Here is a 115,176-nt window from a genome sequence, read left to right on the forward strand (position 1 = left end):
CACTAAATTAAGTCTGCTTGTGCTCGTTATGAAATATTTTTTTTTTTAATATCGTTTGGAAAAATAAAATAATTCAGCCTTGATTGATGCATAAATTGATTCAAAATACCTTTTATTACTGAATAAAAAAACAAATCTGCTGTTATTGTTTATTATTACTCATTGTGTTTCTTTTTTTTTTTCATTTTTGAACAGTGAACCCCTTCCTTTATTAGTTAAGCAGAAACCCGTTTAAGACGGGCTGATTATCGAAAGAGGGAGAAAAGAGATTAAGAACATGAGTATCGATTGAGATTTGGGTCGAAGAGGCCCAAAACCACGCTGTCCTTGCCATGGCAAGCTTTTACTGGAACCGAGGTAATGGAAAACAACCATGATACCGATTGCTCTATAATTGAGTTATTTTTCTTTGCAAATCTCTCTCTCTCTCTCTCTCTCTCTCTCTCTCTCGATCGAGAGAGTTGACATACAGACCTCAAAGCGGAAAAAATGGTGATGTGGGTATTTGGATACGAGTCTCTAACATGGAAAGCATGATCCATGTTTCAGGTTCTTAGAACGATAAAAACATTAAGATACAATGATCTTATCTCCTTTTTTTTTCTTGTCAAAGCTTGAGTTTATTTATTTTAATTATTTAATTATCACAAGTTCGAGTTTTCATAATCACTATAACTTATATAATTATTAATTTAAGACTTATAAAATTAATCGAGATACACGTAATTTAATCTGAATATTTACATGAATTAAAAAAAATCAAAAAATGCTGCTCCATTGAAGGTTGAGACCTCAAATATTTGTCCCTTCCGTATATTTTCTTATTCGGTTCCCAATTCAGATCATTCTGACATCAATATTTGTCGCTCTAGCTTTGAGGGAACAACTGAAGAGATCAAGACAAAAGAGCTTGCACTTATTCATGTATGGTTTCATGATATTAGAAGTTGAATTTCCTTGCAACAAGCCAGCGTGCAGGTGCACCACTTAGCCACCATGGATTAGTTAATTGATAAAAAAAAATTTTGTTTTGGAATGGAGAATTGGTGCAGAGCTTTACTGTTTTTACTTAAATGTCTATTTAGAAGTGTAGTTGCGGTTGTTTTTAAAAGTATTTTTCATGCCGAAATGCATCAAAATAATATTTTTTTTATTTTTTAAAAATTATTTTTGAAATTAGCGCATCAAAACAATTCAAAACATACAAAAAAATTTAATTTTTAGTAAAAAATTAAATTAAATTTTTGTGGAACGCAGTTTGCACCGCATTCCCAAACAGTACCTATAGTTTTTGTAGCATTAAACATACTCACCTCTTTGTTAGAAATTTATTTTAAAATATCATGACTAATAAGTATATTTGAAGCTAAATTAAAAATAAAGTCCTAAGATGTTTAAAAAACTCGATTTATCTGTAATATTTGTATTATTCGAGTATAAAAAAATTATTTTCAAATAATTGAAAGACTTAGTATACCTCTAGATTTGATTTACTCAGATGATTTAAAATTTATACAAACTAAATATGAAAAAAGATATAACATTTCTTTTATAAATGATTGCACAATATATTATTATACATATTTATTTAGAAGAAAAGATGAGGCTCTTGAAATGTTTAAATATCACAAGAATAAAGTTGAAAATCAACATGATAGAAATATCAATGTGAAAAGAAGTGGCAGAGGTGAGGCGAAAGAAGCATGTAATGAATTTTGTTTTTAAAATAGTATTATTCACCAAACTACAACTCCTTATTCTTCTATATAAAATGACATTGTTGAGCAGAAGTACCAAACACTGAAAGAAATAATAAATGTTATATTAACATTGTAAAAATAATTTTAAAAAATAAAAAATATATTATTTTGATATATTTTCAAGTGAAAAACATTTTAAAAAACAATCGCTACTACACTTTCAAACACCCCTTTATAATATCTCTCAAGATAATGTTTAAAAGTCACTTGCGAGGATCCAAATTGGTCTTATCTCAACTATCAAGTGAATGAAGAGCGATGTCACTTGTTAGTGGACAATTTCTAGTTATGAGAAAATTAACGTTAGTGGATAATTTCTAGTTATGAGAAAATTAACCCACTACCAACTAAATGGCCGGCCCATCACGTGCAAATTAAATCAGTAATTAAAAAAAAAAAAAAAGGGTAGATGGAAACATGAATGCATGAAGATCAAAGCATTAATGCTTGAGATTAACACATGTAAGGCTAATTAGTGTGTGGATGGGAACTGTTTCATTGATCATAGAGATGAACACATGAGATTTACAGGCATGAACATGGAGGAAAAGGTCAAAAACACAAGCTCCATGACGGCCCTACCTCCCATGTGAAGTAAATGAGGAATACGGCCTTTGTGCTCTTTCTTTTTGTCAAAGAATGGCGTCTTGTGATCATAGAATTCCGGTCATTTTATCATCAACTACCGGACAGTGAAAGGAAATTGAATGGCTCAGATCAGCTTGGAAATTTCATCCACTTTTATTTTATTTTATTTTTATAAAATTCTATTTAAGTTGTAATTTAAAAGTGGAGGATAATATTTGCTTGCCATGGTGCTACAAGACGACTGCAAACACATGAACTGCCATGTGTCCTATTTAATTTAAAAATAGGAATGAAAAGACATGTCGTATATTTTATGTAATGATATTACGGCAATATTTGCTTTTTACTCAATTATATAAAAAAACTATTTGGTTATTGAAATATCTTTTGTTTTTTACATTAGACCCTGTCCATAAATTCTTTTTAAATTTAAATTTTATAAAAACTCAAATAACCTATTTTTCATTTATAAAAACATGTTTTTTTATTTATTTTTCATACAAAAATCTATCTTATAACAGTTTTAACCGAACACATATTTTTTTAATTTTACTTTTCTAAAATCACAGCTGAAAATGTTTTCTTAGATTTTTTTAATTACCACAATATCAAACACATTTAGTATAATATTATTGGATTTTGATATTGTGGCCGAGAAGATCATTCTCTTATAGCATGTTTGAGAGTACGATAGAGATTGTTTTTCGAAGTGTTTTTTGTTTGAAAATGTATTAAAATAATATTTTTTTCAAATTTTTTTTATATTCTTAACATCAGCACACTCAAAACAATAAAAAAATATTAAAAATATTAATTTAAAGTTTTTCTCTTAAAAAAAATTTAAAATCATGAACCATAACACCAAACAACTCCTTAACATTAGCTGAGAGTTTCTAATACAAATCAAAATTTAAAATTGAACTTCAAAACCCAGCAAGAACATCCTCTCCCTTGAAAACGTCTTTATACATATAAGACAAAAAAAGAAAAGGGAAACAATAACACGGTAGAAAAATAATTCACATCCTTACCAAACGAACTTCTCTCTATATCCAACGAGTATTATTGGTACGACAGACACTCAATTTTATAATCGTGCTGACCGAAATGGGCATACGATAAGGTCACTTTAATAAGTGGAGTAGAAGGCATGACAATATTTGGTGGGCTTTTGGAGGAGGGTAATTCTGGTAATATCATAGTAAAATATTCGACAATTTATTTATTTATTTGTTTATTTTTGGAAAACTAGAAACACCGAAAAGGCTTAAAACTTGAAAAGCACGACATGCCCATCTTTCCCTTTCAAACTTTATTTTTTTAAAGAGCCGTTAAGTTTTAGAATCTCTCTTAACGGAGGAATTTAGACGGTTGACCTTGCCCTGATTGTGCATTGAGAGTTACCAAAATGACCCCAATCCACACCGCGGTCCAGTTCCATCAGGATACAGTACCTTATGGTCATGGACAACTATACCCTTATTTCATCAAGACAAGAATGGAAGCTGATGAACCAAAATTGAAGGGAGAAGAAACACAGGAAAGGGGAAGCATGGTTTTAAAGAGGTGTTTGATAATGACATAAAAATTATATTTTAAAATATTTTTTATTTGAAAATATATTAAAATTATAATTTTTAAAAAATAATTATTTTTAATATCAGCACATCAAAATGATCTAAAAATATATAAAAAATAATCTAAAGCAAAAACAAAATCATAATTTTTAAAAACTCTAGTTGAAATGCTCTCAAACACTTCTTAAATAACGGTTTTAGTCGTACATATGGTTGCAGGCTTAGTGAAAATTATTAATCATAATTTTAGTTATTCTTTGGGAAATTATATTTAATATCCTATAGTTTGGTGTGAAATATATTTTACTTTCATAATATTACACTTTGTAACACTTTACATCATCTTAAAATAAAATCAACAAAGGTTATTTAAATATTTACAAGATTACCACTGTAGTTTAAATCATCTTCTCTGAGATTGTTAGAACACCAAAACACTTAGAACCATTTTATTCTCTCTTCAACAACAACACTTCCAACAATGTCTCATTCTAGAGCATGCAAGAGAAATTTACGTTGTGATTACTCTTCTTGTTTTTGTGTATAGTTTGTTGATATTCGTTGAAAAGTTAACTGAATGGATGATTTGAATGAATTATTATCTCTCTGTGTATACTCTTCTTGCTTACGTTCTATGTTACAAGACAAACAACACCTCCCACCCAGTCCTTAGCACCCCCTAATTGTACCCATAGACGGTTGAAACAAAGCCAGAGAGGAGAGCCTGTGCATGTTAGCATGCATATTGACACTATTACCTTGCTTATCAAAATATAAAACAAGGGGGATTTTATGGATTTTTCAAAACAAAATTGATTTATAATATAAGGAGTAACACAAATATATAGCAAAGAATCAACGATAGTTGGTTTAAGTGGTTTGACACTTGTTTACCTTAAACAAGATCTTGAATTTGAGACTTGTAAATAGAGTACACCATCACTAGAAGAGTTTTACTTATTAGTGGGTCAACCCAAGTTGACAAGATTAATCAGAGTCTAGTGGGTTTTCAGATACCGAAATTTATATATATATAGCAAAGAAGTTGTTGTTAAATCCATCTTACTATTTTAGAATGCTCTATCTTGTAAAGTAAAGATATTTGCAAATCTATATTAAGATTAACTATTTCACACCAATCACTTCCATTTCCAAGCAAAGGGTATCACTTACCGCTTACTAATTTTATAATCAACTCACAATAAAACACTAACCCTACACCAAAAAATAATAAAAAAGTAAAATAAAACATAAATTTATATTGTTTTTAAGGTGTTTTTATCTTGAAATGTATTAAATAATATATATATTTATTTTTTAAAATTAATTTTTAACAGCAGTATATTAAAAAATTCAAAAACATAAAAAAAAATAATTTAAAAAGAAAAAAAGTTTAAGAATTCACCCAAGTGCGGTTAAACGCAATGCTATACAAGACATAAGGAAAAGAAGAACAGTTTGCCGGGCAGTACAGTAATTGAACTTCCACTACCCTCAAGTCCATTTTGGTAAATTCAAAATACTAACTCGTCTTTCAAAACTTTTTGTAGTTAATTTTTTTTCAAATTACAAACAAAAAGTTAATGTCTGAGAACATAACAAAAGACACGCACTCATAGACTAGTACTAGTTTTCTCCCTCTCCCTTCCTGTACTCCAGACCAGACTACAGAGAGAGAGAGAGAGAGAGATAAAGCAAGCAAAGCCAAAAGAAAAAGAAAAGAAAAGATTGGCATTTGAGAAATGAGTAAAGCAAAAACCATCTTGTCATTGTTAGGGTTTTCTTAGAACTGCAAAAGAAAATAAAAAATTATAAAATAAAGAAACCCAGAAAAGCTAATCTCTTTAAAGAAAAAAATTCAAATATATATGAAAAAAAGAGTTGGTACCCAAATGCAGGCACCCAATTTGAAATATAGGATCCGATTCACCCATTTAAGATCTCACTGATTGGTCTTTCAGGTATGATTTAACCCACATTTCTCATCATCTTTTTTTTCTTCTTTTTTTCTGGGTTTAAAAAGTTGGATTCTTTACATGCAAAGTTAGTGCATTTTTGTGTTTGTATGAGTATTTGTCTGAATGGTTGTTTGGCTTTTGAATTTGGTTTCCTCTTGGGTCAGGCATTCGGGGTTGGATTTTGATGGAATCAGATCTGGGTTTTGTTTGATTATTCTATGTAAAGTAATAGTTTCTGTTTTTGAGTTATGGCTTCGCAATTAATAAATTTTAAGTCTTAACCATTGGATAGTAACTTTATGTTTTGTCCCATTTGGATTTGCAATGTGGGTACTAAATTATTGTTTTCCTCGTTTGATATGCATATGTGGAGTTTAAATCGGTTTTTAATCAGTTTAAACTGCAAAATTGGTAATCCATTTATTGGTTTTGTTTTTACTTTCAGAATTTGCATTGTGGGTTGGGTTCCTTTTGGACTGAAGATCTGCTTGTTTCTGAGACTTGATTAATCAAGGCTTGACTACATCCATTTATATGAGGAGGTTGGAGCATACAGAACTAGTTTAAATATACTGGTGAGAAAATGAAATCCAATACACTTCTCGACTATGCTGTGTTTGAACTGTTGCCAAACCTGACACGGTGAGTTTTTATTCATAAAGTTTTATGTGCTTGTTGTGTGTGTGTTTTGATACATTAACTCATCTTTCCCTTTTGGCAGATGTGACTTGTTTGTTTCAAGCAATGGAAACACAGAGAAGCTTGTGTCTGGACCAGTAAAGCCATTTATAACTCATTTGAAGGTTGCAGAAGAACAAGCTTCACAGGCAGTCCAGTCAATTAAACTAGAGGTTGACCGGCGTAGAAATGCTGAGACCTGGTTCACAAAAGGAACACTTGAGAGGTTTTATACAGTGCTATCTGAGACAATTTGTTTCTGTAGGAAGAAATGGTTCGTTCATCTTTTGACACGATTGCACTTCATGTTTTCAGGTTTGTGCGTTTTGTCAGTTCACCGGAGGTTTTAGAGATGGTCAATACATTTGATGCAGAGATGTCTCAGTTAGAAGCAGCCCGGAAAATATATTCTCAGGTAACGACTACCATTTTATCAAGTAGGGAATAATCATGATAATTATTGGAAAAGCAGTTCTCACTGAATTTGAGGTTCCTTTGATTCAGGGGTCTGGAGATCAACTTTCTGGTGCTTTAGGTGTGTATGTTTCTCTCATTTTTTTTCGGTTTCTTCTGAATACAGTAATGCTAAAAAGATAATATCTTCCATCTAAATACATACTAGATAACTGATTTTATTGCCATCAACTTGGGGAACTATATAACATACCCTAGAATCCTAGTTCTCACACATCCTCACTGACCTCTATAACAATTCATGAATTTTCAATTGCTTGGAAATTGTTTAATGAACTTACTGGTTTTCTTGGAAAGAAAATGCATTCTCATTAATGTTTTTTAAGATAAAATAAGAATTTTATTGTAAAGAAAATGACTTAGTAGATAAATCAGGAGACAGAGATATCATCTCATGAAAGAAGTACGAGTAGAACAAAATAAAAACAGTAAAGCGCTCCTATCCCCTGAATATCAGCTGGGGAACTACCTTGAAAAGCATCCAGCATTGCATCACAGGGTTGTTTGAAACACAATCCTGGTGAAAACAGTTTACTTGATGAGAAATGGTTTTCGAAAATTGTCACATGACTCTCCATCAAAATACACCAAATGCCCCTCTTTCAGAAATTTTGCACTTCTTCCTGCTTCCAAGACCATGAGGGAACCGGAAGCAAGTCTACCACCCTAATCAGAATCATGAAGGCTCAGCCCCAAAAGTGAATAAACACCAAGTATATAATGGCTCTGTCTCCCCTCTTTGGTGGCATACATAAATTTTAGATAAGAGTAGATATTGTCTCATGGAAATTACAGAATTATAGTATATGTCCAAATTTACTGGTCAGAGGTACCTGAAATCAGATTCTTTAATGAAGATTTCCTTATTAAATAGTAGGAAACTCATACTGGCTACAGAGTCAAAATAATTTAGTTTGATAATCTATATTGTTGCGTGCATCTTCCTTGGTCTCTTCCTCTAGTAACACTAGTTTCAGAATTAGCAGTGAATCTATATTACTTTGGGTCCTCTTGATATCCTAGTGTCCTGGCTCTAAAATATTTTTTTCTAATTTTCTTTCTTTCATGGTGTTTAGTGTAAATTACCTGCACGTGTTATCACATATATAGTGCGTTGATTTCTAAAGTCTTGGTAATTAGCAAATGTTTATACTGTGACAAACATGTGGATTTGAAGATTCAAGGAACTCTTTTCACATGCATTGGTGGATAAACACATATAAGCTGTCTTGAAATGATTTGTTTATTGGAATATATCACCTTGGATTAAATTATGCAGAAGTTGAAATAACTAGAAATGAAAACTTGCCCAACTGGAAGTTCAGAAATTTATTCATGACGTCTTGTCTTTTATATCTGGAATTCTTTAGCAAAGAGCTAGTATTTATTGTAGTAATTAAGGATATGACATAACATCTTATGCTTTCCAGTTTTAAAATTGAAATGTCACTTGCTACTACTTTTAATGGTTTTTTCATGGATAATGCCTTGAATTGAGACAAAGAATAAGGATGACATGTATTTCTGGTTTATAATGGAATTAGCCAATATTACTCTTTTACAATGTGAAATAGATATTGAGCAATGCTAGTTGTGTGCTTATTTCATTTGCAAAGCTGAACGAAGGCTTGATAGAGTTACATTACAATCAGTGACAAAGAATAGAACTTCTACTTGTTAATTGAACGTTTGGGTGTTGGTGGAGTAGCACAGTAGATAGCAAGTTGTCAGCTATAAGACGTTAAAGCTTCTGTAAAGTTTGACTTTGGTTAAGATAGTAAAAGTAGAAGCTGGTTTCTCAAGTGGGATGAAGTTTGCTTGCTGTTTCATCCCTATTGGGGTTGACACGTGACCCCTATTTCTTGGTGAGAGCATTGGACAATATTTTTAAGTGATTGCATGCTCAGTGAGTTCATGTGGTATGGGAGCATTTCTCATGATAAACCGGGGTTCAATCTTGCTTTCATTTAAATGAAAAGGTTGCAGTCAAGCAATAGATAGGCAACAGAGGGATGCCATGTGAAATATGAAGAGATGGAAAAATATGTTTCAATTGGAAGTGCGCAGATTCCTGGATCTGTTTCGTGGAGTGGTTCATGTGGTGCTGACAGTGCATGGAAGGTGTTGGTTGTAGGATAGGGATAGTTCGCCCTTTGAACATTCACTTAATTTAATACTGGTCTTAAGTGGGTTTGAGCATGGTCTAAGAACATTGTGGTTCTTGGCATATTTAGCCAGTGAATATAGAAATATGTATGCTGGTTACCTAAATCATGGATCTGCTGTGTCATCTTCTGCTTAGTCCTGAAGAAGTTTGGTCAACATTTAAAAGAAGCAAACTTTGCATGAGTATTTTTATGCCATATCCTGCATCGGTATAAAAGGTTGGAATTAATGAATATATTGATTGGCAAGTTCACAAGAAGCACACAATTGAATACTTTGCAGTTGGCCTTATTTCAAACACAATCAGTTTAGAAAATTATCATTTGGCTTGTTCTTTCTTCTCTTAATATGTTTAAGTTTCTTGAAGAGATCTAAAGTAGTAAAACTGTGAAAAGGTACATAAACATAGAAATGGGAAATGGTGTGTTGTAACACCAAGTTGTCAGGTGATAAATGAACAGATTTCTTGAAAACTGGCATTGCAAAAATGTTGCTTATGCTGTTTTTTTTATTACTACTGTGCTAACTGTATGACATTGCAGCTGTATTTGAAATGTAGTGAAGAAAATTCTGAAACCATCTGTTGGTCATCTCTGATTTATTTTGAATTCATTATCCTTTATTAATGAATATGTGAAATTTCATTCAATATCTAAACTAGATTATTCTTCCTAACCTAGATTTTTTGTAACATATTTATTGCTCATGTGCTGACTTATTGGGTGGGTGATTTTCTCCAGGCAGGGATGGAACAGGAACCACAGCAGGAGCTGATGCAACAAAGTAAGGACCTTTGGTTCCATTGTATTCTGGGTTTTGCTTGCTCGGGTGGGGGGGCAGCACTATTTAGTGCTTTTGATTATGTTTGGTCAATACTTGAGAGTTTTCTGAATTTGTTTGAGCTTGTTAACTTCATCTTGTCTTCAAAATTTTTGAATTTATTAGATGATTAAGATGTTATCATTTAATAAGGCATGAGCATAAGCCAGAGCATCTTCAGTTGCCTATTGAAGTAGTTGCAGTGCAATGTTAATCATGAAAGTTTTTTTTTTAAAAAATGGACATGCTTTTACTGCAAGATACGGTCTGATAGTGTGCTTGCATAGGTGCTTGCCATGCTTAAATCTCTATTAAAATTTCCTTTAATGCTGTTACTTAATCTATTATGCAGGAAGGAGCTTCTAAGGGCGATTGATGTGAGGCTTGCTGCAGTTAGGGAGGATTTAGCCACAGCCTATGCTAATGCATCTGCTACTGGATTCAACCTTGACACTGTTCCAGACCTCCAGCATTTTGCAGATCGCTTTGGTGCCCATCGCTTGAAGTAAGCTGTTTGGGAACTCCATGCATAGTTGCTCTCTCTCCCTCCTGTTACTTTTGTTTTTTTGTGTGTGTTTCATGTGCGTTCAACTTAATCCTGTGTGTTCTAATCACTTAGTGCTTAGTGATGCCTTTTGATGTGGTTTTAGGGGGGGGGGGGGGGTGTTGGGGAAATGGAATAAATGATTCTTCAGTTGGGTTGGGAGGCAAGCACATGTGGTATCAGGAATGAAGAGGAAGAGGGAAATTTGACCAAAATAGAGTGAAATTTCAATTTAGGCTTAGCTGCAAGTTTTTTATGTTGTATGATGGCTTGTCTATGGGACTAGTGTTAAGTGTGGAATTGGACAACCTCCAAGCCACTTCTCAGCACAGAGTAGAAGATGACATGGAAACATTGGTTCTAGCTTTCCTTCCTACCCAATCTTGAACACTTTTCACTATATAAATTGTTCTTTTCCTACCCAGTTCTACCTGGTGTGTGAATCCATCAAATGAACTGTTTATTGTGCTGTGACTCTAGAATTTTTAGAAAAATTCATTAACCTAAAAGGTGTGGCGAGGTTCACAACCCAGAGTTTAAATGCATGTCATATTCATCTTTCTGTTGTGTACTTGTGTTGACAGGCAATTCAAAATCAAAAAAATGACTTTTAGCCTTGGTCATTTTAGGACATTAGAAATGCCTATATTAATCTTCCTTAAAAAGTAAATAAATTCTGCAATTGCAAGGTGTTGATCTGAATTTTATTGATGTGGAACTTGAAATTGAAAGATGTCATTTCTAGGTGGTTCTTAGCTGCTCTTGTTGGGGCTCCTCTGCCTAAGAAACAAATTTGACTTGTCAAAGCTGTTTTAGCTGTAGCACTGCTGATATAGTGCAGCTAGTGTCCACTGTTGTGCCTAAAGTATCACAATATGGTGCATCATCGGACTGCTTAGCTATTTAGAAAATGAAGTATGACCATGGACTTTAAGAGTGTAAGTTTAATTTAAAATTTAGATGTATTGGCAAGTCAAAGACATGGCTTCTATTTATGACTTGGAAAATGGGGAAGTTTCAGGCAACTCCATGTGGTGTAAAGATGCTGTTGGCTAATGCTGCTCTGTAGTTTTTATTGATGCATAACAGTCATTGCATGCAAGTGATCATATAGTGCATGAAAAGGAACTACATGTTTTTGGATTGTTTGAAATGAAAGTGTTTCTTTTCCCTATCTTTTTCACCGATGTAACATTGCACATCATCGAGTTGATTGATGTATGGCCTGCATGATGTCTTATTTAGGTAGGTCTCCTGGTGATTTATTGAGATGATGAAGGTGTATAGTTGCTTGAGTTTCTCTCTTAAGCTCAAATTGTGAGTTTTACAAATATATTGAGCTCATACCAGAATTAGGGGAGTTATTTTTCTCTGTTGGCATTAGAATTCCTTGTGACTGACTTCTGATTTTTTTTTAATCTTAGTGCTTTGGGGGATTCCTTCAAGTGGACCACATAGGTTACTGGTTTAAAGTACCAAGGACACTTGAGTAATTAAATTATTCATGATTGTGTTGAGTGTTGTCCTTGTTGAACTCTGGGACCGGTCATTATGAAAACTTTTTATGGGGCACTGTTTAGAATGTTTCAACTTGAGATATTCACATATTTGGTTGTGGACCCTACATTGGCTTTTAATATGCCCTTCTGGTTCCACCATCTAGGACAAAGCAGGTGGTATTCTGGAGCAAAATTAGCAAGGAAAAGATCTTAAACTTCTCGGCATTTGGAATCTTATTATCAAAACAGAGAAAGTTGACATCCTATCTCAATTGATTTATTAAGTATTAAAAAAGGACAAACATTCCAATCTTCTTAATTTCACCTGTCACAATATGGCAGGTTTAGCTGTTACAGGGTTGTTTTCTGTTTTAAAAGTTCCAGCTTCCTTGTACTTCCCACCTTTTTTCTTAAGTCTTAATTACCTTTTCCCACAAACTCTAGTTAGCTAGATTTTTCTTCTTGTGACAATTTAATAAAGGTATTAAATATTTCGTGCAGTGAGGCTTGTACCAAATTTATGTTACTGTGCCAGAGAAGACCAGACCTGACCAATCCATGGAAGCCAATTGTGGGGGATCAAGTGGTCCGGTCCTCGTGGGGATCTGACATGTCAATTGATGACCCCACTGAAGATGAAAGTGGTTCCTACCTGACCAGGCCCCACCAAAACCCATTCCAAAATAAACACCAACAGCAGCAAGCTAGCCAAGAACTACAACAAATAGAAACGACACAAACCCAATTCCACCTTAACCAATCCAAGTCCTCCACTTATCAACAGCCCAATTCCTCTCTCGCTACGCAGCAACAGACTATTCAGAACGAGAACAAGGAAGAAGAAAAGAAGAAAGAGGAGGCTGTGACTAATTCATCAACAAGTCTACCAAGCCAATCTTCTAGGAGACTCAGTGTTCAGGACAGGATCAACCTATTTGAGAACAAGCAGAAGGAGAGCTCAGGTGGCAAACCTGGAGCTGTAGGTAAATCTGCAGAGCTGAGGAGACTATCATCTGATGTTTCACCTGCAACTGCAACTGCAACTGCAACTGAAAAGGCTGTGTTGAGGAGATGGAGTGGTGCAAGTGATATGAGCATTGACTTGGGCAATGACAAGAAGGATGATAACAATATAGACAGCCCCTTGTGTACACCCTCTTCATCCTCTGTTTCTGGAACCAAAAGTAATGTGTTTCCTGTCTCATCAGATGATGATAAGGACCAGAAAGGGTTGAATGATACAGAAAGTGCAGCAAATTTAGTTAAGTTGGAGACTAAGAGCCTTTCTGGGTTGAAAGATCAGGGTGACTTGCAAACTCATGGTGGTGGGCCTGCGAGGAAGGAGAAGGAGGTGAATTTGAAGGGGAAAGTGAATTTGAAAGATCAAGTAGGGTCTCTGGCCCAGTTGAGGTCATCTGCAGGTAGAGGGGAGGAGTCAGGGGTGGGTGATCAGGTGGTTTTGGAGAAGTTGAAGGGTACTTCAGGTGGGGAAGAGAGGACTGTTGGAGCTAAAGCTCAACTGAGTTTTCAGGAGAAGTCGAGAGGTTTTCCAGATAAGGTGGAGATTGTTGCAGTGAAAAACCAGGTTGATCTGCAGACCCAGATTGGAGGTTTTGTGGGCAGGGTTGGGAATGTGGCGTCTGGGAATAGAATTGACGACATTAAAATAAGGGATCAGTCCTCGAGTCAGTCAAGGTCTGGGGTTTCTCAGACTCATACTAGATCTTTTTCAGGACAGTTTGAAGGTGGTTTTGGAGTGAAGGATAAGGAATTGCCAACTAAAGTGACTGACTTGGATCTGTCAGCTTCTCAGACACAGCAGAAATTGTTTAAGGGTGAAGTTGATCAGGCAAGGAAGGAGGACACTGAACAGATAACAGAGGATGATCTTGAAGTTTCAAAAATGAAGGTCCAGAAACAACCTTTTTTGGGTCCAGAGCAATTTAGGAAGCTGCAGGGTAGGAGGGATGAGAGTGGATCTATTCATGGAAGCAACAAGCCTAGCTTTCCCAGTAAAAAGTATTCTGAGAGTCAAGAGAGCATTGGTTCTCAGCAAGTACCATCAGCAGATCAGTTTCAAAGGGTGAGGCAGTCTAAGGGGAATCAAGAATTAAATGATGAGCTGAAGATAAAGGCAAATGAGCTTGAAAAGCTTTTTGCTGAACACAAACTTCGCATTCCTGGTGATCAATCCAGTTCTGCTCGGAGAGGCAAGCCTAGTGAAGTGCAATCTGAACAGGCAGCAAGTTTACAGTACAGAAAACCAGTAGCTGTAGAGATATCTCCTGTTCAGTTTCAGGAAAAGACGGTGCTTGAACGAACTGGGAGTTCTAGTGATACTGGAAAGTTTAGCACTCCACCAAGGAAGATAGTAGATCATCAGGACTGTGGCAGTTCTCTGAGGCAGAGTTTCTCTGAGATTAGTTTTTCAGATGATTCTAGAGGGAAATTTTATGAGAGGTACATGCAGAAAAGAGATGCAAAACTGAGGGAGGAGTGGGGTACAAAAAGATTGGAGAAGGAAGCCAAGTTGAAGGCCATGCAGGAAAGTCTTGAGCGGAGTAGAGCTGAGATGAAGGCAAAATTTTCTTGCTCTGCAGACAGACAAAATTCCTTGTCTGATACTCACAGATGTGCAGAAAAGCTCAGATCATTCAATTTTAATTCAAGTACGAAGAGAGAACAGGTATTTCATCTTTCAGTTGTCTATGGAAAATAAGTGCTGAAGCTAATAAGTTTCAGCATTAATTTTGTTATATTTTTTTTTCTTGCCTTTTGTATTGGAATTTCAAAGCTCCCTTTGTAAGGCTTTCTTTTTCCCTCAGCCAGTAGATTCCATTCATAGTGAAGAGGATGAAGATCTTTCCGAATTTCCAGAACAGATTTATTATGGAGAGGACAGATCATTCAATGAGGTGTCTTTAGGGGGCATTGCTTCTAGAAGCTCTCAAAACAAGAAGCTCTTGCTGAACAGAAATTCATCTTCATCCACCCCTCGCACCACAGTTGTGCCAGTTCCACGGTCATCATCCAAAATTTCCAACCCAAGTTCCGGGAGGCGGAGAGTACAATCAGAAAATCCTCTCGCACAGTCTGTTCCAAACTTCTCCGATTTCAGAAAAGAGAACACAAAGCCCTTGTCTGGAGTTAGCAAAGCAGCAAATCGCTTGCAGGTGAGAACCTATGCTCGCAGCAAGAGTTCCAGTGAAGAGATACCTCTGGCCAAGGAAGAAAAGAACCAGCGGTCTCAATCCTTGCGCAAAAGCTCTGCCGGTCCTATTGAGTTCAAGGATTTGCCCCCATTAAACTCGGATGTTGTTTTGGCACCATTGAAATTTGATAAAGAGCAAACTGAGCAGATCCCATATGACAAATTCTCAAAGAATGTGGAGTCAAAGCCTTTCCTCAGGAAGGGCAATGGCATAGGTCCTGGTTCTGGAGCAACTGTTGCGAAACTGAAAGCTATGGTAGCATCTGAGACTTTAAAAAATGAAGAATTTGAAGAATCAGCCTTTGAGGCAGAAGATTCAGTTGATGAGTCAAAGGAAGAAGAAGACGAGGGACTTGAAACAACCGAGATTGAAGATTGTGCTAATATGGATAATGGCAAACCAAGACTAAGCCTGGATTCAGACAAGATGGGTACATCTGGATCCGAGAATGATGAATCTCTGAGATCTATTTCTCAAATTGATCCTTCTTCAGTTGCTGAATTGCCTGCGTCTGTGCCTTCAACATTCCATGCTGTAGGGTCTCTGCAGGACTCACCTGGGGAAAGCCCTGTGTCATGGAACTCACGCATGCAACATCCATTTTCCTACCCACATGAGACCTCAGATATTGATGCTTATGTGGACTCTCCAATTGGGAGTCCTGCATCATGGAATTCTCATTCTCTGACCCAAACAGAGGCTGATGTAGCTCGGATGAGGAAGAAGTGGGGAAGTGCGCAGAAACCTATTCTTGTTGCCAATTCATCCCATAATCAGTCTCGCAAGGATGTGACCAAAGGGTTCAAACGGTTGTTAAAGTTTGGAAGGAAAAGTCGTGGGGCAGAGGGTTTGGTTGATTGGATTTCTGCTACCACTTCTGAAGGAGATGATGATACAGAAGATGGGCGAGATCCTGCCAATCGGTCATCAGAAGATTTGAGGAAGTCAAGAATGGGATTCTCACAGGGTCACCCTTCAGATGATGGCTTTAATGAAAGTGAGTTGTTCAATGAGCAAGGTAAGCTATATTTGCTTTCCCTGATTGATTAACTATTATTCGTCTCCTTGATATCATGGCTCTATGGGTTGACAATGATTTCTTGCCCCCTTAACTGTTGGTTCATGAAGGGAATTTATAGACAGATCTGAATCTCGATTCTATTTGAATGTCAAGGAGTTATAAAGGCAAAATGCTGCATGTAGTTTAAAGTAACCTCCTTTTCTATTCATCCTGCACTAATTTTTCTGCTGTATTGTTTTTTTTTCAAGAGTTTCAATGACTCTTAAGACCTGTACCAGCGCTGGAGCTTCTGGCATAAAAAGCAGTGCCTGGTCTTTGATACATGGATCTCAATTTTTTTTCTGCTTACATGCTGATATTTAATTGGTAGTCAATGAGTTGACCTCCTTTGCTCATCCTATGTGAATAAAAATGATTTAGAAATCATATACCAGAAATTTTTAAAAGTGGCATGATTTGGACATAATTGTCAATGAAGCGAGCATGACCTCTGCTCTAGATCTTTACATCTGAAACTTGTGTATTATTGAATAAATTGCCCTTTATGTAATACCTTCAGGTGAACAGAGATTTGGCTGGCTCTTTTACAAATTGCACATATTATGCCACCAAATGGTGGAGCTTTTCCTAGGTTTTCTTAATCGGGTTATGAGTTTTGATTGCAATGCTGAATTGTTGCATAGATGACTTGACCCTTGTCATTTTTTTGCAGTTCAAGCATTACATAGCTCCATACCAGCACCTCCAGCAAACTTTAAATTGAGGGATGATCATTTGTCTGGAAGCTCTATTAAAGGTGAATGTTTTCTTCTTGTTAATATTCTAAATTACTCAATTCTTAAATTTCGTCACAATAAATTGCTTGGCATTTTAGGCTGTTGAATATTCTGTCAAGTCATGTTTAAAGGACTTCCCAGCTTTATCTGATGTGTTTCCAGAAAAGTTTTCATTGCACGTTGCACAGAGTAGCTTCAAATTAGGTGCCTCTCTAATTTCTCCAAATTTGAACCTGAATCTGTTAGGGTAAAGTAAGATGCTTTTTACTGAGATGAGCTGGTAAGCTGGCCCAAGTACCTTGGTGTTTTGTGCTGTAGCTTGACTTGATATGAAGACAAGCCTGAGAACATCAATGCTCTGTTCATTGACTTTATAGTGAGTTAATAGAGCTGAGCTTGTGGTCATCACTTAAACTATTTCAATTGCATGCTAGCATTAAAATGCTATTGATTGGTTGATATGTTTCCATGATTATGGGGCCAACCAAGGGACTAGCTGCATGATAGGGGAGGCATTCGCCCTGCATGTGTTTCTTACTGATGTAGGATTCAGGAACATGAAACTTCCACTCGAGGTAATGCTTTCTTCAAAATCTTCTTACAGAACTGAACACCCCTTCGCAAGTGTTTGAGAGGTAGGTTTTGTTCGTGAGCATGGTTGCTTGGTCTAATGCATATACTATCATGTTAAAGCTGGCATGTGATCCATGACATATGCTCTGCATAAAAATCAACAAACAAGTTCTAGCATGTGTAAGTCAGCATGTTTGTACTGTTGCACTTATAAAATAAGAATCATGTACTGTGTCTTAGTGCCTGTTTGGGAGTGGTAAGTGTTAGCGTTGTGTTTTTCGCTCAGAAATGCATCAAAATAATATATATATATTTTTTTTAAAATTCATTTTTGATATTAGCACATCAAAACAATTCAAAAACACAAACAAAAAATTAATTTTAAGCCAAAAAAAGTTCAAATTTTGGGCAAACAACATTTTGGCCGCAATGCCAAACACGCCCTACTTGTTTGCATGATTATTGTCATGCATGGCTAGTTTTCATGAAGTGTTTTTTAGCGTGTAAAATATAAAACCTTGGACCAATAGGGGGAGGTTTTACAATCTTGCACTTAACTGGACCTGTATGAATGTGCATGTTTTCAATGCATGCCATTATGATACAATGGAAGGCATTCTATGGATATTTGCCTTGCATGACTCTAATCATTTAATATCGCACATGTACATGATTCTTATTTGATCGGTGCAGCATTACAAAAACACATGAAAATCAGGAATTTGGGATTTGTTTATAGCCTTTGAGATTTGACTCCTTTAGCTTAACAGCTTAAGAAAGAGGCTTATGTTTGATCTATTGAGCTAAATTAATTATTGTCGAGTCTGACCATCCGAGTGGCATACAAGTGGTTCAAGTCCTTTGCAGACCCATTGTTAACAAGTTTTCAAGACATTTTATGTTCAATCTAGCTACCTAACAGAAAACAAGGAAAAAAAAAACTGTTGATTGTTTATGGAGTATTTAGTAAGAGTTTGAGTTCATTTACTTCATGTGATCAACAACGTTTTACATAAAGTTATCTGTTTTGGAGTTGGTTATTTATGATGATTTGCTTACACATTTAAGTTCAAATTTTACAGCACCACGGTCATTCTTCTCTCTGTCATCCTTCCGAAGCAAAGGTAGTGACTCAAAGCTTAGATAATCACTTAAGAGAAAAGCTTGGAGCTACTCCTGGAATCATCAATCAAGTGATAGTGTAAAGGGATTATATATAGGATACGAACGCATGTGCTCGAATATGTTGTATATTGTATTGAACAAAAATCGCCTACTGGCGTTCTTGGGATTTTGGTAGTCTAGGAGCATTCTTTTTTCTATTACTCAGTCTCCAGCCGTGTGTGATGTATATGAGAAATCGAACTCTTGCTAGAATTAGAGTTGTTGACAACTTAAGGAGAGTGATGTGATTATATGCGGAGCAATAGCTTGTATACAATGCTTGTTATTTTACCATTCTTCTCCACTACATTAATTTCATGTCATTGTTTCTTGTTAAGATTGCCAATACTTGTTAACGAAGTCAATGCTCTTGATGTCGATAGGCATCTTTTGCACACTGTAGTGTCATCAAGGAAAGCTGTGTTCCATTGATGTTGGCCCCTGGGCTCATAGGATTGTTGTGGATGGGGATGTTCTTCAAGTTCCGATTGCTGAAACCTACTCAGTTTTTATGTCGCGTGTCCCCGTGGGCTGATAGGCTGAAGGATTTACATCCCTCTCAATATTGTCACCTCAAAATAGATTGGTCGAAGCTATATCAAATTCGAATACAGAAATATAATATTATGTATTTATGTGATCGATAAAACAGCAGCTCGTTAAATTTTATGCTGACAAATGGAATAGAGTCGTGTGGTTGATGTCATGAACTTGTGATTGCATTACATATGGACATGTAATTACGTAAGGACAAGTTGTTCTGTATATTTTTTAATTTAGGTTTCTCGCTGGTCAAGAAAAGAATCATAGAGGAGAAACATGAAGACAAAATCTCGTTAGGATTAATGATTGAATCATCGTAAAAGTCGATATCCCTTCATATTACAACTCATCTCATTAGGTTTCCGTGCATAGACTCTATGGACATTCAAATGGCCGGCTTTGTTGGCGTAGCGTACTGTCCACTCGCCATCCCCTTTGGTGAGAGGCAAATCAAGCCAACCATTTGTTGCATTAGCCGCAATCTTTCTTATGTGCATATTCTGCTTTCACATTGTTTACATTTCATAAAAACCATCTTAATCTAATAATTTAAGCTGTTAGGTGAGTTCTCATAATATAATTTATATTATTCTCTAACACACTCCCTCAAATAAAAACTCTTTGGGCTTGAAACTTGTACATGTCTACATTACCCTGTGCTTAATTTTTATCAAATAAATAGGAATTGTGAGATTCGAACTCGTGACCGTTTGATTATCAAAGCTCTGATACTATGTCAAAGAACCATCTCAACCCAATAGCTTAAGCTGTTATATAATTTATATTATTTTCTAATAGCTATTACCGTCGGTTAGCAATAAAACTAGATCAAATTAAGCTTTAAAGTTCATCTCAGCCTAGTCAAAACTAGCCAAATTGTGTCAACCACAAGGTGGCGGAGAGAACTAGCTAGAAAACAACAAACTAAATGACAGCTTTGTTTCAGGCAATTTAGTGGCCAGAGAGGACTAGAAAACAACAAAACTGAGGTGAAGAATCCAGTTTTTATGACTTTGTTTCCAATAAAGTATCTTGATTTTAGTACAAAAAACAGGCGGCATGATCGAAACTCATTAAATCAACCAGCTCGATACTCACAACTAGCCTCTACTCACGAAATTTGTATAACCCTGTTGTTTTCTGCAATGGCATGTTTACTTCTCTTCTACAAATCCTAACCTTCTTTCTCTAACACTTTACTCGCATCTCACACGCCATTGCCTGTACTCGAATCAATGGCTGATTCCTCCTTTGAAATTGATTACCACTCCACCGGCCGCTCACGAAACTATCATCAGCGTAGGCAACTCAGGCACCCCAGCACTCCTGTTAACTCACAGTATGATTCACGTTCATTTACACAATTCAGCTTTACAAATACTCCAAATAGGCTTCGCCAAACTCCTTCCACGCCTTTCGCCACGGACAATGATACGTCATGGCAAGATGAGCTTTCATGGCAGTTTCAGCCCACAGGGTGGAATGATACCCGCAGCCTGGGAGCAGCTCTTAGCCCATGGGCAGCTAGCACACCATCAAACAGACATATTTTTCAAAGATCAGCAAATGACTACTATCTTTCACGTACACATGGTGGATTTAGAACCTTCACAAATCCATACTACGATCAATCTAGCTATGGTGCTGTACCTGCTGGGAGGCTTGAGCTACAAAGCTACGCTGCCAGAAATAATGAGAGGTCGGTAGTTCATGTTAGGGATTATAGCTCGGCTGCTTACAGTAAATCCCATCATGGGATTTCAAGACCAATATCTCAGGCTATTAAGGGAGGGGCTCGCAGAAATGCAAGTCCTTTGGTTGATCAAGATGAGCTTAGCATGATTGACTATGACAGCGAGGATGTTGAGAAACAGGGAGAGTTATTGCAGACTGACACTAATCTCCATGGTGATAAAGATTCTAGATGGATTTCAGTGTCTCATGCTTATATGGAAGATGATGGTGTTAGTCCATTGTACCACAGTACTCCACACGGTGGGCACGATCATCATGGTCATGAATTATCCCGTAGTAGACATGATGATTTACTCAGTGCTTATGAAGCTAATCGATCAACCAGTCGTGATTACGTTCCCGGTAAATATCCATATGATGACATTGATCAGGCTTCGGAGTATGAAGATGAAGATTATGATGAGGAGGATGATGACAACGAAGAAGCAGCACGAAGGGAAGTAGGGTTGTTTAGTCTGTTCAAATACTCGACGAAATGGGATATGGTTCTTGTGTTTTTGGGTTGTTTAGGAGCTCTCATAAATGGAGGATCTCTTCCATGGTATTCTTATTTTTTCGGAGATTTTGTGAACAGGATTGCGAAGCACTCTGATGATAATATGATGAAAGAAGTGGAGAGGGTAAGCGTTTTCATTTGTGTTTATACAATTTCCTCTCCTTCCACAACTTTGCAGGACGAATTTTTTGATGCCTTGAAAATATTGGTTTCAGATGCACATTAATTAACATTATTTTTTGTTTTGATTATTATTATTACTGTTTTAATTTGCAATGGCAGATATGTCTGCTTATGACTGGAGTAGCAGCATTAGTTGTGGTTGGAGCCTATTTAGGTAAGTGGGAGATTATTAAATGAACTCTGAATAACAACAGCATCAGCAATTTACTTTGTCGCTATCCATTTTATGGTTTTACAACAGTGTCTTTATCGTCAAGTAAGTTGACATAAATCACTTTGCCTCAACATAATTTCTCTCTTTCGGGTGAAACAGAAATCACTTGTTGGAGATTAGTTGGAGAACGATCAGCTCATCGAATAAGAAACTTGTATCTGAGCGCAGTTCTAAGGCAAGATATCACTTTCTATGATACAAAAGTCAGCACTAGTGATATTATGCATGGAATTTCAAGTGATGTTGCACAAATCCAAGAAGTGATGGGGGAGAAGGTCAATCCTACCTTTCCTTTCCTTTGTTATTTGTCTGGAATATGTGTAATACATATAATATGATTACTTTATCATTAAGTACTAATTTTATGCTCTTAACTTGCCCATAATTTAAGCCTGCAGCGTGTTTTTTTCAGTTAACAGGCCGGCTAAATTGTTTTTGACTAGATCATGGTAGACTATTAGTGCTGATATGCAGTGGATCTTTTTATCATATTTGCAGATGGCACATTTCATCCATCATATATTTACCTTCATTTGCGGTTATTGGGTCGGGTTCTTAAGGTCATGGAAGGTATCTCTGGTGGTTTTGTCAGTCACTCCATTAACGATGTTTTGTGGCATTGCTTATAAGGCCATTTATGTCGGTCTAGCTACAAAAGAAGAGGTATGACACTAAGTTCAAGGACTCAGATATGCCTTATTTCAATTACTTGGAAGAATATAGTGGACAATTGTTTTTGGCTTGTTATAATGGTAGGTTTCTTATCGGAAAGCTGGTGGCGTAGCTGAGCAGGCAATCAGTTCAATTAGGACTGTATTTTCTTTTGTTGCTGAGGATAAGTTGGCCAGGAAATATGCTGATTTATTGATGAAGTCGGTGCCTATCGGTGCAAAGATTGGGTTTGCTAAGGGTGCTGGAATGGGAGTTATTTACTTGGTTACCTACTCAACATGGGCACTGGCCTTTTGGTATGGATCTATCCTGGTTGCAAGGAAAGAGATAAGTGGAGGTGATGCCATAGCTTGCTTCTTTGGTGTCAATGTAGGGGGAAGGTAATCATGTCTTAAATTCTCGTCATCAAATGCTGTCTGTATGTTTGTTTGCTGATGAGATTTTAATCTTTTCAAGCCATAACTCTGAAAGCATGATTAAAGACAAGAATTATTGTCTGGATTTTTGTGACAGAGGATTGGCATTGTCTCTATCATATTTTGCTCAATTTGCGCAAGGCACAGTAGCAGCAACCAGAGTATATGAAATTATAGACAGAATTCCTGATATAGATCCTTACAGCCCCCATGGAAGGATACTGTCAACTGTTGGTGGAAGGATCGAGATCAAAGGCGTTACTTTTGCTTACCCATCGCGTCCTGAAACTGTAATTCTCCGCTCTCTTAATCTAGTTATTCCATCCGCAAAGACTCTTGCACTGGTTGGTGCTAGTGGTGGTGGCAAGTCCACCGTTTTTGCTCTCATAGAGAGGTTCTACGATCCCATCAATGGTAAGCTCCTCATCATCGTACTCCTATCATATTGGACTTGGCTCAGAAATGGAGGCTGTATCAGTGAGACAATATGAAGCATCTAATGGGGTTGAGTTCTTCATATTATTGCAGGAGTAGTAACTTTGGACGGTAATGACCTGAGGACACTGCAAGTCAAGTGGCTAAGAGGTCAAATAGGCATGGTTGGGCAGGAGCCAGTTCTGTTTGCCACCAGCATACTAGAAAATGTGATGATGGGAAAGGAGAATGCCACAAAGAAAGAAGCAATCAATGCTTGCATTGCTGCCAATGCTCACAGCTTTATCTCTGGCCTTCCCTTTGGCTATGACACTCAGGTACCTTAGCACTATCACAACCATATTATTGCATAATTTAAAATTTACAGTAAAATATCTGCACAAGCACATATGGTTTAATTCTTACCAGGAAAGCTACTTATGGACAGGTTGGAGATAGGGGAACCCAACTCTCAGGGGGGCAAAAACAGAGAATTGCACTAGCTAGAGCTATGATTAAGAATCCTAGAATCCTTCTTTTAGATGAGCCCACCAGTGCTCTGGACCAAGAGTCTGAATCTGTTGTTCAGCAAGCCATCGATAAGATATCCACGGGCAGAACAACCATTGTCATTGCTCATAGGCTAGCGACAGTAAGAAATGCCAACACCATTGCTGTTCTTGATCAAGGCTCTGTTGTTGAAATTGGTGACCATCGCCAGCTAATGGAAAATGCTGGTGCGTACTATGACCTTGTCAAACTTGCCACTGAAGCTGTTTCAAAATCTGCATTGAAACAGGAGGATGCTGCCAAGGATATGGAGTTCTCTATTTACGAGAAATCTGTTGATTTGAGATCTAAGAATGCATTTGAAACCTCAAAATCAAGGTACTTAAAATCAATGCAAGCAGAGAATCAACAAGAGGAGGAAATGCAGGAAAGTGCAAAGCCAAGAAAGTATCAACTCTCAGAAATTTGGGGTCTTCAGAGACCAGAGATTGTCAAGCTTCTTCTGGGCTTTCTTTTGGGTATGCATGCCGGTGCAATACTTTCAGTCTTTCCTTACCTTCTAGGCGAAGCCCTTACAATCTACTTTGAAGATAACAAATTCAAACTGAAGAGAGATGTTGGACGCCTCTGTTTAATACTTGTAGGTCTTGGATTTGGTTGCATTATTTCTATGACAGGCCAGCAAGGTTTATGCGGATGGGCAGGAACAAAACTTACCGTGAGAATACGGGACCTCTTATTTCGATCTATACTAAAGCAAGAACCTGGTTGGTTTGATTTCGAAGAAAATTCCGTAGGAGTACTTGTTTCAAAGCTCTCAATTGATTGTATCAGTTTCCGATCCGTTCTTGGTGATAGACTCTCAGTCTTGTTAATGGGTTTAAGTTCAGCTGCTGTTGGTCTTGGTCTGTCATTTTATCTGCAATGGCGATTGGCTCTTTTGGCTGCAGCACTAACTCCTTTCACTCTTGGTGCAAGCTACTTGAGTTTGATCATAAACGTTGGACCAAAACTAGATAATAGCTCTTATGCCAAAGCTAGCACAATTGCTGCTGGTGCTGTTTCAAGTATAAGAACAGTAGCAACCTTCTCTGCTCAAGACCAAATAGTGGAGTCCTTTGATAGAGCCTTGGCTGAGCCCAAGAAGAAATCAGTGAAAAGGTCACAAGTTCTAGGCCTAACACTTGGATTCTCTCAAGGGGCCATGTATGGTGCATATACCTTAACACTTTGGTTTGGAGCCTACCTCGTAAAACAAGGGGAAACAAACATTGGCGTGGTATACAAAATTTTCCTCATTCTTGTGCTGAGTTCATTTTCTGTTGGACAACTAGCGGGGCTAGCGCCGGATACTTCCATGGCTGCTCCTGCAATTGCTGCTATTTTTGATATCATTCATCGTAAGCCATTGATTCGTAGTGACCGGGATAGAGGTAAGAAAATTGATAGATCAAACCTATTGGATATCGAGCTCAAGATGGTAACTTTTGCATATCCCTCTAGGCCTGAGATTATTGTGTTGAGGGATTTTTGCTTAAAGGTCAAAGGTGGTAGCACGGTGGCCTTAGTTGGGGGTAGTGGGTCAGGAAAATCAACTGTTGTATGGTTGATACAAAGGTTTTATGATCCTAATCAAGGGAAGGTGACAATGGGAGGGGTGGATTTGAGGGATTTTAATGTCAAGTGGTTAAGGAGTCAAACAGCTTTGGTCGGTCAAGAGCCTGCATTGTTTTCTGGTAGTATAAGGGAAAATATTGCATTTGGAAATCCTAATGCTTCAAGGGCTGAGATTGAAGAGGCTGCAAGTGAAGCATACATTCACAAGTTCATCTGTAGCCTCCCTCAAGGCTATGAAACTCAGGTATGGCCTAAATTTTAAAGTCGCAAGGATCTCATATTTATTTCATACTGTCTACATTAGGTTTGCTGAATTGGCACGCTCTTGTGACCGATCTAAAAGTAATTGATTTCTTGCTATTTAATATTTGATATAGGTAGGAGAGAGTGGGGTTCAACTATCTGGTGGCCAAAAACAAAGAATAGCAATAGCAAGGGCAATTCTAAAGAGATCAAGGGTGCTACTGCTAGATGAAGCAAGTAGTGCACTGGACTTGGAATCAGAGAAGAATGTCCAAGAGGCACTAAGGAAGATCTCTAAGAGGGCAACGACTGTTATAGTGGCTCACAGGCTTTCTACCATTAGAGAAGCTGATATGATTGCTGTAGTGAAAGATGGTGCAGTGGTGGAGTATGGTAGTCATGATGCACTCTTGAATTCACATCGTAATGGTTTGTATGCTAGCATGGTTCGTGCAGAAACTGAAACTAATGCATTTGCTTGAGCCACTTGTTGACTCAAACCTTTAATTTGTCCCTTTGGCCATCCACCTTGAATTTTCATTTTCGATGTAAAGAAATAGTTACCATCTAACTTAAAGTCGGTTCTGTTTCTGGTCATCTGGCTGTGGCTGTATGATTGCGCCATCCACGAGATGCCCTTTCCCTCATCCAGCCCAGTGTACCTGATCAGACAGTTTTGGTCATTTCGGCCTTTCTCAAGTAAATCTAAAGAAGAATTCTTTCGTTGGAAATCATAAAATGATGTCCAATAATAATAGTAATCAGCACAGCTGACAGCACTCGTATGTTTATTCAAGTATATTAAAAAAAAAAAGGCACTAACTTCTCATTACTCATTAACATGTCTCTTGGCTTTCAAGCCAAGAGAGGTTGATAGTTGCTTGCCTGGCATGCAAAGCTATTGAGGTTTGCCAATGGTTTCTATTATCAAAACAAATTGGTTGTTTTGGATGGTGGCTGTTTTGTGATCATCTCTATGTGCAAATCACGTCCATTTATTTAAAGTAGAACCCCCTTCATCTCAGGTATGATCCTTTTGTTTCTGTCAATCTTGTGCGAACTGATATTTTGCCTATGGTATGGTTATACTTCAGACTGTTTTTTACCTTTCTTGTTTTCTTTTCCACAGAAACTTATGGTCTATGTCAAAGTTTCGTACAAGCGTAACAAGCCCTAGAATTAATGCATACATACTGCATCTGGATTCATTTTGCTATATCTTTAGAAATTTGAAGAAACTTCTGTAATTACTTCAGTAAATTCATTTCCTATGGAGTCCAAAAGGTTTAAGGATGTTCATGTAGATGTAGTATTGCTTAAAATATAATTGGTGAGAGATTAATAGCATTCTAAAATATTGCAAACAAAAAGGTTTGAGTTAACCCTACGGGTTTAGGCTTTGGGAAAGATTGCAGCCTGTGATGGACGCTGGAGGCGCATGTCACAGGTTCGGATTACGTGCTATGCAAAAAAACCTGAATTTACGTGGTGCGAGGGCATAAGGGCATTGGCTTATTCAAATATCCGTAGGTTACCTGCAAGGGCTACCTCATATAGACAGAAGGAAAAAAAAAGAGTACTGATTGATTCTTAAAACCATATCTGGTACCTAAAAATTATGTCGGCTATTATTCACTGTAAAATAGGGAGTGCTGTTGATCTGAACTAAAATTGGGTGCTTCATTCAGCTTTACTAATTCGGATGGAGAAAGGTAATTGGCAGAGATCATAGTTCGAAATAGAGAAGGAAAAGGTATGGCATCTCTTACACCGGGAGTACTGCTAAAGCTTCTCCAGAGTATAAATTCGAATGTAAATTCGTGGAGAATATCGGTCAGTTCTCCTGCAAGTTTTCAGCATTGTGCCAGCCCTGTCAGGCTCAGAAGTATGGCCTTATAAAGGGTTCTTTATAAAAGTATCTGATTCCTCACATTCAACCTATGTCTCATTATCGACGGAAGACAATGAGCTAATTTTGAATAACAAGTTAAAACTTGGGCAGTTTTTCTATGTTGATAGAGTGGAAGCTGGAACCCAGTTCCGATTTTAGTTGGTGTGAGACCTGTGTCAGGGAGGAATCCCTTCATTGGGAATCCAAAAGATTTGATGCAAATGTTGGTTCCATCTGAGGGTCCTGTGGCAGTCGATAATGAAGTTACTGGTTCGAAATTGAGGGAGTTGTCAGAAGTGAAAGGGGAGAATGCAAGACAGAAAATTATTATCAAAGAGGAAAACGCTGGTGTTGCATCAGGTATATGCAGGGTGTTTTGACAGGAACTATTAAAGTTGGTGGAGCGGATTCAAGTGGGAATTGAGAAGAGCAATGAGAGTGAGAACGGTGGACTATGTAAGAAGCGTGGATTGATGAATGGCAAGCAGCAAGAAAATAAAGATCAGGTACGATTCTCCCAAACACATGCATTTTGATGTTGCAGAGACACAGATAGCTTGTTTTGGTACTTGTTTTTCTTTAAATTCTGCCAATTTTTGTTTTTCTTAACTAGATCAAGTTGCAAGTAAATTACAGGTCGAAAGACTATGTAAGGTGGAAATTATCAAAATGCACCAGCAGCACATGATGTTCTTGAAATGAACCGTATGCAATAATTTTTTTTCTCCCGGCGTAAACAAATGGAAGTGCAATTACTTTATGAAGATTTCCAGGATATCCTGTGTCTGATTCTGATCGATACATACGAGAAAATAAGGTTTCCTTACAATAACGTGCTTCGTTTGTTGAATGCACAAGGCCTTGCTCTGCTGCATGAAGATGTAAAATGTCGATTAAGTGGCAGTTGTTGGTATTAGCATTGCAGGCACGCCCGGCCACGCCTTATCGAAATCGACCTGATGCACTTTCATCAAAGCCAGAGGTGGCCGTTTCCAAAAAGGCTGGTTGTTCTCAAAAAAACGCTTTCATTCTTGTGCACGATGCTAACCACATAGAAAATTGTCTTTCTTCTTGATGCAAAAAAAATGATCTGTTATGCAATGCCTTAAAAAATGAGTCACTAACCCACTAATCGAAGCAACAGATATTATAAGAAAACCATGCAAACTCTTTCATCAATCTCAGCATCACAATGCAGCTCTCTCTTTTCGCATTGTTTGCTATATTCCAAGGGAATGCTACGAAGGAGATATTTAGCTACCTTGGTTGCAGCTGAAGCTCAAAAGCAGGCATCTACTGCTGCAGCTCTTATCAAGTGCCTCAAGTAAGTATATATATAACAAGGCCAAAACATAATTTTAGCCAGCATAGTACTTACCATTGCTCTATATCCTTCTTACTTTCATCCCTTTTCTTTCAGTATGTTTGCTGAGCTCTGCGCCTCTGCCTCACCAGAGAACCCCCACCTCACTCTCACAAAATTCCTTACAATCCAACAACTCATCGACCAACCAAATGTAACAACCCCATTCGAGGATAAATCACTGCGGTTATTTACTGACTTTTCTGCCCCAGATACAGAAAAAACAAGTAAAAAGACAGGTCTAAGTTATGCCAAAGCTAAATTGAAGTCTCCAAAGCCTTCAATGGAGCTAAGTGCAAGTGAGAAGCAGGAGTGGGCTAAAGGAGAAGGTACAAAAGAGATCAAAGAAGTCCAACAGACTCTTTTGAATGAAACAAGGGCTTGGTTTTTGAGATTCTTAGAGGGTGCGTTGAATGCAGGATGGTGGGGACACCAGACCCACACCGCAAATTACACGAGTATATGGACGGAGACGACGTAGGATGACCCAGCCTGCCACGTTTTGGTTGGGAGACTAAGCCCATTTGGGCCTATCTCATTGTTATTTTATTTATTTAAAATTATTTATGTTAAACAGTTTGATTTGATGGGTTGAGCCCAATAGTGAGATGTTTTAGGGTTTTACTATTTATATGTTTCTCTATCATTTTGTGAGACGGTTTTGATTATTAATGAAAATATTGCAGACTTTGCATATCTTCAATCCTCTTTCTTCTCTTCTTTAGCTTTCTTCTGTCTCTAAAGCTTCTTTCTTTTCTTACTTTAATTCTTATTATTTATTGTCCCGCATCAAATTTGGTATCAGAGCTAGGGTTTTAATTGTTCTTACAATTAAACGGTCTACATGTTTATGTTTAACCCTAGATTTAGTTTGATCTAAAAAAATAAAATCCAATTGTTCTGGTTGAAAAAAAAGAGAGGGAAACACTGTTCATCTTCTCCACCAGTAAACCGCCGTTGCAAAGCACACCACCTTCGCCAGAGGGTAGATCGGGCCTCCCCAACAACCACCAAAACCCACGACAACTTTCTATAGCACCCACAACGAAAGATTTTCCTACAGCAGGCCACTTTCCACGCCACCTGTAGTCACGCCAAATCGTTTTCAGCGACGCCTTCACAACAGACCTTCGACTTCAGCAACCAAATCAGCAACACAGATCACCAGACGCAACCACCCACCCATCACAGCCAGCATCGACTGGTGACTCACCGCAGTAAAGGCAGCGCAACAGATCTTCATCTGCCACCGTCCACAGTGCCCTCCAGCAGCGACAACGGATCAACACATCAACAGGCCCCCGTCCAGCAGCGACACCATATATACCACAACCCCTTCCCTTGCACCGCCAGGCCCAAGCAGAATCACAAAGCCTCGTTTCTTGCGCTATCGCCGTTAGCAGCGACAACAGATCACAGGAGGTAGGGAAGCAAGGAAACAGAAGCTCTCAAGGTAAAATAATTAGACCTGCCACTTCATCTGCCATATAATCATTCGCTGCCACATCACTCGGTCATAAATTCTTTTACCCATTGAATATTATCATTCCTGGTATGCTTTTACACTTGTTAACCAAGATTTAACATTAATATTATTCTTTGTACTTGCCCATAAATAAATTACATAGTCTGCCTCGCAAATTGAATTACCTTAATTTTAGGCTTGTTTATTGGCATTGAGTATCTGATCCTCTTAATTAATTGTGGAGCTTGGTTAAATTCGTGGGAAAACTGAAACATGGTGTTTGGATTACTTGTGTGCATTTAGAGGACTTACGTTGCTTGCTTGCGAATTTTCCTGGTTTAATCTGTCATTACTTAGTCTCAAAGATTAAAAAAAATAAAAAAAATTAAAAAATAATTTATTTTTTTAAAATATTAGCTATAATTTTATTTTGCGTTTTTACTTGCAAGTGTTATTTGTGATCTCAATTTTAGAATTAGTTTTTGCATGCATTTATATAGTGGTTGTCTAGTACACAATTTAGAAGTCATAGCTACCAAGGACCCGAACTCTAGTAATGCTCTTAGAGATATTCAAGAGCAATTACCATGGACCCGAACAACATGTCCAATCAAATGAAAAACCTTTCTGGTAGGGTGGAGTCTATAGAAACTTTGCAAGTAAAATGGTCTAACGAGAGTGAACATTCTAGTGACAACCATAGGAATCCTCAAAGACAAGTTCCTCATAGGAACCACCAACGTAACCAACATCAGGGTCACAATGACTTTGATGACCCTAACGATAGTGAGCGTTCCAATGATTACCGTAAAAAACCAGTTCATCCTAGGAACCGTCAATACAACCACAATCAAGGTCATCACGACTACGATGACCCTGGCGAGCGAGTCATGAGGCATATCAAAGTAGAAGCCCCGACTTTTGAGGGTCAACTTGAGCCGTGGATCTTTGATAGATGGATCTGTGACATGGATCAATTCTTTGACTAGTATAATTTATCTGAGAATATGAGGGTAATATTTGCAAAGATGAAACTTAGTGGGACTGCTCAACTCTATTGGGAAAGTGTAGAAGAGTCTTTGGATAGGGGAGGTCAACCTCTTATTACTAATTGGGTTGAAATGAAGACTAAGTTAGAAGAAAAGTATTTGCCTCGTTCTTATAGAGGAAATCTTTTGGACCAGTGGAATAACTTAAGGCAAGGAGGCAAGTCTGCCAATGAATATGTGGTATAATTTGATGAGTATAGGATGAGGTGTGCAGTTAGGGAGGATGAAGTGATGACCCTAAGTAGATTTCAAAAAGGCTTAAATGATGACCTTAGAAGAGAGGTTGTGCTTAGAGGTGTGTCCACCCTTGATAATGCTTATACCCTGGTACAAAATTATGACTTGGTCACAAAAAGCCAGTGGATGAGACATCAGGACACTCGTAGTATCCCTTCTAGATCCCAACCTGGTAGTAATAACTTCATATTGGGTGCCCCACCTCGTAAACCCAATCCTTTGATTTTCCAGATACTTAGAGAAGACAAGGGTAGGGGTATTTTTCATGAAGCACCTAAGATAACTTTAAGAATTCAGTGTTTTAAGTGTCAAGGTTTTAGTCATATTTCCTCTAGTTGCCCTAATAAGACTTTGTTCATCAAGGTGTAAGAGGATATGGACGAAGAAGATAATTGCGATGATAAGGTATATGAACCCAATCCCGATGATTTTCAGGATCTAAATGATGAGGAGGATGAGTTCAACTTGCTAGGATGTGTTAGGTCTATATCCATTCAAATCAAGACAACCAGGTTAAGTGTAGTTAGATGCGCTTTAACACAACATAAAGGAACTGAGGATTGGAGAAGGACTGCTATTTTTTTCACTTACCATAAATGTGGAGATAAAGGGTATAAGATTATCATAGACAATGGTAGTTGTATCAATGCAGTTTCCTCGGGAAGTGTATCCCGTTTAGGCTTAAAGTATGTTCCACACCCTAAACCCTATAGTGTGTCCTGGGTTAATGATACATCTATAGCGGCCAAAGAGAGATATCTTTTTTCCCATAAAGATCTTAGACTATCATGATGAAATTTGGTGTGATGTCATTCCCATAGATGTAGGGCACGTCATTTTGGGTAGGCTTTAGTTATATGATTTGGACGTTACAATCTTTGGGCGATCAAATTCTTGCTCATTCACTTTTCAAGGTAAGAAAATCCAACTTATTGGATTACCTTCAATGTCTATTGATAATAGCCAAAAGAAGAATAAAGTGAAAGAAGGAGGACTTAATATAATAAGTCCTAGGGAGTTTGATAAGGAGATTTGTGAGGAGTCAATTGTGTTTGTTGTAGTGGCCAATAAGATGGTGAAAGACTTTTTAGAAGAGCCACCTGAAGAGGTAATGGAAGTGTTGAAAGAATTTCTAGTGTTTTCCTTTCTGAACTACCTAATGCTTTACCCCCTATGCGTGATGTTCAACACGCCATAGATTTTATCCCTAGTGCCACATTACCAAACTTGCCTCACTGTAGGATGAACCCGAGTGAACATGTTGAATTGCAAAGGCAAGTATGTGAGTTGTTATAAAAGGGATTTATACGAGAGAGTTTAAGCCTTTGTGCAGTACCTGCACCGTTAACACTTAAGAAAGATGGATCATAGAGAATGTGTGTAGATAGTCGAGCCATCAATAGGATTACAATCAAGTATCGTTTTCCAATTCCTCGATTGGATGACATGCTAGATATGATGGCAGGAGCCCAAATCTTCTCTAAGATTGACTTGAAGAGTGAGTATCATAAAATTAGGATCCATCCGGGAGATGAGTGGAAAACAACATTTAAGACTAATGATGGTTTATATGAATAGCTAGTCATGCCTTTTGGCCTTTCCAATGCACCAAGCACTTTTATGAGAGTAATGACACAAGTGCTTAGGCCATTTATGGGAAAGTTCTAGGTGGTGTACTTTGATGATAACAAAACCAAGAAAGAGCATTTTGATCACCTTATTCAAGTTTGTACCACCCTAAGAAAGGCAAGTTTGTTTGCAAATGTCAAAAAGTGCTTCTTTTTTATAGATCAAGTGGTCTTTTTAGGGTTTATAGTGTCATGGAAAGGAGTCTCTGCTGACCCCCAGAAAGTCCAAGCGATAGTAGATTGGCTTGAGCCTAAGAATATTCATGAGGTTCGTAGTTTTTATGGGCTTGCGACTTTTTATCGTCGTTTCATTAAGGGATTTAACACCATCATGTTGTCTATTACAGATTATTTGAAACAAGGTGAGTTTCAATGGAGTAAAGGAGCTAATAAGGCATTTGAAGAGGTTAAGAAAAAGATGACGGAGGCCCCAGTAATGCGGCTACCTGACTTTACTAAGGTGTTTGAAGTAGAATGTGATGCTTCGGGAGTCGGTATAGATGGAGTACTTAGTCAAGAACGTCACCCTGTAGCCTACTTTAGTGAGAAATTTAATGAGGCAAAACAAAAGTACTTAACTTATGATAAGGAGTTTTATGCGGTGGTTCAAGCCCTGCGTTATTGGCGCTATTACTTGTTACCACATGAGTTTGTTCTTTACTCCAACCATGAAGCCCTCCACTATCTTAACTCCCAAAAGAAGCTTAATCACAGGCATGGTCATTGGGTTGAATATTTGCAAGCATAATCTTTTGTTTTGAAATATAAATCTGGAATAGAGAATAAAGTTGTAGATGCCTTAAGTCGTCGGGTAACGCTGTTATCTGTAATGAGTGTTGAAGTCATAGGATTTGATAGACTCAAAGAGGAGTATGAATCTTGCTCAGAATTTGAAGAAATATACTTGACATTGAAAGATGAGAATCACCGCGTCATAAATGGTTATCACCTCTAAGATGGATATTTATTTCGGGATAATAAGCTTTGTATCCCGAAAACATCCATACATGAATTTTTTATATGGGAGATTCATGTTGGAGGTCTCTCAGGACATTTTGGAAGGAATAAAACCATCAAAGAGGTGGAACGTCAGTTTTTCTGGTCTAGTTTGAAAAGAGATGTCGCTAAATTGGTAAGTCAATGTCGAACTTGCCAACTAGCTAAGCATAGAAAACAAAATACTGATCTTTACACCCCGTTGCCCGTTCCCATTTGCCCTTGGCAAGATGTAAGCATGCATTTTGTGTTTGGGCTTCCACGTACTGCAAAGAAACATGATTCTATTTTTGTGGTTGTCGACCGCTTCTCTAAGATGACCCATTTTATTCCTTGTTCTAAGACCACAAATGCTTCTAGAGTTGCGAAACTCTATTTTGATGAGATTAAAGTTTTCTACTGCTTACCACCCCCAAACTGATGGTCAAACTGAGGTGGTTAACATGAGTTTAGGCAACCTTTTGAGGTGTCTAGAGAGTGATCATAATAGGAATTGAGATTTGATTCTTCCTACGGCCTAGTTTGCCTATAATAGCTCTATCAATAAGTCAATAAGCATGAGTCCTTTTGAAGTTGTACATGGTTACAAGCCTAGGAAACCTTTAGACCTTCTTTCCATGTCCATTCATGCTAGAGTGTCTGAGTCAGTCGAGTTTTTTGCATGTAGAATTCAGGATTTGCATATTGAGATCACTAAACATATTCAAGCAAGTAATGTGCAATATAAACTTCAAGCTGATTTACATAAATAACATAATAAGTTTAATGTGGGAGACTATGTTATGATACAGATTAGACCCGAGCGGTTTCCTTGGGGAATTAATCGAAAATTGCATGCATGTAGTGCCAAGCCTTTCAAGTGCTATAACGGGTTGGCCCAAATGCTTATGTTCTTGATTTACCACATGATTTTGGCATTAGCTATACATTTAACATTGAGGATCTAGTTGTATATCATAAGCTACTTCCTATTCCAAATGATCCATTTGAGATACCACTTAACTCCCCTCATGATGATCCTATTGAAACCTTTATCCCTTTCACCTTGACATCAGCACAAAAGGATAATATTGATGCTATTCTGGATGAACAAGTTGTTTTTAACAGGAATGGTGAGGTTCAACGGTTTCTAGTTCGTTGGGTGGGCCGACCTGATTTAGATTGCACTTGGATCACTAGAGATACTTTGCAGCAGATTGATCCAGATCTTTGGGAGTACTATCAAAGTCGGCTAGTGCTACACTCGACGGGGTCGAGTTTCTCCAACCTCGGGAGAGTTGGTGGGGACACCAGATCCATACCGCAAATCACACGAGTATATGGACAGAGACGATGTAGGATGACCCAGTCTGCCATGCTGTGGTTGGGAGACTGAGCCTATTTGGGTCTGTCTCATTGTTATTTTATTTATTTGAAATTATTTATGTTAAATAGTTTGATTGATGGGCTGAGCCCAATAGTGAGATGTTTTAGGGTTTTACTATTTATATGTTTCTCTGTCATTTTGTGAGACAGTTTTGATGATTAATGAAAATATTGCAGACTTTGCATATCTCCAATCCTCTTTCTTCTTTTTTAGCTTTTTTCTTTCTCTAAAGCTTCTTTCTTTTCTTGTTTTAATTCTTATTATTTATTATCCCGCATCATAGGATTTCATGTTTCTACCTAGGAGAAGAAAGGCAAGGACTTCGCCATACAACGAATGGAACTGGAGAACAACCATATTGCTGTCACATTATCACTGCTTAAGCATGTAAATGAGTGGTTAGATAAACTAAGAAGCAAATTGAGCTCTGAAGACAATAATGGATTAATGAAGACTGTTGATCGGTTGAAGCAAAATACCTATTCTTGTCTGTTTGCTCATGTGGATTCAGCGGCATCAGCACTAGAGAATCGATCTAATCGTGGTTGATTAAGAAAAGAAATGGGTGGATTTAGAATTTCATGTATCCTCGTTTGTTAATAAAATAATTTACCTAAAAGCGTAAGGTTTTGGGTGAGGTTTTAAAATATGATTTATATTATTTTTTAACACATTTTTTTAAGTGAAAGTTTTTTATGCTTGAAATTTATACAAGGCCACATTACCTCGTGCTTAATTTTTATTAAATAAATGAGGATAATGAGATTTAAACTCGTGACCACTTGGTGATCAAGATTCTGATATCAAGTCAAAGAACTAATTCAACCCAAAAACTTAAATATAATTTATATTATTTTTTAATAATATTAGTGAAAAAATCAAGATGTTTAGTTAGTGTTGTTGTTATAATATGTGTTTTATATAAAAGGGTTAATATTCAGTTCATATTCTAAGAATTAAAAAAGAGGGGGATATAAAATCTACCGAAAGGGTGAATTTGATTGCCATGTTTTTTATTTGTGTTTTTAGGTTTAGAACATGGATGTTAATGAAGATTGATATGTTCGTATTACTAGGGATCGAGGAGGACCTTCAATTTCAAAAGTGGAATAAGAGGAAGATTAATAACAGTTTTAAGTTGTCTTTTATTGATGATTACAAGGACGAAGGTGACAAAGAGTGCAACAACTAGTTTCTAGCATCGAGTTGACTCTATTTTTTTTTCTTTTCTCTTGGAGCAATTAAGTTGATAAGTTACAATTCTTCAAAGTCCACCACTTCATTATATAGACAACCAGCGCTTGGTTTCTAATAAGATTGCTTCATTGCATATAAAATGTTTGCATTTTATAAGTTATTTTTGAAAATTATTTTCAATGATTAAGAACATTAATTGAGCTCCTTCATTATTGTTGAGCTATTTTTTAAAAAGCTGTTGAGACAACATAGACGTGTTGTTTTTTTTTTTTTATCCTGCCTCTTTTAATTGCATTGATATGTTTAGGTGAATTTTTTTTTTTTACATTCTCTTTTACAAGATTTTTAATGTAGGCTTTCTCATCCCCTACATTGGAACATCACTTAACTTGATTGGTTTTCCTAGTTTTTTGTTTGATTTTACCTTTTTTAAGAACTCGTTATTAAAAAAAAAGTGATGGCGAGTTATTATCCGACCCCTCATTATTTAGAGAGATGATAAGGAGTTTGAATTATTTGATAATTACTCAACATGGTTGTTCTTTTGTTGTATAGTAGGTTATTCAGTTTATACAAACTCCTTGCCATTGTTACTTGGTTGTTGCATGACGTGTTCTTTGTTACCTTAAGAGTACTTTTGGTCGCAAGTTATTCTTTTCTAGTGGAACTTCTTTATAATTAATGAGTTTCAATTATGCGGATTAGGTTATTTGTCCTAATACGAGTCATTCAGTTGCTAGTTAATGTATGTTTTTTAATGATGCTCTTATTTTTTAAGAAAGTAAGAAGTAGGATATATAAAATCTCTAAATCATCAACTGAATCTAAATATTGTGCTTGTCATCCTCATGCTTTGTGATTGTTTGGCTTCGAGGGTTTGTTGGGTGAAGTTAGTATTCTTCATATTACTCCTACTCTGTTTTATGCTAATAACAACAATGCTCTTCAAATTGCTTCTAACATGATCTTACATAAATGCATGGAGCACATTAAAGTAAATTATTATTCTATTTATGAAACACTCAATTAATATATGATTACTCTTCCTTGTATATTCATTAAGTTTTAGAGGATTGATGTGTTTATTAAGGTTTTATCTCGTTACCGACATCAATTCACAGTTGATAAATCGATGCTTCATTATGTGTTAGTATCAATTTAAAAGGGATGTCGGCTATAGTATCTTAATGTAATGTTATTGTATAGATAATTACTTGATTTAGAGAGTATAATTAATAGAAAGTAGTTGTACATAGTTGCTTTATTTAGAGAGAATGTAATTATGGTATAAAGTGATTGTACGCTATAATTATAATTATAGTAATATTTTTCTATTTAACGAGAAGGGATCCTCCATGAAGACATTCATATTATTTTGATATGTACCCATCACCATCCTTACTAATATACCCATGATTGCATGAATCCAAAACAGGTAAACATATATTATTTGGTCCACCAAAAAAAAAAGAAAAAAAAAAGCATCCATTGCACTATGCCTGTAATTGCGTGAACCTGTGCCAACACCAATATATTTCTCTGATATATACAAACTGATCCGGCAGCATCTCATGGCAAGGATTAACCAAAAAAGTGGCGACCTTGCATGAATGCCATGTCATTGCCACCCAGATTCTGTGATCCTCTGTTGCTTGTACTTGTTCTATAATCATCAAATTGTGGCTTTCTGGTGTTGTCGTCGTCGTCGTCGAGGAAGTTGATGTTGGCCACTCCATGAAGTGAAGAAGTAGAAGGAGCATTATCAAGATCTGGCTGCCGTTGTTGAATCGATCTTGGTTCCATATTGAACGCAACATTTGAAGATGCATGATTTACATGGCTACCACCAGATTGCATGCCACTACCATGTGTCCTAAGATTCAAGATGAACATTGGGTTCGCCTTCATCAGTAGGTCAACTCTTTCTTCAACCTTAATCACCTGAAAAGATACGAATAAGACAACCATCTCGACAAAAATCAGAAAAATGTTACATGTATTGCATGCCTGTAGATATTAATTCTAGGATATTTGTCATATCTAGCTAGTTATTTAGAAATTCATAAATAGCAGTAGAAGTTGCTTACCCTCTCTGTTAATGCCCCGATTTCTTTCTTCAGTTTTTCATTCTCAACAATAGCATCAACATGCTTTTTTTTCACTTCAGCAAATTCTGATGCCATCGAAGCATGCTCGTCCATTAATGCATCAATATTCTAATGATGTCATAATGATAGATTAGATTTGAGTTCAAAATTAAATATTCCACTAAAATGATAAAAAAATAATAAATTTCATAAGAAAAGGGATGTTTGCTAATGCTATATATGAATAATTAAGAGCAAGTGAAGACAAAGGGAAGATTAATTAACCTCCGCCTGCAGTTCAGTTATTTGGCTCCGTCTCCTTCTGTGGCATCTAGCTGAATTTCTATTCACCACGAGCCTGAAACCCCATTAAGACTTGAAATCATCAATGAGATGCCAAACTCCACCCCCCCCCCCCCCCCCCCCCCCCCCCGCCCCTTGTTTTCTTGCATGTATAAGCCAGTCCATGAAGATATATGGAGTAGAAGAAAAATATCAGAGAAAGGTGATCAATTATGGTTACCTCCTCGCACGTTTTGCTTCTTCAGGATCTATTTGTTCAATGGTTTCTGAGTCTTCTTTTGATGATGCATCACTTATTGTTTGCCTTATTTCTACCTTTCGTTTTCTCTGCATAGCAACAATCCCAGATTCTGCAATGAAGACACCAATCATACGATTAGTACCATTACTTTCATATAAATAAATAAATTTTCCCAGATTCACAATTAAATGCAAAAGCAGTGATGGATATATATAATCTGCCCTTTGAGTTATGTGAAAAACTCATCTGCAAATTCTTACCAGGAGATGGCTCTAAGTTTTGTTCAACCTGTGCTTGATCTTTGGGGTGTGTAGGCGGTTCCTGTTCACATTCGACAAAATTATGAATTAAAGATTTGTAGTCAAATTTATCTTATAAATAATATAACAAAACCATTTGAGTTGAGGATAATAATTTAGTAGGACCAAAGAGAGAGAATAGATACCATACCCCAAATCGGATAGCAGCAGCAGCGCAGGCCATATTGAGCTTGGCCTTAAGCACAGAATAAATATACGGTGCTGAAGCTTGAGGATTTTCTATTTCTATTATGTTCTCGTTGTCAACTATCGATGATGCTGACATCTGTGGCACCACAGAGGTAGCAGTGGTTGACATTTCTTCTAATAACTTTTCCAAGGCCAATTCAGATTCACTTCTAGCCATACCTGAAACTAGAGGATTCTGATCAAACCTTTGATGGCTTATCTCCACTATCTCATTTAGAGATAATGTTGTTAACGGTGGAAGCAAAGAAGGTGTGCTGCTAAGATTACTAACTGATAATTCTTGTGCCAGCTTTTCTAGTGCAAGCTGGTCTGATCCATTCCTGTTGACCATAACAGGTTGAGGATTCTGATGAAAAGTTTTAATCTGCATTACATCATGTAACGATGATGCTGAAGAAGCTGGTGGAGAATCTTGTATTAGCTTCCCCGTTGCCCACATTGGTTCACTCTTGTTCACTGCTGAGACTGGCCAGGTGCATGCGTCAAAGATAGCAGATAGCTCATCACCAGCACCGTTCATAGTGTTGTTGTTGGTTGCCTTAAAGTTTTTGAATATTGCCTTGCTCTGTGTTGTGGGAGTTTTAAATAAGCAACATGCATGCATTGAGCACGGGTGACAAACAGGGGGGATGTTCAAGTCTGTAATCATGAATTTTTGGAAAATGAATCTGTATTCATGATGATATTTTTCCCTATTTAGGTAGGTGAGTATCCAGTAAGAGAGAAACTATATGGAAGTGCCATTAAAACCCAATCTTCCACTTTTCTGGAGATATATTGGTCTTTACGAGGTCTTTACCTCGCATGGGATTCTTCATCAATTAACAGCTAGTTATGTGAAATAGAGGAAAATCATGAATCGGCTTTTGTGCTGTTCTCATTCAAGACCCGTTCTTCTTATTTAAAATGTAAGGCTAAGTTAAATTCCTTCAAACATTGTAGATTAGTAAGGACTAGGTTTTAACCTAAATATATACTTTTAAAAAATATGGATTTCGGATTTTATGATTTTAATTTATGGATTAATTAGACTTCAAAACTTTGATTATATATTAATATATATGGGATATTAAACTCTTAATCACTTTAGAACTGATCTTAGTGTGTAATGTATAGATTTTTTTATAGATTAAAACATTGATATTACGATGCCATCTAAGATTTGGCATATCAAAACAAGTTTGTATTTATATATTTTATACCAATAATAATGAATGTTATGCATTGATATATACTATTTATGATATTAATTTTTATAAATTTTTTGAATTGAATTAAATATAAGTACAAAGATTTTATTAAAGTAACATGAAATTTAAAACTTAAAATAACAAGTTCATTCATTCAATTAACACACAAATATATTTTCAGAATGACAGACAAATAGAAACAACATAAGAAACATAACAATAACAAACAATATAAAACTTTACCAAATAGAATAATCACACTAAAAATTCTAATTTAAAATTTTATTTTTTAATATTTCACTATACTAATCAGTCTCTTCTTCAAGAGGTTTATAACTTCTTAAATAAACTAAAATAGTCTAAACAAATCAAGAAACCTAAAAATTAAAAACAAAAGCAATTAAATTCCTAAAATAGTTAAAAAAATAAAATTATTAAGTATAATATTTAATTTTCTAAACTAAATAAAAAAAATACAAATAATTAAGAAAATAAATAACTTTTTCCAAAACAATCCTCATGCATCACAGAATCTCAGAGTAATCCAAGATTCGATAATCAATATGATCTCCACCCCCCTCCCCCCAATATATTTTGTAATATATAATCCTCGAAATAACAATTCTACACAAAAAATAATCTAAATTGATTGATTGGGTATTTTTATGAATTAAAAAAAAATCAAGATGGTTTGAAAATTAGACCTTTTCTTATTTTTTTTAATTTATAGGAAAGAAAAATATTGTTTTAAAAAAGTAAAAGCTTCTAAGAAAACAGTACAAAGAAGGTCTAGTTATGGGAATGCCCAGCCCATCAAAGCTCAACAAGGCCTAATAACTTGTCTTGAGCTTCTATTTCATGCACAAATTATGCAATCTGGCTTATTGGATTGGCATTGGAATTTTTCTTCCACCTCCTATGTTGACTTAGTCCTCACTTGTTTGATGGAAAGTGATTTTTTGAAAACCACTTTCCAAACTTTCCTGTGTTTGTTTGTTATTAGAAAAGTTGATCAACGGAAAACACTTTCCAGTCAAAGGAAAATTTGGCTTAGTTTTCCAGGAAAGTGTTTTCCTTTTATTTTGGACGGAAAATATTTTCCGGAAGTTGTGAAAAAATTAGGAATGTCATATTATTTGCTGATTATATCAATTTTGGTCCCTAAACTTTTGATTGCTATATATATTTTGTTTTGAATATTTTTTTTCAATTTCATCCCTTAGAATTTGATTTTTATATTAACTTTAGTCCTCATTTTTATAATTGCTATTTTTTTTTCCTTATCATTTTTTAATTAAAATTTTTTATCTATCAAATTTGATACTCATTCTTTTGATTGTTAGTTATTTTATTTGAAATAATTTATGAAATGGTAATTATTATTATTTTAATTTCTTCATCTTTCAATTTTTTTATTTGTTAGATTTGATCTCTATTATTTTGATCATTATTTATTTTATTTGAGATAATTTATGAAATTATATATTTTTTTTCAATTTCATTCTCATTTAACTTTTTAATTTGTAAGGTTTGTTCCTCATTATTTTAATAAACTTGAAAAAAATAAAACATTAATAAGTTACTTTTCAGCTCATTTTCCATGACATAACCAAACATTGGAAAGTGTTATCCAACTTATTTTCCATTACACTACCAAATATCAAAAAATAATTCATTTTTCCGGACTTCACTTTCCTGAAATTCACTTTCCAAAAATAACTACTTTCTATCAAACAAACAGGGCCTTAGTAATGGGAGAGTCTCTTGTCACATTATATAAGATTAAAAAAAAAACCTTGTTTTACAGGTGTTTTAGTGAACTCAACCACCATTCTCCGTCATGAACCATCTCAACTCTATCTTGTAAGCAATCATCCTAGCCTAAAAGGTTTTCCAACCTCATAAAAAATATAATAATATTTATAAAAAAATTATATTTTCATTAAAGCATACAAATCTTGTGAAATCTTTTAATTTTAAAGAAAAAGAAAGATTTTTTTGTTAGATTTTTATATATTGCCTTTAAATTATATTATTTGATTCATATTAGAAGTCCAATTTGACATTGCCGTAGATATGTAAGAAGAAAAGATGAGCACGATATTAAACTATAATTAACAAAAACCTAAAAGAGCTCACTTTTTCACTATAGACACAAACTCGAAGCATTATGGATTGTAACAGTGTAATGATGATTTTGCTCTTCTCAACAAAAATGACTAGTTGGCTAGTTGGTGAGTATAATACACACGTTAATGTGTAGAATATGCTTGTGTTATTCAAACGACCAAAAGTGAATTCCGGGGTGGCATTAAAATCATCTCAATAGCCTTTACATCCCTGGACAACGCGTGTAGTCAACAGACATGGTTTGGCATCAACGACTTTTTCTTTATTTTCCTTTATTTTCTCTTTCCTCCTCAATTTCCATGTCATCCTTCAAATTTTTCAAGTAGCCATTGAATTTTTTTTCCATCATATTTATTTTCTATTCTTTTTATTACTATTTATTTTATTTAAAGTAATTTATAAAATTAGAATCTTTTTAAATTTCATCCTCTTTTAATTTTTTTTAGCTATCAGATAGTTCTCATTCTTTTTATTGTTATTTTTTTTTATTTAAGATAATTTTTAAAAACATTTTTCACGATTTCATCCTCCTTTAGTTTTTTTCTCTTATAAAATTTGACATTCATTCTTTTGTTGCTATTTTTTTACTATGAAATTTTTTCAATTTCAATATTAAATTGATTGAAAATTGAGGTTCTTGATTGAGCCCAGGTCTAGGATTTCACGGATTGTGAGTTTGGAAGATTAACCCAGGTTTAAGACATCCACTTGATTTGCTTGGTTTTTTTTTCCCTTTTCAAGCTATTTTTTGTTTCAATTTCATCCTTCAATATTTATTTTAATGGAGATTGAGATCCATTATTTTTTTATTTGCTTTCTATAGGATTTTTTTACTATTTTTGAAAATAAATAAGGTTATCTCATGTCTTTTAATTTGTTGTTCTATGTTAAATTTAGATATTTAAAAAAATATTGTTTTTGAATTGAATTGAATTGAATTAATCAAATATAAACATAAGATGTGCATTTCAAGATAACTCATTTTTTTATAGTTAATTATTGTTATTTTTTTATTGTTCACTTTATTTAATATCGATGCCTTTTTTAATCATATATTAAATTAACTGAACTTACTGAACTTAGTCAAGTCAATGACCTAAGTCTTAAATTTTTTTTTAAAAAAAACATTGTAGTCTCTTAAGAATTTTTTTTTTGTTGGGAAAATTTTTACCTGGTCAGAGGCATAGTGCGAGCCACCTATCTAATAAGATGCTAGTAAATGTGTTTGTTGGATAAATTTAGAAGGATAAGATTGAACCTTTTCGTCTATTGCTCCATGCATGATATATGTAATTACAAAATATACTAAATATCTAGGTAAAATATTGTAGCAAACCATAATGACAAAAAATATTCAATTTCATCCTCAAACTTTTTTTTAATTGCAGCCTTATATGTCCTAATTGATGACTAATTTATTAGAATTTATTTAGAAAAGAAAAAAATTTATCAGCATGACCAAAATGTAAAACAATGAGAAATCTCATGGTCAGTCTCAAATCCACTAGAAAAAATTATGTTTAGTCCACCTACTTTCTTTTTTCTTACTTTGCATTCTCTTTAGTTTTAGCAATTTTAATTTTGATAAAAAAGTTTAATTTCTTAATATTTCAGTTTCTAATTTTGAAAGAGAAGAAAGAAAGTCACTTGAAAACTACAAAAAAGAGAGAAAGTTAGCGAATGATTACTTTTTAGTAATGAAACTTGTTGTTCTTAATGTTAACGAGTTCAATTTGACGAGGAGAGTTCAATGGTGATGTTTTCCCTACCTGAAAAATTAGATCGGGTTCCGATTAGTAAGTGGTTTGTGGAGATTTTATGGTGTTTTTAGATAAAAATAAATTTTTTACTTTTATTTTTTTAATTGTACTATTAAATTAACCATGCTTATTAATCCAAATCAAATCAATGACCAAAGTCATAGATTTTATTCTTCAAAACCACTAGTGTCTCCTCAACATTTTTTTTTCATGTTAAAAAAAATGGATCCAATACATAACGAAACCCATGTCACCAATCTAGTATTAAAAAAAAAACTAAAAGAGATCAGTGAATCACTGTAGATTGTCTCTAGAATTACTGTGGATTGCATTGTTTACGTTTAAAATTCATTCTTGCGATAAGTTTTGGCCAGTTTTCTTTCACTGTTTTTTCATTTGTTTTGTTGGATACGTGGCAGCATCCCTACCATGTATCTTTTTTTTTTTTTCAGGTTACATCTTTCCATGTCTTTGTTTTTTCTGATACAAACGCATCAGAGAACGCCTCAAAAACAAACCAGAGAGCACGTTCACAATTCCAGATCCATCTCAATTAAAATAAAAAAAAATACTAATTACTGTGGACTCGAGCAATTCTTATCGCTTGAAGGTCTGCTTTGGTTTTTTCTTGCTCTAAGTTGGGATTCATGGAGATTTATTCCCTATTGGTTTATTCGTGTGAGATGGGAGTTTTTAAGCTGTTAGTTCTCGGCTATGTGTGCTTCTATAGGCTTGGGTGTAGCTTTGAGGCTGGGCTGGCTGGTGGCTTTATCCAGGAGGAACATCGTCTTGGTTTCACTCCAAGATCTCAGTTTGCATCAGGATTTCAATTCTCACCAGGAGGTCTGGGCGGAGCTTGCGCTTCGTTCACTCAAAAAGAATGGGATCCAGATCCGTAAGTGACTTCGATAAGCTTTTAGTTAAGACTGATTTTCTTCCTTACCTTATAGAGCTTTGTCTGGCAGGGAATTTTAGCTCCTTCCTTTTCTTGCTGGTTGGGCCCTCACGGACAAATATTATAATTACATGTGGAAAAATCAGGGTCTGTGGACAGAAGCTCCCAAAAGGAAAGACCGGGAAATGAAGGGTGAATGATGGCTTGGATTTCATGATGGCTTAGGCTAAAAGGGAAAGGGACTTTAGTCTGCAGAGACGTGGCCGCCACCAGAAAATCTGGCTTGCTTTTAGGAGTCCTTTCTTCTGGATTGTATGTGTTCTTATTATGCTACATTAAATGCAACGCCCACTTGGTTAGATTTGATTGAGAGAGCAGGTGAGTTTATTTGTGATTAGTAATTTGGTCAGATTTTGTATATTATTGCAGCGATTGACTAATCAGTTTTGGTTTTTTTAAAATTAATTTAATTTTCAGTTTGCTTTTTTACAAAATATCACTTGACAGTGAAGCTTTGTTTATTAGGTGGCTTGGCATGGATTAAAAGGCTTTTTATAATTCTTATTTATACATGGCTGGTCTGCTTGCATTTCTCTGTGTTGGTACGTTTTTTTTTCCAAGAATTAAGGTGTGGACATGCATTTGGATGTCTTAGTTGAGATAGTTGAGAGTGGGTTGGTTCAACATGATGATGAAAGGAGAAATGGAGTATGGTTTTAAGCTGTTTCAACTGACAGACATTTAATGCACGTTGAGGTTGGCATGTTGCCGCCATTGTGATGTGCAGTGTTTTTCTTGAGCGTGAAATGTGGAGAGAAAGTGAGGGGGCTGATTTGTTAGCTTAGTTTTGACTTGGATAGATGATGGGTTGTCCTGTTAGAATATTTTTAAAGAACTCTATTTCATATCTGGTCTTTTTTCTTGGGCGGGAAATGTGGAGACAAGGTGAGGGGCTGATTTGTTAGTATTGTTCTGACTTGGGTAGGTGATGGGTTGTCCTGTTGGAATATTTTTTAAGAGCTCTATTTCATATCTGGTCATAGCAATCACTTTTGTTTTGTGACATCCAGTTGGTTGCTTTTTATCATGTTGGTAGGCATGTATTTTCCTTTTTCCTGCAAAGATATATAATGCTTCAAGCTCTGCTTTTGGGTGTGCTGGCTCCTAACTTTTTCCCCGTGTTCTACTAAGACAAAGGTTAGTTTTTTAAGATTATTCTATGCTTTTCCTCAGCTTTAGTTTCAAATCAATTTGGGTTGCAAGTTATAAACTTTGTACTGAGAGGTTTGTTTAGACATGTCAATGCTTATTTCCAACTTTTTCCTTTCATGTGAAAGCCAGATTTGTTCATTGTCTCTTTACTGTATTTTTAAGATTTGTTCATTGTCTCTTTACTGTATTTTTAAGATTTGGCTCCTTTTAGTTGTCTTTAATTTTTTTTACTTTTATTGAACGATTATTTGTAGCATTAAAAACCAATCGTGCAAGCTGGCTGTGCAAGCTAATTGCCTCTTGTCCTGTTTCTTAAACTCTTTGCAAGCCAATGACTTAAAAAAGCTTAAAGAAAAAGCAGAGCATCTTTAAGCTTAAAGAAAAAGCAGAGTAATAATCAAAAGAGATGAAAAGCGGGGCACAATGCCGACATGGTAGAAATCCCATATATTTTAGAGTTTTGGTAATGACGACTCGAGAATTCATCGCCTCAACTTCTAGCCTGAATTGTTTTATTTAAAAAAAAATTAATATGAAATTGGCTTAGATCTAATGAGTTAATTTACTATAGGTTGAATTATCGGGTTGAAATTCTATTTGACTTTTTTAAAATGATATATTTTTTTAAAAAAAATTGATTATTATCTCATTTGACTATAAACATTCAGCAAATCAAAGTTAATAGCATTAGCCCCCAAGGACCCTTCAAGCACAAAAATTGGCTTAGCCTTCTCCCAGCCCCCAAAGAGTTTCGTTCAATATTTGTATTTGGTGGGATATAAATAAGGGGGGGTTAAAGAAAAAGAAACAAACTCTGTTCCCAAAATGGTTCGTGTATTTGGGACAGAAAAAACAGAGCCTAATCTTCTAGAACATTTAACACTGTTTGGCCATGGGACCCTGTAGAGTTTGACAATTGTGTTGCATGATGTAGGGAATTAAAAAAAAAATAGCAGCAGAATGGAAAGACCACCAAATTTTCATAGAGTTTTAGCGAAAAACCTCAGTATATCTTCAGTACTTTTTTTTTTAAAACGCCTCTCCATAACCTGGACTAGAAGCCTAGCACCTAAAAAAAAAAATTTCCATCAACAACACAGGAGATTTAGGGTAAGTATTTTTTGTTCCATTTGGTTTTGGATTAAAAAATTATTTTTTTAAAAAGAATTATGAATTGAAATGAATGAATTTGTTATTTGAGATGAGGCATTTGAGGTTGATTGGTACTTGAAATATAGGAAAAACAGTTTGTTTGTGGCTTTTTTCATCTCGATTTTATGGCTGATAAGTGGATTTATGCATCTGAAAATATTTGTTTTACAGGTTGCTTTACCTTTTGTGGACCTTCTCACAATCTTTAATCGTGTAGGCCATTGGTTTTGCTATCCACTTTCAAGGAATGTTTAACAAGGTATTTTCATGCCTCTTTTTTTTATTAGACAGTGTTATGGTTCATGGTTGTTTTGTTCTTTCTTTCAAGCTATTTTCTGCTAAATTTGTTTAAATATCTTTATTGTTGTAAAAGGAGCTTAAGTTGAATTAATAGCTAAATCTGAATTTATCTAAAACTAAATTCAGATTTAACTATATATAAAAAAACCCTTCGAAAACCTAGAAACTCAAGTCTGATGCAATATGTACGGTTCCAACTGTTCATAAGCTCTACCTTGAAGAAAAGCCCAATAATATAAACTTAGTCTTGGATAAGAATTTAGTTTTCATGGACTCAAGAGGAATAGCTCAGCTCATATTTTGAATCTTAATATTTTGCAGTTATAGCTATTCAGATTAATAGCACCAGGGACAATTTAATTTTCTTTTTGTGCTTAAGTTTTTATTCGTTGAAAAACAAGTATGTTGTATCAGTTTGTGTTCAATTCTCTCTATGTGAGCAAGGCAGTGGAAGTAGGGAACAACTTTGTTGTTCACCAAGCCGATCAAGTCGTGGCTGAAAAAGCCAAAACCTTGCAAGGTCGTATTGTAATTTCTCTTAACATTGATTTTTAATTGCAATTAGGGTTTTTGACTTGACTGGATACATTTGATTCTATGACAATTTTTTTTTATTAATTTATTTGTTCCGTAAAATGAATGGATTTGTTGTTTAATTTTTAATTGGTCTTGATGCTTTATTCCTTAATTTCTTCCCTCCAATTTTGTGTGCAATCAAGAGAACTAGCTTTGCTTGCAATTTCAGTTCTCGCTGTCATTTTCTTAGACAATTTGTGTTACCAAAAAGCTTTGGTTGAGACAAACAACTACACCATCTTTACTTTTGTCTTTTCTACTTTGAACAGTTTTGTCACTCAAAGGCTAATTGAATTTTAATAACTTGAGTTTGGGGTATTGTTTTGCTTTGCTGGAAAATATATGATTGATGATATGTGTTTTTTAAAAAGGTATTGCTTGAACTCATGCTTAGTGATATGTGTTTTTTTTATAAAAAAAAACTAATTGAACTCATGTTAATGGTTATTTAAAGAGATACATTCCGAAATGAAAGATGCTTAAGAATAAAAAATAATAATATGTTGAAGATTTTTCCATTTGGGTGTTAATTGCTTGGTTAACTAATAAAATAATTTAGACGATCAAGGTTATTACTTCTATGCTTCAAAACGGAGAATTAGATTGTTTATTGGTTTGACATGGTAATTTAAGGTGTTGTATGTTGAATTAAGAATTTTTGACATGTTTGGGGTATTGTTTTGCTTTGCTGGAAAATATATGATTGATGATATGTGTTTTTAAAAAAGGTATTGCTTGAACTCATGCTTAGTGATATGTGTTTTTTTTTTTAAAAAAAAAAACTAATTGAACTCATGTTAATGGTTATTTAAAGAGATACATTCCGAAATGAAAGATGCTTAAGAATAAAAAATAATAATATGTTGAAGATTTTTCCATTTGGGTGTTAATTGCTTGGTTAACTAATAAAATAATTTAGGCGATCAAGGTTATTATTTCTATGCTTCAAAACGGAGAATTAGATTGTTTATTGGTTTGACATGGTAATTTAAGGTGTTGTATGTTGAATTAAGAATTTTTGACATGTTGTTTTATATTTCCTTGGCCTATGAATTAAATTATATATAGTTAGCAATTAAATTAACACTTTAAATTTCAGTGTGTATGATTTCTGCCTGAAATGGTTTACAACTTTATGTTTAACCATTATTGTTTTATTGGGTTCTATTTTCTCTCCATGAATATACATTGCTCATTTCAAGACCTTTCACTTCAATTACATGTGATTGCTGGCTGCTTTTTTTTTTTAACAACACTTGCATAGAGAAAATTCTCTTTCTGAAATTATGCTGTTAATTGCCATGACTTTAATTAATTTTAGTTGCATGTAATTGGTGGCTGAATTATCGCTTTGAATTGAATTGCATATGATTAGTGGCTGAATTGGTTTTCAGCAAGATTTTGGTTGGAAAAAAAATTGTTCATTTGGTATCAACTCTGTTTATTGTAACAAATTCCACTCACTTTCTTTATTGTTGCATTTGCTTCTTTTCATTGCAACAACTATCATTTTTGCAGCCGAATGAACACATTTTTCACAATTATTTTCTTTTGGTTTTCATAATCGCATGTCTTTTTTTATTGTTGTTATTGTCCATCTCTCAAGTTCAAATTTGCTTGGTGGCTTTCTATTTTTCACCATTTGTTGCAGGCATACTATTCCAATTAGTGTTGAACTATCTCTAGCTGCAACACCACTTTTTTCCTGTGTCACTCAAGTTACAGGTGCACCATTATTTTCAGGCTTTACCTCTTCTTTGCTTGCAACTTTGTTGCTGTATTTTTCTTTTCCATTTTATGTTTGTTTTTTACAAATTAATTCGTTTTGTTTTTTTTGAAATGTTAGAAATATATTGACGTATTAGAAATATATTGAAATACTTTGTTGATAAAGTATTAGAAATATATTGAAATAAAGGTAAAAAAACAAGTGCATGCTATGATCATCCATTTTCAAGAACAAAAGGTTGTGCTCCATAGGCTGTAAAACAACATATGCCAAATAAATACATGTTTGTGATTTAAATATTACTTTGTCCATACAAAATTAATGTAACCCATCATTATATAAAAACACCGACTCTATACTGAAACCCATCATTATTTAATTATTACTTTGTCCATGCAATTTTGATTTTGATTTTGGGTCCATGTTTTTTTATAGTTGAGAGTTTTTTGCTCTAATCCATGTGGGCTTTTTAATTGGCAAGGGCTGTCATGTGGCATTGTTTTTTTTTTTATTTCAGTAACTACAGTTCCCCTTATTCTTTTCATTTGCTTCTGCAGTTTTTTTTTTCCTTTTCCTGTCATCTTATCTGTATGCCTTTGAATGGCTTCCATGTTTTTTTTTTTTTTCAGTTTACTAGGTAATGTGTGAGTTGTATTGTGTTATCTCATTCCTTTGTAACATGATCAGCATAATGCATACATTATCTAATAACATTTTTTTTCTGCACTATGTTCACACAAAGCCTAAGGTTGCTTCATTGTTGTTAGGCTTCATGTTGTTTTGTTCCCTTTTAAAAAAATTGTTATTTGAGATGAGGCATTTGAGGTTGAGTGGTGCTTCAGATATGAGAAAAACAATTTGTTTGTGGTTTTTTTCCACCTAGATTTTAGGTGTTGATTTGGCTGATTAGTGGATTTATGCATCTGAAAATGTTTGTTTTACAGGTTGCTTTATTTTTTATGGAACTTCTCAGAATCTTTAATCGTGTAGGCTATTGGTTTTGCTATCCACTTTCAAGAAATGTTTAACAAGGTATTTTCATGCCTCTTTTTTTTTATTAAACAGTGTTCTGGTTTTTAGTTGTTTCATTCTTTCTTTCAAGCTATTTTCTACTAAATTTTTTAAAATATCTTTGTTGTTGTTGAAAGAACTTAAGTTAAGTTAATCAATGCTTATTCTTTGTTTGCATCATAGCTTGAGATTAGGGTGTTGTTTTGCTTTGCTGGAAAATATATGCTTGCTGATATGTGTTTTTTTTTTTAAAAAAAAAGGTGTTGCTTGAACTCATGCTTAGTGATATGTGTTTTAAAAAAGAGTTGATTGAACTCATGTTGGAGATTATTTAAAGAGATGCATTCCGAAATGAAATATGCTTAAGAATAAGAGATAACATTATGTTGAAGATTTTCCCATTTGGATGTTAATTGCTAGGTTAGCTAATGAAATAATGCAGGGAATCAAGGTTATTACTTCTATGCTTGAAAACATAAAATTAAATTGTTTATTGATTTGACATGTTTATTTAATGTGCTACTGTTGAATAAAGAATTTTTGACATGTTGTTTTATTTTTCCTTGGCATTTGAATTAATTTATATATAATTAGCAATTAAATTATCACTTTAAATTTCAGTGCATATAATTTGTGGCTAAAATGGTTTGCAACTTTATGCTTAACCATTATTGTTTTATTGGGTTTTATTCTCTCAACAAATATATATTGCACTGACTTTAATTACATGTGATTGCTAGCTACTTTTGTTTTCAACAACACTTGCATAAAGAAAATTCTCTTTCGAAAATTATGTTGGTAATTGCCATGACTTTAATTAATTTCAGTTGCATGTAATTGGTGGTTGAATTGTCACTGCTTTGAAGTGTATGCATATAATTAGTGGTTGAATTGGTTTACAACAAGATTTTGATGGAAAATAAAATTGCTGATTTGGTATCACCTTTGTTTATTGCAACAAATTCTGCTCACTTTCTTTATTGTTGCATTTACTTCTTTTCATTGCAACAACTATTATTTTTGCAGCAGATTAAACACATTTTTCATAATTTTTTTCTATTGATTTTCATAATCATACATATATTTTTTTTAATTATTATTGTCCATCTCTAAAGTTCAAATTTTCTTGTTAACTTTCTATTTTTCACCATATGTTACAGGCATGTTATTTCAATTGGTGTTGAACTATCTCCAGGTTGCAAGAAGTTGAAACACCACCTTTTTCCTGTCTCACTCAAGCTATAGGTATACCTTTATTTTCAAACTTGACCTGTTTTTTGCCTGCAACTTTGTCATTGTATTTTTCTTTTCCATTATGTGCTTGCTTTTTTATGAATTAATTTTGATTTTTATATATGTTCATGTTTCCTTTATTACATAATTAACTTTTTTCGTGAATTTTTTAATCTTATTCTTTCATTAAATAGTTTGCTTTTAATTGTTTTCCATTGAAATTTTCAATTTTGTCATATTATTAAAATTGTCTTGATTGGAAAATTATAAACCATTCCCTTACGATTTAGTTTTAGGTAGATTTTAAATTAAATTGTATATAAGTGGCAGTTGAATTATCGCTTTAGATTTGATTGCGTATAATATGGTTGGAATCATTGACAACATTGTGCTTAACCATTATTTGTTTTTTATTCTATTTTCTCCACAACAATATACATTGCTCATGTCAAGGCTTTTCGATTCAATTACATATGTGACCGACTAATTTTATTTTCAACAATGCTTGCATGAAAAAAATTTTCTTTGTTAAAATTATATTGTTAATTCCCATGATTTTAATTTGAGCATGTAATTGGTGGCTGAATTAATGCTTTTAATTGCATTGCATATAATTAGTGACTAAATTGGTTTACAACAAGAATTTGGTGAGAAAAAAGTTTGTTCATTTCGTAGCACCTCTATTTATTGCAACAATTTCCACTAATTTTCTTTATTTTGTTGCATTTCCTTCTTTCTATTGGAACAACTCTAAATTTTGCGGCATAATGAACACGTTTTACGCTTTGAATTCGATTGCATATAATTTGTGGCTTAATTGGTTTACACCGAGAATTTGTTGAGAAAAAAAAATGTTCATTTCATACCACCTCTGTTTATTGCAACAAATGCCACACACTTGCTTTATTATTGCATTTGCTTCTTTCCATTGCAACAACTCTGAATTTTGCAGCAGAATGAACATATTTTTCATAATTGTTTGCTTGCAATTTTTGGAATCACATGTATTTTTGCTGTTGTTGTTATTGTCCACCTCACAAATTCAAATTTGCTTTGTGACTTTCTATTTTTCACTGTTTGTTGCAGGTCTGTTATTCCAATTGTTGTTCAACTATCTCCACGTTACATAAAGCTGAAACACCACATTTTTCCTGTCTCATTGCAGCTACAGGTGCACCTTTATTTTCAAACTTGGCCTGCATTTTTCATGCTTTCTTTGTTGCTGTATTTGTCTTTTCCATTCTATCATTTATTTTTTTTCAAATCAATGCGATTTTTTTCATGTGTTCATGTTTCCTCTATTTCATGATTAAATTTTCTGTTCGATTTCTTATTCTTTCATGGAATTTTTATTTCTTTTCCATTTATATTCTCAATTCTAACCATGTTATTAAAATTGCCTTGATTGACTATCTTTGACCATTTAAATTTATCTTTTAACTTTTAGAAGCAACGACTTTATGACTAGCAATCAACAAAGATTACAACCATTCCATGATGTTGGACCTGGTGTTTCTTCACCATACAACTCAACAATCCATATTTATAGTGAAGGAAATTTGAGTGACAAAAATTTTTCATTCACGCAAGCAACACCGTACAACTCTGATCATCTAACCAATGATCACTCGCTTTTACATACTACTGATGATGGTGCATCATGTTCTACTTCCTTACAAGGAAATTATTCAATCTCGAATAATAGTACCTCTTCATCAATAGCATCAACAAGTCAGGCACATGTTGCATATGGATTTCCCTTCGATGAAAATGTCAATAACAATACTTGCTTTGAGACTAACACCACACATGGACCAATTGCTTATCAAAGCCTATTGGTTGGCCAATCTGAATACCAAAAAAAATGAAAAAGTGAGTTTACCTTGAAATTTCCCCAACTCTCATTCATTTTTTTATACCTTATATCATCCATGTTCTTTTTTTTTCAATTATCTTTTATTTTCTTTGTAATTTCTAGGGGAAACATGCGAGTATGTTGACTTTGGTGATAAGACTTTTACATGTCGCCATTGTAATGCGCTTTTTTGGCTCCAAGAACGTCTTGCACGTTCATCCAAAAAGAATCCATCTTTCTCACTTTGTTGCCTTAATGGTCGAGTTTCCCTTCCAGCTATGCAACCAACTCCTCCAATTCTTGATTTTCTTCTTGATCACAGCAATGGCTCTGCCTCAAAAAAATTTCGGGACAATATACGAGCTTATAACTCTATGTTTGCTTTCACTTCAATGGGCGCAAAGATTGATACTTCTGTTAATGATCAACCAGCTCCATATGTGTTCAAGATAAGCGGTCATTGTCATCATTTAATGGGCTCTCTCTTACATGTTGATGGAGAATCACCAAAGTTTGCATAGCTCTATGTGTTTGACACTGCTCACGAAGTTGCAAATAGACTTTTACCATTTACAAGAGACTCCAAATCATCATCTCTGGATGAGAATATTGTTGTGGATCTTTTAAGAATGCTTGATGAAACGAACGAGCTTGCCAAATTATTTCGCAAAGCTAGAGACAAAACTCAAAATATTCACTCTGTTGATTATAAACTTCGCTTACTTGGAAAGCGAAACCATGATTCACGCCAATATGATGATCCTACATCAAATGACATTGGTGGATTAGTTGTCGGAGATATTGGAGATTTTTTCTCGGAACGAGATATAATTATTGAATGCTTTTCAGGTTCTTTAAAAAGGATCTCAAAATTACATCCAAAATTCATGGCATTACAGTATCCTCTTTTGTTTCCTTATGGTGAAGATGGCTACTCCTGTAATATTATGTTTGTTGATCATGGACATGAAAAAACAAGGAAAAGGTCAAGAGTTCCGATGCGAGCTTATTATGCTTACCTTATCAATGAAAGGCCTGGGTGCGATAATACCATCATTAAAGGAGGTCGTTTGTACCAACAATTCTTGGTCGATGCATTTGTTAATGTTGAGGAAGACCGTCTTGATTATATCAGAGCTAATCAAAAAGATTTACGTACAGAAGTTTATAAAGGTATCCATGAAGCTGTGCTTAATGGGGATGTTGAAGGTTTCTCAGCTGGGAAAATCATTGTTCCATCTTCTTTAACTGGTAGCCCACGTTATATGATTAATAATTACCAGGATGCAATGGCTATATGTAGAACCTATGGAAATCCTGACCTATTTATTACATTCACATGTAATGTTAATTGGCCGGAGATACGAAGGGAGCTTACAAAAGGTCGAATTTACAAGCATGAAGACAAGCCTGATATCATTACACATGTTTTTAGATCGAAGGTTATTGATATGTTAGCCTTCATAAAATCAGGCAAGCCTTTTGGTCAGATAATTGCAGGTGCCTTATCTTTTATCTCATTTCTTCTAAACATTACAACTTTCTATTCTTATTAGGATTGTTTGGCTTAGTTTTCTTTTTATTTTGTAGATGTTTGTGCAATTGAATTTCAAAAGAGGGGTTTGCCACACACTAATATATTGATTTGGCTACACTCGAATTTAAATGTCGTACACCTGAAGATGTTGATTCCATAGTTTCAGCTGAAATCCCTGACAAATTTACAGATCCAAAATGCTATGAAATTGTTTCAAGATTCATGATGCATGGTCCGTGTGGTCTTGCAAATCCAAAATCTCAGTGTATGAACGAGGGAATTTGCTCAAAAAGATTCCCAAAACAATTCAAGACACAAACTGTTTTTGATGATAATGGCTTTGTTTATTACAGACGTCGTGATCTTAAAGACAATTTTGTTATAAAAAATGGCATTCAGCTCAATAACAGATATGTTGTGCCATATAATAGGGAACTCTTATTACGATACAATGCCCACATAAATATTGAGATCTGTTGTCAGTCAATGTTAATTAAGTATCTTTTTAAGTACGTAAGCAAGGGCTCTGACAGATGTAGAGTTGTTGTTGAAAAAGATCGTGCTGATGAGATCCATGCGTATATGAATTGTTGTTTTATATGCCCATATGAAGCGGTCTGGCGTCTTCTACAATTTCCAATACATTCAAGATCACCTCCTGTTGAGCGACTTCAAATCCATTTGCCATTGCATCAAAATGTTGTTTACTCAGGAAATGAAAGTCTACCATCAGTACTTCAAAAACCAGGTATTGAAAAAACAATGCTCACAGAATGGTTCACACGTAATAGAATTGATCATGAAGCATGTCAGCTTTACTACTCAGAATTTCCACATAAATATATTTGGGATCCTGGTAAAAAAGAATGGAGTCCAAGATCAAAAGGTTTTAGTCTTGGTCGATTAACATATGTTCACCCTGCTTCAGGAGAGCTCTATTTTCTAAGACTACTCCTTAACCATTTAAGAGGAGCGTTGAGCTTTGATTATCTAAAAAATGTTTCAGGTGTTGTGCATCCAACATTTCAACTTGCTTGCAAGACCTTGGGACTTTTAGGGGATGATAAAGAATGGGAAGACGTCTTTTGTGAGGCCATGGCTACTGCAACATCTCCTCAAATTAGGAATCTCTTTGTCAGTGTTGTTCTTTTTTGTGATGTTGCTGATCCAGAAGTTTTGTTCAATAAATTCTGGCGCTCAATGTATGATGATATTATCACCCGTTTCAAGTCCATCTTTGCCATGCCTAATCTTAAATTATTCGATGATGAGCTTAAAAACTATGTTCTATATGAGCTTGAGCTTCTCTTCAATGTTGCTGGCACATCTCTTGAAAAACACAAGCTTCCAATGCCTGATGGGCGTTTATTGTCAGAAATAAAGAATAAACTTTTGAGAGAAGAGCTTAACTACGATATTGCAGATCTTATATGTCAGCATTCATCAACTTTCCCACAACTCAATCAATGTCAGCTAAATGTTTATGATTATGTTGTTAAATCTGTCCTTGAAAAAAGACAAGAATTAATTTTTGTTCATGGCCATGGAGGAACTGGGAAAACATTTTTGTAGCATACAATAATTAATCGGTTGAGATCAGATGGTTTGATTGTCCTTGTTGTTGCATCATCGGGTATCGCATCACTTTTGCTTCCTGGTGGCCGCACAACTCATTCAAGATTTAAGATCCCCCTTACTGTTTCTGATACTTCATCGTGCGAGATTAAAAAAAAAACCGATCTTGCATGACTTCTAGAAATGACCTCTCTAATTGTATGGGATGAGGCTCCAATGAATAATCGGTGTTGCTTTGAAGCATTGGACCGCTCACTTCGTGATGTCCTGACAAATGGTAACGACTTGCCCAATGATAAACCGTTCGGTGGGAAATCAATTTTGTTAGGAGGAGATTTCAGACAGATTTTACCTGTTATTCCCGGAGGAACAAAGGAAGACATTGTTCATGCATCTCTTTGCAGCTCTGTTTTGTGGTCTAAATTTAAAGTTCTCACTCTTACAGAGAATATGAGGCTATCATCCAATGGACTTTCAAATGATCAAAAGAAAGAACTTGCTATTTTTGCCAACTGGATTCTTGCAATAGGTGATGGAACTCAACATGATGCTTTATTCCCTGATGATTCTGATGCATCCATGATTAAAATACCACAAGATCTTTTGCTTGAACCTGGATCTAACCCCATATTAGCAATTGTTTCAGCAGTGTATCCCTCTATTCGTGATATCAATATTGATCCATGCTATTTTAGAGAGAGAGCAATTGTAACTCCAAGAAATGCTACAGTTTCTGAAATCAACGATTTTATCTTAAACATGTTGCCAGGAATGAAGCGGATTTACCTAAGTACTGATACTGTTTGCAAAACATTGAGCGATGGTGATAATGCAGAGATTTTGTATCCCGTTGAATTTATCAATCAACTTGAGTTCAATGGAGTGCCATCCCACACAATTTCCTTGAGAATTGGCACACCAATAATGCTTTTACGCAATCTTAATTTATCAGCTGGTTTATGTAACGGAACAAGACTTATTGTTACACAACTTGCTGAGAGGGTCATAGAAGCTCAAATAATAACAGGGTCTTTTATTGGCAATCGTGTATTTATTCCAAGGATTGTTTTTCCAATAAATGATGCAAAATGTCCATTCACAATTAAACGAAGACAATTTCCTATAAGACCGTGTTATGCTATGACAATAAATAAAAGTCAAGGACAATCATTGAAAGTTGTCGGGGTTTTTCTCAAGGATCAAGTTTTCACTCATAGACAATTGTATGTTGCTCTTTCACGGGTTACATCAAGACAATGACTAAAGATTATCACATGCGATGCTGAAGGAAATCATTCAATCTATGTGAAAAACATTGTGTATAAAGATGTTCTTAGCTCTGTATCAGTGTCTTGATCTCTCGAAACCACGTGTTATTTAATTGTCAATCTTTTGCTCCCTGTCTTTTTTTCTTTTCTAAGGTAATGCTTTTTACAAAAGAAATTTTTTTTTTTGATTTATCATTTCTAAGTTGGGCATGTTTCCATTTGTTGTTTTTCCCCATTCATTTTAAATTAAATATTTGCAATACATCTCATTCTTTTTATTACTATTAGCTTTACTGTTTTTATCATTGCTCCTAATATTTTTTTTATTAATCATTTGCAGGACAATGGCTCTACCTATAAAACAGATTAAAAAATACAACTTCTACCCTTCATTACGAGCTAGGGCCTGTCGAGTTTGGATTGCTAAATTTAATGGTCAGCCAAGCAGTTTTAATTGTGTTTTTGTTGACAATCAGGTATAATTTATCATGAAAATATAACCACTAATGAATTTTATTTTCTATATATTTAAATGTTTGAATAATACATGTCCACTCATTTCTGAATATTTTCTTTACTTTGGCAATTTAACATTTTTTTTACTTAACCAGAGGTACTTATTTGCTTTTAAGATTCCCTATGGAAAACCAAGTTTCCTTTCCCTTTTAATTTGTTACTATAAAGCTATAGTTAAGTTCACTACTAAACCAGCAATTGCTTATTCAACTTATGGAAAAAACTTTTTCAATATTGAAATTGTAAAAAAAAAAAAATAACATAACGAATTTTTAGCATCCATTTATAATTTACAATCAACTTTGTTTTCTACATGCTTAAAAAACCAGACAAACCCCAGATATTGCATTTACTTTCTATAATCTATAGAAAATTTCATACAGGTCAGGCAAGTTTCATATATTCTATTACTTGACATGATTTAATATAAAAGTTTGAGAGATTTTATGATGCATTCACTGCTAACTACACCAATTCACCATGGAAATCTCAGTTACAATTCCATACTAGAGCCACGGTTTACCAGGTATATTACACCCAGTTATACACAAGAATTTAGAAGTAACCAAGAGGTATATTTATCTTTTATTCTATACATCTTTTATATACAGCTTTCATTTATACAATGGTCTACAATAATTAATTATAATATATGTGCATCCTGCTAGAAATAATGTTTTACATTCACCTCAAGACACGTTTGTTAACTTAGAAAATCTTCCTTCAAATTCATAAACTGTATACGTAACAACCAATTTAAACATTCTAAGAAATATTAAGACATAAAATCTCTTAAATTCATTATTAAAACCAGTTCTTTAACTTAATGTTCCAGTAGTACCAATACCTCACTTCTACTGTCATCAAAACTCTTCTTTAAATAATTTACAAAACCTTATTACATATTGCATTCAAAATTCTAAACCTTATTGCATATTGCATTAAAAATTCTAATCGATTTGGTTGTTGGAATGGTAAACAATTATTTTTTTCATTTCAACATTAATCTTTTTTTATATATATAGGGTGGAGCTATTCAAGCTTTAGCTAAAACAAGGGATCTCCCAACATTTGCAGCAACAATTATTGAATGAAATCACTATGAAATCAAAGGATTCTATACTTATGAAAACAGAGTAGTAAACACAGTTGCTGTCCATGATGCTGTAATTGATCTCAAATCTAACAAAAAAATTACAGGCATTGAAGCTATTACACCTCATGTTCCTAGATACTACTTCAATTTTATTGACTATGCACATATTCTGACCAAGTCAAAAGGCTCCAGAATTCTTACAGATTTACCATCTACTTCATTCATTTAGCCTATTATAAAACATTTCTATTATTGAACTTAACTTGATAACATCACTTAAAAGCATTCATTCCTGTTTTTTAAGATGTCCTTGGAAGACTTAAAGCATTGCAGCCACTTGAACAAGTTATGGTTCGTGGACAAACGCTCGAAAATAAGAGAGAATTCATGCTTGAGAACATTTGGTGAGTTGAAAAATTAAATGCAAATTACCTTACTTTTATCAAGCTTATTGATCCAATTTGTTTTGTATTTTCTTTCAAAGTGGTGAGGAGCTTCGCATAACTCTTTGGGGTGATAGTGCCAGAGATTTTGATGAACTCGCTCTTCATAACCTACCATCTCCGATTATCATTGCGTTTGCCGGATTTCGTGTCACAGAATTTAAGGGTAATTTTAATTTCCATTTAATTTTTTTTCTAAAAATAATTTTTTTTTAAGATTTTTGTTGTCATTCTAATCCAACTAATTCCCCTTTCATTTTATTACAAAAAACTCTCTTGTTCACAAGGAAAACCAAATCTTAACAGTACAGCCGCCTCTCTTTGGTACTTCAATCCGGACATACCAGAATGCTTAGCATATAAACATTTGTAAGTTATTCCAACATCAACCATCTCTCTTATGCTTTACCATTATCAATTTTTTTCTAACTAATTATTTTTTCACCATCTTTTTTAATCGATTGTACACGCAGCTTTGCACAACTACCCGTTGAAATACAACAACTCCCTTCATCATCGAATGTTGTTTTATCGATAGAGGAACAAATCAAAGAAAATAGGAGAACAATACATGAGATTCTTTGCATGAATTCTTATGAGCACAAGGTTATTTTTTATACCCTTTTATTATTAGTTTTGATAACAAGCTTTACCTTATTCATATAATTAGTTTTTTTAAATTTCATTTAACCACACTCCTGAAACATATATTTCCTTTCCATTACCAGCATCTAAGATTCACCTGTCAAGCTTCGATTGTTGATTTTGATTTCCCCAATGGCTGGTGGTATCTAAGCTGTCCAAAATGCAACAAAAAACTTAGTGGGGGCGAAAAAAATTACACGTGCATGGATCATGATGCTATCACCTCTCTTCCAGTTCCATGGTAACTCATCTAATTTCACAACTAAAGCAATATTAAGTTGTTAAATAAAAAAAATAATATTCCTCGGATACATTATCATAAACTTCTTATTAATGAACATGTCATCAATTTTATATTATAGGTTTCGCTTAGAATGCATTGTTACCGATGGAGAAGATGTCACTAATTTTCTTCTATTTGGGAAAACAGTGGAGAACGTTTTTGGATCATTAGCCCACCATTATGTCTATGATAAAAAATTTATTGATCCCTCAGTTCTTCCTCCTGCCATGGCAGCAAAGTTGAACAAATGCATGATTTTTCAGCTTCGATTTGGTGCTTTCAGATCCATCACCAACAGATGTGAGGTTATCATTACTAATATCTTTGACGACACCACAAATAAGAGCATCCATCCTTTAGAAACACCAACTCCAGAACCTAAATCATCTGCTACATCCAAGACATCTACTCCATTAAGCTCTATGAAACAAGTTCTCATAGCTTCATCAACTCCATAAAATATTGTCACACAACTCAGCATTGCTCCTAATTCCTTGGAGACACCACCTCAGAACATATCACCAAACAAAGAAACAAGCATAAACAGTGAAGCACGACGTGCACTTGATTTTGAAGCTGCAACACAGCAACTTAGGCAAGTTTACATTTCCCCACACTTTCTATACATTTTTTTTTGTCCTTGACACGTGCTAAATTTGATGGTTCTTAACCTATGATGCTTCTACCATGCATCTCTTTGACTCCTTTGATTACAATAGTCCTGAAGATGAGCATGACAAAGCAATTGAAGTCCAAGGAAACTTGGGAAACATAGCTACATCCGACACATTTGATCACTCACTTCCATCTTCGAAAAAACAACGAACAACATCCTCATCATCTTCAAAGGTTTGATTTTTAACCTCACATTCTTATAAATCATTATCCAATTTGTCCAACATGCCTTTTATTTGTTATTTATTTTCTAATTCTGTTTGTCTTTTATTATTTTACATTTACCTGTTTCTCTTCACTTCACAACCTATAATTGATGAGTTCTTCTCTTCTTTACATGATAATTATAACATTGAATACAATTCTTAAAAGAGAAAAAATCATTCCTTGGCTAATTTATATATCAATATTAATAATTTTCATTAAAACCAATGAATTAGTAAAGGATATATGTATATTAACAAGAATATGATATTAAAAAAAAACATAATTATTATGTGCACACAATAAATACTTATATAAAGAAGAAATCATTACAATTATATATGTGCATATGTTACTTAAACAATTGCAACAAATATGGTTACTTTCTTGGTGAATGCTGTAAATTAAAGTCATCCCAGAGGTTGGGGAACCATGACGCCAATTCCTGATACAGGATATGCACAATGGATGATCCACATTCAGGCAGGACTGCAATCCTTCTTTCAGGTGTTGTAGGCTTTGAAAGCACACCATTCATGCATACACTGCACTCAATTTCTTCACTATGTTTTAATGCCACAAGAAACTTTTGTTTCGTTTCTTCTCACATGATTTCAAATGCTCCCCTCTTTCATCTTTCCTGAAGGAATAATCACAACAATGAGATGCTGGAGTTCTTTGAGAAAAAAAGTTTTTTTTTTTCAGTTTAGGATTTTTATTGCTTTGAAAAAAGTTTTATAATGACTACATAAAATGTATATACAATAATGTAAAAAAAATAAAACATGGTCAATTTTTATATCTTGCTTCATCCACACATTTAACTTCATCTACTACACAAATGTTGACAAAATTCTCAACCTTCAATTGCATCTATAACACAAAACAAAAAAACCAAAAATATTTTTGTGAAAGCTATTTAACATGTCCAAAAAATACAAACAACAATTACTTGGATTTATTGTCTTTACATAATTTATTTTATTGTCTTTGCATCGCAGGAAAACTAGCAATTCCTCTACAAATGACTTGGATTTGGATTTTTATACCAAGAACATGACTGCTACCTCTGTAATTTTGATATAATTTGCAAACAACGATCTCCTTTAAGTACTCAGCAATCTGGCAGCTTATTTCCACTTTTGATGTTGTTTGTAACTTAATCTATATTATCATGATTGCTGCCTTTGTAATTTTGATATAATTTGCTAACAACAATGTCCTTTAAGTGCTCAACAATCTGATAGCTTATTTTCACTTTTGATGTTGTTTATAACTTAATCTATATTATCAAACCTTTCATACTAGAGTTGGCTTCAATTCTCTTCATCATTACATAGCAATCACTTCTTTCCAACAAAGATCACCAGCAGCAAAGTGCAGGGACACTACAATGTGTTTTTTTCTTTTCTTTTCTATCATTAGTTCTTCTCCTGTGTGCCTTTGAGGTTGTGGATTTTAGGATACGGGCTGCAATGCGTGTTGTATATGGTTTGTGTTTGTGTGGAGTACAGGAGGAGGAGGAGGAGGAGGAGAGTTGGGTTTGGAGGAGGAGGAGCAGGAGCAGGAGGAGGAGATGGTGGGATTGGGAGTGATGGGAATTCGAGTTCCGGTTCGAGACGTGATTATGGAGAGTATGTCAGTTTGGCCCAGTTAAAAGATGATGGAACTAGGTATGTTTGTGGTGTCCGCTGCTAGATGTTTGAGATTTTAGGGTATTTGATTAAGTAATGTGAAATTTATGATTTTAAAACTGTTTGGCGTTACTTATTTGGCCTTTTATTTGAAGGGTTTTAAAAAATATTACATATTTGATTGTTCCTAATTTGATTTGCCGCAGGCTGGCGTGGGTTGTCATGAGGTTGAGGGTGGTGTTGTGATGATGCAGTTATGAAAGATGAAATTTAATTATGGATTTAGGATAGGATTACGTAAGCCTTATATAGGTTCACCAGAATGTGTTTTCATTTTCTGATTTAAAAGTAGGAGTTTTTAATCATCATTTGGCATGCAATTTATTACCTTTTCATCTTCATTTTTTTACGCACTGGCCTCACTTTATTACCTTTTTCTTCTTCTTTCAACTTTGCTTTGCTTTGACTGTGCTATTGATTTTTTTTCTTGCATAATACGTTCTTTTGGGTTATGTCAATTTGTCTTTGTTGGAATTATGTTCATTGTCAATTCAGATCTTTGTGATCTTGGATTTAAGGCTTTTTCATGTTTTGTCAATGGTTGTTATGTTGTTCTTTGTTTTTTTTTTCTTTTTATCTTTATTAGCGGTCATGTGATTTGATTTTGTCAACACATATTAGTGTAACGATAAAAATAAGATGTGTAACAATAAAATATGTAAAAAAATAAATATGCTAAATTTTTATTTTCTTGTCTCATCCACACATTTAACTTTATATAATTCATAAATATCGACCGAATTTTCAACTTTAAATTTCATAAAAACCAAAAATATTTTTGTGGAAGCTATTTAACATGTTAAAAAAAAAAAACATTACCTAAAGAATCAAATCAAATTATAGCAAACTTTTTTTCTTTTATTTTACAAGTTATTCTTCTATATTATTTTATGTTACACATGCCTCCAGCACACCCCTTTCACACATCCTTTCCTCTCTTTTTTGACATAATTTATTTCATTTTCTTACTAGCACTAGCAATTTCTCTACTAATGACTTGGATTACGATTTCTAAAACAATAAGATAATTGCTGCCTCTGTAATTTTAATATAATTTTCAAACAACATTGTTCTTTCAGTGCCCAACAATCTATCAACTTATTTGCATTTTGTTGTTATTTATAATTTTATTTATATTATCAAACCTTTGATACTATACCTGGCTACAGTTCTTTTTATCATTGCCTAGCAATTATTATTTTTCATGGATATTATTTTTGTTCTGGTAAAACAACTGTATTTTCATTCATAATCTAAAATCACCCGCAGCAAAGCGCAGGCAGTCAATCTAGTTATTTCTATTTCAAAACAAACTTGTTAAATCTAAAATATAAAGATGTGAGCGTACATACCTTTGATGGCTTGGTTTAAGACCAGGGAAAGGAGGTGTCCACGAACGGCGCTGTGATACACTTTCATGGACCCTTGTTACTCAAGCCCAATACCAGAGACTGGGTCAAGCCTAGAAAGACCAGATCCTCGTATTTACTTCGTGTTGTGTACCATCTTCGAATTACTCGTGACAGACAAATAGAAATTGCAGCTTACCTTAATAATATAACAACTGCCCTCTCTTCGATCTGTCTTTTGTTTTTGTTATTTATTTATTTATTATTGTACATATATTTTCACCATCATAGTCTCTTGTTCCTCGGATCCTTTAATCCGAAACCACAAATCCACATGCTATAATCAGGTAATTCTTTCTTTCTTTCTTGCATGCTCATTTGATACTTGAATTATGATTTGATGGGTTTCAGTTTGGGTTTATAAACGTGTGATTGCATTGTTTCATGGGGTCTTAATTGGGTTTTTTTGTTCGGTTCGTGAAGATAGATCGCAGGGATCTTGTTTATTTTATGTTGAGTTATAAAAGGAAGGTTGGAGGTTTTGTTTCTGTTGTGAGTTTTTTCTTTCCTTCTAATAATGGCTTTTCACTTGTTTTTTTTTTATATATATATTTATAAATAGAAGGCAATTACAGAAACTGAATCACGGTTTTTTTTTTTTTTGTTGAACATACTTTAATGGATATGATTCAATTCTTAGATTTCAGATAATTTACGTCCTGATGCTTCGATGTTAAGTTTAGCTTAAGGAATGTTTCTTCTTCTTTTTTTAATTAAATACTGGTCTTAAAGACAGAATCTTGATCAAATTTGCTTGTTTGGCCTCTAATGGATCTGGGTTTTCTATTTTTAACATAATTTAACATAATGCAGTTATTTTGTATATCTGAGGGAGTGAAGAAGTAAAGATGGTGAAGCTGACAATGATCGCGCGTGTTACTGATGGACTTCCGCTAGCAGAGGGACTGGATGATGGTCGTGATGTGAAAGATGCTGAAATGTACAAGCAGCAGGTCAAGGCACTTTTCAAGAACCTTGCATCTGGCCACAATGACGCATCGAGGATGTCCGTTGAAACTGGTCCTTATGTTTTCCAGTATCCTGCAATTTATTTTTATTTGTTCATTTCATAACCTTTGGAAGTTTGTTCTTGATAGCCTGACATTTATGTATATTGCTCCTAAACATTTTTATTAGACTTGCTAAGCATGCGTAAACTTGTCTTTAACTTTCCTATTTTTAGTTTATCTTCCTCCAACTCGTTAAGGATTCTACACCTACGGCATAATCATGCAATCTCTTATTAGTTATGCCCAGAAGTCCAATATCTTATTTATGTTTCCCTAATGACCTAATTTATGTTCATGTTATGCTACTTGATACTATCAATTCACATGGTCCGTTCCTTTTTCTGAATTTTGAACTGTGGGATTTATGGGTTTTTTTTTTTTTTTTTTTTGTATCTTGTAAAACTTATTCCATGATTTCTGCTTTCTTATTATTTTTAAAGTCAACCAGACTAGATGTTTTCCTTCACCTGAGTAGTTATATCATTGAAGGACGTGTTTGTTACCTTACTATGTGTGACCGCTCTTATCCTAAGAAACTTGCCTTTCAATACCTGGAAGACCTTAAGAATGAATTTGAACGTGTCAATGGGGCTCAAATTGAAACTGCTGCTAGACCATATGCCTTCATTAAATTTGGTAAGTTTTTATTCCTATTGAAATAAAATTGTTCTTACAGATATTTAAATTCCTTTACACTCTCTTTGGCACTTCTACTAGGATTGATTTTGTTTTTCATTTTTATGTTCTTAAGATACTTTCATACAGAAAACAAAGAAGTTGTATCAGGACACCCGCACCCAGCGGAACGTTGCAAAGTTGAATGATGAGCTGTATGAAGTCCACCAAATAATGACTCGCAATGTGCAGGAAGTTTTGGGTGTTGGTGAAAAGCTGGACCGTAAGATTGATTGATCGATTTTATGATTATGGTGCAAGTAAAACATGATCCATGTCTATACTTGAAATGAATATATTAGTGTTTATGAGTTTTTATATATGTTTAGATGCGGTATTAATTAGATTAGGCGATGATTATATAAGCATGCTCAACTGGGATATACTAACAAGCTATGTGGATGTTTTATATGCTCTAGAGATGTCAGCTGGTATCTGTATTATATGCTATAGAGATGTATGCATTTTCCTTGTTCAATAAGTTAGTCCTTTGATTATTATGAAGCTGACAAAAGTAATAGGAACTTATTGATGTAGGGTGGAATGCATCACCTATTTTCCTTGGTCACATATCTCCACTTAGAAATTGTACTCAAACCATATTTTTTGGGGCTTGCCATTATTCTGCAAGGATAGAACACCAAATATATGAACTCTTGCAGGGAATCATATTTATCCCTTTTTAGAGAACTTTTTTCTTCATCAATGAGTGTGTGTTTGGTATTGTGGTGCAGAGTGTTTTTCAGAAGTGCTTTTCAATTGAAAATGCATTAAAATGATGTTTTTTTAGATTTTTTTTACATTAGCACATCAAAACCATTAAAAAAACACCTAAAAACATCAATTTGATCTTTTTCAGGTGAAAATTAGTTTAAAAAGTAGGTTGTAATGCAAAAAAAATAAAAACCGCACTGAATTCGTAAATTATTAAGCTTAACCAAATCGTGTTTCTTCTATATTTGATTTTGGCCAAATAAGACTTGTTCCTTGTATTTACATGTGAGTGACATGCTACACGCATCAATTGCTTTTTGCCTCATCATTTGTGTTTTAATCATTCCTTTCTTTCACTTGGATAAAAGATGCTACATTCTTACCTTTCATCCCCCACTCGATATATTCACAAAATTCTCTCTTGCATCTTTGGTGACAATGCAGAGGTCAGTCAAATGTCAAGTCGGTTAACATCAGAATCTCGCATATATGCTGAAAAGGCAAGAGATTTGAATCGACAGGTTAGTTTCATTTGCTAAGCAGTTAACATACAGTGTTAATCCAACTGACACTTCAGCAACTTGATCTCAATTTGTATGCTTTTATCCGATGTGCTCTTTACCAGCTGGCCTTTTTTTGGAGGCCATTTGGTTATATATTGTGGAGGTTTTTTATGACTAAATTTAATTTGTACCACTTGGGTTGCAAATTCTTACCTATCAAAATAAAGAAATAAAAGGTTGCTTGAGTACTATTGAAATCATAAATTATTATTTGCCAAAAGGTTGCACGCTCAAATTCTTGGAAACACCAATGTAATTGTATGAAAGGGTTTTCATGAAAAAGGTTGTCATGTATTTTAGGGCCTTTGTTTTCTTTACCTTCTTGACAATTCTTTGAAGAAGTCTTGGGGCACAAGTGGCCTTTATCTGTTTTTCAAATGGCAGTGAACTTTATCCTATTGTTGGTGTCATAGAGTCTTGTGGAAAGCATCTGCAACTGAGATCCATTTGGCATATTATGGTTAAACAGAGAATCATTCTCATGTCCTTTAAAAGGAAACAACTGGTTTTAGAATATCTATGATACATTCAAGTGTTTTATATTTTGTTTTCATAAGACTGATCCCGTGATTTTATTTTATTTTTTTTATTTTTGTTATTGTCCATGGTAAACCATGGGATTGCGACCAAAAAGATTTTAGAAGAATAGGTTGTTGTGGTTTATGTTCTTAAAATCAGTTAGGTGCTCCACTATTTCTGTGAGATTTGCACGTTAGGCTGGCTCTATGCACTGTGCTTTACCTTTGATAGTAGTTAGTTTCCTTCTTTCAGATAGAGTATATTTTTTTGGTTAATTTTTTCGGATAGAATTGGGTTTCAGGATTGTTTCCTGAAGGGCTTTAACTATAGGTCTTGTTGGAATTCAAAAATTTTCTCCATGCTTGTTTTAATATAATTTTCTTTATTATACTTGTTTTGTGATAAATGTTGGCATTGGTTACTGCTTAGTTCTTGACAAATGCTGAAACATAATTGCATGGAGTACATACACTTGAAATTTACTTATGATCTGCTTTACACGATTTGAGTGCAGGCCTTAATTCGAAAATGGGCCCCTGTTGCTATTGTGCTAGGAGTTGTCTTCCTCCTCTTTTGGGTTAAAACAAAGCTCTGGTGATCCAATGGCCTTCTGTGGTTTCTGAGAAATGTAGCATATTTTTCCTGGGTTTCTCTGCGTTGCAGTCAGTTGCCTGTGTTCGTGGTATAAGTTCAAACTTCAGAGACTTCATATTGGGGACTGGACACGCACATGAAGGCTTAATGTTTCAAAGTGGACTCTAGTTTTTGCCCATGGCACGCTAGTTAAAAGGACTCTAGTTCTTTATGTACACATCTGAACAAAATATGGAAATGTGAAAGAGAAACCCTTTATCGTACAATTAGGCAAGGATCAAAATATATTGGATTAAATTTGAGGATTTTCCGAATTCTCGACACTTTATAGAGGCCTTATAAATATCCATAATTCATCAGTATCCAATATGTGCTCTAGATTACATTGATATGCTGCCTGCAATTCTTATTTTACCTTAATGATTTATTCCGCACCCCTCTTGTTGTTTAGTTACCAGTCACCACTACTTTTTATGTAAGCATTATAACCATATAGTTTGCTGGAAGTTTTCAAGTGTCATTATGCTATGATCCGCCTCAGTCCACATGGTGAAGTTTGCCAATATTTGGACAACGTATTTTCTCGGATAAGGACAACCCTTGATGACTTTATGGTTTGTTGATGATTGAGTTTACGAGTAGCCTTGAAATTGCCGTGTACTGCAGCCCATGAATGGTAAAAATACTCGACATGGATTTGCTTCCCTTTTTCTGCTGAAAGAGAATGACATTTCTTCCTCATTTTATTACCAGGAATCATGCGAGGCTCCAATCCATGCTCTAATGCCTTTTTGAATCCTTGGAGAAGTATGCTCCGGATGGCTTCCAATAATCAGCCATAAACAAACAATTTACCACAATAACAAGAGAATATTATATATTTGGTGTTCAAGATTTTTTTTATTTTAAGTGTCCTTACCTTTATTTTTGTTGCTCAAGTGTGTAATGTTTTTTTTTTTTTAGTGATTGTTCTTATTAGATTTCATCAAATACATGTTGATGTGGATGATAACTTGACGTGTTGATATATTAATGTTAATATATTGATGTGGTTGGAGAGTGTATTGGAAACCATTTTATCTGCTCAGCCTCAGCAGATGCTGCTGCATAGGGGTGAGCAAAAAAACCAATAAACCGATTAAACCGAGAAAACCGGAAAAAAAAAATAACCGAAAAAAAACCGAATTAACCGATTAAAAAATCACAAAAAAATTCCGGTTCGGTTCAGTTTCGGTTTCTAAAGTCTGAAACCGATTGAACCGAACCGAACCGAACCGGTTCAACCAGCAACCACTTAAAAAAAAAAAAACCAAGTATAAATACCATGCTTTCTAACCCTAGAATAACATTAAACTATCAACTGCCGCCCACCCCCTCCCCTCACTTCTCTGCATCTCTCCACTTTTACTTTCACTTTACTTTTTGGTTGGCCCCCCTCCCCTCCCCTCCCTTCTTTGCATCTCTCTCTTTACTCTCTGGCTGGTGAAAAATCAAAGCAGAACAAGTTGGTCGTCGTTGGCTCTACTAAGACACAGAGTGACGAAGAAGATTACTTGGCTGAGTTAACTCACCAAACGGCTCACTCCGCCCTTGAAGATGATTTCAAGAGAAACGACCCCCCTTGCAGCACCGAAAAGACTAAGGTATTGCTTCCTTTATGTTTCTTTTTTAAAGTAGGACGACCTGCTCTGGTTTCTGTGATTATGTTTTCTGGGTCTGATGTTCGGGTCTTGGGTTTTTTGCCTGATTTGCAAGGTTGGGTTTTGTCTGGATCGTCTCCATCAACGTTATGTGTAGTTGGATGCAAGTGCAGTTGTAGACAAGGATCTAGCCGTGGAAGTCTGAATGTCAATGGGTCTTCACCTCTAGCAACTTGGGATCTACTGTATGAGGTTGCAGGAGAAGTAGAAAGGACCATTGGGTTTGAACCGGTTTGAAAGGAAAAAAAACCGAACCGAACCGAACCGAAATTAATTGGTTTGAACCGGTTTTCGGTTCGGTTGGGTTCACAAAATTAAAAAAAAAAATTCAGTTTGGTTGCTTATTTTGGTTCAAAACCGGACCGAACCGGAAATGCTCAGCCCTACTGCTGCAAGTCTCTTATATTTAACTTGATTGCATCTAAAAAAATATCAGCAATTGCTTCAAAATGAGGGATATGTTTATTAAAAATTTAAATTGATGAAAACTGGTTTGGTACTTTAATATTCATACATTTCAATATATAAGTTCTTGCGGATTATATTTATTACTTTTCACTATTCATATATTCTTCTGATTTTCTTATAAATGAATATATTTTAAATGTTTTTTGAATTAATTTGTTTGATATTTAGAGTCTAAATAATTATACATAAAGTTTAATTGAATTAGTTATATCACTAGGTAACTGGCCGTGCTTCACTGCAAGTCGAACTAAATTTTTTTAAAATATAAAATAAATTGTGCAAGTGTTGCTATTATCTTTTCTATTTGCAAGAAGAAATTTGACCGTGAACTCAAAATTTAATGTAAATAAAATTATAATTTTTTCAAAAATAAATGGGATGATATTTTTAATCGACTTGGGTCAACCCAAGCTAATCCATCATGCTCGTGACTCAAGTTATGGACTCGACTGGACTTAATAACATCATTTTTTTCTAAAATAACTGTTATTTAATTATATGATAGCAAAAAAAAAAACCTATTACAAAAGTAACGGATAAATTTAAAAAAAAAAAATCATGATGGGATGTAAAATAAAAGGTTTATTAATATTATAAAAATACTGATGTATTTTTATTCAAAAACACGTCATTTAATAAAATAATATAAAATTTTATTCTTTGTTAATTTAAGAGTTTAATTAAATAATATATTTTTAATATTTTTAATTAATTAATTTGAAGAAAAAAATAATTTTAAATTTAAATAAAAAAATTAAAAATTAAAAACAAAAACGAGCCAGGTACGTGAGCCTAGGTAGCCCAACATGTCTAGTCCTTTAAAAAGGACCCAAACGCATATGCCTTCCTAGCCATGTCCATGTACCTAGCCTGATAAACTTAGAGAGCTTTGAAAAAAAAAAAACTTATTTCCTCTAAGTGGAGAAATTCTCATTATATAGAAAGAGTACAAATTGTATAAGTTGATTTTTAGCCTTTAGATATACAAAACTACCATGTACAAAATTATCTACTATTAACCTACAATTAGTATATCCTAATTAAAAGAAAGGTTTATAACAAAGAACTTAGTTGTCATATAAAATTTATTGGTTTTAAAAGTTCAACTAATGATTGTCAATTTGAGAAAAACTTTCCTTTGACACCCCCCTCAAACTAATGCTGGTAAATTTACAAGTATAAATTTACTAACAAAAAAATGATGGTGCTAACATGTCATGGATTTGGTGAAGATATTTGCAATATGTTAAGTAGTGAAGATGTGTAGAAGAGTAATAACTTTGTGGTCAAAGACCTCCCGAATAGAGTGGCAGTCAACCTCTATGTGCTTCGTGCACTCGTAATAGATAGGGTTAACAGCAATTTGGATGGCATTAATGTTTTCATCATGTAGCAGAGTAAGGTGAATATGGAAGAAACCAAGCTCTGTGAGGAGACCATGTAATAAGATGATCTCGGAACAGGCAGCATACATGGCATGGTACTCGGCCTTAATGGATGACTTGGAGATGCAATCCTACTTCTTGCATTTCCAAGATATAAAAGCATTGCCAAGAAACAAACATCATCCGATAATGGATTTTCCAATCAGCATCACAGTAGGCTTGTAATTGGATTAAAAAACTAGTAGAGAAGAATAAGTCACGAATAGGTGTGCCAAAGATGTATCAAATGATGTGGCAAACAATAGCAAGGTGGAGATGTCAGGGGGTTGCATGAACTTGTTAATAGTGTGAACAACATAACAGATGTCGGGTCGAATGATGGTGAGGTAGAAAAGACTACCAGCTAGTTTCACATAGAGAGTGGGATCACCAAGAAGCTCCCCTCATCACATTAATTTCCATGGGAATTGTATGTGGGTCGTGTTAATTGAACCAAATCCTAAATATACTTGTTCTAATTTAAGAAGATACCTTAAAGCCAACGTTAAATCTCTAACCTCAAGAAAGGAGTTGCCTAAGATCTTTCATATGAAAAATATATTCAATAATTTTTTAATCTTAGAGATGGTCACCATATCATAACCAGTGACAATAATGTCATCTATATAAATATAGAGGACAACTATCTCATTAGGTGTTTTTTGTAGAAAAAAAGAGGAGTTATATTGACTCTGAATGAATGAAAAGCTGAGGATGTTGGTTTAAAATTTTTCAAACCATGCTCTCGGTGCCTGTTTCGAACAATACAGAGAATGATTTAGTTTCCAGACATCATTAGGTGATGAAGTGGACATACCAAAAGGAAGTTTCATTTAAACTTTCTTCTTATGGTCACCATGTAGGAATGCATTCTTAACATCTAGTTGATGTAAAGGCCAGGATTAAGAGGTGACAAGGGTTATAATTATACGCACGATGGTGATCTTAGCTATCAGTGCAAATATCTCATCATAGTCTAGGCCATACTCTTGATATTAATATCCATTAATTGAGCCTTGTAACGGTCTATGGATCCATAAAAAAATCTTAATAAAAAACACTCACTCACAATAGGTTTCATAGAGGGACACATAACAACATCTCAAGAATGGTTTTCTTCAAGTGCTAAAAGTTTTATTTCAATAGCTTTTCGCCAACATTCATGCATCATTGCATGTTTATAACTTGAGGGAATAATTATAGAAGACACGGTGGTTATAAAAAATAAACGAGTATCGAAACAAAACCTACATCAGTACTATGTCTAAGATGAGTAGGTGAAGTTGTTAGAACAAGATCAATAGTTAGGGGATTAGTTGGAGGGGTCTCAAGAGGTTCCAGAATCCAAGTGGATGGGCAGAGAGGTCACTGTTGGTACACTAGAAAAGGCTTAGAAGTTACCGCATTTGCAGGATGATTAGTAAACATGGACAAAACAAAAAATAAAAAGGAAATAGGAGCATGGTAAGTGAAAAAACAATATTGGTTTTCTAGAAAGATTACATTTCTAGAAACCTAAATACAACACATACTTGGATCATAACAAAGAAAACCTTTCAATTGTATAGAATATCTTAGAAAAGCATATTTAATAGATCAGGTAATGAGTTTTGTGTGTTTGTGTGTGGAAAGGTGAGCATAACACATAACAAAAAGTACAAAGGTTAGATAATTCAGAGTATGACCAAATAATTGAGTGAAAAGATATTTATGGTGCAATAAGAGAGAAGGCAATTTATTTATAAGATTGACAATAGCAGAAAGGACTTCACACCAGAATCAAGAGGGCATAAATAACTCTAATAAGAGGGTGCAGACAAAATCGAGAAGGTGATGGTTTTTTCTTTTAACCACCCTATTTTGCTGAGAGGTTAAAAGATAAAATGATTGAGAGATTATGTCATGTGTTTGTAAAAGTTCCTGAAACAAGTGAGATATCTACTCACCTTGATTGTCAATGTAAGACCCATGTTTTAGCCATCAGACACAAACCCAAGAACCCAACTTAACCTATATACTCGAGAATTGATTTACCCTTATTCACTTTTTCTCTCCCTTGCTGTGACTTTTCCCCTAAATATACCAAAAATTCAATTATATCTAAACTTCAACTTTTGAGTTTTAGAAGGGTTGAAAAAATAAGTATCATGACTTCCTCTTCTGTTGTTTTCAATTGGGGATTTAATAGTTAATGGACTAAAAAAATGTTTTAGGATTTTTATAATGTTTAGTATATTGATTTGATTTGATTTGATATATGGATGATTTAAGAGGTATAATTGATGTTTATGATGTTAATTTTGGATTAAAATGAATTAAGTGAGGACTAGAATTTTGAGTTTTAAGGATTTGTATAATTTTTAAAAGATTAGAATATCAGGATTCTGGAATCTCGATGAACCGATCGACTAATTAGTCTGAACCGACTGACTAGTTGGCTTGATGGTGATGGCCAATCGGTTGGTTTATTTTTGGTTGATTGAGAAATGGCGGTTGATCAGTTATTTTATGTTCGATTAGTTTGGGATAAGTTCAAGATCAATCAAGTGGATCTATTTTGGTTTTATAATTGCATTTTGGTCTCTAATGTTAGAGTTAAGATCTTTTATGTTATCTGTTTTGAGTTATTTTTTTAGTGTTTTTTATGTCTGTTATAGGTTATGCTAACGTTCCTATTAAAGATCCTTAATAATCTTTAGTTCTGCATCTGTTGTCTTTTCTCTGTTTTTCAAGTGAGTGAGATAATTTTTAATATACATGTAATATAAATATGAATATATTGATTAGATGATGAGTACAACTGATTATTTCTTGAATTATTATATATGTTTTTTTATTTTCTGAGTACTTATCTACTCTTGAAATTGCATTTATATTATGTTAAATTAAATTCTATTCGATATGATATTCATTTAATTTTATAAATATGTGAATATTTGTTATGTTTTGATATTGAGATACTTGTTAGAAACTTTATACTAACGGAGAGTAGTTAGTCTATATGCATGGTTGTATACCTAGCTGGTGAATGAGGTACCAACATGTGGTGACTGATCCTCTCATAGTTATCGGGCCACAAACCTATCTATTATCAGAACCTTAGGGTTTCATCTATTATCTATTATTTGACTTTTATTCCACTACCATATGCTATTATGTTTAATATGTATGTACATATATGTTTTAGTTCTTATACTTCTATTGCATCTATGATGTATATTAAATGTTATTTCATTACCGAGTTAGTTAAACTCACCCCTCTTTATTAATATTATTTTTCAGGTTCTTAGCATCCGTTAGCAGGTTAACTTGTTGAGAGTATATGTTACTTCATTTGTTGGTATGTCTTGCTTGCTTCGACGAGACTTTCCTTTTAGTTTTGTTTTAATGTTTTAGAGTGTTCCATTATTACAGTGTTTTAGTTAAACATTGGATTTTGATATTGTAATAAAATTATGGATTATTATTTGTTTTTATTGATTTTAAAGAACATTTGAAAGTTTACGAGATGTTGCTTATATTATATAATTTTTTTATGATAAGTGTGTTTAAGGCTTAGCGTAGGTGGGGTATCCTCATGTCACTCTGCTCCTATGTTGATAGTCATAGAATTATCATGTTGGTAGAAAATTGGTTTTGAATATGTTCATGGAAAAGCTTAAAAACAAAAAATACATATCTTTTAGAACACAAAAAACAAATCCACATGAATCGACTATAGTCGTCGATGAAAGTGACAAATACTTTTGAAGCCAGAGGAATAAATAATGCCATGCCCCATACATCACTGTGTATTATATCAAATGGTTGGAGTACTTTTGGTGTGTGGGTAGGAAATGGTAAAATTTTACTTTTATACCCTGCAAAAATTATATTCAAATTGAACAACGCTAAAAGATGGTGACTTTGTATTTCCAAGTAAACTAGAATTTAACAAATCATGAATTACATTATAGTTTGGATGTCAAGATGTTTATGCCATGTTCGACAATCAATATGAACAAAGTTATAAGTGACATAAGGTAATGAGAATCATGAAGATAAAGGTAAATGGAGAAGAAAAAGATGTCTCATTTTAGCCCCCTTCATGATCATCTTCCCTAATTGTTGATCCTGCATAACATAACCACATTTAGATAATTCCACTTTACAATCCTTTTCCACTAACTAGCAAACAAAAACAAGAATGGTTGCAAGGCTAGGAGAGAAAAAGACATTAGTTAAAGAAGAAGAAACATCACAATTATTGTGATAGGTAAAGAACTGTCGTCAATGGTATAAATCTTGAGATTTCCAAAATATTTGTCCACATTAGTAAGAGTCTTAACATTATTTGTCATATGATTAGAAGTTGCAAAATCAAAATACCAAGGAGGAGATGTAGAAAAATATTTACATGAGAGTTCTAAACTAGATAATGCATAAATGATCATTTTTTGGATCATTTCAACAATCATATATTGAACAAAGCCGGTAGCATTTTATATCATAGGTGTTGTATCCACATATCAACTATCACTAGAAGAGCCAATTAGGGTTGAATATGCCATTTCAGATTTCTTTAAGGGCCAGGTAGGACATTCCTTGATAATGTGGTCATCCTTTTTATAGTAGTTGCATAGTTTTTTGAAACAGTTTGAAGGAAAATAACCAAATCCTTTGCAACAAAAGCACTAGAAAATATTTGTGTCCCTACTTATTGGCTTACCTTGTGTTGCATAAGCCAAGAGAACAAGAGAAAAGATTGAGCTATGTTGCTTTATAGTGATTTAAGTATGGAGGCACTACTCCTCACAAAACAACTCATTAAGACATGCATCTAGGGAGGGGACAGGCTCTCAGTTTATAAGATTGGAATAGGTGCTTTCAAATCTAGATCTCAGTTTTATAAGAAACTAGTCTCTTAGTAATTTCATAAATAGATTGAACAAAACTAAGGTCTTTAGACGGTAAGGTAGCATACACAACATCAGTATATTCATCCCAATTATTCATGAAGCTAGATTAAAAAATCTTGATGGAGAGATTTCCCTATTAAAGTGTCACCAATTCAAGTCAGGTGGAACCGTCAAGCAATGTAGTGTTGACTGTACAGCTTCTTCATGTAAGTCCACATCTCAATAGCAGTCTTGGAGGGTTGAAGGTTCAAGACAAGCTCGGGCTTTATAAATCCAATAATCCATGCCATGACTTGGGCATCCTTGACTTCCCATTTAGCGTACAGGTCTTAGTCTGTCTTTATTAGGAGCAAGGTTGCTTCCATCAACATAGCCCTATAAACCGTTGCTTTTAATTAAAAAAAAAACCAGGCTAAGTGGTTTTTGCCATTGAACTAAATCAAGAAAGCATCAGACATGTCTGGTGACATGATATCGAGGGAACTCATAAAGAATAATTAAGGATGGAGAATTGAACTATGCTTTAGAGCAAAAGACACATGAATATTCAAAATTGTGGCTCTAATTCCATGATAAACTTATAGAGCTTTGAGGAAAAAACCTACTTTCTCTTGGTGTAGAATTTCCAAGTATAAATTGAGCTAATTTTAGCCTTTAGATCTGCAAAGTTACCGTATACAAAATTGTATATTGCTAACCTGCATCTAATATATCCTAATTAAATGAAAGATTTACTACAAAAAAATTTGTCAAAGTTGTACAAGGTATATAATTTGTTGACTTTAAATGTCAAAGTAATGACTGTCAATTTAAGAGAAACTTTCCTTTGACATGGCTTTAATAAGAGAAAACCCGTTATGCTTGGGCTTGGAAGTTTATGCCCACGACTATTCTTTTTAGTTTTCTCCTTAGAAGTCACTCATTTTTTTTCTTTTTTTTTAGAAATAAAAAAAAGGCAACTTTTAGCCTATTTAGGCACTGCCCAGAATTTATCTATCATTGTGTTGGCTAGAAAATAAATGGAGGGGTGTTTTGGCTTAAAAAACTATTTTCAACCTATTTTTACCCAAAAACACTAGAAAAACCTATATAAACCACTTACTAACCCCAAAATCACTCAAATAAACAAAAATTAATCAAAGCTAAAAAATCTAAATAGAACCCGGTCTATATTTTCAGGCATATTTATAAGAAAAAATCACCACCATCGAACTCCTCTCATTAAATAAAATCTATTAATTAAAATCAAGATTAACCATTTTGTTGTCAAATTTTGACAAACTAACAACTTTCTTTATCATTGTAATCCAACAACCTTCTCTCTCTTCTCTCATATAAAGAACTAGAAAATAAATAAAAATGAAGTTTTGGATCGAAGTGAGACTTCTAGAAACTAAAAGGATTGCAATAAAAAAAAATAGAAATGTAGGGATAAAAAGAACTTTGTTGTGCTAATTTTAGATTAGCCAACACATTTTACACTTTAATCCTACATCTTTTAATTGTGTTTGCTTGTAAAAAAATATAAGAAATCAGTCATCAGTATGATAAAAAAAAATTAATACAATTGAAAAAAAAAGATAGTTAAAGATAAAATAAAAGATTACGGATGCTACTGCAAGAAACAGTTAACTTAGCTGATATCTGAAGCAATCAGTTAAGAAGACGATCACTTAACAGTAATAAGAAGATGATAACAATGGAAGGCAAGGGAAGAGAAATACATAGATTGCTTGGCAAGAATAACAGAAGAAGGAGTAAGGGTGAGAGAGAGAGAGAGAGTGTGTGTATTTTCGAAAACTAAAGAATTTGTTATATCATTATAATTTCATGTCTCTGCTAGCAACAAAATGCACTATATATAACAGCTTTTTCCTTCTTAAGATTCTAGAGTTTGTGCCTCCTAGCACGTGGCCATTACATTTGAATATTAAAACGCATAACATTGATTATAACTGAAATGTTCAAAACGCACCGTTTGACTTAATGGTTATTTAAATTTCCCTCCCTTAAGATTATTTATCCTATCTCTTCTTGCAACAATTGCCCTTCCTTCAGATGGACCTTGTCTCAAGATCAAACTGAGGAAATTGATGAACCAAATCATCGGTAAATTCCCAGGTGGCTTCAGCAGGTGTGAGACCTGCCAAGTGGATGAGCATTTGAGTGGCTGCTTGGTGGTTTCACTTGACCATTTGTCGCTCCAGGATAGCTTGAGGTTGGAGAGTGGGTTCAGCTAGCAAGGAGGGCAGTGTGGAGAGAACCTCCCTATTTCCCACCTTTTTCTTTAAAAAAGACACGTGGAATACTGAATGGATGGTTGCAGAGTTGGGTAGTTGTAGCTTATAGGTCACGGTACCAATTCTTGTTAAAACCTTATAGGGGCCATAGTATTTTGAAGCCAGTTTCTGAGACTATCTGTGAGCTAGAGTCTTCTGCCTGTAAGGTTGCAGTTTGACGTATACCAGTTCACCTATTGCAAATGATCTCTCACTCCGATGCTTGTTTGCTAACTGAACCATCCTATTTTGAGCACCCTGTAGATTTTTCTTGATAGTCACTAGCATGTGTTCCCTCTTTGACATAAATGAATCTATTGCTTCGACTGGAGAATCCCTTGTAATGTATGGAATATGTAGCGGGGGAGGGTAGCTATAAATGATCTCGTAGGGAGTAGATTTTGTAGTTGTATGGTAGTTAGTGTTGTACCACCACTCGGCCAATGGCAGCCACTTGACCCATTGAGCTGGTGAAGTTCCTGTCATGCAGCGCAAGTAGTTTTCTAAGCACTTGTTAACCACCTCCGTTTGCCCATCTGACTGGGGATGGTAGGCGGTGGAGTAGCACAATTTTACCCCTTGTTTGGCGAAGAGTTCCTCCCAGAAGAGACTCAAAAAAACTGCATCTCTGTCGCTGACAATAGTGGCTGGCAGTCTATATAGCTTGTAAATATTATCAAGAAAAACTCTAGCCACAATACTTGCAGTATACGGACGGGGAATGGCCATTAAATGTGCGTATTTACTGAATCTGTCCACGACCACGAAGATGACCTCCTTGCTTTCAGATTAAGGCAGCCCTTCTATAAAATTCATACTAATATCAATGAACGGGGCCTGTGGTATAGGTAGTGGTTGCAGCAACCCTGATGTGCGAGTGTTTTCTGTTTTATTCAATTGTCAAATGGGACAGTCCCTAACATATTGTCTGACATGCTTCTGTTGCCCTTTCCAGTAGTACCCATTAGCCACCTTCTTGACTGTAACTGTAGCTCCAGAATGGCCTCCCACGGCTAAGTCATGGTACAAGGCAATGAGTTGAGTCTGAAGAGTCACATTGCAGCCCACTATTATCTTCCCTTTTCTGCATAATAAGTGATTAACCCACGAGTAGTGGGGATAAGAATTGGGATCCCTGATTAGCTCCTGAATGAGGGTTTGGACAGCTTGATCACCTTCCCATGTTGCCTTGATTTCATCCATAATCGTGGTGGCAATGGTAGAAACTGTTAAGGTGCTCAACTCAGCACAAGTCACCCTAGAAAGTGGATCTGCCGTGATATTGTCTTTCCCCTTCTTGAATTCAATCTCGTAGTCAAAATCGAGGAGTTTGGCCAGCCAAACATGCTGTGAGGGGCAGGTCACCTTCTGTTCCAACAAATATTTTAAGCTAATGTGGTCAGCGCGGATGGTGAAATGCTTACCCCATAAATAGTGACACCATTTTGTGACAGCCAATAGAATAGCCAATAGTTCTCTTTCATAAGTGGAGAGAGTTTGTTGTTTAGGTCCAACCGGTTTACTGATAAATGCAATGGGATGGCCTTCCTACATCAGAACTGCCCTCATGCCTTTGCTGCTGGCATCTGTCTCGACAACAAATTGTTTATGCAAGTCCGGTAATGCTAACATTGGTGGGTTAGTCATGATGTGTTTAAGCTGAAGGAAGGCTGTGGTTGCTATGTCATTTCATCTATAGGCATCCTTTTGTAGTAGTTGTGTCAATGGTTTGCATATGGTGTTGTAGCCCTTGACAAATCGCCTGTAATACCCCGTGAGCCCCAGAAATCCCCTAAGTTGCTTGATGTTGCTTGGAATAGGCCAGTCTATTATAGCCTTGATTTTCTACGGATCAGTTGCTACCCCTGCTGAAGAAATAATGTGGCCAAGATACTCAACCTGGTTGCTGCAGAAAACATATTTACTGGCCTTGGCATACAGCTCATTAATCTTCAAAATCTCAAACACATTCTTCAAGTGGCCTAAATGGTCTAACAGGGAGTTATTGTAGATGAGGATGTTGTCAAAGAATACAAGGATAAACTTTCGTAAGTAACTCTAAAAGATCTTGTTCATCAGACTTTGGAATGTTGCCAGGGCATTAGTCAACCCAAAGGGCATGACCAGGAATTCGTAATGCCCATTATGCGACTTGAATGTTGTCTTGTGAACATCCTCATGAGACATTCTGATTTGGTAGTAACCCGATCTGAGGTCTATCTTAGAAAAGATAGTGGCCCCAACCAATTCTTCCAAGAGCTCGTCTATTAGGGGAATAGGGAACTTATCCTTCACTATTAGTTTGTTCAGTGCCCTGTAGTCAATGCATAGCTGCCAGGACCCATCTTTCTTCTTGACTAGAACTATGGGAGAAGCAAAAGGGCTGTGCTGAATAGTTCTTGAATCCAGCATCTCTTGAATCATCTTTTCTACCACATTCTTTTGTAAACTTGAATGTCTGTAGGGTCAGAGGTTTACTGGATTAGTACCTTCCTTCAAGGGTATCTAGTGATCATGGCTGCGAGGTGGTGGCAGGTGTTTAGGTTCTTCAAAAATCTCTTGGTAGTCCTCCTGCAGAGCTGCCAAACTAGTATTCTGAAGAGCACAGGGTTGTAACTTGGTGGACATTGGTTGTTCTTCGTTGCATGTACCATCAACATTGTGTAGGCTGCATAGACTAATTTCGGCTATCAATCTGGTGCTACACAACAGGCCTTTGAGTTGCTCTACTCGAATAGTCTCCACTGGTACCGAGTTGTCCCTTTTGATACAAACTTCTTGGCCCTGCCACATAAATGCCATCCATATCTCTTCATAATTGCAAACAATGGTCGTTAGTTTAGCCAGCCACTGAATGCCCAAGATCATATCGCAATTTTGGAGGTCTAATGTGTACACATCAGTCTCGAAGGAGACCCCCTGCATTGACCATTGAAAGTTTTTGCATACAGAAGAACAAGTCATGAGTCCTTCGTCAGCAACTTGTACAATTAAGGCCTTAATGCTGGTGAGTCTGCAATGTAACCTTTCTGCAACTTGGTTGCTAATGAAATTATGGGTGCTGCCTGAGTCCACCAAAATAAACAAGGGTTGTTTTTCCACCCTGCTAGTGACTCATAGAGTATTCAATCCTGCTACCCTTTCTAAGGCATTAAGAGACAGGTGGGGGTTATGAGTTACCTGTTCTACTTCAATCACTCCTTCCCCTTCACTACACTATCCATCCTCTTCAATAACACACAAGGAGTACAACCTTTTGTTCTGGCACCGATGGCCAGGAACAAATTTTTCATCACACCAGAAACAAAGACCCTTAGCCCTTCTCTTATCTAAGTCTTTTTTTTTTATAGGCCTAGTGATTCTGCTGACTTGGTTGGTGTTATAGGGTGGGGGAGTTGATAGTAACCCGTTGGAGAATGGTTTAGAAGTGTTATTGGAAGATCCTAGTAGGCTTTTGTTGTAGTTGGGTGGAGTGTATGGTTTACTTTGATGAGCATATGTAGTTGGTTGGTAGGTTTGTTTATTAGGATTGGAGCTATAGCGCCGGTGGGTGAGGGTATTATCCTGTAAATGGGCAAAGGTGTAAGCTTGTTTGAGAGTTTTTGGTTCGAACATTTTGATCAGATTCTTGACCTCCACTTCCAGTCCTCTGATAAAAAACACCAGTGCATTTTTTTCAGAAATCTCTGATCGATTCCAGAGGATGTCAAAGTCTTTTATGTAAGTTTCCAAGTCATTTTTCTGTTTTAATTCAATGAGTTTTTCTAATAGATTTCTCCCCCCCCCCCAAACCCTGCAACATAAGGCTACTCAAGCCATGACACTACCTACCCCCCCCCCCCCAAGATTTCTCATGAAATTTTGGTGCCAACACAAAGCCATTCCATCCAGATAGTAAGAGGCCAATTTGAGCTTATCATGCTCAGCAACCTCTTCCACATCAAAATATTGATTGCATTTATAAATCCATTTAAGTACATCATCCCCCTCAAAAACAGGGAATTCTCGTTTTGGTCTACATAAGGAATAATAGGGAGGTGTACCTTCACTGGTTCCATTGAACTTGGCTGGGAAGTCCTTCGCAGCAGTGTACTGAGGTGCAGCTGGTTGCTGGGGCGCCTTGTGTGGGTTGGTGCAGAGAGCTTAGTGTTTTGCAAGACGGAATCCACGCGAAAGACAAGGGCATCAAGGACCTCCTTAAGCTCGCGGAAACGTATATTGGTATCCGCCCTGGTGTCATTAAGTTGTTGCTGTATTTGATCATACGCTTGAGTGTGCTCAAGGTTGTTGGCTTCATCCCCCTTTCTGGCATCTTGGGACCTCGTCTCTGGTGGCATTTTCGAGTCGAAAGATGCTGCTCTGATATCACTTGAAGCAATCAGTTAAGAAGACGATCACTTAACAGTAATAAGAAGATGATAACAATGGAAGGCAAGGGAAGAGAAATACACAGATTGCTTGGCAAGAATAACAGAAGGAGTAAGGGTGAGAGAGAGTGTGTTTCCGAAAACTAAGAAATTTGTTATATCATTATAATTTCATGCCTCTGCTAGCAACAGAATGCACTATATATAACAGTTTTTTTCTTCTTAAGATTTTAGAGTTTGTACCTCCCAACATGTGGCCATTACATTTGAATATTAAAACACATAACATTGATTATAACTGAAATGTTCAAAACGCACCATTTAACGGTTATTTAAATTTCTCACTCTTAAGATTTATTTATCCCATCTCTTCTTGCAACAATATCACGCAGCTATGTCTTGCTATCAATTCCATAATAGCATAAAAAGCGTTGTCTTCTGCTGCAAAATACAATCTATGTTTCATGTAATCAAGCAGCATTGAATTTTATGAATGATCAGACTAGACTGTCAAATTTTGGCCCTGCTGCACTTCGTAAATTCTATTCGCAAAAACAAAAAAACTACACAAGGTTTCATGATGCCTTCCATTACATGGTGGGTTGTTGCAAATAAACATAGTTATATACAAAATATGCCCCACGAATACAAATATAACTAACCATCTAACACTTAAAACATCACAAATATTACGTTACTTAAATAACTACACATGATGAGAATTTCCTCCTTCCAGCTTGCTCCAATGCTATGGAATTCACTCCATTTTTCGGGCTGCAATATCAGCTTTCTATTTCTGTTCTGTACAGAAATGCCAAAAGGAGTTCTCGTGCCCTAAAGTGGCTCTAACGCGGGGGCAATTAGAGCCATGAATCAAGAAGCAAAACCAAAAAATATTATACTTGATCATGCATTGCTAACAGAGTTGCGTTTGTTCACAGCTTGGAGTTCCATTGGAGAATTTGTGATGCTTCCAACAGAACCAAGGGTTTGAGAGCTCAACTGTGGACTGGCGGGACCAGCCTCTGGATTACCAGAACTGATGGCATGGATTGCTCCTGAACTCAACTGTGGGCTCATTGGGGTTCGCTGGCTCATTTGCTGTGGGCTGGGCTGCTGCTGGGTTTGTTGGTTCAGTAGTGGAATTCCCATGGTTGACGGTGACCCCACTTGTGAAGGAGCAACAACAGCCTGTAGCGATGAAGTTTCTTGCTGCTGCTGCAGTAGCAGCTGTTGATGTTGCTGTGGCTGTAATTGTTGTTGCAGTTGTTGTAATTGTGGCTGCTGCTGCTGCTGTAATTGTTGTTGCTGCTGCTGTAATTGCTGCTGCTGCATATAGTGATTCATCCCTGCCATCATCTTTGGTGGACCCATATGCCCCATTGGACTTCGTTGTATTACATTCATGTTGGTTCGGTTCAGAGGTTGGCCAAGCATGGAAAAACCAGCAGAGCCTGGGTGCATCTGCCTGGCTCCTGACATCCCAGCTATGCCAGACTGAGCCCCCCCTAGCACACTCGCTCGATTGATTCTTTGTTTCACCATCTGAGCAGCTGCAGGCATCATGTGTCCAGTACGAAGTTGCTGATTTAATGCATTGATATTTTGAGTATGGCCCAGATTTATCGGGTTCTGGCTGGCATTACTCATTCCAGTTATAGGAGCCATAGGTCCAGAGATTCCAGGGCCTATTCCCCTCGCACCTCCAATGCTCATGGCATTACCCAGACCTCCTAGACCAACCATGTTATTCCCCATGCTTCCCATACCCATAGCCATCATCATTTTCCTCTGCTGCATCTGTGGCCCCTGCTGCTGCTGCAACGGCTGCTGCGACTGCTGCTGCCCCTGCTGCTGCTGCCCCTGCTGCAGCTGCTGCAGTTGCTGCTGCTGCTGCAGCAGCTGCTGCTGCAGCTGAAGAGTAGAAGGCTTGTTTACCATGTGACTACCCAACTGCATATTTGAATTTGCTCCAATTGCACCTAAATCAGAGAGTGGATTTGATGGAAGCACCATTGGTGACCTCTGAAACTGTGAATTTTGCTGTTGAATTAAGGCATGTTGATTTTGTTGCTGCAGCTGCTGTTGCTGTTGCTGTTGCTGCTGTTGATGCTGTTGATGCTGCTGCAGAAGAGAATGCTGTGGATCTAGTTGTTGTAGTCTTGCAGGCATTGAAACCCCAGACACAAGACTTTGGGAGATCTGTAAGGCCTGAGGATTTCCAGGAGGCAGCATCCTTGAATTTGCTAGTAGATTGTGAGACGAATTAATAGACGCATTGCCACCAAGAGTAGGTTTTATATCATTCAATGACTGAACTGAAACTGCTTCATTGTATTGCTTCACCTCAATAGCAGAATTATTAAGAGGGCCTCCAGAAACATTTGGTTGACTGCTTGAAGCAATATTAATACAGACAGGTCTCGGTTGAATATGATATTCCACAAGATATCCTTCCCGCGTCATCTGGAAAAGTAAAATGCATTACTTAAAGTCAATTGCATGGAGAAGAGATAATCTGAAATCTCAAATTCTGAGAAAGAAATCATTTCCTTCAAGACATACCAGTGAACAAAATTGTGTTGCAAGCAAATCCGCAAAATGCTGTAACAGAAATTAGTCAGATATGAATAGAGCTTGTCAGGATAAGCAAATATTGATGTGACAAGTAAAATTGTAAGACACTTTGAAAACAGACGAATTTCAGCCCACATATTAATTGTTCACTCAAACTGGCACACCAGATCTTTCTGATTGATGAAGTCATGCTCACAAGGACAGACAAATGAATCCAATACATATTAGTTAAGTTTGTGAAAATGGCAAATTCAAAAATACAAGGAAACCCAAAGAGTAGCAACAAAGATACTCAATGAACTAGCAGCAAAAATGAAAGGGTCAAAAAGAATACTAGCTTAATTAACAGTGGATGGGGTACACAAATGCATGGCAAATGGAAAAGCAACCGGAAGGTACTAATCTGAGAATATAAACGCTGAAATATCCATAATCCATAACCTTACTGGTTGTAATAATTAGGAGAATGCAATATCCAAAAAAGTTATAACAAGATTTTCTTAAACTCCATTATATCCAAATCCAACAAATGAAATTTGTACAGTACACTTACAGTATTGGGCAACGTGGGAAGATAATCTTCTGCAGATAGAACATCAACTGGCTTCTCATCTGCTTCTCCATAATGCATCACCACAGTACCATCATTTGGCTTCTCTGACATAATCATTCTATTCCGTACTTTTGTAACATAAGAAATAGCATTCCCTGTAGAAATGACACAAAAGGGATTACATAAATTGTCAGAGGCCATAAACTATATATTTTGTTGATAACACAACAAACCTTGAAGCACTCGTTCTGGCAGCACGAAATCCATAAATCTCGTCTTGCAGATATTCATATTGCCACCTGCAAGAGACTTTGATAACTGCCTTGCATTACTATCATCTTTGAACTCCTCATTATTAGCTGAATTGGAGAGATGTTCAGACAGATTTTGAAGTGAATAGGTGTTTGGTTTTGTGATAGAGTAATCATCAACTTTATTCTTTTTGCAGTTGAGTTGATGCCTGGAACAGAAGCAAGTAGAAAATGAACAGCAAAAACAATATAGCGTACCGTCATTGGACTTCTAAGAGAAACACAAATCAAGATGCTCTCACAAAAAAACATATCAAGCTGACAGGATGGGAAAAAGGATTTGCCTTTTGACACTATTAAATTGTATAAAAAATTAGGGCACTGCCCCCAAACACACTTCTCCCAACCCAACAAATACATAAAGAGAAAAGAGTGTGCGCGAGCGAGGGGGATTAAATAAGAAAAAATATGCAAGATGGATCAAATATACATTTTCCCAGCATGCACTAGAATTGATTGATGCTCATTAAGAAGAAAAAGAAAATCTGATTAACTCAGACTCTATGTGGAATGACATTTAAGCATCTTGTGGCCAGAAGATAGGATTATGGTAATTAAAAAAGACCAGATTTCAATGTTAAAAGAAAAGGTAAGACAAGAAACAAATATGGAATGGAAAAACCGGTGAACTTTTTATACCTCATTGTCACTATCTCAATCTTCGCAAATCTTTCAAGCATGCTTTGATCAGCCATTGGTGGGGTCCCAATTGAAGGACTATTTGCATTTAATGGAACACTTATATTGCTAACACTTGCAGGAGACCCCACATTGCTCATTATTGGGGTCTTGGGAAGGGAATTCGATCTCCGTTTTGCAGCAACCTGAGCCTGGTGCTGCCTTTGCAAGGGATCATTAGCACTGGAAGTCAAAGATGGGGCAGTAGCCATTGACTTCTCCCTTTGTGATGACCCAAGTGCAACAGTTGCTCCAAAATGGGGTCCAGCTGAACCACTGGACAATTCACCAGATTTTGATGATAGAGGCGAATGAGCTAACCCAGTTGATAACCGGGGACTTTGAGCCAATTTCCTCTTTTGGTGTGGTTCCTCCTTCCTACAATCTTGACTGAGATTGTTCCATCCACCCTGAGGGAAATTAGATCTCATGAGATGTTGTGGTAATCTTTGTTGTACCTGTAGTTGCTGTGTGTCCAAATGGCCTGCTTCTGCTTCCATCATCTGCCTATCATTTTTACCCTGACCAAGCACATCCGGTTTTTCTGTCTCTAACTGTTCTTCCTTGAGACCAAGTCTCATACCTGGCTGTCCTGCAGAAAATGATGTTGCTGCAGCATTTGGATGCACAACCCCTTCTAACATCTGGTGAGGATACTTCTGAATGCCTGAATTAGCATACTGAATTCCTCTTGTCATTGCTTGCTGCTGTAGTAATGAATTCTTCCAGTTCATTTCGGATTCATGGAGGCTGTCCATATGCAGCCCCATTTGCTGCTGTTGAATTCCATCAGGACCTGCTGGTGTAAGCCTTGCTCTCTTATTAAAACTAGATAAAGGCGATGATTGGGCATCTTGGTTCTCCCTTTTCCCATGAAGAGAACCACCAGGATTAATGATGTTGGTGTAAGCAACAATCATGTCCTGCCTGGAAGGGGAAGCTCCTGAAACATTAATGAGAGACGACCCTTGATCCTGCATACTTCTTGGGGAAATCCCAATTTGATACCTCTGCTGCTGGGGTACCAAAGTTAGTCCAGGAACATTGCCATCCGGAACAAAGCTTCTTGCTCTTAAGGTTAACATGTTGTTAGGGCCAAGGTTTTGAGTAGACTGGTTCTCCTGGACATGCTGTGGTATCACATTTCCTGAAATGATTCCAGAATCTCCAAACCTACTGTTAGAGCTTTCAGACACACGATTGATGAAAACGTTCTTTCCATGGATTCTGTTATTAGATGTGACAGTAACCTCAGGTGTCTGCCTTAATCTTTTTCTGTGGAAACTGCTCAGATCTAAATTGAGCTGCAAATGACATTCAGTAGGGTTGAGAAACATATGATGAATTACTTCAGCTGTAGAACATCAAGTTGCTCTCTAAATTACCTTGGTCGAAATTGGGTTATTACAGAGCCTATCCAATTTGGGAGTAGGATCTAGACAAAGCTGTGGTTGCAATGCTTTCAATATGCGGGATTCTACTTCCTGCAGAAAAAAAGTGAATACAAAAATGTGGTGAACAAAAATGTGGTGATATTAATTGTCTAAATTTAGTTTCGTGAATGAGTTCAACACGCTTACCATCAAATCACCATACGTCCAAGAATTATCAGAGATCATCGGGATATCCTTCACTACATTCTCCAATGACATCGTAAGGCGTACTTTATTGACAATAGGGAGCCCATCCATAGATGGAATGCTAGACCCCTGCTTGGAAGCACATTTCCGATAATCTTGCACCTGCAAGCGTTTTGAGATTAGCAAATTCTGAAACCTCCAAACATATCAGCTTCAATAACTTCTTGCCATCCACACGTGTTCACACACCCACATGCAATGCTCAAATGCATTCAAGGTTTAAAAAAAAAAAGAATGCACCAAGCATAACATTGATTGGTAAAGATAAGTAACTTTATTTGAATTACTTACCTCACACACAAGTGTTCCATTAACATATTTACATGGAATATCATCCAGAATATCTCCAGGTAACCGGCCAGATTCAATTGCCTCCAGATGCATTCACACATAGAAAGGAAGGAAAGTCAGTTTAAACTTTACAGCAAAGTTGAAATCCAAAGAGCAATTACAAGGCAGACAACAAGATATGCTGGATAAGTAGGAAAACTGCCTCATCAATTGATTTTAAAAACTAAAATGGGGTATTTTTGACAACGAATAAGTTCCTTGAGCCAAATATGCAATCTGAATACTCTTTAAGTAGTCAAACTGAGCAGCAAATGAATCTGCATAATGCATCTTACTTGCAACAAGTAGGTTAATTAAATGCACCATGGATAAGTTCCAAACCATGCTATGCAACAAACATACCACTGCATCAAAATGTCTGATCTAAGTGCTGCGTACATAATTTTCAATTTGAAAATAAAACAACCTCTTAGAACTAATCAAAATAAAAGCCCTCACGGATTAGAAGAAAAGGATAAGTAGATATTTACCGAAAAGAGTGTTTCAGAAGCCTTATCATATGGATGCAACAACTTCTGACCATCTTGAAGTGGAGCCTGATGTGCAGCCTTAATCTAAAAACAAATGAACTTGGACTTGCAATTAACCACAAAGACGGTATGAAAAATGGATATTTTTTTCTCTTCTAGTCACTTTCTTAAAATTATAGTGGACAATTATTGTTTTTCAGACTAACCTCTGGGGGTTTTGCTATAGAATATCCATCTGGATAGAGGTTCAATGTGAATGAAACTTCATGCTCTGGAAGAACAAGAGACAACCAAAAGAACTCAGAATATAAACTTGATAGAAGATACTCGATCAATTGAATCAATCCAACATGCAGATATGCTAAGCGCTTTACCAGAGAGAGATGAACTTGAGACATCTAACACATCCAAAGCACCCGCAACAATGTCACCCTATTTCACAGAACATTACAGGTTATGGTCTAGAAAAACCAAAGCAAAGCATAAAATATGACATCCATACCACCCCTTAACTCCACACCCTGTCATTTAAGGGCTTTCAATCAACAAGAACAAAGAGTTTCACCATTGCTATGAATCAGAACGTGTGAAAAATAATAATTAAGGAAGCAATGGACAAACAACCTATCTAATAACACTGAAAACCAGGGAAGCAAATTATTTTAATTTTTCATTACCATCTCTTAGATTATAAGAAAAGGAACAAGAGAAATGCCATGTGCGACATATCATTTGGCAACAACTTTCTCTTAAGCCCTTGTGAAATTACCAGAAATTGAGATAAATCACATCAACAACCTCTTCCGTTCATTAAATCGCATATCGTTGAAAAGTTTCTCAGTCTGCTTGGCAAGTAAGAAGCTCGATAAAAGGCAGAGAACAGAATCAAGAATCAATGCTTTACTTCCTACAACATCATACTGAAAAGATCTGACATGTGAAAAAATATCCACCTTCCCTACTTTCTTTAACAAACGGAAGCAATCCAAACAATGATAACAAAAACAAAGCATATAACTAACCTTCAAATCAATTGCAATAAGAATGTCATAAAACAAAAGAAATTAAGAATTTACAATCTAAAAAATTAACCTCCTAAGAAAGTAACCAGTGCCTTTTATTGAACTAAGCTAAACTGAGATTTGAATGAAATTCCTTACGAAACCTAACATCAACCAAAATACACAATCAATATACAACTTTTATTTTAATTCTCACTCAATGTTTTGCTCCTTGATTAAGTTGCCAAAATTACCTGGCGCTTTCTCGTAGAGGATTCATTCTTTGAGCCAATCACCGAGCTCTCTTTGAAATTCTCTGAGACTTCATCAGGAACAGTATCTGATTGAAAAACAGGCTTTGGACGGAACCTAGTACCAGTTTTTGAGACCTTAAAAGAGACCCCCATGTAGAAACTTTATTTATTTAGTGTTTGGATCATGAGAAAGTGAAGGGAAATCTGGGGAAGTAGTTTATACTTTTCGAGAGAAACCCATATTGAATTCTTAAAGAACTCAATTTCTTTTATGGTAATGTTTGGATCATAAGAAAGCCAAGAAAAAATATGGGAAGGTAGTAAAGAAAGGAAGAGTCTTTGAATACAAGTTAAAGTCTTTTGAGAGCTGAAGTAGAATACCAAAGTTGATTTCTTTGAGAATTTGAATGCTTAATTGAAATACCCAGATTTTGTCCTCTTCGTTCAATTTCTGGGAAAATTAAGGTTTGGTGGTGGTATTTGGATGCTGAGAGAGAGTGGAGAATGTAAGAAAGAAGCAGTAGAATATAGTATCAATAAAAACCTCAACTGAAATACCAAAATGGGCTTTTTTATTTTTTGATAAATTCAAGATTTGATTGATATTGTAAGAGGTTTTCTCGAAAAAAATGAGGAGGGTGCTTGTTTGGATGGTGAGAAAGTTAGGGATTTAAAGAAATAACATAAGGCTGCAGGAGAGAGAGGGTGGGGAGGGGCGGGTACTAGGTTACTCTTGAGGACAACAAGTCAGCGCAATTTTAAAGAATAAGCTAAAGAGAGAATTTGGGTCCTAGAGATTCTATAGGCCCAGTCGAGCAGCTCTTTGGGCCTATCTTTTATTTTATTTTATTTAGTAGAGTTTATTTTTTAAAAATGTTTTATTATTTTAAAATATATTAAAATAATATTTTTTTTATTTTTAATATCAAAACAATCTAAAAATATAAAAAAATAATAATAAGAATTTTAAAAAAATATAATAGTTAAACAACAATACCAAAAATCATCTTAATCCTTAATTATATCTCTAACACAAAAATTAACTCACAAGAAAAATTGTTTTTTTTTCTTTTAATTCACGAGCGTTTAAAACTTGGATGATAAGGGAATACAATTTCTCTGCACAGAATTACCTAAAGAAAAGGTTTCTTGTTGCAATAAACATTATTAATTTTTTAATTCAATCCTCTATTCCCTTCAATAACTTCCTTATTAAATCCAACTCGAAATATAATCTAGTCAAATAGGTGAATAACTGAATTAATTTGCAAGTAAACAAGTTAATTTACATATTTAGTATTTTCATTTTTAACTACAAAAAAAATAAAACAATCAAAATTTATTTTTAATTTATGATAAGGTCATTAATATTCATTTGAATGAAAAAATATTTAAGTTCCATCGAATCAAAAGTTTAACTAGTTGGATTACAAACTAAGCTGAATTTCAAATATAAATTTTATGAAAAATAACATGTTGGATTGAGATTAGGGATGATAATGAACATCCATGAGTCGGATTTCTTGATATTTATACTCTATTCATTATACATCGAATAATAAATTTAGATATTTATACTTTCTATTGGGTTTTGGATACCTATATAGGTATTAATTATCTACTATTATTTATTATGCAATAAAAAATATAAATACTTAATATATATATATATATATATGCACGTGTGTAGATTTATATCAATATTGAAATATGAATATATCATATTGTATTAAAAAATTAAAATATTCTACAACTATATTTGTATAATATAAATATATATTTCAAATTAAACTTGGATAGATTTCAAGTCGGGTTTAACAATATTCATATTGGATATCCATTAGATAAGATAACTATCCAAGAAATACTCATTCATTCAGATTGGTTACGTATTGCGAGGTAACAAAAATTTAAGAATAAATTTATGATCAATTTGTTATCTTAGGAGCACACGAATTTAAGTAAAAATATTTGAAAAATAATGTTTTTTTTTTAACTTACAAATTATAATGTCTGAAAAGAAGAAAGGTTGATTTGAATCCACATAATTAGGAAAGCATCACCTGGGGACTGTTTTTGCTGGTTGAGTTATGTTGAGATAGAAAAAGAAAAGGTTGATGATTGTTTTGTTGATCCTGAACAGCTTTGGTTCCTTCCTCAACCTTAAATATTCTCAATCAGTAACATCCATCCACCTTCACTATGAACCCTTCCTTGCTTTCCTGACATTATTTTAAAACTAAGTTTTACATCACTTTTGTACACACATTGTCGAGACAGGCGACAAGAAAGCGCACAAACTGCGCATCCACAGGCCTAATGCAAGGCAGGTGCAGGTTGAAGGATAGTGGACCTCTGGACGAACACAGGCTGATCAAAGGCTGATGAACACCATGCCCATGAGCCCCAAAAGACATCCTGGCCGCATCATCAGGAGCTAATTCGTGGATAAATCACAGGATCCAAAAGCTCCCCATGATTTGCTTTAGAAAAATATAATTAAAGCTAAAAGTATCGATACATTGCTAGAGGTATGACCAGATACTAGCAAACTTTGTACAGCATTGGAAGCCCTCGTTAAGGAATATCTCCAAGGAAACCAAACAAGCATCCTGGATGATATTGCATGGTAATCACTATAGTAGGATTCATGCATTAATGGAAAGGACAAATACCAAACTACTGGTAAATACCCTATATCGGTACGGGATCACATGCTACGAATGTTTTTCACATTCATTAATGCTCACAGAGGTGCAGAGGCAGGGCTTTAATAACAGGAAAACAAGGGGAAAAATGCATTTCACATTATCGAAATTACAGCTGTACCAGAAGGGAAAAAAAAAAAGAACAGGAAGAAACTCTACAAAGTAGATAAAAAGTTCAAGTTCTCTCCTATATAATGCTATTGGTTACCCAACTACATCAGGTTGAGGTAAGTTTATAAATAAGCACCATGACCTGATTTCACAAGTGCAAAAAGTCAAGATGCAAGTTCCTCCTGAAGCTCCATATTGCATATTTCATATTCCCTCTCAAATAATAGAAACTCCTGAAAGTCCAGCGATTGAACAATGTTAGCTGAAGCTAATGTGACAAAGACACCCCACCCTCCTACCCCATTTTTCAAACTAATAACAAAAGTAGGGAAAAGGAAAAGGAAAATCTGAATGAAAAATCAAGAAGTTTGGAAAAGAAAAGGCAGTTCAAGTTGAAGAAAGTTTATCCCAAAAGTAACATGATTTGTCAAAACTTTAGTGCTGTGCAACACAGCATGTACTAAAAATGCAAACGTTGTAGCCAATAAAAGCAGTTAAGTCATAAATCTTCACAGATGTCTGTTCATATTACTTGATGATCAAAGTGTGTGCACAAATATTGCAATTGACACCAGTATGCATAGAGAGAAACCCAAATGGGAAATATTGCTGCATTTATGAGCCTCAAGCTCGAGTTTATTTTCTCATCCACTAACAAGCAGACCTAATAATTTACTCACCTGCAATTGTTGCTGACTAAACAATTGAAGAAACCCAGTATCTGGGCAAGCAACGAGTTCCATCAACTCATCGTGGCATTCCGGCGGATTACCCGACTCCATTAGTGAAACAGAAACCTGAGGAGCGGATATCATTAGTGGCAACACAGAAAAATGAGAAATGGCAATACTGTGAGTTTTGATAAAATGAAATTGAGAGCTATCCTACTAAAGGGTAAACAAGACAAACTTAATCATAAATGGATACAACAGCTTCTCTGTTCCAAAGAAGAGATTACCTGCATACATCGAAGAATGATTTCTGGAAGACAGCACCTACGACAAAGGCCCCGCACAATATATGTTGCTGGGCCTTCCAAAGTACCATCTGCACTTGTATACCAAGCATCTAATCTGGATATCTCCATTGTGACCCCAGCTTGGAACCGAGCAAGCTCACCTACATTAGATAAGTTTAAATCCAATTAGCAGTACATAAATGAAACCATAGCTCATACATAAAAACATATGTTATGCCATAATAGTTCCCTTCTGTAATACCATTTCATTTACTTTTGTCATACCAATTAGCACAACAAATAAAAATTTCCGTTACCAACTACTCTTTCACAAATTATCTATACTTTTTGTTTAACCAGTCATTTTGGTATGAACATTCGCACATGTATTATTCAAGTTATCAAAAAAATAATATAACAAATCAATTTTATGGATCTAACTTAAATAATATACACTATTTTTTTAGGCACTTAAGTTTTAACAATTGATTACTAACATAACAAAGGAAAGTATTTCACTTTCATATATAACAGAATGGACATAAAAGTCTAGGATTTCTTGAGAAGACTACCGTAGAAGTAATAGTTCTGAAAGAAATTGTAGCAAAAACGAATTAGTAGTAATAAGCAAAGAATAGAGAACCAAAGGGTGAATGACATGGTTTAAGATTTTTCAAAACAATAGATATCAAACCATAAATCTCGATTGTGCATGCAAAAGGACCCAAATGCCATCAAATCACCATGCAAGGCTAAGAATCTTTTCAAATATAGAATCAAACTCGATTAATTCTATTTCTACAATAAATTATACTAATCCAAGGTCAATTTTTCACTAATTGCAATATCTCAGATTTTACAGCTATTTATTTGAATAAAAAAATCTTTCCTGAAACCATTGAAGATTGACAATATTATATTACTTACCAGTTGCAATCTCAATCATCAATCATGCATTAAATATGACAAAACAGAGACTCTGTTCATATATACTATACTTAACCATGCCTTCAGAGAATAGAAGCAGCAATACAGTTTCAATTAAAGGAAACCTTATACTTTATGCCTGTTTAGGACTTTGGGTTTTAGTTCCATCTCTAAGATTAAGCACATTCAAAAATCTTTAACTTGTAAAACCCTTTAATTCATAGCTAGAGATATACATCAGGTTCTAAAAATTTAACAACAATTAAAAAATAGTGTTATTTATGGTTTAAAAGTAAACAGCACACCCATACAAGAGCCATAGTAATTTGTGCTTGCTCCTTAAAAATCCTTTAAAAAAGCAGAAGTATGATCCATAAAAAAACCAACAAACCTATGATATGGCTAAGTTATTAACAATGGAAAATAGGGATAGGAGAGAAGGAGAGAACCAGGAGTACTGTCAACAAAAAGATTTAAATATGCATTCATATTAAAATAAAGGCTAGTATTTTATTCTTCAAAAATTAACAGAGAGAACATTTTGATAAAGTCAGAATCAAGGGTAATCTTGACAAATCAATTGTTTCAACAAAATTTGAGCATTTATATATAGTTATGGATACATTTGTGCATGAGTGCACACATGAACACGCACTTTGGTGCGCATTCACATCATACCTCAACTAAACAAGGAAGAACTGCATGGACACCACTGTATATTCAGTGGAAAATTCAAAAGTCCAAGCATCATTTAATCAATTGATAATTTCTAACCTTTGAAGCCAGCTGCCATGACAGTACCCAGAACACCACCATCACTAACTTGGTGTGATCCAAGTCCATCACCCTCTACTGCCAAACAGCGAAGAACAATCTCGATGCAATAATTGTCCCTAGGTGAAATGGTAACATTCACCTGCAATAACAACTCAGGTCATGAGCAAAGGACAGAAAATTAACTGAAAAAAGGATGACACAAAAAAGTGTGGAGTACATTATTTCCCCCACAATCTGTAAAAGGTAGCCTCTAAGAATAAACAATAGGTATTCAGAAATTAACACGATGCATGCCATAATATCCCCACAATCTGTAAAGGTAGCCTCTAAGAATATACAGTAGGTACTCAGAAATTAACCATCATATGATGCATGCCATTCATTTTATGGACCAGCTCATTCAAAAACCTTAACAGAAGACTTGAACTTTAAAATTGTCTATATGAATATCAGAGGTCACTTTCTTTTTCAACAGAAAAAACAACATACCATTAATTGGCGGCGTAATACAACTTCCTCACACACTGAACTGTAAAGGGCACTCATTAATGCAGTGCAAATGGTAGCGTCTGGATGCATACATTCACCAGATGGCAGACAAAGCATAGCAGTGGCATGCAATTCAAGGAATACAAGCATTGTTGATTCAAATGTCTCATCATCAGGAGAAGCCAACCAAGGATTTCCTTTTCCTGCAGCATTGAATATCAGAATGAGACGGGCAGAATTCCAGTCTTCAATGGAAACTATTTTATTAGAATACATGCTTACCAGTCTTCTGTCAAGTGTGTGTTTGTGGTGCATAAATGAAAAGGCTGGTTGAATTCACTTACTTAATAACAATGACATAGAAGAATTCAATGTCTCTTTGGCTGCTGCTGTGGCTCTTTGTTTATCCTCCACTGAGAGTTCAAGGGGAGGAACCTCACCATTCTCAATCTCAATTTTGAGCCAGTTGCGATAAGTTGCATCAGAGGAGTAGTACTCACTCTAACAATTAATGATAATTGATTACAAAACCAACTAAATATCAGAATCTACAAAGAATATGAATGATAAAGAGATATACATGACACATACCCAATCTTGAAACTCTTTCAGATTCTCAGAAACATAATCCTCAAGACTATTTGGTAGTTCTGAAAGCTGCTTCAAAGGCTCAGCAAGTAAACTTAGCAATGCATGTGCACCTATTGGCATTGCTGGCACTCTCCACATAGAAATCAGAGCAAATTCCCTGAACAATATATTGCTACAAAAAGGAACAATAGCTAAAAAACTCAACCCACGAGAGGAGCTACATAACAAGGGAGAAAAGGGGTAATTTTTTGTTTTTAACAATGTTTTTCCATTAGTTAGCAACGATGAAATAGCAATCATTTCAGTCAAGGTTGTTAAAATAGCTTGCTGGCCTAAAATCACTGAAGCGTCTGCAAAATCAAATAGCAAAAATGGATAGTGAAATTGTAAGATCTAGCATACTACCTGAAATAATTTTGAAAATGTAAAGCTATATTTGTTAAAAATGCATATAGATGTTCTATACAAAATTATTATGAATAGAATTCTAAAGTATGCATGCCTAAGAAACCTTTTAAAATACTGTGTTTCATTATTTGTAACGATTGTAAGTTCCATTCAAACATAACATATGTAAAAAATTTAAAACTATTTTGTATTTTGAAAAATATCCAAAGCAACAATTGATTGGGGGGAGGGGGGGACATTTCACCAATTCTTGTTCAAAAACAATATAAATGGGAAGGCTTGTCGATTGCTTTTTATTTCCTACAACAGAAGAAAAACAAAAGAACTAAAGTAAAGGTACGAGAAAGTCAAAAAAGTCAAAAAGATGGGCACAAGGCGCACTATATGCTTCATGTTCCCATACCTAGCAGCCAGTACAGAAGAAGTCACAAGAAAATATATAGCTCTATTATCTTCTTCTTACATCTTTGCATCTAATCACTGTTTTGTGTGTACCTTCCCATTCCAAATATCGCTTTCATAGTCAAATCTAAATTTGGGTGATATAGGACATCTATGAGTAGAGAATACTGGAAATGGAAAACTTGATTAGTTCAGTAAATAGGACATGAAAAAAGAAACCAGAGCCTGGTTCTTCTATCTCAAACAGTTAGTTTTTTTTCTGTCATTGCAACTATATACGAGGTTGAGAAAGGGTTTTATCTTCTATTTTATTCTTTTTTAGTCTACCACAATGATTGAGCTTAGAGCTCCTCTTGATTTGCTGAAGCATAAGTCCATGACACATGCAGTTATGGAATCATTCAAATCACATTGCAAATCATGATTTCAACAATCTCAATGTCTTAAATCTTTTGAGTCAACAACAACTGGGTTTGTTCATATGCGTTGGAATGTTTGGAAGATTTCCATTGCAATACTGAGAATCAATTGTTTATCCAGTTAAAAACATTAAAGATGTAGAATTGCCAAATGTAGTTTAAAAACCTGTGTGTCAATGCCCGCAGAAGAAGTTTCACGCTGACTTCTTTCACATTGGTAATTGTGGAGGGTGGTGTAAAGCAGAGCCATTGGATTGATGTAGCTTTTTCAAGACTCTGCAACCGGTGCTGCTCTGCAACATCTGATGACTTGTCATATTTTCCACCTTTAACTTCCCGAGATCTTAACAGAATCCTGTTGTAAATAGAGACCCCACTTACACTTTAGAACTTTTGGTTTATCTTCCTCACAATTGAAAACATTTTGCATAACTAACTCATACCTCTCAATAATTTCTTCAAAACTTCCTTTTGAATCATCCTCAGAAGAAAATGGCAAATATTCCATAGCAGAAAGGAAAATTTTATATTTGACATGCACACTACTTGTCAAGAAAAAAGAAAAATAATTAGCATGTCATTGTGCAAATAAATGCAGATCCTAACCATAACAACAGCTTAGTTCTTCCTGTTCATTTTAAAACCCTTAGAACAGTTAAGGGTTGGCATTGAATTTTTTTTGTACAAGGTTATAACTAAACAAAAGTCCATTGGCAAAGGATTTCTTCCTGAATAGTTAACCATCTCATTATGCATCCCAAATGTCTGCTAATTGCTTTTAACAGCTCCGATCAAATATAACGGAGTTCTTTTGAGTAATAATATTAGAAGGCCATTTTCCTGTTGTTGGGTCCACGTAAGGAGGGACATCAGAATGAAATTTTAGACACCCTTGAACTCTTTTTCATCAAAATGGATGTTATTAAGACTTGAACTTGCATCTTATGGTTGCAAGCCCGATACTTCTACAATTGTACCTAGCATTAGGACCCACTAATAGACACCAAAGGAGAAGGAAGCTTGTAAAGACAACATTAATAACCATTCATTGTTACCTGCTATTTAGCCTCAGCTCCATCATATGCACAAAGAGGTCAATGCAACGGTGACGTGCAAGCTGAGAAGCGTAGATCCCAACCAACTCCTCATGTTGCTTTGAGAACAGAAACATCACATACCTGAAATTTGGAATTTCCAACTATGAGAAATTACCAGAGCAACTTGGGCTTCACAACACGAGAAGCCACACTCTCCATGATACAACACAGATATGAAGGAACTTGTCCAGGAGCCGCTGCACTCTTGGAATGATCCATGCCATGTCAAACACATGTAGGAAATGTACATGTCCTGATACTGTGAGTGAGTTTTGGGACTATTTTGAAAACCAAAATGATGCCCTGAATGCAATCTAAAAACTACTTGACGTGACTTAACCAAAATACTTACATATGAAGAATGAGATCACCAACAGTCATGAGCTTCTCTCTAAAAGAATCCTGCATTTCCTCAGCATGTAAATACCTCAGCACAAGCACTAGGTGAGCACCAAAACGAATCATCTGAGAATCGCCATGTGGCCTGATAGCAACCACAATGCACGGTGGTTAACAAGCTAATAAGTTACAATAACAAATAAGAAATAAACAAAATTGTAAATTTATATGATAGAAAAGAAAAAAAGAAAATATCCAGGAAACACTGTCTTTTTCCCTGAACTGACCAAAAGAGAAGTGCAATGAAAAAGTAATCAAAAACTCAACTTGAAACTCCTTTAAAGGTTTTAATTTATACAAAAAGAACTCAAAAGACATCACCTGAAGATATTTTGATCATCCTCCGAAGGTGCTATCCATGACCAGATCATGTCTAGAAGATGTGGTATATTCCCTAACATTAAATCCATCTGTCAAGCAATGTATGGTCAGGGAGGAGCAGCCAAAAAGTTTCAATTGATATGACAAACAAAAATTAATTCTATTTACAAAAGAATTTCTTTGTTCTAGCACAAAACACAAAGCAAAAATTCAAAAATTGTCAAGGTTGCATTCAAGGAGTAGGAAAACAATTTTTTTTTTTTTTTGAGACTTGAGAAGATTTTTAACAGGCATGAAGATGTAGATTGCAAAATGGAGTACAAGACATCGTCCTCAAGATAAGGAAAAAGGAAGTCAAAGTGATCACTGTTCAATTTATTCTAAAGTAGAAAAAAAAATTGAGATAACAAATGAAAATCCATATGCAAGTAACTAATTGTCTTCAAAAACCTCAATTTGCCGGTGCTGCTCCTTGCATCCTCGACTAACCGCTTCATTAACCAGTTCACTAAATCATGCAGAAAATAGCTAAATCAAATATCAATGCATATTATGCAATAATACATTAACAAATTGAATTAGCGGATTAAAATTACCCTGAGTGGAGTTTCTGAAGAAGTGCTGAAAGGTTCCGTGGTTGCTGGTTCAGAACTTGTTGTGGCCAATTTTCTGGTCCAGCTGCATGAGCAGCACCATCAATTTGTCCAGGACTTCCATCACCAACATCTCCATAGCTTTTAAGCTGCACCGTTCTTCCTGGTTGTGAGCGAGCTAGTTCTAAGTCCACCCGAGCATCAAGCCAGGACTTTGACATTGCCCAGCATGCTGACTGCAGACATATTGAGCATCAGATTTCATGCCATTGCAGTAGGAAGTAGTCAAAAGAAATAAAATAATTTTCTTCCTGTCGATGTGTGCGCCACCTTTTTGTGCAAAGTTAACAAAAATTCTTTCATTTTTTCCCATGATAATAATGTCACCACTTGATGAGCAAGTATGATTTTGAAGTAATATAATAAATAGTTAAGAAGTTTCGTGAGAAGAAAGAAATTCCTTTCACATTTGCATATCAGAGAAATATACCTCCCAGTTTGTACAGATTGGAAGTATCCGCTTCAAGTTGCTGCATTGTGCTGCATATACAGCTACTTCATATTTCCCACCATTTTGCTCAGCAATTTTCTTCAGGATAAAGATGAAGTCAAATCAGATGAACACAATTGATATAGTGCATCCATAACTAAAACATTAGACACCTGATCAACATGCCAGTAACATCTCTACAAAGGCATAAATCACTGGATTAACACAATAGCAACATCTCTTTTGAAAACAAAGTGCAAAAGGTTCATATGAAAAATCTTTAACAAAGAAACTTGGAAAAATTACCTATGAAATGGTGACAAAGGAAGACTGCTATAATATGAACAGAAGAAAGGGCAGTTGAAATAAAGGTATGAAACACACGAGAAACTGAATGCAAGGGCAAAAGGCTAGTTGATCTACTTTGGTCAACCTTACCTCTGACGCACAATAGGAAGCCCATTTCCATAAATGCCATTGGTGACCAATGCCACTTTCTAATTCAATGGCTTGCAGCATTCTGTTCTTCCCATTTTTCACCAGGGCTTCAACAGAAGGAACAAGGTCCAATCCTCCAAATGGACATAAAGTTGCAGCTCTCCATGGCTGCCCAAAATTGAAGCATGTATCAAGAACAGGTATGGGAAACCACAATTTGAAATTTATGTTAACTCAAACCTCTAAGACTTTGATTACCTGTCCAGCTGAGCGGCAAAGGTCTAGTGCGTTTTCCAGTCTTCCAGCCCTCAATAGGGTCCAGATATCCTCCAGAAGAGATTCATCTTGTTTCTGCGTAGCCACGTAGGCATATTATTACAGATTTAAAAGTTATTAGAATGCTACAACTTAGTACTTAGAGCACTCTCACCACAATCCTGTCAAAATCTAAATTAATTTCCACTCCAATTTCCTCTCTTTCATATTCTATTTCAAAATTATTTTCATTAAATGCACAATAATATGAGCAAAATTAACTTATGGAAACACCACAGGTACCATATTAGGAGATAACAACAATAGTTAAAATAAGATTAATATAATTATTAAGTTAAAATTAAAATATTACTTTGTCATCCAGTAACTGATGCGCATGTTCTCGGGTTGGAGCATCAAAATCCAAGTGTTGAACAGTATTTGTATTGGAGGCACCTTTCTGTAGAAACCGTTGTGTCTGGTGCCAAATTCCTGACTTTGGAAGATAGGTACCAACATGAGATCCTTGCACCTGCAATCATTAATAAATACCCTGTCAAACAAAGCCAGTGAACTATCAAAACTTTCAGCAGCAACTCAAACATCATGATGCTTGAATGCTGAACCTGGTTTTCCCAACACGGACAAATTAAGACCAAATTCCAACAAAACACATGCATGATCAGTCATTGAGAAAAGGGTAAAGTTCGCCACTTTCAATATGTAAATCTCCTCCAGAAGAGTTATCAGTCGCGTTTGTTGAATGCATATGTCCATAAGTTAGAAATCAAACCCAAAGCTCCTATTATGTTGCAAAACCAGACTATAGGACAGCAAAGCACGTTCAATAAGAAAAGTCAGGCATGCAAGAGAATCTCTCTTTTCTTGGAAGATAATGAATTCCATCCAATAAAGCACACATAAGAGGTGAAAGACATCATGAATATATCTATCCTATAACAAGTTAGAGAGTTTTTGGGACATTGTATTTCAGCATAGTTAGACAAAAAGCAGATTATGGATGAAATACTTTGTTGAAAGAACCCAAGGAAGTGAAAATAGCATAGGTTTTTCATTGATGAAAATGACTAGCTATTAGATTCTTTGTGTATATAGCGGTGACATATTACCACCTAAATCAGGAAACAGCATGAGCACAAATAAATTTTTCCTTGCAGTTGCATTACATCTATTACATCCAATCCTTGACTTAAAAGTCATATCCTACAATACCATATCCAATCCACAAAGTGAAGACTGCCTCCAATATTTTTTTTCTATATTTTACATACACTGGGATGCCTCCACTACTAATTTGATAATACTTGCTCATAACACATGAAGCCCACACCTCAGCACATCAGACTACAAATTCAACAAGACTTGATCCAGTTCCCAGGGGGGCTATCAGTGCATAGGACTCAAACTCAACTGTTTACTCTAATTTACTTAAAGTCATGATTTTCAGCAAATAATAATAAAATGGCTGTAGTTAAATAAGAGATGGTGCTAGCCTGTCACTAATTATTTCACAATCCCAATCCATGAATGATCCCCAATTTATAATTTACTTAAATACCATACCCATTGCATCTAAAACCACCTTCAGATTCAATATCACATGCCAGGATAAGAAACAGGAAGAAAAAAACATACTACATATGCAGGGTTGAAAAAACCTAACGAAACCACCCACCTCCTCTCATCAACTAAAAGAGAAACGGACAAGAATGACTATCTCAACAAGTGTTCTGCAGAACTCCAATGCATTTCTAGGGATGAAATGTTCTATTTAATGAAAATTTGAGGAAACTGATCACCTTGCTTTCCAAATCAAGGGCTTTAGAGGCTAACCCTTCCAGCCATTGAAGGATTCGGAGGCACAACTGTGCTGTATGGTCATTCACGACAAACTGGCAAGCCTCCAAATGTGATGTTGATGGTGACTGTCATAAGCCAATATGTTGAAATGAGAATACACAGTTTAAATCTTTTAAAAGAGTTAAAAATAATGGCAGTTTTGGAAACATAGAGATAATTTGTCCTGTTAATGGAAATGAAGATACCACAATCAGCTCTTCAGGGGGCTCCTCTGTAACTGCAAGAAAAATGAAAAATGTTGTTCATAAACTTCAACGCTCAATGGGATGGGATTTGACAGAAACACAGAACCAAGAAAGTTGGAGAAAATAAACCACCTAATACCCAATTGGCATCACCACCAATGCCTTATTGAAAACCTCAAAATTGCTAGTTGACTAACATCAAGAGTACATAACTTGTTACTCCCACATAAGCGGATGAACTTATTGCAATATTATAATATGAATTATCGGAAAGTAACATTTATCTATCCCTTTTGCATCATCAGACAAGCATCAAGGATGATATAATGTCACCACCACTTAAAAGACACTGCAAATGTTTGATAAGAGTAAATTCACACATGAAGATGAATGACAAGTGCACAAAAGAAAAATAAAGGCCATAACCCAAATCATAAATGCACCTAAGCAAACATGCACAAGAACTTTTCACCCCCACCCCCACCCCCAAACAAGTCACTAGCACCCACCCAAAACCCCCCCACCAACACACAATGTAACATACAAGAGCAATATGCAACCTCAAGATTCAAGCCAAAGAACTTTAAGAGACTTGATAAACCATAAAAATTATGGAACACTTGATCATCACAAGCATCAATTTCAAGCAGGGAAGTATTAGAGGATAAGGGTTGATTGCCTTTCCCATAGAGGTACCAAAGGAGAGACCAGGTAGCAGCCTCGTCAAGCAAGAACTGAGCCTTCTGTCTCATCAATTTGTCCTCTACAACCCGATGCCATATATTGGGCCCATACCTGTTGAAATAATAGCACTTAAAACTTCTCTTTTAACTGTAAAGCTCATCATTACAGACGGAATTCTATTGCAAGTGAATGAATTAAAAGCTGTTAAATTACATCCATCTATCCTACTCATGACAATATAGAGCAACGGATTACATAATAGAAACTCAATATTCTACCCCAGCATCAGACTCACCTAATGGACTCTGAAACATCCCGGCATGATTTTTCAAATCTTAAAATGAGATCACGAATTGGCATCAACCCTGCAGAATCAGACTAAGACATTATAACTAATATACTGTGCATGGCTAACCAGTTAAACAGCTATATACATGTTGCATGATTAATAATAGCCAATTAAGAGAGTCCAGGTTGTGGTGTACATTTATTTCCAAAAATTTTCTATTCATTTGTTTGTACCTGTAATGTATGAAAAAGAAATGATAGCAAACAGAAAGGATATCCAGGTTTTGACAACTGTTTGCTCCCCCTCCACCTTCTCCCCCACCCAAGCCAAAACTCCAGTCCCCAAGCCTCGGAACCAACATCCTATAAGGCCTCATATAACAGCATCTCCCACCCTTCAGCACCCTATCTAAAACATGGCAGGTAAGCTCATGCATGGTGTATAGAAGACAGAAAGTGCTGAAGACCAAACTTGTCAAAATTCTATTCTGATATGAATGGTCCTTGTCAGTCCAGGGTGCTTCCTTCTTCCAACTAAAGAATTCCATCAGTAACTAAACAAACATCACCTAGTTCCTCTTTTTTTTTTTTCTAGCTGCATCAACCAGTTCTAATCTTTCATTAATTGCTCTTATTTTTTCTAAACTTAGTCACCAGAATATCTCAATGTATTGCCTAGGGTCATAGATATGAAATGCCAAAACATTTCCTTTTACCAATCTCATATTTTCTAAGTTTCAAACCTAAAGGAAAGAAATAACAAAATCACTTCAATGTACCTTGAATAGCAGAATCAAAAAGAGACGCAAATAAACCAAAAGTAGTCTCTCCACTATCCGTCAATGTCTCATCCTCAATCTTGCAAGCTTTAAGTGATTGGCTTCCAAATCGAGCACCTGAATCAATACCAAGATCAGCCTCTGAAAATCCACCACGGCTATCAACAGACGATCTCCTTTTGATTGCAGATTGATTCCTCGCAGGCGTAGTAGCACCTTCAAAATGATAGGTCTCAATGCTGTCAACCTCTTGCTTGATGTTTTCTAGAATAAGTGCAGCATTGGTGGGGCTGTGAATATTATTCCCATCATACAACAGCCTGGACTCACTGAACTTGGAAACGGGACCATCTTGATGGGGTGAAACGCTTGATATCGAGTGCCTTTTCCTGCACATAATTCATGATTCTTGAAGTTCTTACAGAGGTACGCATAAAAAAATAAAAACAAAAAATTGCACCACAAAATCCATCATCATTGGTTTGGTAATATATACTCCTTTTGATCTTTCACGTTTCATAACGAACCAACCAAGCAAACAACCACAATATATTCCGTCATTACAGTTGAAACTAGCCAAAATATCGAAAATTGGAGAAGCGCAAAGAAAAGAATACAAAAGAAAGAACCCTAGCTAAACAATTTTAAGTTAAATAAAAAAAAGGGAAGAAGGAAGGCAGTCACCCGTAACGGCGAAACTGTTCTCTTATGGTAAGATCTTCGGGGTCGAAGTAGCTGTTGGACACATCCATTTCAACATCCTCCATTTCCTTTCCTTTCCTTTTAAAGTGGCTAGTGCGCCTCTCAGGAGGATGCTGTACTCTCAGTCAGAGGAGAGAAGAAGCTATACGAGGGAGGTTGAGAGGGAGGTTTTTCCACTTTCAAGCCGAGAGACCAAAAACCCTTTGCACTTTGACGATTACAATGGGCCTCCAGATCAAATATTAGAAACAACGCCAGGCAAGTTAAAAATTTTCTCCCATTCCATTCATTTTCTTTGTAATACTGTTTTTTTTTCTAAGTTCTTTAATTTTTTTTTAACTCTTCAAACTTTTTTTTAAAATTTTGTTTTTATTAAGAATTATATTTGATAATTTATTTTAATTTATTTTATATTTAATTATCATGTCATCACAAAAACATCTAATATTAATATTAGGTTAGGTTGATACTTGATTTTACAAAAATAAAATTATTTTTGTTGCTAGTAAAAAATTAAAAATAAAAGGGCTAAAGTTGACAACAAGGAAAATATACATGCTTTTTTAAAAAAATTCCATTGAGCGACTTTCTAAAGATTTTAACTACTAGATTTTTTTCTATTTCTCTTTTTCGTCCTTTTAGTTTGAACTTTTATGTTTTAATCTAAAATTTTATTTTATTTGTATTTCAGTCTCTAAACTTGAAAAATAAGAGAGCCACCAAAAAATAATAGAGAATAGAGAAATCAATCAATTTGTGAGATTTTGTTAACAAAAAAAAGCTAAATTTGATGTCAGTGAGTTTTTCTTTGAGAGATAAATGTTATTGAAGTGTTTTTTAGCTTTTATTTTGCCAAAAAAAATAGATCGGAGTTAAGAAAAAAAAAGTTTTTTGTTTAATTTTGTATTTGTTGATTGATTTATAAGCGTTTTAAGTTGAGAAAATAGTTTATCAAGATTTTAAAGGTGTTTTTAATTGAAATTAGTTTTGTATGTCTAACAAACTGCAATATGATTTTCCAAGCATCACTTTGATGGTTAAGATTTGGGTAAACAAACGATGTTTTATCTGCTCTATTTTAGGAAAAACAAAATCATTCTCTGATTTTATGAAAAAGAAAAAAAGTAAACCATGCACGCAGGGCTGATCTCCTTTTTAATTATAATTCATTTAAATTGATTAATTAATAATTTAATTTTATTATGATTTTATTACATACTATTTAAATTTTACTTTTTTTAGTAAGATTGTAATATTCTTTTTATAACATTAACAATCAATCTTTTCATATAGCTCTTTATAATGCTTTTGTTTTTTAAAAAAAAAAAACTTTTAATTTGTGATTGTCTTAGTGTGTGTGTGTAAAAGGGCTAGAATGACTTCCTCTTGATTTTTTTTTTTAGTTAATGAGTTTTGACCAAATAGCATTTTGACTAGTTAGATCAATTAAGTTACATCAGATCAACTGCTACTATTAAGAAATTATATTAACAAATTATTTTATTTCAATGAAATTTAACTTATTACTATTATTGTAAAAACATTATTTCCATTTGATTAAAAAAAATTAAAAGGCTCTTGTGACATAAGATCGAATATCTTAATCAACATATATATCTCAACTGCTCGACTTAATCTTTAGTTAATGTTAACAACTCTTTTTAATATTTATTGACATATATGATTATCTATTTTTTATATTAAAAGCACGCATCATATTTTCAATTAATAGTTGAAAATTTTCATGGTGATAAAAAAGCATGTCCTCATATTCTTTTTCTGTATTTTAAATAAATATACTTGATCTGGCTAACAACGTAGCATAGACCAACTAGCTAGTTTTTTACTAAACATATTTCCTTAATTGTTTTAATATATTGTATTGATGTGCTTGCTTTTCTTGTCTAATATTCATATTGTTGATCTTATAGATGATTTATGTCAATTTATGATTGATTATTGATTTCTTGATCAACATACCATCTATTCCTTTTTTTTTTCTTTTCAATAAAGAGAAACTACAATTAGAAACTTCATCCTCAGTGAGGATAAATAAAAGTTTTATTAATCAAACAAAATGTGGGGTTCTTAACTTGAATTTTACAGGCTAAGAAGAAAAGTAAGGTGAATACCAAAATTAACAAACTAGAAAAGAATGTAAAAGGAAAGAAAGCTATAAACAAAAGTTGTAAATAAAAAAATAAATTGTGATAAGCAAAAGAAAACAATAAGTAGTAAAAAATTGTGAATAAATTGTAGAATAAATTGTGTATACAGGGCTAGCCATTCTTTTAAGTTATTAGATGACCCATTTATATTATTCTAAAGATAAAGATAGAATTTCAAATAAACATAAAATTCTAATCATATACAAATTGTTCAAAGAAAATAAGAACTATACAATTTTAATCCTTACTTTTATTGTTTTCATAATGTTTAAACATGAACAGATCTTAACATAACAATATCGAACATGTTACTCATAAAATATATTTAACTTACATTGTAATCTATTTAAATTATAAAATTATACATAAAATCTATAATTTGAGTTATTTTATTACTGGCAATAATTCATTTTGTATTATAAACTTAACTTACAGCATCTCACACGCCACCCAAAAAACACGAAGACAATCCATACATAATCCATACATTAGCACATGTATTGCATACGTCAATCAAGTTTTTTATAATTATCTATATTAAATAAATTACCGAAAAGGCCCTCAACAAACCTAATTACTACAGAAAGACCAATATAAATAGATGTAAAGGCCTTTGGATTTAATTATAAAAATTTTGCTTTTAAGGTCAAATAAGTCATTTTACTGTTTAAAAATAAAATAAAAAGACGATAAAGCTTCTAGAGCCATGTTTAGAAAATTTTGCTTTTTATGGCAATTAAGTAGCTTTACTATGCTAAAAATCATGAAAAGACCTTCTTGCCCCTGTTCGATTCTTAAATGACTAGTTGACAAAAGACCATTTTACCCTCATGCAAGGCTTAATGAATTTGGATTAAAGGGAAAAATCACAATTTCACTATTGTAATTCATAGTATATTGTCTCATAGGCCATAATGCATACACAAAACAATTATAGTTGTTTTTTAATTGACCATTAAGTATTCAACCATAATAAAAAAATAAAGTACTAAAATAAAAAGAAAAGATAATGACATCATAATGTATTATGCATTCCTCCATAAGTTTGAGTATTATTTTATTATTTAATGGCTTTTTTAAGTGAGTCATCATCTGTCATATCCCACATCGGCGGGTGAGGGATTGGTAGTTGACCTTATTAAGAGTGTTGGTTGCAACTTGTCATACGCGTTTTGGGGCGTCAGGCTCAAATTTGGGCTCACGTTACCAGGAACAAACTCGTGAGGGCGGTAAGGCCCAAAGCGGATAATATATGGCAAGTTGGGTCGGACTGTTACTTTTGGTATCAGAGCCAACCTCACTAGTTTTCCGGTTGTGTCGACGGGGTTGTCGAGCTCCTTAAGTGGATTGGATTGTCATATCCCACATCGGCGGGTGAGGGATTGGTAGCTGACCTTATTAAGAGTGTTGATTGCAATTTGTCATACGCGTTTTAGGGCGTCAGATTCAAATTTGGGCTTGCGTCACCATGAACAAACCCGTGATGGCGGTAAGGCCCAAAGCGAACAATATATAGCAAGTTGGGCCGGGCTGTTACTTCATCTTTAGAAATAATTTTTTCAGAAGCTTAAGATTAAAATCCTTGCACGATCTTTCTATGAGCTCAAGAACAAATCTTCATGATCCTTTCAAATCTAAACACAAGAATTATCAAAAGTTCACAATTAAAAAACTTTAAATGGTTAGAGTGTCACTCACATTTTAACAATAATTTTTCCTATAAAAATTAAAGTATAAATTCACACACTAAATAGTAGAAGTTAAAATAAAAGGTTATTATTTGAATGGTATAAGGATGATGCAATGAAAATGGTAACAAAAGAATAATAAAAGATAATGATTGAAGTTTTAGCTTGTTAAAAAAAGTGTATGATTGCATTAATCTTTAAGACAAATCTTTTTATAAGCTTTTTTTTAAGGCATTCTTGAATTTTGACATCCATATTGATAAGGCGTACTAGATAGCTATACCAAATGATGATGTTATAAAGCTCTAAATGGTAGCTGAATTGAAGGATAAGGGAGTGTTTTCTGTTTAGTCTATCATAAGCATCAAAAGTTGATGGAACCAATTTTTAAATTAAAAAAAAATAGTGTGAAGATGAGTGAAACCAACTTTTACAAATCATAAAAGGATAAAGAACACTAAGAATAAAGGAATCACTCTCTCAATTTGGTTGGGCTAATGGTATACCAAATTTCTCTTACAATTTTAGGAGGAAAAAAGGCTTTTCAAGTTAATTTTAGAATGAACCAACTGATTTAATTAAGATTCAAGTGTTTTTGGATATTAAAATGACATTTTAAATCATTTCTCATATTAAAAAAATGTCCTTAAAACACATGTATAAACTAGAAACTTCTATATGCAAAAATCAAAAATTGTTTTAAAATATTAGAGTAAAAAGGTCCAGATGCCTTTTAAAAGATGTGGACAAGACAAAAGCAGCAGTTCAGTAGTAATAGGTAATAACAAAAACAACATTATAGGAAATCAAATGTAATTATTAGTTGTTTTATTCAATATGAGTAAAAAAGATTTTATTTTTATTTTTTAGGTTAAGAAAATTTCTTAGACGGGGCATGAATATTGGTATAAAAGAGGTTGTATAAAAAAAGCCAAAAGGCAAGGTCTAAATGGTTGGGCCAACGTTCCAAGCCCAATACAAAGAATCCCAGATGCACACAAACATGATCTTCGTGCTTTTAATTTTGTTTATAAGGTGAACAATATGTCATCCGCTCTATTTATAAAAAAAAAATACATACAACGTCATCTACCAGTAAACATTATGGTTACCGAAGATGTATAGAAAGTCAGGGTCTAAGTTTTTGGACCTCAAAAACCAATTTACAATCATTTTCACTTGAAAGCACCCATGAAACACCTTAAACACATAAATAAACCCATTTTGATATCTAAACACCCTTAAATCAATAATAAAAAAATTGATGTTAGCAAAGCTAATAGGACAACAACAACACAAGAAACATAAAAAGATTTGATGAACAAAAATAGTTGTAGATATAAACTCTAAATTCACGGTTTTATTCTATAAAAAAATGAGTATAGGGTGGCTCTCTCCTCAAAAGGTTTATAAGATATTTAAATATGCCATAAAATCCTACATCTATTAAAAAACAACTAAAAGTTTGAAAGCATAAAGGAAATTAAAATAAGATCTGAATTAAAACAATAAATTCGAAGAAAAAACTAGGAAGAACAACAAAATTGGCCCAAACATCAATTTCTGGACCTAATTCTGAGAGATCTAATGGTCCAATAAGCGATGAAATGACTTCTAATGAGAAAACTAAATGTAAAATCATCTAGAAAAAAACTCGAGTTTGATCTTATAGTCGAATCTCCTATTATTATTGTTTTAAGGTGCTAACCTAATTTAACGCGATCAGACATTCTCTTGGACTTAGGGTGCGTTTGTTTCCCGAAAAGTGGTTTCCGGGAAA

At 35.0% G+C, this 115,176-nt stretch overlaps 8 protein-coding genes and 1 pseudogene across 12 annotated transcripts; 7 read left to right on the forward strand and 2 right to left on the reverse strand.

Moving 5' to 3' along the window:
- Nucleotides 1–5,524: 5,524 nt before the first annotated feature.
- On the forward strand, nucleotides 5,525–19,100 carry LOC18094696 (COP1-interacting protein 7). 5 transcript variants are annotated; one of them, XM_024593371.2, is made up of 12 exons: nucleotides 5,525–5,886; nucleotides 6,329–6,525; nucleotides 6,605–6,787; nucleotides 6,877–6,976; nucleotides 7,066–7,096; nucleotides 9,942–9,984; nucleotides 10,373–10,525; nucleotides 12,565–14,749; nucleotides 14,889–16,293; nucleotides 17,009–17,092; nucleotides 17,562–17,647; nucleotides 18,728–19,100. In XM_024593371.2, exons 2-12 carry the CDS (start codon nucleotides 6,467–6,469, stop codon nucleotides 18,848–18,850), a joined length of 4,452 nt encoding a protein of 1,483 aa, XP_024449139.2. In that variant the 5' UTR covers nucleotides 5,525–5,886; nucleotides 6,329–6,466; the 3' UTR covers nucleotides 18,851–19,100. The 5 variants fall into 5 exon arrangements, 4 of the variants coding, with proteins under 4 accessions (XP_024449139.2, XP_024449149.2, XP_024449158.2 ...); XM_024593381.2 differs by having other exon boundaries at nucleotides 17,562–17,707; nucleotides 18,728–18,970; XR_002979817.2 differs by lacking the exon at nucleotides 18,728–19,100 and adding an exon at nucleotides 17,319–17,448 and having other exon boundaries at nucleotides 5,526–5,886; nucleotides 17,562–17,631.
- A 1,259-nt stretch (nucleotides 19,101–20,359) lies between these two features.
- LOC18094697 (ABC transporter B family member 19) lies at nucleotides 20,360–26,611 on the forward strand. Its single transcript, XM_006369050.3, has 9 exons — nucleotides 20,360–21,727; nucleotides 21,886–21,940; nucleotides 22,100–22,275; nucleotides 22,499–22,663; nucleotides 22,757–23,052; nucleotides 23,186–23,502; nucleotides 23,617–23,840; nucleotides 23,951–25,873; nucleotides 26,007–26,611. Exons 1-9 carry the CDS (start codon nucleotides 20,588–20,590, stop codon nucleotides 26,352–26,354), a joined length of 4,644 nt encoding a protein of 1,547 aa, XP_006369112.2. The 5' UTR covers nucleotides 20,360–20,587; the 3' UTR covers nucleotides 26,355–26,611.
- Nucleotides 26,612–26,805: 194 nt separating this feature from the next.
- On the forward strand, nucleotides 26,806–29,830 carry LOC18094698 (uncharacterized). The gene is made up of 4 exons (XM_052453665.1): nucleotides 26,806–26,897; nucleotides 27,002–28,269; nucleotides 28,537–29,087; nucleotides 29,184–29,830. The coding sequence occupies exons 3-4, from the start codon at nucleotides 28,924–28,926 to the stop codon at nucleotides 29,605–29,607; spliced, it is 588 nt and encodes a 195-aa protein (XP_052309625.1). The 5' UTR covers nucleotides 26,806–26,897; nucleotides 27,002–28,269; nucleotides 28,537–28,923; the 3' UTR covers nucleotides 29,608–29,830.
- A 16,137-nt stretch (nucleotides 29,831–45,967) lies between these two features.
- On the forward strand, nucleotides 45,968–58,356 carry LOC18109944 (uncharacterized). Its single transcript, XM_024603662.2, has 6 exons — nucleotides 45,968–46,179; nucleotides 46,405–46,491; nucleotides 54,479–54,563; nucleotides 55,475–55,703; nucleotides 55,797–56,747; nucleotides 56,945–58,356. The coding sequence occupies exons 1-6, from the start codon at nucleotides 45,968–45,970 to the stop codon at nucleotides 58,354–58,356; spliced, it is 2,976 nt and encodes a 991-aa protein (XP_024459430.2).
- Nucleotides 52,087–63,465, forward strand: LOC18109948 (uncharacterized; annotated as a pseudogene).
- LOC127905420 (uncharacterized) lies at nucleotides 58,543–59,619 on the forward strand. Its single transcript, XM_052453545.1, has one exon. The coding sequence runs from the start codon at nucleotides 58,543–58,545 to the stop codon at nucleotides 59,617–59,619; it is 1,077 nt and encodes a 358-aa protein (XP_052309505.1).
- Nucleotides 63,466–66,575: 3,110 nt separating the features above from the next.
- LOC18094700 (25.3 kDa vesicle transport protein) lies at nucleotides 66,576–71,029 on the forward strand. The gene is made up of 6 exons (XM_006369053.3): nucleotides 66,576–66,879; nucleotides 67,406–67,628; nucleotides 68,078–68,238; nucleotides 68,354–68,500; nucleotides 69,436–69,512; nucleotides 70,588–71,029. Exons 2-6 carry the CDS (start codon nucleotides 67,441–67,443, stop codon nucleotides 70,669–70,671), a joined length of 657 nt encoding a protein of 218 aa, XP_006369115.2. The 5' UTR covers nucleotides 66,576–66,879; nucleotides 67,406–67,440; the 3' UTR covers nucleotides 70,672–71,029.
- A 15,338-nt stretch (nucleotides 71,030–86,367) lies between these two features.
- LOC18094701 (protein PHYTOCHROME-DEPENDENT LATE-FLOWERING) lies at nucleotides 86,368–94,367 on the reverse strand. The gene is made up of 12 exons (XM_006369054.3): nucleotides 93,639–94,367; nucleotides 92,758–92,815; nucleotides 92,590–92,654; nucleotides 92,384–92,467; nucleotides 91,854–91,934; nucleotides 91,503–91,664; nucleotides 91,308–91,406; nucleotides 89,884–91,226; nucleotides 89,167–89,393; nucleotides 88,934–89,088; nucleotides 88,369–88,407; nucleotides 86,368–88,269 (listed from the first exon to the last, which is right to left on the reverse strand). The coding sequence occupies exons 1-12, from the start codon at nucleotides 93,789–93,791 to the stop codon at nucleotides 86,710–86,712; spliced, it is 4,026 nt and encodes a 1,341-aa protein (XP_006369116.2). The 5' UTR covers nucleotides 93,792–94,367; the 3' UTR covers nucleotides 86,368–86,709.
- Nucleotides 94,368–96,407: 2,040 nt separating this feature from the next.
- On the reverse strand, nucleotides 96,408–109,768 carry LOC18094702 (nuclear pore complex protein NUP107). The gene is made up of 24 exons (XM_024588443.2): nucleotides 109,523–109,768; nucleotides 108,839–109,227; nucleotides 108,067–108,136; nucleotides 107,767–107,882; nucleotides 107,088–107,119; nucleotides 106,842–106,967; nucleotides 105,395–105,553; nucleotides 105,025–105,117; nucleotides 104,767–104,934; nucleotides 104,329–104,427; nucleotides 103,842–104,074; nucleotides 103,696–103,753; nucleotides 103,246–103,334; nucleotides 102,878–103,009; nucleotides 102,484–102,606; nucleotides 101,872–101,970; nucleotides 101,595–101,783; nucleotides 100,200–100,371; nucleotides 99,953–100,109; nucleotides 99,609–99,811; nucleotides 99,117–99,258; nucleotides 97,416–97,576; nucleotides 97,138–97,254; nucleotides 96,408–96,690 (listed from the first exon to the last, which is right to left on the reverse strand). The coding sequence occupies exons 1-24, from the start codon at nucleotides 109,603–109,605 to the stop codon at nucleotides 96,622–96,624; spliced, it is 3,279 nt and encodes a 1,092-aa protein (XP_024444211.1). The 5' UTR covers nucleotides 109,606–109,768; the 3' UTR covers nucleotides 96,408–96,621.
- Nucleotides 109,769–115,176: the final 5,408 nt, after the last annotated feature.

Source organism: Populus trichocarpa, chromosome 1, assembly GCF_000002775.5.
Source record: "Populus trichocarpa isolate Nisqually-1 chromosome 1, P.trichocarpa_v4.1, whole genome shotgun sequence".
Lineage (NCBI taxonomy): Eukaryota > Viridiplantae > Streptophyta > Magnoliopsida > Malpighiales > Salicaceae > Populus > Populus trichocarpa.

What these genes read in the sequence shown, in the direction of transcription:
- LOC18094696 (XM_024593371.2), top strand. Translation starts at nt 6,467, where the DNA reads ATGAAATCCAATACACTTCTCGACTATGCTGTGTTTGAACTGTTGCCA. An exon ending in ACAAAAGGAACACTTGAGAG is followed by an intron (nt 6,788 to 6,876) that starts GTTTTATACAGT and finishes TCATGTTTTCAG; the next exon opens with GTTTGTGCGTTTTGTCAGTT. An exon ending in GCAGGAGCTGATGCAACAAA is followed by an intron (nt 9,985 to 10,372) that starts GTAAGGACCTTT and finishes TCTATTATGCAG; the next exon opens with GAAGGAGCTTCTAAGGGCGA.
- LOC18094697 (XM_006369050.3), top strand. Translation starts at nt 20,588, where the DNA reads ATGGCTGATTCCTCCTTTGAAATTGATTACCACTCCACCGGCCGCTCA. An exon ending in AAGAAGTGATGGGGGAGAAG is followed by an intron (nt 22,276 to 22,498) that starts GTCAATCCTACC and finishes TCATATTTGCAG; the next exon opens with ATGGCACATTTCATCCATCA. An exon ending in GTTCTACGATCCCATCAATG is followed by an intron (nt 23,503 to 23,616) that starts GTAAGCTCCTCA and finishes ATATTATTGCAG; the next exon opens with GAGTAGTAACTTTGGACGGT.
- LOC18094698 (XM_052453665.1), top strand. Translation starts at nt 28,924, where the DNA reads ATGCAAACTCTTTCATCAATCTCAGCATCACAATGCAGCTCTCTCTTT. An exon ending in GCTCTTATCAAGTGCCTCAA is followed by an intron (nt 29,088 to 29,183) that starts GTAAGTATATAT and finishes CTTTTCTTTCAG; the next exon opens with TATGTTTGCTGAGCTCTGCG.
- LOC18109944 (XM_024603662.2), top strand. Translation starts at nt 45,968, where the DNA reads ATGGGAGTTTTTAAGCTGTTAGTTCTCGGCTATGTGTGCTTCTATAGG. An exon ending in CTGTCTCATTGCAGCTACAG is followed by an intron (nt 54,564 to 55,474) that starts GTGCACCTTTAT and finishes TCATCCAAAAAG; the next exon opens with AATCCATCTTTCTCACTTTG. An exon ending in ATATGTGTTCAAGATAAGCG is followed by an intron (nt 55,704 to 55,796) that starts GTCATTGTCATC and finishes CTGCTCACGAAG; the next exon opens with TTGCAAATAGACTTTTACCA.
- LOC127905420 (XM_052453545.1), top strand. Translation starts at nt 58,543, where the DNA reads ATGACCTCTCTAATTGTATGGGATGAGGCTCCAATGAATAATCGGTGT.
- LOC18094700 (XM_006369053.3), top strand. Translation starts at nt 67,441, where the DNA reads ATGGTGAAGCTGACAATGATCGCGCGTGTTACTGATGGACTTCCGCTA. An exon ending in ATATGCCTTCATTAAATTTG is followed by an intron (nt 68,239 to 68,353) that starts GTAAGTTTTTAT and finishes TATGTTCTTAAG; the next exon opens with ATACTTTCATACAGAAAACA. An exon ending in CAAGAGATTTGAATCGACAG is followed by an intron (nt 69,513 to 70,587) that starts GTTAGTTTCATT and finishes ATTTGAGTGCAG; the next exon opens with GCCTTAATTCGAAAATGGGC.
- LOC18094701 (XM_006369054.3), bottom strand. Translation starts at nt 93,791, where the DNA reads ATGGGGGTCTCTTTTAAGGTCTCAAAAACTGGTACTAGGTTCCGTCCA. An exon ending in CTATAGCAAAACCCCCAGAG is followed by an intron (nt 92,468 to 92,589) that starts GTTAGTCTGAAA and finishes ATTTGTTTTTAG; the next exon opens with ATTAAGGCTGCACATCAGGC. An exon ending in CTTCTGAAACACTCTTTTCG is followed by an intron (nt 91,935 to 92,383) that starts GTAAATATCTAC and finishes ATGCATCTGGAG; the next exon opens with GCAATTGAATCTGGCCGGTT.
- LOC18094702 (XM_024588443.2), bottom strand. Translation starts at nt 109,605, where the DNA reads ATGGAGGATGTTGAAATGGATGTGTCCAACAGCTACTTCGACCCCGAA. An exon ending in GAACAGTTTCGCCGTTACGG is followed by an intron (nt 109,228 to 109,522) that starts GTGACTGCCTTC and finishes AATTATGTGCAG; the next exon opens with GAAAAGGCACTCGATATCAA. An exon ending in TCATTCTTCGATGTATGCAG is followed by an intron (nt 97,255 to 97,415) that starts GTAATCTCTTCT and finishes TCCGCTCCTCAG; the next exon opens with GTTTCTGTTTCACTAATGGA.